Below are 144,179 nucleotides of genomic sequence, written 5' to 3'. Positions count from 1 at the left end.
CCTGCATGATGACACTACTGCCACTTGACATTCCGACTTTCAATGTGAACCACCTTAAGTGCAACTTGTTTATGAGAGCTTTTGAACATTGTGTCAAGTGCCACACTGAAAACTGTACAGATTGTCTTTACTTTTTGGGGTAATTTACAAATGAGCAACAGAAAAAAATGATAAAGAGTTGCCTTCAGATGAAGCCAAATGCAGGCTATCACGAGGCAAGACACCTTCTTAAGGAACATTTTGGAAATGATTATAAAATTGCGACAGCCTATAAAGCTTTGTATTGGACAACAATAAAAACGGAGGATGCAGAGTGTTTTATTGTCTTCTCACTGTTTCTGACAGCATGCTGCAAATACCATGGCTGATGTGAGCTATATGAAAGAGTTCGATAATGTTTCAAATTTGGAGGTTGTCGTAGCAAAACTTCTAGATAGAAAACCAATGCATGTGACATTCAGTAAAACAATGACAGGACAATCAAATTTAAAAGGGAACTGCACTTTTTTGGGGGAAATTTTGCCTATCGTTCACGATCAATTCTATTTCCGAGAGAAGACGCAAACTGGAAGAGCTCCGCTGCCGACACCACAGTTTTGACTAAAAACTGTAACTTCCTGACTACTGATTGTGATCACAGCTACAGAATAGCTTGCAAATATATTCAACTTGAACTCTTCCTGGAGTGAGGCACAGATTCGCTGAAGCAAGCAAACCGATGGTGCCGAAAGCCAGGGACTAACTAGCTACAATGCTATCTCAAAACCGTTGCCTAGCAACATAAAGCTAAACAAAAAAAACCGAAAGAGTTGGACATATTTTAAGCATTTCGGACTACACAAGGGATCTACAAGAATGGCTAACACAGCTCTGGCCGGTGTCATAGGGTGTCATAGTCATAGGGGACTCCATCACCTGAAACATACAGTTTAGCAAACCAGCCATAATTATGTATATTCCCGGGGTGTGGTGGAAGGCGTGGTTAAGAGGGGAGGAGTGTATTTACAGATAGAATAATAATAATAATAATAAATTCACCGAAAGTCAAGTATTTCATATATATATATATATATATATATATATATATATATATATATATATATATATATATATATATATATATTGATATATCCATCCATCCATCCATTTTCTACCGCTTATTCCCTTTGGGGTCGCGGGGGGCGCTGGAGCCTATCTCAGCTACAATCGGGCGGAAGGCGGGGTACACCCTGGACAAGTCGCCACCTCATTGCAGGGCCAACACAGATAGACAGACAACATTCACACTCACATCCACACACTAGGGCCAATTTAGTGTTGCCAATCAACTTATCCCCAGGTGCATGTCTTTGGAAGTGGGAGGAAGCCGGAGTACCCGGAGGGAACCCACGCAGTCACGGGGAGGACATGCAAACTCCACACAGAAAGATCCCGAGCCCGGGATTGAACCCAGGACTACTCAGGACCTTCGTATTGTGAGGCAGATGCACTAACCCCTCTGCCACCGTGAAGCCCATATATATATATTGATATATATATATATATATATATATATATATATATATATATATATATATATATATATATATATATATATATATATATATATATGAAATACTTGACTTTCAGTGAATTCTAGCTATATATATATATATATATATATATATATATATATATATATATATATATATATATATATATATATATATTTTATTATATATATATAAATAAAATAATACTTGAATTTCAGTGTTCATTTATTTACACATATACACACACATAACACTCATCTACTCATTGTTGTACTTGAAAGTGCAATGCTTTGCAGCCAGAAGCACAGCCGTATATACTACATACATACTAAATACACAGTAATGAAAACACAGTTGTTCTACTAACTGTACTGTGTTTGCTGCTTACTTACTAAAAAAACAACAACAATACTTACCTTTCACTATTTGAGTAGCCTTTGTTCTGCCATTTGCGTACTGGCGAACGATCTCTGAATCCGGGAACATATCCTTGACGGATTTGTTGAAGACATCCGCAAATGAGAACGGGATGTTGCTTCCAGCTATCAGCATAGCCATCTTTTTCTCGGCATATGTTACACCATCGGATCTCCATTTAGCGAGGTGGCCCATAATACTGGGCTGGGAAACAGGTGCTGCGCTGCCGACGCTTTGTGCTTCGCTGTCCGTTCATGACTGAGTATATCCGTTCGGCCACCGTGTTCAATGGAGAAGTATGTTCTACAAAATTTACAGGCAGCATACCCCTTCCCCTTCGAACTGCCCTGGATAAACTGAAATTCTTGTTTCCATTCGTATTCTTGTTTCCAAGCGTATTTCTTCATCTTACTAGTCGTCGGCGCCGCCATTGCTGTATCTTCCTCGTCCGCATGGAGCTGGAGGGGGCGTGGCCTCCAGCTCCGGCTGGAAATCGGGAGAAAATCGGGAGAAAATTTGTCCTGGGAGGTTTTCGGGAGAGGCGCTGAATTTCGGGAGTCTCCCGGGAAAATCGGGAGGGTTGGCAAGTATGGCGTAAACATAGTTGTACACGTTGGCTCCATTGACAGGATGAGACAGGATGAGACAGTCAGAGATTACAAAGAGGAACATAGCTAGGACTTGTAATCTCGCTAGAAAGATGTCCAGGCATCAAGTGCTTGTCTCTAGCCCCCTGCCTGTGAGAGGCAATGATGAGAGGTATAGCAGATTAGCCTCTCTTAACAAGTGGCTGTCTAGTTTTTGTAGAGAACAGGGACTAACGTTTATTGATAATTGGCCCTCTTTCTGGTGCAAACTTGCTGATGAGGGACGGCCTTCACCCTAACCGGGAAGGCGCCATCACTCTATGTAGAAACATAGATTACTAGTTAAGTCAAACTTGACTAACTACGCTAGAGCAAGCTTGGATACAGGCAATTACAGTCTTTGTTTGTCCGGGTGAGGAGTCAATTAAGCTAGAACTAACCAGCGCCAGGCTGGAAAATTCCTGCACACATAGCATTTCTCGTAGAATAACACAACTCACATAATGTTTTTTCTGTAGTGACTGTGCCAAAGGCATACATGTATTCTACTGAGGTGGCAAATTATGACGCGTTCAATCTATCGCAGCATCAAGCAAACAATCTGAAGATCCCCATCACATTAATTCCGAGATGTGATCAAAATTATTTAAGGCGCACTACACAAAATAAATGTGACTTTATTAATGTCACTAATATGGATAACATTGACAAAAATTCATCAAAAAAGCCCACTACCTACAATATGGGCTTTTTAAACATCAGATCTCAAACACGTCTCTCAAAACATTATTAGTTAATGAGGTCATTAGAGACAACAATCTTAACGTCATTGGTCTCAGCAAAACCTGGCTCAAACCAGATGAATTTTTCGTGCTTAACGAGGCATCTCCTCCTAACTATGCACATATTGCCCGTCCCCTTAAAAGGGCTGGAGGGTGTCGCACTAATATACAATGAAAACCTTAACCTTACCCCTAACCTAAGTAATAAATATAAGTAATTTTAGGTGCTTACTATGAGGTCTGTCACACCGCTACCTCTCTACCTGGCTGTTATCTACCACCCCCATGTGCCCTATTCGGACTTTATAAGTGAATTTTCACAGTTTGTCGCTGATCTAGTCACGCACGCAGATAATATAATTATAACGAGGGATTTTAATATCCATATGAATAGACCTTCATCAGACCCTCTGTGCGTGGCACTCCAGACTATAATTGATAGCTGTGGTCTTACACAAATAATAAATGAACCCACGCATCGATATGGTAATACGATAGATCTAGTCTTGTCCCCACCTCTAAAGTTACGTACACTAAAGTAATGTCCGATCATTATCTTATAAAATTCGAAGTTCGAAGTTCATTGTCAACAAGCTACTAATAGCCAATGCTTTAACAGCCACAACATTAATGCTGCCACAACTACGTCTCTTGCTGGCCTACTGCCCTCGGTAATGGCAAAATACCCAAATTATGTAGGCTCTATCGATAACCTCAATAAGAACTTTAACGATGCTAAAAAAGCTAAAAAAGGTCCGTACCCCCTGGTTTACAGAAGAAACTAGAACTCTTAAACTATCACGTAGAAAGCTGGAACGCAAATGGTGTGTGGCTAAACTTCAGCATGGGGGGTTAGTTTTATAAACTCTTGCTTACCTTAGCTAAAGCTAATTACTACTCCAATCTCATCCGCCTCAATAAAAACAATCCTAAATATTTGTTCCGTATAGTAGCATAGCTAGGTTGGGTTCAACAAGGGACTCCTCACAGTAGCTCCACCCACTCGGCAGATGACTATGAATTTTTTTAGTAAGAACATTTAACTAATTAGAAAGGAGATTAAAGACAACATGTCCCAGCTACAACTGGGTTCTATTAACACGGATACGAATGTATGTACGACGGATATTGCCCTCCAAAATAGTCTCTTTTTGATGAAATAACATTAGAGGAACTCCTGCGATGTGTAAATGGGACAAAACAAACAACATGTTTACTTGACTCACTTCCTGGGGAAACTTATCAAGGAGCTGTTTGTAATATTAGGACCATCAGATTTGTATGTCAGACTTAGCCTTTTCTTGGTATAACTCCCATCCACCCCAGGATCTTTCAACGTCTGTACAAAGATGTTGAAGATGTTCTACAAGTCGGTGGTGGCGGGCGCCTTCTTGTATGCAATGGCCTGCTGGGGCAGCGGGCTGAGAGCGAGGGACGCAAACAGACTGGACAAGTTGGTAGAGAAGGCCAGTAATGTGGTGGGAGTGGAGCTAGACTCTCTGGCGGTGGTGTCAGAGAGGAGAAGTCTAGCAAAACTCCTAGTCATTATGGACTCCCACCCACTACACTCGAACATTGAGAATGAGCACGTTCAGTGGAAGACTCAGACTCCCAAAATGCAACACGGAACGACACAGGAGGTCCTTCATACCGGCAGCCATCAGACTGTATAATACACATGTTCCTTGACTGCACTTAAATGTAGAATATATATATATTATTCATATATTATATATAATATATTATATATATTATAATATATATTATTTATTATTATTATTGTTGTCTATTGTGAGCAAACTGTGGTGCTGAATTTCCCCCAGGGATCAATAAAGTACTTTCTATTCTATTCTATTCTATTCTATTCTATTCTATTCTATCTTACTGACAGGATGCAGTACGTTTCCCATAACAATGTGACCTCGAAGTATGTTAATGTAACGTGCGGAGTTCCACAGGGTTCAGTTCCTGGCCCTGCACTCTTCAGCATCTACATGCTGCCGCTAAGTGATATCATAAGCAAATACGGTGTTAGCTTTCCTGTTATGCTGATGACATCCTACATGCCCCTAAAGCTGACCAACACGCCAAATTGTAGTCAACTGGAGGCGTGTCTAAATGAAATTAAACATTGGATGTCCACTAACTTTTTGCAACTCAACACTAAGAAAACGTAAATGCTGATTATAGGTCCTGCGCACCTATTTAATAAAACCACATTAACATTTGACAACCAAACAATTAGACAAAGCAACTCGGTAAAGAATCTCGGTATCATCTTCGACCCAACTCTCTCATTTGAGTCACACATTAAAGGGGAACATTATCACCAGACCTATGTAAGCGTCAATATATACCTTGATGTTGCAGAAAAAAGACCATATACTTTTTTAACCGATTTCCGAACTCTAAATGGGTGAATTTTGGCGAATTAAACGCCTTTCTATTATTCGCTGTGACGTCACATGGGGAAGCAATCCGCCATTTTCTCAAACATATTACAAACACCTAGTCAAATCAGCTCTGTTATTTTCCGTTTTTTCGACTGTTTTCCGTACCTTGGAGACATCATGCCTCGTCGGTGTGTTGTCGAAGGGTGTAACAACACGAACAGGGATGGATTCAAGTTGCACCAGTGGCCCAAAGATGCGAAAGTGGCAAGAAATTGGACGTTTGTTCCGCACACTTTACCGACGAAAGCTATGCTACGACAGAGATGGCAAGAATGTGTCGATATCCTGCGACACTCAAAGCAGATGCATTTCCAACGATAAAGTCAAAGAAATCTGCCGCCAGACCCATATTGAATCTGCCGGAGTGTGTGAGCAATTCAGGGACAAAGGACCTCGGTAGCACGGCAAGCAATGGCGGCAGTTTGTTCCCGCAGACGAGCGAGCTAAACCCCCTGGATGTCTTGGCTCACACTGTCCCTTATGCCACCGAAGATGATCAAGAGAAGAATATCGACCTTAGCTTCCCTGGCCTGCTGACATGAGGGTATGTCTACAGAATATATTAATTGATAGACATTGGGCTGTCTGCACTGTCAAAGTGCATGTTGTTGCCAAATGTATTTCATATGCTGTAAACCTAGTTCATAGTTGTTAGTTTCCTTTAATGCCAAACAAACACATACCAATCGTTGGTTAGAAGGCGATCACCGAATTCGTCCTCGCTTGCTCCCGTGTCGCTGGCTGTCGTGTCGTTTTCGTCGGTTTCGCTTGCATACGGTTCAAACCGATATGGCTCAATAGCTTCAGTTTCTTCTTCAATTTCGTTTTCGCTACCTGCCTCCACACTACAACCATCCGTTTCAATGCATGCGTAATCTGTTGAATTGCTTAAGCCGCTGAAATCCGAGTCTGAATCTGAGCTAATGTCGCTATAGCTTGCTGTTCTATGCGCCATGTTTGTTTGTGTTGGCATCACTATGTGACGTCACAGGAAAATGGACGGGTGTATATAATGATGGTTAAAATCAGGCACTTTGAAGCTTTTTTTAGGGATATTGCGTGATGGGTAAAATTTTGAAAAAAACTTCGAAAAATAAAATAAGCCACTGGGAACTGATTTTTAATGGTTTTAACTCTTCTGAAATTGTGATAATGTTCCCCTTTAAGAGTGTTACTAAAACAGCCTTCTTTCATCTCCATAATATCGCAAAAATGTGTTCCATTTTGTCAACCACCGACGCTGAGATCATTATTCATGCGTACGTTACGTCTCGTCTCGATTACTGTAACGTATTATTTTCGGGTCTCCCTATGTCTAACATTAAAAGATTACAGTTGGTACAAAATGCGACTTTTGACAAGAACAAGAAAGTTTGATCATATTACGCCTATACTGGCTCACCTGCACTGGCTTCCTGTGCACTTAAGATGTGACTTTAAGGTTTTACTACTTACGTATAAAATACTAAATGGTCTATTTCCATCCCATCTTGCTGATTGTATTGTACCATATGTTTCTGCCAGCTATCTGCGTTCTAAGAACTCCAGAGCCCATAGAAAGTCTGCGGGCTATAGAGCGTTTTCTATGCCCTGCCTATGCCCTTCCGGTAACAGTTAGAGATGCATTAGATGCAGTAGAAGCATTTAAGTCCCATCTTAAAACTAATTTGACGGCGTGGCGCAGTGGAGAATGGCCGTGCGCGACCCGAGGGTCCCTGGTTCAATCCCCACCTAGTACCAACCTCGTCATGTCCGTTGTGTCCTGAGCAAGACACTTCACCCTTGTTCCTGATGGCTGCTGGTTAGCGCCTTGCATGGCAGCTCCCTCCATCAGTGTGTGAATGTGTGTGTGAATGGGTAAATGTGGAAGTAGTGTCAAAGCGCTTTGAGTACCTTGAAGGTAAAAAAGCGCTATACAAGTACAACCCATTTATCATTTATTTATCATTTAATTTGTATACTCTAGCCTTTAAATAGACCTCCGTCGTTATGTCATTGAATACAAATAAAAGCTGGCTTTAGGTTGCCACGGCGATATTTAGTGGCCGTCTCTCTTTTCTGCTCTGCCCCCCTCTCATGCGTGGAGAAGTTATCAGGTGACCACAGATGATGTGCATCAGTTGGGGACGTCTCTGCGCTGCTAACTTGTCTGCTTTCAAGATGATACCCTGCTGGCCCCACTATGGACTGGACTCTTACATTATTACCTCGACCACTCGACATCCATTGCACTGGTTGCCCAGGGTCCCCCTCATTGCGGTTTCTCATTGTGCCCATTGGGTTGAGTTTTTTCTTGTCCTGATGTGGGATCTGAGCCGAGGATGCCGTTGTGACATGTGCAGCCCTTTGAGACATTTGTGATTAAGGGCTATATGAATAAACTTTGATTGATTGAGTGGTTTTCTTTTAAATTGACTTTTATTTTATTTATTTTTTCTCTTCTGTTCTGTTTGTCTGTTTGTTATGTGTATGTGTTGCTGCCCGGCCGTGCATTGCTGATCGCATTGCTGGGGTGCTATGGCGTGTTGGCTGTGAGCGCAGGGCTGGACTCTGATGGCCATTTACCGTATGCGATCCCTAGTGGGTGGTGGGCAGGAGGGCCTGGACGTGCGGTATGGATTGTCGGGTTTCGGTTGGCATACTTGCCAACCTTGAGACCTCCAATTTCAGGAGGTGGGGGGTGGGGGCGTGGTTGGGGGCGTGGTTAAGAGGGGAGGAGTATATTGACAGCTAGAATTCACCAAGTCAAGTTGGAATTGGGGGTTGCCCACTGCTCCCCTCACCTCCCAGGGGGTGATCAAGGGGATGGGTCAAATGCAGAGGACACATTTCATTACACCTAGTGTGTGTGTGACAATCATTGGTACTTTAACTTAACTTTAACTTTACACATACAAACTGTAGCACACAAAAAAGCACATTTAATAATAAAAAAACGTTATCATGGTCTTACCTTTACTTAGAAATTAAGTCCATGCACAGCAACTAAAGCCCTCACTTAAACTTTCCACGTGCAAGATTGAATCTATTTAAAAAAGTGTAACCGAGGGTTTATAAATGTCGCCTATACTGTATGAAACTACAAAATAACAAACACGGAGGCTCCAGTTTACACGAGGACCACTTTATTTACATTCTTTCAAAAACCTCCGCAACGTGACATCACTTCCGCTCTTAGCGCCTTCAAAATAAGAGCTCAAGGCATATACTGTATAACAGCGCATAACAGGAACTTAACATCACAAAGAGGAAAGCCCATGAAAATAGGTTACAAAAGTTATTTAATAAGAAGCCAAAAAGTGCAAAAACAATAATGTTCGTCTTGAAGGAGTTGTGAATTAGGTACACCTGCAGTCTGCAGGTGTATCTGCACAGCAGGCCAGCAGTTAGCCGAGTCATTGCGCAATCCATGTTGCGGCACTGAGTGACGTGCCTCAACTGGCTGCTGTTCACCGCACCGTCTCTTCTCAGTATTTGAACGGCAAATGTGAAAATTCAGCAATTTTGAATAAAAATAATCTAAAACTGGTGAAGTTAAATGGAAAATAACTTTATAGTATAATCACTGGATACATATAACAATTTAATTTTTTTTTTTTCTTTTTACATTTTTTTTCTTTCCATGATGGCAGGTGAGGCCCCGCCTCACCTGCCTCTAGTGACTGCACGTCACTGGTACGCTCGTAGAGCTCTGCGTCGGTCATGTGGTGCTTCCATGTGATGCCCAGGATCCTTCTGAGGCAGCGGATGTGAAAGGCCTCCAGCGATTTGATGTGGTCGGGGGTGGGGCGGGGGCGTGGTTAAGAGGGGAGGAGTATATTTACAGCTAGAATTCCCCAAGTCAAGTATTTCATATATATATATATATATATATATATATATATATATATATATATATATATATATATATATATATATATATATATATATATATATATATATATATATATCTACATCCTGAAAATATGCAAGCAAAACTGTGTTTGGATAATTGATACTTCAAACTTGCATAAATAAATATTAAGGAATATAACATAATTTGGCTTCTGAGAGTTTCAAAATGTAATGAATAAACGCTAAAGTTGTTGATAAACAAGCAATTAGTTTAATAATTAAATATGGTAATTTTAAATGAATTATTATGATAATTTAAAATCAATTATTTCAAATATGTTTATTTTAATGTATAATTCTATGGCTGGATGTAATAAGGAGTCAGGAAAAAATACAAATAAAAATACAATTAATTTTGATGTTTTTAGCAAAATATAGTAAACATGTATTTAGTTTTTTTTTTTTTAAATTAATAAATATATTTATTTTTAGGTAAGATAAACATAATAATACAACTTATCTCTAGTCTGGATGATTTAGTTCTTGTCACCCTGTTGTCCTCCCGTCAAGAAAAAAGGCTGTCCTCACTCAGGTCCGCATGGAGCTGGAGGGGGCGTGGCTTCCAGCTCCGACTGAAAATCGGGAGATTTTCGGGAGAATATTTGTCCCGGGAGGTTTTCGGGAGAGGCGCTGAATTTCGGGAGTGTCCCGGAAAATTCGGGAGGGTTGGCAAGTATGGCTGGCCACTGGTGGCGATCAGGCCTGTTTTTTTTTTGTTTTTTTTTGGAAGAGGTGTTGGTGGAGTGGACGTAGGCAGGATGTACGGGCATGCTTGGGGGCTGTCGGACGGGTGGTGGATTGGCTTGGGTGCCTGCTGCTTGCTGGGTTACAGGTCTCTTCCTCCCTAACCCGGGGCGCCCTTCGGTGGCTGTCCCTGGCGCAGTCCCCGGCGCGGTCCCCGGCGCGGTCCCTGGCGCGGTCCCCGGCGCGGTCCCCGGCGCGGTTCCCGGCGCGGTCCCCGGCGCGGTCCCCGGCGCGGTCTGCAGCTGTATGGAGCTGTGGCGCTTGGCGTGGTCGGCGGTTCGTTTGGGTGCTTGGTTGGCCGTGGCGGATGTCAAATGACTGTCAAATAGGCTGGGCTGTGGATAGTGTTGGGGTAGGTGGGTTGGCGGCCTCTGTGGTAGCCGGGTGTGTGCGTTGTTGCGGTTGCTCGGTTGTTTCGGTTTTGGCGGTCGGGGTGTTTGTACTGCGGTTGGATGGTGGTCTTGGTGGTCGTTGTGGTGCTACTGGTGGTCGGGGAGCCGTGACTGGTGGTGGTGCGCTAATAGAACTGAGGTGACTGGCTGCCATTGGCTTGTTGGCTGGGGGAAGACCTGTGGGGCCGGAGGGTGAAGTGATCGGCTGATTCTCGGTGGACAGTGGGTTCCGGGGCTGGATCGCCTCCCCGCTGGTCTGTGTATGGATTTGTTTGTTCAAATATGTGTGTGTGTGTGCGTGTGTGTATATGTAATTATTATTGTTATATATATGTGTGTGTATGTACATGTGTATGTATGGATGTGTGTGTGTATGTGCATGTGTGTATATGTGTATAAGTACATACATATATATATATATATATATATATATATATATATATATATATATATATATATATATATATATATATATATACACATATATATATATATATATATATATATATATATATATATATATATATATATATATATATATATACATATACATATACAGGTGTGTGTGTGTATGTATAAATATATATTTCAGGGTGCCCTTGGGGCTTGCTTGTCCGGCAGGGTTCGGAGCCTCAGGCTACTGTAGCTGGGCTGCGTGTCTGGGGCCCCTAGATCCCACCGTCCACCGCTTCCCTATGCCTGTCTTGGTTGGGGCCCTGCTGGGTCTAGTCCTTGCGTCTATTGTGACAGTCTGTTGCGCTGCAGGGTATTCTGCAGTGCTGCAAGGCGGCCAGCTGCTGTGGTCGTGACCTTGTGTGCAGAGCCGGCCCAAGGCATAAGCGTACTAAGCGCTTGCTTAGGGCCCCGCAGCCACCAGGGGGCCCCCAAAAGCAATTAACGAAAAATTCTTATTTTTTATTTTTTGCATGTACTAGTCTGACTGGTGATTTCTAAATGATCAAAGATATATTATTGTACAAAAACACAATTTTAGGTCAACAGAGTGCTGCTGCTGATCTAGGCCTAGTGATTCTTCCTGCCGCTCTTTAAATGTAAAGCTGCCTCTGCTGCACCTGTGACGTTTTCCGCCTGCCGTGCAATGCCAGTGCGCACTGGGCATCAAAAGCGCAGATAGAGGCAAAACAAGGTCACAAAAAAGGACATATCCTTCATGTGCAGAAAAAAGGAAGAAGAAGAAAGTGGAAAAGGAGAGAAAATGCCATGATAAAGGTATATTTGCATGACTTGTTAATAAAAAGTTTATCAAAGAGATTTGTAGCTGTAATTAGCTTTAGCTAGGTGACGTTAGCTAGCTAGCGCGGTGCTAGCAATATGTTTTTAGCATCAGGTTACTAGTGAGATATGTTGTTTGCACAAATTGTTTGCAGCAGAGCACGGTAATTTATGTGAGTAAAATAAACATTATTTTTTACATCAACTCATAAGTTATGTGAAACTTCCCCAGGAGCATTGTTAAAATACTTTGGAGGCACAGAATCAGCCCAGAGCCAGTCCACATCCTCAGGCTCAACTGTGAGTGATGAATCAGGTGAGGAAAAGACTGTCACCATACAGTATACATTTAATTTCTTAGTATAAACATTACACCTGAAGGGAAATTAATATAGTCAAAGTATCTCATTAATATGTGTGCCTATATGTATGTATGTATGTATTTCATCTTAGGTCCATCTCCATCCTCTACAGTGCTCTCTCACACACCTCCATCCTCTGTGCTCACTGTCCCCTCCATGTCTGAAACCACAGCAGATTTATCTAGTAAGTTAACTGCAAAACACCCTTTATAATTGCTCATTGTACTACAGAACATTCTGAGATTAATAATTATGTCCAACAGTGCAATTTAATGACCTTATAGGTCCTTCTTTTTTAGTCATTGTCTTTCTGAGCAGGTGATCAGAGGACCACTGTCTATTAAGGAGAACTTTTCATTCCCCAAACGGCATGATGGCCAACGTTTTCATTATCATTATACCTACAGACAGCTAGTCAATGGGGAAAAAGTCAAACGTAGCTGGCTGACTTATTCAAGAAGTAAAGATGCAGTCTATTGCTTTTGCTGCAAATTATTTTCCAAAAAGTCCTTAAAACTGGCAGCCAAGGACAGCGGGATTGGGTCAACATAGGTGCACTGCTGAAACAGCATGAAAACAGTGAAGATCATTGTAGCAACATGGTGAAATGGAAGGAATTTGCCTTGCGTCTTTCAAAGGGGAAAACTATTGATGAATTTAACTTCAGTAGACTGCGCTCTCTTTGTACAAAGTAAACATTAAATATGAACAATTAACTAAAAATATAAACTAGTAATTAAAGACTAATATGTACAAGACTAATGAGACAAGATGACATTTTTACTGTAAATACAAAGCTTTATCACTTGGACTGTTCAACCCCAGGCCACTCTTGTAGCTGAATGTTTTCTACATTTTAAGATTAGGAACCATATGTGGCACTCTGGACATCATTCGTTCATTCATTGGTATTATTTATGTTCTTAACTGGGCCACCCCCATATCTTTATAAATGACATGTCATTTGTAAAGACATGCCAGGCTGACAATAGGATAATGTAAACAACACTGCCAGAGTCGCAATGAGTTTATAGTAGGTGTGTGAATGATCAACAATCAATATTATTGGCAGAAATAGAGGGCCCCAAAATCAAATTTTGCCTAGGGCCCCATGGAGGCTTGGGCCGGCACTGCTTGTGTGTCATAAAGTATGTGATTTTTTTTTTTTTTACTCTTTCTCTTCCCACAGGGGGAGGATCCGCCAAGGCAGCTGCTGGGTCCCTGCAGGTGGGGTGGGTGGCTCCTGAGGACCCGTGCTGGGCAATCCTGCAGCGTCTGACTTGGGTGGCACGGCCTGGGGCGGCCCCCGCCGTGCTCTCCTGGGGGGGGGGGGGTTCGGGCTCATGGGGGCCTGGTTGCTGGTGGAGCGGGGCGGTCTTCCCGTCCGGCTGCGGAGAGTCTCTGGGACCCTCGGTCGGGGTGTCCCGTCTCTCTGCCCGTGTGGGGTGTGGTCTCTCGCTGGCTGGGGGGCTGGCTGTCCCCTGCTTCTCCCGTGTCTTATAGTCTGTTGGGAGAGTCTGTCTAAGGCCTGTCGCTTTCTTTTGTAATTCAAGTTATCATTACATACAGTATATGTATTGTTGCATTTGAAACAATTGTATTGTTGACAATAGAGGTAATTATTGTTATTATTCATTAGCAATATTGCTATTGCTATTGCTATTTTTTATGCTCCATTTGTAGTGCAATAATGTTCATTGTCATTTATGTGTTATTAATATTTACTTCATTAAATGCTTGTTTGCTATCACTTTTCGTATCATATTTGTACTTATCGTATTTGCTGATGCTGTTCTGTTGTTGTATAGTTGTGGTTGTTATTGTTGTTGTTGTTGTCTCTCTGTCCTATCCCCCTCTTGTTCCCGCAATTTCCCCCTCTGTCTTCCTTTTTTTTCTCTTTTTATCCTCTCTTGCTCCAATCCGGCTGCGCCAAACAATAATATAAATTAATTTAATAAAGTCAGATACAAATAAGGCAACAAGAGAAGTATCCCACACTTCTCTTTTAGGTTCAAGTTTCAAGGGTTTTGTTCGTCACATGCAGAGTACACCACAGTGAAATGCTTTTTTCCATGCTCTTCAGATATTGCGTACAGTGGGATCCAAACACTAGTTGATGAATCTAATACACTAAATACAAAAAATACAACAATTTGAATAGCTCTGATGTACATTAATTACAAGACAATAAGTTGCACAATAAGTCCCAGTAGTTATGGTAGAAGTATCAGTACAAGTAAAAGTACAGTAGTCACATACAGTACCAGTGCAATATCAAATAGTATAACAGTATATACAGTATACACAGTATATACAGTATAGGAAGTAATAAATATTAAGGTGTCTACAGTTCTTTTGGCAGTTGAGCAGTGACAGTAGTACGAACAGAGGTAATGGAACAGTATGACTTCTTTATACTCTTGTTTTTACATTATTTACAGTCATTGAATGAAGAGTACAGTGGTAAGTAAAGTGATTCTTGTGCGTGCGGTTTTGTGCAATTGTGATAAGTGTTAATCAGCGGTGCAGTTGAGCAGTCTGATGGCTTGGGGATAGAAGCTCCTCCTGAGTCTCTCCGTGTTGGCCATGAGACTCCGGTAGCGCTTGCCTGACTGCAGCAGTGAGAAGAGGCAGTTGCTTGGGTGGCTATATTCCCTCACTATCCTCTTGGCCTTGGATCTACACCGCCTGGTGTAGATGTTGTAGATGGTTGGGAGCACACCTCCGATGGTGCGCTCGGCTGATCTGGCCACTCTCTGCAGTCTGTTGCGGTCGTGTGCGGTGATATTCCCAAACCAGGAGGTGATGTTTCCAGTCATGACACTCTCTGTTGTGCATGAGTAGAAGTTTCTGAGGATCTTGTGGTTTAGCTTGAACTTCCTGAGTCTCCTGAGGAAGTAGAGACGCTGTCGTGCCTTTTTCACCACGTTGTCTATGTGTGTGGTCCAGGACAGGTCTTGTGATATTGTCACTCCGAGGTATTTGAAGTTGGTCACTCTCTCGACCGGTGTCCCGTATATGCTGAGTGGACTGTAGTTCCTTGGCCCCCGTCTCCTGACATCCACTATGATCTCCTTGGTCTTGCTGACGTTCAGGGCAAGGTGGTTCTCCTGACACCATAGTGCCAGGTTCTTCACTTCACTCAGGTAGGCCGTCTCATCGTTACCGGAGATCAGGCCCACCACAGCTGTGTCGTCAGCAAATATCACAATGGAGTTGGTGGTGTTTTTAGCCACACAGTCATGTGTGTAGAGTGAATAGAGGAGGGGGCTAAGACCGCAGCCCTCGGGGGCACCGGTGTTGAGGATGATAGGTGATGAGGTGCAGTTCCCTGCTCTCACCACTTGAATGCCGTCTGGCCCTGTGGCTTTCCTGGTATTCACCCTCTTAAAGGTTCTCCTCACGTCATGTTCTGTTATTCTGAATGCTGAGTCTCCATTGCCAGTCGCCATACCCTCTTTTGCGGCACCATGAAGGCTGCTGTTTGAATTTGCAGCCTCAAACCGCGCATAAAAGGTATTTAGCTCATGTGCCAGAGAAACATCAGCATTCACTATGGGGGGGCTGCCTTTGTAGTCTGTCATGGTTCTGAGTCCTTGCCATACAGCTCTGGAGTCAGCCTGCTGAAATTGAAACTCCATTTTGTCTCTGTATCTTCCCTTTGCCTGCTTCACTACATGCCTGACGTCATAGCACGCTGCCTTGTACGCGTTCATGTCGCTGGTCGCGCGCCCTCTGCTGTAGGCTGAGGTGCGCGCTTTCAAAGCCTCTCAGACCGATCTATCAACCCAGGACTTCTGATTTGGAAAAACCCGTACTGTGGTTGTGAGGACTATTTCCTCGACCAGTTTACCAACAAAGTCCAGCACAGTGTCTGTATATTCGCCAATGTTGTCTGTGCCCTCGCAGAACACGCTCCAGTCTGTACAATCTAGCGCGTCCTGAAGCGCGCTCTCTGAGTTCACAGACCAACGCTTGACTTTCCGCGTCACCACAGGCGCACGCTTCAAACTTTGTTTATACACGGGTACGAGCAAGATGGCGGAGTGATCTGATTTACCGAAGGCTGATAAAGACTGTGACTTAAAGTCGCATTTGAACTGCGAGTAGCAGTGGTTTAGTATATTATCGCCTCGGGTAGGACAGGTCACGTGTTGGTAAAACGTTGGTAATACCGTTTTAATTTTCGCCTTATTAAAGTCCCCAGCAACCACAATAGCAACATCAACATGAGCTGTCTGGAGTTTATTTACCTGGTAGTAGAGCTCCGAAAGCGTGGTTTCAATGTTGGCTAGGGGTGGAATGCATACTCCGATGAGTATAACTGATGTTAGCTACTTGGTAGGTAGAACGGGCGGTATTTGATGATGAGAAACTCCAGGTCCGGTGAGCAGTGCTCACCACACTGCTCGGTCCACACCAGTGTTTATTCACCATAAAACACACGCCTCTGCCTCTCGATTTCCCCGACGACTCGTTCCTGTCACTCCGGTACACAGAGAAGGGCTCCAGGCTGATGGCGTGGTCTGGAACCTCCGGTGTGAGCCAGGTCTCCATGAAACACAGGACGTTACAGTCTCTGATGTCCCGCTGGAACTTAATCCTCGCCCTGATGTCGTACAGCTTGTTTTCAATAGACTGAACGTTGGAAATCAGGATAGAAGGGAGAGGCGTCCGGCTCGCACGTTTTCTCACGCGGTTCCTTATTCCCCCTTGGCTGCCACGGTATCGATGGTGTGTCCACCATTGTCCTTTGTTGTTGTTACCGGCATTAGGATGGACTCTCAATTATGCCGGCAGTTCCTTAAAGAGGTCCGAGCTTCGTTGAAGTTGGTGAGTTGTTTTTGAATTTATGTCCAAAAGAGTCTGTCGGTCGTAAACAATTGTTGTGCCGTTGGTCGACGTAAAACAACTAAAAAAACCTACACAAATGAACCAAAATACGCAAATCTTGTGACGAGAGCGTGGAGAGGCAGCCAAACAGAGCAGCGCCTTCTTAGTAAAGTAATTCTGTAAAGCAAATATGGGCATCTACGTCAACAATAAGATTTGCCTGAGTAGCTGGACAGGACAAAAAAAAAAAACTGGACATGGAAAATATAGAAGCTTGCCACCCACTCCAAAGAAAAACAGACGGATCAACACTAGCAATAATCTAGAGGTTTGTAAACCAAAAACACAAAATTACACTACTAAAACAGGGAAGAAAGTTAAAAGGATCAAATGTGTATATAAATGAACTCACTGAATACAAACGCTGACATTGCTAGAAAGGTTAGCATCTTAAAAAAAAACAAGGAAACATTCAGCAAACATGGACTACAAATTGCAAACTATTTATAAATGGAACGCCTGAAGAATCAAGGGTAATGGTCATCAGGAATATGGAAGAACTCTATATATATCAGTAACTACAAACAACATTACCACATCCACGATGAATACAAGCAACACTGAATCAAACATGGAATAAAAACATATCACTGCATAGACCAAAAAAAAATCCAGATTTGCAGAATAATTGTGAACCACATACAATTTTTTTCTCCAATATCCATAATAATTGTTTACATTACACGGACGGACAATACAATACCAGCATTAATAATAATAATAACTGGGATTTATATAGCGCTTTTCTAAGTACCCAAAGTCGCTTTACATGTAGAACCCATCAAACATTCACACCTGGTGGTGGTAAGCTACTTTCATAGCCACAGCTGCCCTGGGGTAGACTGACGGAAGCGTGGCTGCAATTTGCGCCAACGGCCCCTCCGACCACCACCTATCATTCATCATTCAATTCACCGGTGTGAGTGGCACCGGGGGCAAAGGGTGAAGTGTCCCGCCCAAGGACACAACGGCAGCATTAAATCCAACAATAAACTGCAAGAGTTTGGATGCAAAATACAACAATATGAAGTATTTTTAGGACGAGTCAACGAACCATTCAAAGTGACTGCTGTATCAGAAACATGGATCAATACTGAAAGGGGAATACATTTACTACAGAACCAACAAGAGTGGAGGCGGAGTTGCAATTTATGTGATGAACAGTGTTGGGTTAGTTACTGAAAACCAGTAACTAGTTACAGTTACTAGTTACTTTATTTCAAAAGTAACTCAGTTACTAACTCAGTTACTTACACCAAAAAGTAATGCGTTACTGTGAAAAGTAACTATTTAGTTACTTCTTCTACTTTTTGTTTTTAAAGCTCCCATTAATGCCCTTTTAGCCTTCATTTCAGTACTGTTATTGTACTGGAGAATAATACAATCTGTTGATCAACTTGACATACATTTGCATCACTGAACTCTGCTAAGCAATGTGGTCTACATACAACACACAAAGACAAAGATATGTTTCAAAGGGCCAATTTATTTCAGGCCAGAACAAACTGACAAAACTATTTTAAATAGCTGCAACATAACATACATAAGTAACAAACAGCATAATAACACTAACACTAACACTAACCACGTTAAACCCAGATTCCAAACTAACAAAGGTCTTAACTCATTCTCTTTCTATGCCACTTCAATATGGAATCCACTCCCAACAGGTGTAAAATAAAGGGCATCTCTATCCTCCTTCAAAACCACACTAAAAGAACACCTCCAGGCAACTACAACCCTAAACTAGCACCCTCCTTTCCACATAATACCTCTTCGGATTGTAAATAATCAAATGTAAACATTTTTTCTTATACTTTCTGATCTCTCTCTCTGTGTCCACTACTTGCTATACATATCCTACCAAGTCAGTCCTACACTGTTTCAATGTCCATTTCTCTGATGATGCAATTGTTGATGCTGATTGTTGATGACAGAAGAGTTGATACCAACCAAACCTAACCCCCCCCAACCCCCCACCGCCCCCCCCACCCCCCATATCCCACATCCCGGATTGTAAATAATTCAATATATACTAATAGTATATAATATAATAGAGTATATAATAATATACTCTGATGATTATCTTGTGTGATGACTGTATTATGATGTTAGTATATATTTGATAGTATATATCTGTATCATGAATCAGTGGACCCCGACTTAAACACGTTGAAAAACTTATTGGGGTGTTACCATTTAGTGGTCAATTGTACGGAATATGTACTGTACTGTGCAATCTACTAATAAAAGTTTCAATCAATCAATCAACAACATAGCTATAAAGCTGGCTTCACCTAAGGAAGGCACACGTGACATACACAGAGCCTAACCAGGCAGATTTGAATTGTTGTTTTGGGCAGGAGACGGGATCTTTGATCCAAGACACAACTTACATTTAACTAAAATGTTATTTTCTTTGTGCTCGACAAAAGAAAAGAAGTGAGAATATCTCATACTTGCCAACCCTCCCGAATTTCAGTGCCTCTCCCTGAGACAACCATTCTCCCAAATTTCTCCCGGTTTCCAGCCGGACTTAAGTCACGCCCCCTCCAGGTCCGTGCGGATCTGAGTGAGGACAGCCTGTCGTCACGTCCGCTTGGCCAACCAAAAAGTTACCACAGAACACTATACCGTATAGTCGTATAGTGTTCTGTGGTTACTTTTTTGTTGGCCCCTCCCCTCCCCTCCCCTCCCCTCCCCACACCCACACACACACACACACAGAGAGCGCAGAGGAAGAATCAGAAGCACGTCTCTGCTTCGCTGCCATAAAACACGATCAGATGATCAGTTTATAGCCGATACTACATAAAAAAATAACGTAAAATAACGCAGTAACGCATCATGTAGTAACGGTAACTGAGTTACTGAATATAAAAAATAACGCGTTCGATTACTAGTTACCGCCGAAACTAACGGCGTTACAGTAACGCGTTACTTTGTAACGCGTTAGTCCCAACACTGGTGATGAATGACTACAAAGTGGTAAAAAACATGTAATTTGCTGTTGAAAATACTATAGAGTGTGTAACGACTGAAATATATCATGAAAAAAGCAAAAATGTACTGTATATATAGAACACTTAAGTCAAGTATTGAAAGGTTTGAGGATTGTATAGCTGGGTTGCATATGACGTCATATCTGTTTTTTTTCTTCGTCGCTTAATTGACTCGATGTTCAAGCAGTTTGAGCGTAGCATTAAAACAAGTGAGAGTGAGTGTAGAGTTTGATCAAAAATGCCATATTGCCGTTCTGTTCTTGGATGTTCCAGTCGTTCAAATAGAGAGATAGGAAAACGCTTTTATAAAGTCCTGAAAGAAGTGGCTCATAAAGGTAATAAAGTCAGGGAAAAAACGAAAGTGCGTAAAGCAAATGGCTCTTAAAAATATCACTTTCATCATCTTGTGGAATACAATCGGACTGCTTGGGTTTGCAGTGATCACTTCGTAAAATGTTTGTTTAAACATTTGATTTGTTTCAGAAACTTTCTGTGATGCAATCAAGTTTATTGTCTACTACTGTATTAGTGGTGTTTGATAGCCAAACTAAACGTAAGAAAAGGACAAAAGATCACATTAGTTTGTGTTCTTTTGTGGTTGCTATGCCTAAATATAACTATGAAGACCTGGTTGTGCAAATAAACTAATGTCATGTTAAGTCCTATTAATAAACATTGTAATTGTTGGTCCAATCTACCATATCTCCATTGTCCATTTTCATAACATAAACTAAAAGCTTTGTTGTTGTTGTTTTGCAGGATGACCACATTATTGCATCTTTAGTGATATTTGTTAGCATCAAGAAAATATCCTTAATAGTATTACTAAACTAGATGAATAAATCTTGATATCGCTCGCAAACATTGCTGAACAACAGGGACATCTACAGCTAAATAATGAGACAAAATATGAACCTCACACCATAAAAAACAACTGCTGACTTGAATTGTAGATGAGACTAATATTAGGAAAACAACTGCAAACAAATGTATCCTTTTTTCTCATTAGTGTCATGATCACAGCAGCCCGGTACTTATGTCAATCAAATAAATTACTTACGATGCACAAACTAATCCCAATTTTGTCTTTCACAGATTAATGTTTAATTTGTGAACCCCTCACATGTAATTCTAATATTTTCTTCTCTAAATAAAGTGAGTGTCAAATGAAATGAAGTTGTAGTGAGCAGTAACGTCTTGGTGATGATAAATGGTTTAAATCGCTAAAAACATTTTTTTCTCAAGAGTATTTAATAACTTCCCATTTAAATTTTTTTTTTCATGATCGCTTATATATTTGCCTCTAAACCTTTCAAAATACACCCAAATTTGCACAGTATGACTACTCTTAAGAATAATCTAAGGGATCGAAGTTGGGACAATGTGTGTTGTGAAACTGATGTCGATGATGCATATGGTAATTAAAAAAAATACTTTCATGGTGCTTTATGACAAACATTGTCCATGGAAACAATTTAGTAAGAAGCAAATTAAGTACTATCAACTGTGGATGACACAAAGACTGAAAAACGCTTGTAAAAAGAAGAATACATTATACAGAAAATTTATAACACAAAGATGCACGGATGCAAAAACAAGTACAAAAAGTACAAGAACAATATAACTAGTATACAAAGAACATGTAGGAAATAACAATACAGTCAATTATTAGATAAGAACAAAAACAACATGAGTTCAACATCGGGCATCTTAAATGGTATTATAAGAAATGAATTATCCTCTATAGCAGACCTGGGCAAATTAAGGCCCGGGGGCTTTTTAAGCTTTTCAATCTGGCCCACTGGACGTTCCCAAATATATATTTTTTGATCTTTAAGATTGAAACTGTAGCTGCCATTATGATGCGCAGTGATGTTTTCTAATTAGCGTAAAGATTGAACTATACAAAGTATTTCAATGGTTGGAATCTGCGCATTTTGCAGATTCCAGATTACTATGGTAATCTAAGTCACAGCAGCTCAGACGAGGCACCAAGCGGTTTGGGCGGGGTGCGTTTCCACAGAGTGTTTCCAGAGCAGCCAGTCTGAAATGCGGGTGTCAGGGACAGATGCAGAAGGAGATTTTTTACAACAAAGTTCTAAAGCTTAGTGATGTATCAAATTGTAGGTGGTTTTTTTTTTACCCTTAGCGTTCATATTTCGCTGTGTTTGTTACATTTGTGTTGCGTTTTGTGTGATTGTAAAATATGTCGATCGAGAGGGTGTGTGACGTTCATATGTTGTCAATATTCAGTGTTTTATCATTCATAGTTAATATTTCAAATCCCAAATTCTTTATTTTCATGTACATTCTGGGTGTCTCATTCAGTAAGAAAAAAATACAATTTCCATTCTGTTTTTTAAGACGTTTTTAGCTTTTAATCAAAAATGGATGAATGGATGGATTATTGTGAGGTTTTGTATTATCCATCCATCCATTTTTTTACCGCTTGTCCCGTTCCGGTTCGCGGGGGGTGCTGGAGCCTAGTGTTCCTAAAAATAGGACCCAAGCACACAAACTGGACAGCAGATTTTCCCATCTTACTGTCACGGTGCGGGCTCGAACCCACGTTTCCCCGGCAGCTGGGTCTGCCAGCACCTCCGCTGGCAGCGCGCCCAGACACGCCCCTGCTCGAGCTGAGCAGCATGGCTGCAGACAATCCCGGATCAACGTACCTGGACCTAATGAGAGGTAGCGACATAAAGACCAGCGGACCCAAGGAACCTTTGCCAGAACGTCGCTCATCTTCCCAGTAAGCATCACGTCTGGCATTCCCTCCCTTGTGCTTTGCTCACCTTCTCTGTGCTCTTTCCAAGTCTCCCTCGTTCACATCCCTTGTGTTTTCCGCAGTGTCTTCCCCGTCGTCCGTGATCGTGTTTTGCCTCTCGACATCCATCCAGATCTCTGACTGCCTTCCTCGATCCTCGACCCCTGCTTGGACACGGACTACGCTGCCTCGCTCCTGCCCTCAACCCCTTGCCTGCCTTTTTGCCTTGCCCCCTTGATTCAACGAAGGACACGTCCAACACTCACAGACAACAACCCCCTGGAAACACCATTCATCAAAGGTTTCAATAAACCGTGTAAACCGCAGTTCTACCTTGGTTGTCGCCTCCTTCCCTTCTCAGTACATAACAGTACGTTCTGGCCAAAACATGTTGGAACCAGGCGACAACGGCAAGCCCCAGTCCCGGCCCCCCAGAACGACTGACCTGGCTATCCTTAGCTCTGTCGTGAGCGAACACCAGGTTTGTTTTTCTGCTCTTGAGGACAACCTGGAGAGAGCATTCACCCGGCTGCATTCTAGGCTGGACAGCCTGTGCCCTGGATCCAGTTCCGGACCCGTGGCGCCCCCACATGTTTCCCCAGCCTGGGGACCTGAGCACAGCAGTCTGGAACGGGAACCCAGGATTGCCAGCCCTAGTCTCTTTGAGAGAGATTTTGAACTGTGTAGGGGTTTTTCGATGCAGTGTGACCTCATTTTTCGACACCAGCCCTGCCGCTATTCCTCCGATGGAGCCAAGATTGCCTTCATTTTTGCCTTGCTTTCCGGACTGGCACTCAAGTGGGCTACTGCCGCTGTGGACAGCACCGTGGGTCTGAGCTCCGACTACTCTGCGTTCCGTGCTAAATTTTGGGACGTTTTTGACCACCCCAAGGATGGGGGGGAAGCGGCCAGACGTCTGCACTCCATCTTGAAGGGCTCACGCTCCGTGGCAGCCTACACCCTGGAGTTCCGGACCTTGGCGGCGGACAGCGGTTGGGATGACCGGGCGCTCAAGAGCGCGTTCCGTCGTGGCCTCTCTGAGGAGATTGAGGACGGTCTGCTGAGAGACAGACCCATTTCCTGCAGGGGCCTCATCGAGTTGGCCCTCCTATTCGACCAGAGACTTTCTGAGCGTGCAGCAGAGCGAGTCCAGGAAACCGCCAACATCGCCTCCAGGGGTCAACCTCTGCCCACTTTCAAGACAGAGACTGAACCATGCCGGTCCCCAACTACCACGATGGCAACCTCTGAGCCCATGCAGTTGGGGAGGACACGGTTGCCCTTAGAGGAAAGGGAGAGGAGGTACAGGCAGCGCCTCTGCCTCTACTGTGGTCTTGCCGGACATGTCCGGCATAATTGTCCGGCAAGACCAAAAGACCAGGCTCACCAGCAGAGCGGATTCTGGTGAGCCTTACCTTATTTCCCCGTAAGGATGAAAACCCCGACATTCTGCTACCCGCTACTCTGGCCTGGGACACGAGGAGCATTCAAGTGGAGGCATTTTTGGACTCAGGAGCAGATGAAAGTCTATTGGACTACGAGTTCGCCCAGCAGATGGGCATTCCCCTGGTGCCCCTGGACAAGACGCTTCCTGCCCAAGCCCTGGATGGGCGTCCTTTTGAGCCCCATCAAGTACCGCACGGAGCCCCTTTCTATGACCATTTCTGGGAACCACAGAACCATCAGTCTGTGGGTGCTGGAAGCTCCCGTAGCCCCACTTGTCCTTGGGAGATCCTGGCTTCATCACCACGACCCCCACATCTCTTGGACTTCCGACAAGATCCTGGCTTGGAGCACACCCTGCCTGGCCCACTGTCTCAGGTCAGCATCTCCTCCGGTCCACCGTTCCGCTACTACGATTCCCCAGACCGATCTATCCCTGATCCCTGCTTGCTACCATGACTTAGCCGAAGTCTTCAGTAAGGAACGTGCACAGGGACTACCCCTTCATAGACCTTACGACTGTGCCATAGAGCTACTCCGTGATGCTACCCTGCCTTCCAGTCGCCTTTACAATTTGTCACTTCCGGAGAAAGTGACAAATTGAGAGGGCCTTTCCCCTGGCATCATTACTCCGTCCAAGTCTCCACTGGCGGCGGGATTCCTTTTTGTGGCCAAGAAGGACGGGTCACTTCGGCCCTGCATTGATTACCGTCACCTAAACACCTAAACAACATCACCATCAAAAACAAGTACCCTCTTCTGCTATAGAGAGTGGCTGTGCCAGCAACCTGAGGGTTCCTGGTTCAATCCCCACCTTCTACCAACCAAGTCATGTCTGTTGTGTCCTTAAGCAAGACACTTCACACTTGCTCCTGATGAGGGTCGTGGTTAGGGCCTTGCATGGCAGGTCCCGCCATCAGTGTGTGAATGTGTGTGTGAATGGGTGAATGTGGAAATAGTGTCAAAGCGTTTTGAGTACCTTGAAGTTAGAAAAGCGCTTTACAAGTATAACCCATTTACCATTTACCATTTTCTCAATTTTCTTTTGAGCCCTTGGCACCCGCTACCATCTTCACCAAACTGGATCTCCGTAACGCCTATCACCTGGTACGGATCAGAGAGGGAGACGAGTGGAAGACGGCTTTTAACACCCATATGGAGCATTACGAGTACCGAGTAATGCCCTTTTGACTTACGAACGCACCTGCAGTATTTCAGACACTCGTCAACGAAATTCTTCAGGACATGCTGGACCTATTCGTGGTTGTATACCTAAACGATATTCTGATTTTCTCCTGTAACCTCTCAAATCACCAACAACATGTTCGGCTTGTCCTGCAACGTCAAGTTGAGGTCAGCAGCACACCATCCTCACCATACACGGTGTTGACAGTGCACTGCTTCCCCTTCCTGAGGCGGCGGATGGTGGTTCAGAATCGCTTCGAAACTGCTCGGAAGTCGTTTTCCATGGCTTCCCCGAACTCCTCTCATATGCGAGTTTTTGCCTCCGTGACTGCTGAAGCCGCACACCGCTTGGCCTGTCAGTACCTGTCAGCTGCCTCTGGAGATAGCTGACAGGTACCTGTCAGCTGCCTCTGGAGATAGCTGACAGGTACCTGTCAGCTGCCTCTGGAGATAGCTGACAGGTACTGACCCGATAGGACTCTTTCTTCAGCTTGGTGTCCACCAGCGGGTTCTAGGATTACCGCCACGACAGGCACCAACCACCTTGCGACCACAGCTCCAATCAGCCGCCCTGACAATTGAGGCACGGAATATGGTCCACTCGGACTCAATATCCAGTGTCTCCCTCGTGACATGTTCAAAGTTCTTCTGGAGGTGGGAATTGAAACTCTCAGAGAGAGTTTCAATTCCCACAAGAGACTCTGAGAGACGTTCCAAGCAGACCTTCACAATGCGCTTGTGCCTGCCAGGTCTGTCTGGCATCCTCCCCCACCATCGGAGCCAGCTCACCACCAGATGGTGATTGGTAGAAAGCTCCGCCCCTCTCTCAACCCGAGTGTCCAAAACATGAGACCGCAAATCTGATGACACAACTACAAAGTCGATCATGGAACTGCGGCCTAGGGTGTCCTAGTGCCAAGTGCACATATGGACACCCTTATGTTTGAACATGAAGTTTGTTATGGACAATCTGTGACGAGCACAAAAGTCCAATAACAAAACACCACTCAAGTTCAGATCCGGGCGGCCATTCTTCCCAATCACGCCTCTCCAGGATTCGCTGTCGCTGCCAACATGAGCGTTGAAGTCACCCAGTAGAACAAGGGAATCACCCGAGGGAGCACTCTCCAGTACTCCTTCAAGGGAATCCAAAAAGGGTGGGTACTTTGAGCTGCTGTTTGGTGCGTAAGCACAAACAACAATCAGGACCCGTTCCCCACCCGAAGGCGGAGGGAAGCTACGCTCTCGTCCACTGGGTTTAATCCCAACGTGCAGGCTTTGAGCCGGGGGAAACAAGAATTACCACCCCAGCCCATCGCCTCTCACTGCGTGCAATGCCAGAGTGGAAGAGAGTCCAGCCCCTCTCAGGAGAACTGTTTCCAGAACCCTTGTTGTGCGTCGAAGTGAGTCTGACTATATCTAGCCTGATATTCTCCACCTCACGCACCAGCTCTGACTCCTTCCCCCCCAGCAAGGTGACGTTTCACGTCCCAAAAGCTAGCTTATGTAGCTGAGGATTGAACCGCCAAGTGCCCTGACTTCGGCTGCCGCCCTGCTCACATCGCAAACGACCTCTATGGCTCCTATGAGTGGTGAGCCCATTAAAGGGGGGACACACGTTGTCTCTTCGGGCCCATGGGCCATCGTGCCCCACCTTCGGGCCTGGCTCCAGAGTGGAGCCCCAGTGACCCGGATCCGGGCGAGGAAAATCTTGGTCCTCGATTTTTATTTTCCATAAAGGTCTTTGAGCTGCTCTTTGTCTGATCCCTCACTTAGGACCTGTTTGTTTTGGGAGACAATACCAGGGGGCATACAAGCCCCCGGACAACATAGCTCCTAGGATCATTGGGATAAGCAAACTCCTCTACCACGATAAGGTGGCAGCTCAGAAAGGAGTATGTATACATATATATATATATATATATATGTATTCATATGTAAAATGGATGTGGATGGATATATAATGTATATACACAGTTCAGACCGGCCCCCACACACATTTTTTTCTCTAAATTTGGCCCCCCGAGTCAAAATAATTGCCCAGTCCTGCTCTATACTTTCTAGACAAAAATATTAAAAATTACATATACCGAAGTCGTTGAACGCTTTAATAACTACTTTGTAAACTTTGGAACAAATCTGGAACAAAGGATTCCAAATGTAGAAGATGCATCATCGCTTCACTTTTGACATATTTTGTAATGTTACATCATGTTACAGCCAATTTCAAAATGGAATAAAATAATTTTCATCCTCAAAGCTCAAATTCATTGTCATTAGAATTTTGAGGACAAAAATGGTTGTATTCCATTATGGAATAAGCCTGTAATATAGCAAAATGTGGGAAAAATGTAAGCGCTGTGAATACTTTCTGGATAGACTGTAGCTTAGCAATATTTAAACGAAAGTAACTAGTAGCTTAGCGTACTATATTTTCCAAGTAGCTTGCCCATCACTGCCACACTCTTTTTTTGTAAAAGCATATTGTGGCAACTGCAGGGCTTACAAGCTTCAGGACCACGGAGAGCAACAAAGTCATTTTGACACACAATTTAACTACGGTATTCGAAAGGGACAAGCGGTAGAAAATGGATGGATGGATTTCAACTAATGAGAGCGCAGTAGTAGTAGCCTATATCAATATCTATAACGTTTAGTAAAACTGGCCCAGCAGCCCATATGATCACATACAAACACAATTTCAATATGAAGTACGACATGCCTACTCACTCCTATTTGAAGGGCAAAGCGTTGCGCTCCATGAAGTCGTCTACGGTGCTCTTTATGTCCATTTTCTTTGCGCTCTCGTTTTCTATGGAAAGTCCACTGTGCTCCTCAGACTTTACAACTAATTCACACATTGTGTATTGTGTAGTGATGGTTAGAATTGCTACCTATAAATTTGGCTCCCTGACTGTGCATGCAATATTGGCGGGCCTGAATCGCTGCCAACAACGTCAGGTTCATCTCCAAGAGGACGAACAAATTATGTATCTTAATTTTTGTTATTTGGCTTTTCCTTCATCTCTTTTTTTTCCTTTTCTTAGCGCTTTGCCGTTCCACGTCTATATTTATATAAATTGCCACTCATTTTTGTCAATGGTATCAGTCGTACTAATATTAATATTGTTACATCTTATTTTTTGTAGTGTGCCTTAAATAGTTTTGATCACATCTAGGAATTTATATAATGGGAATCTTGAGATTATTTGCTTGGTGCTGCGATAGATTTAACGTGGCATAATTTGTCACCTCAGTAGAATGCATATGTTAATAAAGTGTCTGGCAGGAGGAAGCAAGACAAAGAACTGGTAGTGTCCGCTCCTGCCCTTTGCTTTTTTCAAATTAATTTGTACTTAACAATGCAGCTGAGATAGGCTCCAGCACCCCCCGCGACCCCATAAGGGACAAGCGGTAGAAAATGGATGGATGGAATAACAATTTTAAACTGATCAAAAATGCGGATGTAATAGAATAAAATTGATGTTTATTGCCATTTGGGTAGGTACAGTTACATTGGGATTATTGTGCGTTTCACCCTGAGTCAACTTCTACAAAAACAAGAGTTAGAAAATAGAAAGGATTATAAGAAGAAAAAAAAAGAAAAAGAAAGAAAGAAAAAGGGGGACGGGTACAAAAAAAAGAGTATCGAGTTAAAAAAATATAGATATGCTTTATTAACAGGTAAATAAATTAAACTAAACTGGACAAGCGGTAGGAAATGGATAGATGGATGGATGTACAGAAGTTATACACTGTGTCAGTAATACAAGTAAGTAAAAGAAACCTTCAGGTTCCTGGGCACCCACATCTCCTCCGACTGCTCCTGGACCTTTGGCGTCAGGGCCCTGGTGAAAAAAAAAACGCACACCAGCGGCTGTTCTTCCTGCGGGTCCTCAGGAAGCACAACTTGCCACAAAGCTGCTGGTGGCCTTCTACCACTTCTACCAGTTATATATAAAACTGCTTCTTCCCCTAGGCCTTTATGACTGCAAACACACACACACACACACACACACACACACACACACACACACACACACACACACACACACACACACACACACACACACTGAGATAACTCCACCTCTTACATCTAGACCCCTATTCCCCCCAGCAGAGGATGTACTTCCTGCGGCAGCTGAAGTAACTGAATGTGCCGACCGAGATGCTGGTGCAGTTCTACTCAGCCATCATCGAGTCCATCCTCACCTCCTCCTCCTTGTCCCGGCGCCACAGTCCGGGACAAGCATCGACTGCAGCGCATCGTACGTGCTGCTGAGAAGGTGATTGGCTGCAAACTCTTACCTCTCCAGGACCTGTTCTCCTCCAGGACCAGGAGGTGTGTGGGTCGGATCACAGCTGACTCTTCTCACCCTGGACACAAACTATTCCCCCTCTCCCCTCAGGCAGGAGACTGCGGTCCATCCAGAGCCACACCTCCCGCCACCTGAACAGTTTTTTCCCCTCGGCCATCAGACACATGAACAATAACAAGATCTGATAGCTCAGTTACAGCTCATGTTATTCTATTCTGTGTTATATGTGTTTTATGTTGCACGATTGTGCCAAGTAAAATACCTAGTGGGGGTTGAGTTTTTTCTTGCCCTGATGTGGGATCTGAGCCGAGGATGTCGTTGTGGCTTGTGCAGCCCTTTGAGACACTCATGATTTAGTGCTATATAAATAATCTTTGATTGATTGATTGATTGATAATTCAATGATGAATGATGAATTCACAGCTGTGTCATGTCATGTCATCCTCTGAAAAAGTTAACACAGATATACCTTAGAAAAGGAACAATATACTATATTGTAAGTACAGTATTATGGAAAGCGCATACTCTAATGTAGGAGATAGAAAACAAAGCAAGTTTGTTGATAATTTACATTGTTGACTGATGCCCGCGTATACTTTTGCAGAACGCTTATACCTTACCATGAGCATAGAAATCCCACAGTCACATGTCTGGCGTGGAAAAGCCCTAAAATGAACCAAAATAAAAGTGGACATTACAGGCAATAGTCAACAATTTTTTCCACATAAGTCATGTAAATATCATATTAGATACAATATCTGATGTGCATATGAGACTATTGTAGTAATTGTAAACATATTATTAATCTAACATTCATTACACTGTAAAATGCAGTTTCGACAAAATGTTTTTATCTCGGTTTCATTAATTTACAAACAAAATGTGCCGGCGATCCAAGCTTCCAAAAAAGGCGGAGCTAGCTTAGCCTAAATATTATATTAGATACTATATTTGACGTGTATATGAGACTATCATAGTAATTGTAAACATATTATTAGTCGAACATTCGTTACGCTGTAAAATACAGTTTCGACAAAAACTTTTGTTATTTTCAACTAACAAATGTGATTCACGTTTGATACTCACGTGCCTACTACCATCCATCTATAGTATCCATAAACAAAATTGGTGGCGCTGTAGCAAAAAATCAAAGGGTCTGAATGTGTGGGTCCACAAGTGGGGGTTTGAACGTGCAGCCTCTGGGTCTGCAGACACATGCTTCACAATTAATCCCGCAATTTATTTGACACATGCACATGCTGCTTTAACTTAAACATGGACTGGTACCTTAAAGTTGTTACACGGTCTGTGATCAGGTCAATGCATACGTACCGGTGCGCTCGCACGAAAATTTCAATTCAAAATGCATTCTGTCTGGACTTAATATATTAAAGAATTACCGGTAAATGATGTATATTCAAGGAAAAGATTTAAAAAAATGTTTGTTTGTGATATTTTGACAATAAAGTTGCATTTCTTTTAAAATATCTGGGATCTTTTTGGGGGGTTAATTTTGATTATGTAATCAAGTTACATACGGTGAATAAAAAAGATGGAATGGAAAAAAATTATTAATCTGAGAAAAAAAATCATTTGACAATACTAATGTGTGTATGTTTATAATTTTGTATATAAGTTAACAACTAAAATGGCCAATGTATTCATAATTATTTTGAATAAATTGCAATTACTTGTTCCATTTGGTGTGTTTTACATCCACCATCATTTGCCTTTAAACACTCATGGTTCTGAGTTGTGGGCTTAACATATATTCATTTCTTAGTTGTATAAAGTGAAGCTATAATTGTTTGAGTTCAAAGAACAAAATGGATATCACAAAACACACAATGCAATGACAAAGAGTGCCATGTTGAAGTACATTTATTTGTAATTCAAAGATGAGTTCAAAGATGCAACTCTGATGCCTCTTGGAAGACAAGCAGAAAAGACTTTAGGACTTTCAGTCGTCACTTTGAAACATGCTGTCCTCTGAAACAATTAACACAGATATACCTCAGAAAAGGAACAATATACTATATTGTAAGTACAGTATTACAGTATATTGTTGATACGTAAATGTGAACACTCACAACACTTGTAGAGGGTGTTGAGCCTGGCGATGTCAGTGCGGCTCATTTCCTTGGCAGTGCCAAAGGCCACGTTGCTGTTAGGATAGGGAAGCATGGTGGGCTGGTTGTTCTTGGAGAAGGCATACCTACAACATCACATCACACACGACACAATGTAAAAACACATAACAAAGCACAAGCAAATAATATCAGAATATTGCACTTTTTCATACTTGTGGTATTGCATGACAGAGTTGTAGTCATAGGAAGTGCCCTGGTTGAGGGTAGAAATCTTCCTGAAGTTGTGCTCCATTCCTAAAAAACACAAGTTGAAAAGTTGTAAATTTAACATTTCAACAACTCTCAGATTTGAACATTTATTGGAACAGATATGGATCTTCAGCGCCATTACCAGATTGAACATTCTGCAGCAGAACTCTGATGTGGTTGTCCCTGTCAGAGCGAGTCTGCTCATGATTGAATCCCAGGGCATGGAGCAACTCGTGCTGGACAGTGCCATGATAGAGGCATCCACTGCGGGCCAGAGACACCACCTGCTTACCTCCACGGCGGCCAACAAATGAGTAGCATCTGGACAAAGGCAAATTGATGAGAAGTAGCAGCCATGGAAAGGTTTGTTGCAGTTATTATTTTACTGTTTTACCCATTTTGGGATTCGATGCTCAGCCAGTCACGGTCGCTGCTTTTGGTGGGCCTGAAGCGGATACAGGAAAAGGAGGAGAAGGACTCCAGTCCACGGGTGATGATGGACTTTTCACGGGAGGCTAAAAATATTAACATCATTTTGTTGGCAAGTAGTATTTTATATTACATATTATATGCAATTGCCAGACTCTAGTATAGAGGGTGGCGTGGTTACAAATATGTTGCTGTGGTTACTGCTATGCGACAATATACACATGCAATACATGCACGAAACTGGAAGAATTTTAGCTAAAAATTCAACAAAACCAATTTTATAAAAACATAGGACAATTCAAACCGCAAGCACTTAAATGGGCTGTTTGCTATATGCTCACAGTTACATTTTCAAAACCAAAACATAAAGTAAGAACACCATCGGCTAATGTATGTTACAATTAGTGGAATATAAAGACAATATAACATACATCCATAAAGGTGGATGCATAAGAAAAAGTGCAATATTTTATCTGTACAGTAATCGATTTATTTATATCTGCACCTTATTGCTCTTTTGTCCTGCACTACAACGAGCTAATGCAGCGAAATTACATGCTGAAGGCCATAAGAGGGTGGGATATTAACAGGCGTGTGCGCAGAGATTTTGGGGAACTGGTGTTCAAGCCAGAAAAAGCGCACCCATTTTGAAATGTCTTCATCAAATCCCTATATACGAATAATGTAAAAAAAAACTAATAATATACAACAAATAGTTTGCCATGACGAACTCACACGCTGAAGCTGAATACAACATGAAGCATTAGATTAGTGAACATGAATAATGCGATATTGAGTAAAGTGAAGTGAATTATATTTATATAGCGCTTTTTCTCCCTTTACATTGAGAAACCCATCATCTACACTGAAGTTACTTTTACACCAGTGAGCGGGGCACTGGGAGCAAGGTGAGAAAAGTGTCTTACCCAACGAAAGCTGGAATCAAACTAGGAACCCTCAAGTTTCTGGTCGGCTGCTCTACCATCTGAGCCACCTCACCCCAGCAATGGTGATAATGTGTTCAAATGGTGGGATTAGACAACAAGCTGATTTGTTGAAGGATTGAGAAAAAATAAGGGAGAATGCTCGTTGATGTGGGATAATATTCAAATGTAAGTGTACTTGTCACGGCCAGGGCGCATTCCAATGCGCCCTCATCTTTGCGTCCTGATGAGCGCACTGCGGGCCACGCCCACAGGCGCTCTCTCTCCGCTGCGGGCGTGCCTCCTCACGCCTGCAGACAATCTGCAATCTGCGCACCTGCCCGTGATGAGCGAGCTGCCTTCATAAGCCGGCACAACCTGCCATGCCGTGCCGGAATATAACCTTCTGTTGGCGTACAGTAAGCGATGATCGGATCTTTATGCTCTCTCTCCTGCGTTTTCCCCTCTGTGCTTCATTGTTCTTCCTTGTCCTTCCAGCATCTGCCTTTGTTCCTGAGTTGGCAAGCTGTGCATCTCGTTCACGTTCTTGTTCCCTTGCTTCCCGGACTGCCCTTTTGGATTCTCGACCTCCCGCTTGGACACGACCTCTCGACGCCTCTCTCTCGCCCTGGATCATCTGTCTGCCCCACGGACTTCCGTGTTCCTTCGCTCTCGACAGCACTTGGTAACATACACCTCAGCTCAGTACACACATAGCCTCACACACACACACACTCTTGGGTTTTGACACTCCATTCCCTTAGTTTAGTTTATTAGTTAGTATTCTTTATTATTATTATATATATTGACTATATATATAATAAATTATTGAACATTACTGCTCCCTGGTGTCTGAGCCGTCATCTCCCCTTAGTCAAACCATAACAGTACTACTCAAGGCCCCGCAAGATAGCGTGATCGTTAATTGCAGTTATATATTAAACTATTAAAGTAAAACATTATGAAAGAAAGCAATTCAAAAAAAGAAAATAATATTGTTCCAAAATTATCTAAAAAATCTAAAAATAATAAACAATTAAATAACAACAACTGCGACTCTATTTCCAACATCATGCATTATTGTAGCACATTTTGATATTAGCCGTTATACGGATACAATATAATACACATACAAAATAAGTGGCCACTACAGGTGGCCACCACGGACAAGGATACCCTTCTCTGCGGGGAACATTTCTGTGGCTGCTGTAGACAGGTAGCCATGAACACACATTTGACTAACTTGCTATGACGCAAAATGTTGAGCATGTGGAGCTTCAACATTACCTTAAGTTTTTAAAATGTATTGAACTTGAAAACATGAAGGTTTTGACCTTCAAAAGTTGCTTTCATTTCATGCAGCGGTACACGTACGTGCAAATGTCTTAGAACACGCACGGACGATTGAATACATTGATGTTGTTTCCCTTGCTTCGTTTGAACTGGAGCGTCAAGCTAGCTGATTGGAAATGGACATGTGGCTGTCTTCATCGAGATAAAGTGCTAAAGCTATAACACCATCTACTGGCAGGATTTGTGAAGACAAGACAATGAGACAGATTATAACACGATCGCAAGAGAGGGCGAAACTGCGCAGATAGCGCAAACAAATTCATAATAATAAGACAAAGCAAACAGTAATCACATCTGGATGTTGGAAACTACTTGAGTAAACCATCAAATAGTAAATAAGCATAGATGAGACTTACTAAAGTGATTGGTGATGTAATAAGGAATGTAGACCTTCCCATCGGTCCACTTGCCCCATGTGCAACCACGGCTGGTACAGGGGTCAGCATTCCTCTCGGCCTCACCGTCGATGGCGATGTCTCCCTCAATCAGGAGTGGCTCATCAGCAGAGCGGACTGAAAAACATCACACAGTCTGTTTAATATCTGATTTATTACTCTGTTTATGAATTATATAGTCTTTAAAACAAGAATCATTTTTGCATCCACAAATTATACATATATATATATATATATATATATATATATATATATATATATATATATATATATATATATATATATATATATATATATATATATATATATGTAAATATATATATATATGGGTATATTTGTGTACGTATGGATATATTAATGCATATGTGTACAGTATGTATATTTGTATGTGTGTATGTATATATATATATCAGAATCAGAAGTACTTTATTATTCCCCTATATATATATATATATATATATACATATGATATGGGATAAAGATGGGATTTATGTCCTCTAAAAGGAGCTGGATCGTTCCTTTCAAAGAGCTGTTCAAAATACTGGTGCGTTACATGTGTTTGTATATATAAATATACATACACACATTATACATATATTTATTTATATATATATACACATTATATATATATATATACACATATATAACTTATTCAGAAGTCACTTGTTTTATGAAGGTAATAATTACTGGCAGAAGTTGGAAGACAAGATCTGAGCTCAATCGGATTTTCACCAATGTATACTATGTGTAGGCAATATTGTATTATTATTGTATTATATTAAATATAAATTCTTGTGTATTATGTTTTCATTGCAAACGTGGGACTATACCTTTTCCTAATGCTTTGACAGTGACATCATTATTTAAAATGTTCTCTCGCCTAAGAAACTTCGTGGCACAATAAAACACAAGATACAGAAAACTTTCATGCAAATCAACTTTACAGGAACATTTTCCAAATAAGCATTTTAACAAAACAGGAAATGACTTGCCTACAAATAATACATCTAGAATATTTTGGATATGAAAATAAACTAAATGAACTAAAATACAAATTTGCACAATATATAATAACTAAGTGAATACAGGATTGTATTTCCTACCAGTTTATGTACAGCTGAACTAGGCTACTTAACAAAACAATCAACTGGAAAAGTTGCTACGTGTTCTTTGACTCATAGCTCATTTTTTGGAGGTTTTCAGACAGTGTGTCTCCAGTCTAGTCAGGTTGCGCATATATGAAGGCAATATGCAGATAAAAACTCCTCTCCCTATGTGTGTTCAAGCTCGATCAGCATTTTAGAACCGTCTGTCTTACTTTATTTAGTATACTTAGATGATTGATGTGTGGACGTTTGTCCATTGATTCAGAAACCTCTAGGTCCCAATTCTGATGCATCGGAGAATCGACAATTTCCCCGACAATTGTACAGACTATGTGAACTGTGCTAGGGAGTACTCACTGCGATTACTGTTGGCTCGCTCGAGAAGTTCGGACACAGAAAGGTCGCTCAAATCTTCTTCAATGCTATCTTTTGTGACATAAACATAAACATAAAAATAACAATACGTGTACAGTAAAGTAAATAAAATCATATTAGATACATACCTGCCTGTTTTCAAACATTGAGAGAGAGAGAGAGAGAGAAAAAAAAAAACATACGTTAGAGAGCCAGAGGGACATAAGCCATGAAACAAAAAAAGCAAAAAAATCCTAGATTTAATTTAACACTTTCAGTATTGACATTTGCACTTCAGCACTATTTAAATGAGTAGATCTATGACAAGCACGTAATACAAGCACTGGAGGAAATATTGCTTCACAAATCTGTATATTACGGGCGTAACGGTTAATTATTAATCAGATTTCTTCCGACACAGACGTACGTGCGCAATACACATTGAGTGAAAGAAGACGTGTGTCCACTCGGTAAACAAATGTCGTGCAACAAGTATTACTGGACTGCGATGATGTGGCGACTTGTCCAGGGTGTACTGTACTGCGATGATGTGGCGACTTGTCCAGGGTGTACCCCGCCTACCCCCCGCTACCCCGAAAGGGACAAGCAGTAGTGAAATCATGGCTAGCATTAGTGCCAACTGTAAGCCAGAGCTTAAAAAACCCTCTTCTGTCGTTAAAGTCTCATGTTTGGGAACACTTGGCCTTCCCAGTGAAATACAGAGACTACTGAAAAAGATGACTTCATGAGATGGTGTAGGATAATTGTGTTGTTTTGGGAAATTACCGGGAAAGAATTTGCAGTTTTTATGTTCTATTTTAACAATCATTGAAGCTGTTCACACAACAGTTACACATTTTAATGTTTAGCATTTGGTTTCCTTACAGTCCCCATAATTAACCCAGAGGTACATACAAAACTTTCACACAGTATGCATACTAGGGCATAGGCACAAAGGTGAATCTTTGGGGGTGTCCCACGATTCGATTCAATGTCGATCCTTGGGGTCACGATTCGATTCAAAATCGTTTTTCTTTCAATTCAACACGATTCTCGATTCAAAAACAATTTTTTTCCCGATTCAAAACGATTCTCTATTCATTCAATACATAGGATTTCAGCAGGATCTACCCCAGTCTGCTGACATGCAAGCAGAGTAGTAGATTTTTGTAAAAAGCTTTTATAATTGTAAAGGACAATGTTTTATCAACTGATTGCAATAATGTAGATTTGTTTTAACTATTAAATGAACCAAAAATATGACTTATTTTATCTTTGTGAAAATATTGGACACAGTGTGTTGTGAAGCTTATGAGATGCGATGCAAGTGTTAGCCACTGTGACACTATTGTTCTTTTTTTTTTTTTTTGTATAAATGTCTAATGATAATGTCAATGAGGGATTTTTAATCACTGCTATGTTGAAATTGTAACTAATATTGATACTGTTGTTGATAATATTAATTTTTGTTTCACTACTTTTGGTTTGTTCTGTGTTGTGTTTGTGTCTCCACTCAATTGCTCTGTTTATTGCAGTTCTGAGTGTTGCTGGGTCGGGTTTGGTTTTGGAATTGGATTGCATTGTTATGGTATTGCTGTGTATTGTTTTGTTGGATTGATTAATTAAAAAAAAAAAAAAAAAAAAAATCGATTTAAAAAAAATGAGAATCGATTCTGAATCGCACAACGTGAGAATCGCGATTCGAATTCGAATCGATTTTTTCCCACACCCCTAATGCATACTGTACATCTTTTAAATCTAACGTATATTCAACTTATTGGACTTGGACGGTGCTGCCTTGGTTTTAGAAGAGTTTCTTTTAGCGAATCAACTGGAGAGGAAATTTTTGATAAAAAGCTATCCTTGAATTTATAGAAAGACAGGATTTGCTGTAAAACACCTATGAATACAATTCAGATATCTCCAGCAAATACAGTGTTATTGTAATTGTATTGTAATTGTACATCCTGTATAAAATATAACAATTTGTACCGTAGGCTATTCAGTTACCTGATTGTCAGCCCAACAGTAGGCGGACAGCAGCAGAACAGCCACAACTGAAAACTTGAAAACAGCCATTCCAGCAGACCTGCAGGGCACATATCTTGATGACCGTTCACCATAAAACAAGCAAGAAGGCTGCAGTCATTGAAAAACATGCAGTATATAATGTAGAATGTATTTCTCTGCTACTTAGCAGCTGAAGCTTACCTTAGATTGCTTCCTTGGACTTGACAGCACAGGTTTGTGCGCAGGCTTTTATACACTTTAACCAGAGTCAGTATGCCCAAATATGGATTATCAATAAACGGGATAATGCAAACAGTCAGCCAAAGTCGCACTAATCAGTAGCATATGGTTAGAGCACAGGCATAGCAAAAGTTCATGGGAATCGCACATTTGTTCAAAACTGCTGTGTTGGAAGTGAGTTTTTGTTTTATTTCAGATGACAGCTCACAGAACCAAGTTTAACTGACTTATAAAATAATATCACTGCGTGACTTATGTGACAAAATATTCCATATTTGTGTAAACACAAGGATAAACAGTGACTAAACCTCGCCTGTAGGTCAAGCAGTGACAACAAATGCTCACAATTGTTTTACATCAATAGATATGTCTCAGTTAGTGTTGTCAGAAGTTTTATTTTTTAATTACATCTAGAACGCTTTTGAATTTTGATTAGTTATGATTAATCATAGTTTATAACTTGGTCGCATGATTAAAAGAAAACCCCAATATTTTAAAAGAAATGCAATTTTTTTGTCAGAATGTGATTCCATTGCGAGTCTACTGAAATATTTAAATTCAAACTATACTTTAATTTGTATTAGCAATGGCAACAGCGGAGGATGCATGTCTGACCCAAAACAAGAGGATAGTGAAAATGACAGAGCTTACTGACTACAGCATGGACTACAATGACGTACTTGCGCAAAGCACTTTAGGTAAATTTATACCATATATGGATAATCCACTGGTGTGAAAAACGTCACAGGACAGAGCAAATTCCAAATGACTTATTAAGAGGAAGTACGACGGAAGGCAAGATTGTTTTATAAATATCTCCGCAGTGACTCTACGGTTTAATTTTACATTTTCGAGATTAATGCAGATCCCAAAAACACAACAGCAGGTGCCAATAGGTAAGAACAATTGGTTTTGTATAACAGGGACCCTTTAGTTTTCTTTTCTTTTCTTTATTTTTAAGATATTTGTGGAGGAACCACAGCTAATAAATGGTAATGGTGGATAATTGGAATAAATGGTATTTCGGGGCGTTGAAAATAACAAAAATGTACACCAGACTTAACCGATCCAGCAAACGTGACCAAAAAGTGAGATAAGACCTGATTTTGGAAACCATTCCACCTCGAAAACGCTTGGTGAGCAGCTTGCTAAGCAAAGTGCCTACGTGGCAAGGCGGAATCCTGATTGAGTTGTTTTTGTGCACGGTCAGTACATTTACAAGTACATGCACCAAAGAAAACCAAAATTATTACATGAAAGGGCTTGAAACTAGCTTTCTAAAACATAAATAAATAACAAGATACCAGTTTAACAAGTGTCAACATGTTAAAAAAAAGACACATTTAATATGTGATATGGAGTGAGCACAGCTCTATGCACAATGGAATTAATAAAGTTAGTGTTTGGTTAGTCAGTGATAAGTACAATACGATACAATAAAAATAGCGTCAGATCACATAAAATATTAAAAACTATCGAGTATGTCTAGCTGAAGACCACAGACACTGCAAAAGGTTCACGTGCCCACTGCATGACACGCACAAGTTGGTGGTGACAAAAGTGAAGCGGCTGCTTGATAGACACTGGTGGCCTGGAGAAACAATAGGCTGAAATAAATAAAAAATATGCTTTGTATTTTAAAAATGTTGCTGAAAATAACAAGGACAGAACTAAGTAAAATCTCAAATTACTTTCCACGCAAAAATGTAATCAATGACAAACGAGAGGTGCCGTAGAGAAAAATTATAATTTGAGGACAGCATTAAAGGGGAACTGCACTTTTGTTGGGAATTTTGCCTATAATTTACAATCGACAAGAACACATATGAATTTTATTTTGCTTTCTGATTTGTAATTATTGACTCATCCTCGGTGGCTAGCAATTGTGCTTATGAGTGTAATCCATTTTGCCTCTAAATCACCCTAAACATGTGCCAGCAATACTCCATTTACCGTATTTTCCGCACTATAAGCCGCGCCTAAAAACCACAAATTTTCTCAAAAGCTGACAGTGCGGCTTATAACCCGGTGCGGGTACATTACGTGAAGTATTAGCAATATTGTAATTATAAACGTTGACGCAGACAAACTATTTTAAGACATTGTACAGTAAGTGATCAGGTTATTATGGATGATGTCTCTCATGAAATGTGTCATGATTAGTAGTGTTGCTGTTGTTGAAGGAAAAAGTGAATGTTGTGATGCCTCCGTTTGCTTAAAATTTGTAAAATATGTAAATATTAGATTCTATTATGAATTTGTCTGTTAGTGCATTACATACTTCCAGCGTGTATATAAAACGTTGATGTAGCTGTTTGGATCATTTTTACAGTGCTTTATAGGTACGATTGACTCCCAGAGGCTCCATTGTTAGCTGACTTTTATTTACACGTTGGAATGCATAAAAAAGAAAGCCATATGTGTGCTTCTCTCACAAAATAATTGTGAATTAGAGGCCAAATTTAAAAAAATGCAGTTCCCCTTTAAGACGTAGCATAGTAGCCTGGGAATAGAGATTACTTGTACTGTATGTATGATATATATATATACTGTATATATATATATATATATATATATATATATATATATACTGTATATATATATATATATATATATATATATATATATATATATATATATATATATATATATATATATATATATATACTGTATATGTATGTTTGTATGTAAACTTTTTTAAAATACTCATATTTGCAAGATTTTGTTGAAACAGTGTTGCAAAAACTTGTATTGCTGCAACTTCTCTATTTGTGGGCATGGTTCGTTTGACTAAGAGTTTTGCACATATGCTTGCACAATCAAGACAACTGCAGTCAAAAAGGCCCCCTTGAACATTGTGCCTTATATCATTTGTATACAAATAAATTCTCAAGATAATACTTTTTTAACCACTTATCCACGAGTCTAATGTCTCTAGTCTATCATGTTTGTGGAATGTGGGAGGAAGGGAACACACAGGCAAACAAAACATGCAAACTTCACATAGAGGGGTTCGAGCTAGATATGAACGTAGAACCTTCTGGTTGCAAATTGGAAGGCTGTTTTGTCTTCTAAAAGCTTTACATAACCATTTTGATGAAAACAAAAGACAATTCAAACCACAAAATGTACAAATGAGTAAAAGAGTCAAGCAGTCAGAAAACAGCATATACGGGCCCAGTAGCCATAGTCTAGGGAAAAGCAGGGCCCTGTGATCTGTTGGGGGCTATGTTTTGCGTAAAAAATGCATGTATATGTCAATTAATTAAGGCTTAATATGAAATGTTTTCCAAAAACATATTTCTAGCCTATCCCTGCTCTGTCACTGATAAGAATAATGGAACATTTCCCTAGATATTCACAAAGTCTCTTGTGGTTTGCTGCATTATTTATGTATTTTTTATGTATTATGTTTTATATATATATTTTTTTGTGATAAAAAAATACAATCATGTGTGCTTACGGACTGTATCCCTGCAGACTGTATTGATCTATATTGATATATAATGTAGGAACCAGAAATATTAATAACAGAAAGAAACAACCCTTTTGTGCGAATGAGTGTGAATGAGTGTAAATGGGGGAGGGAGGTTTTTTGGGTTGGTGCACTAATTGTAAGTGTATCTTGTGTTTTTTATGTTGATTTAATAGAAATAAAAATTAAAAATAATTTTTATTTATTTATTTATTTTTATTCTTGTGCGGCCCGGCATCAATCGATCCACGGACCGGTACCGGTGGTTGGGGACCACTGTTTGATAGGATTGGGCTCTGATGGGCCACTCCAGAACTTTGATTTTGGTGTCTGTTAAAAAGTTCTTGATTAACCTTGATGTTTGTTGTTCATTGTCTTGTTGGAAGACTAAATGACAGAATTCATGGTGTTATTCTTGACAAAATTAACAGTTTTTTGTGGTTGCATATGCAAGAAACAAGGTTTCCTGTGCTTGAACCAGCAAAACACCTCAGCATAATCCTCCCACCACCATTCTTCACTACGTACAGTATAATTAGGGTTGAAGGTCAAACAAAAACAGTAACATCCCAAGTGTATTTAATACGACCAAAGAACCAACTTCAAAGATTCATCCTCGGTTCAATCTGACAAAGGTCAGTCAAACTTTGATGTGACGCTGTGAGAGCAGGTTTTTGTTGGGCGGTGGCCTGAAGTCCACTACGATGAAGATCCTTCACAACAATATGATGTGAAACATCAATTCTAGATGATGAGAAATCACCTTTGCTGGAATAAATTCTTGTTCACATTTAGAACTGAAAGTTACAGAAATGTTGTGTTTTTGAACCACACCCAAGTTTGTCTTTGACAGAATTTTTTGTTTTTTTTGTTTGTGCTTTCCAATGATGACACACACCACTGTTTTGGAGACTCTGAGAGACTCGGAAATGACAGTATATCTTTCCACCTTAAAATGAGCAATTAAAATGATGTCCAGACTGATTTTCTTACTTTTTGGTATGATGAGTTTACTTCTTATAAAGATACATGAGCAACTCAAGAGCAAGTCATTTTTGATCAAGTGGCCAAGTGGTACTAACCGTGCTTTTTGGGGTCACTTTAATAAAATTCAATGTTAATTGACAGCTCAGATGTGTATGCCAAGTCGGCACATCAAAGTTATGGCTGCCCTCAGAGTGCCGCATGTAACAGTAAATATTGATCTGAATATTGATGTAAAATCGCCTAACGATCAGGGCTGGTTCTAGGCAGGCATATATAATTGGGCAGTCCAAAATGTGAAGGGGGCATCATGTGTCGACGCTGTTCCATTATGCTCCAGCACTTTTTTCTGTGCTTATACAATAGTAACATCCTTCTTCATAAAATGTGTTTCTTAGCTATGTGACCAAATCCAACTTGGAGAAGTGGATTGCACTCTGTCAGGCCTCTACTTTCCGACTTGTACAACTTGGGTGTCCCACCTGAAGACTAAGAAGCTCCTGCTGGTATCACTCTTAAAGTACCAGTAGAGTGGTAAAACAAGTTCACCTTATATGCTTATTTGTGTTTCATTGTATCCATGAATAATCCATATGCAATTGTATTTACATTCCGCAAAGTGTTTGAAAACACAGTCGAAACATCACAAAATGCCACAAAATTCAGTATATATTCAAAATTCATTTTGAATCTTGCGCTCAGAATATTTCCGTAGATTCTACGTCACTGGTGTAACGCTTCTGCACTATCAGATCAGTCATACTAGAAATATGCAAAAATTGGAAAGACATTCTGTCTATCATTCCCAATCGTTACGTGAGACAAGAACACATATGTTTGACTTTTTTTATGCATTCAAAATAAATACCTAAGAATTGAGTCAACAGATTGAGGGTCCTATTGCGTCTATTTACCCTCTCCAAAAACATCCAGAAACCGCCAAACAAAACTTCATATACATGTCTTGACCTGAAAATTAACCAAATATGAGCAATTTTGTTATTGTAAGCGCCAACGCAGATGGTCTATTTTAGTTGCGCATTGATAGCAGTGTGGCAACAATAGCTTACACTGCTATTGTTGCCACACTAAGCTGGCGTTTGCTCCTGCTAGGTCTCAAACTTGCTAAAAGTTCATTCTAGATTATATTTCATGCATCTCTCACCTGATAATAGACAAATATGGCCATGGACCGAGAGGCTGGTCGACTTTGACATCCCCCGAGATGGCGAAAAAGATACAAAAAGATGCTAGTTGCAGCAACTTTTTGTTAACCCTTCGTAAGGATTGCAATTGAATCTTCATCCAAACAGAATTATGTGAGAATACCATCGGTCGGCATCTCAGCAAGAGTGGAAATATTACAGTAAGTGTTTGTTTTATAATGGTTTATTATGGTTAGTTTAAATGCTTAGCGCCTAACAATGCTGCAAATGCTATATTGTTCCAATAAAGCTGCCTCCATTAAGTACTCGGCTTCTAAAATTCATTGCTCATCCTCTTTGTGTTTGGGCACCAAAATGTAAGGTTCTGGATCACAATTTTTCCCAAAGTAATCATTGTTGACTCTCACAAAGTCTGCTTGATTAGCATTGTTGTTGATGGGGAAGGGATCTGGGGGTCCTGACTCTACGTCAAGAATCACGTGACTGGCATCCTCATTATCTCTCAAAATGGCTCAGGAATCTGTGTGAGATTGATACTACTTTGATTATATCTATTTATTCTCAAACTTTGTAAGTCTTTTGGTGTCATACGTAAATTAGATATAAATGATAATAACTCCAATATGGAGGCAACTTGTTTTTCCACTCTACTGGTCACTGAGGTATGCCATATTATGATCATAATAAGGTGGAAATCCCTCCTGGTTAAATAAAATAAAGTATCCTTCATCTACATTTTATCAACCATCACAACACTGATGGCCTAATTCTTAAATTTAATTTAATCTTGAGTACACACAATAGTCAATATTAAAACATTTACAGTATTGAAAAGTACGGTAGTCTTATGAATAATACACAACATTCTTCTCAGACTAGTTTCTCATTAGGTAAGCTGCATCATGCCGCAAAGTTTCTGTATTCTCCACTTATTTACATGGAGAAACTCAAAAACTGTTTTTTTTATGCTACGCTTCTGGCGAAGCAGGCATGTATGTATTATAAAAAGGAGTTACGATGCATGACCTCATCATAATTTGTTTATGAGTGTGGTAGAAGCAGTAAATACACATTGCTTACTTACAGTTGTATAGATGTCACGATGACTTGCCTGCTGATGGCATCATACAGCATCAAAAACAAAATGTCTGCGCTTCACTTTCTCTCTCTTATTACAATGTGGAACATGTTAAATCTACACATTTTTGTTTTGGCGCCCCCGGTGAGAAATTAAACGTTCTCATCTGACAAGGAAAAACATCTGATTGGCTGTACTTCGTAGCTTACTCCATCCTCTCACATATTCGACTCTAATAAAGAACTGTGATATTCTGAACTTGTCCCACCCATCTATAAGATTAAATTAAATATGATTGTATTTGCTTTCTGTCAATATTTTCGTGTCGTTTTTATTTGTCGACACTGGTTTGCTGAGGGCTGGGGTGAATGGTGTGTTTGTTTGTGTGTGCACAGATTCGTGGAGCCAAGGGACAGAGATGAGGGAAAATGATACGAGTGTATCGTGTCCCTTTTTCAGCGGATTTCTAGGCTACTGGTGATAATTTTGAAAACTGGTAATATATTATTTTTGTGAGTATATTTAAATGTGCTTTTCCAACTTCAAAGGTTTTGATTTGAGGGGGAAATGCATTTATTTGAGGGGGCTCTGCCCCCTCTTGCCCCTACATAAAGCCAGCCTTGCTCATGACGTTTTTACAAAATTGCATATGCGTTTGATTAATAATATTTTTTAACGCACACATGGATAACTTGCTTTGAAATAATACGTGTGGTTGTTAAGCAGGTATTTAAGTATTTGTTATTATTTAAAAAAATATATATATGTTTGCTGCATGAAACGATAATACTAAAGTTAAAATGCAATAGGTTATCAAAACCAACCATGAATTGTTTGCGTCCAGAAACCATAATGGACGCAAATGGTGAATAAAACACCTTCCAAAATAAAGTTTATTTGTTACAGGACTACTGTCCAGGGGAAATGATTCTAATATTATGACTTAACAGCTGCAGCAATATGTTAATTGTTTATACATTGCACTGTGGAGAACTTCACTTCAAACATATGCATGCAACCAACAGTCAAGAAGTAAATACTTCCTCTGTATCCCAAGACAAACAATCTTTCACAAGGCCAGTTCTCTTTAAGTAATAACGGTCGAAACTGTGGAAATGTTGCATTTTCCTCACAATTGTGTGCTGTATAGAGCCAGTTTGGATCACCAGAAAATGTAAGCACCAAATAATTATATATTTTTTTAAAACACATATGCAGTTATGCAATATTTTACTCTACTTAATGTTCCATTCAACTGAATATTTATTCAATTCAGTAATCTGATCAAACATATTTTTGCTTGGTTAAAGAGCAATTATAAATAAATAAATGATAAATGGGTTGTACTTGTATAGCGCTTTTCTACCTTCAAGGTACTCAAAGCGCTTTGACACTACTTCCACATTTACCCATTCACACACACATTCACACACTGATGGAGGGAGCTGCCATGCAAGGCGCTAACCAGCACCCATCAGGAGCAAGGGTGAAGTGTCTTGCTCAGGACACAACGGACATGACGAGGTTGGTACTAGGTGGGGATTGAACCAGGGACCCTCGGGTCGCGCACGGCCATTCTACCACTGCGCCACGCCGTCCCTACACAAAATAAAATAAGACATTTCACTTTACAATGAACTGGTTTAATTTTGAAATAACTAAGACTAAATGACATATTACAGTGTGTTCATGACTTCTCTTTGAGCTGCTATCTTATTGTGGTAGAGGAGTTTGAGTGACCCAATGATCCTAGGAGCTATGTTGTCTGGGGGCTTCTATGTCCCCTGGTAGGGTCTCCAAAGACAAACACGTCCTAGGTGAAGGACCGCACAAAGAGCAGCTCAGAAACCTCGATGAAAAGACACAAACAAGGATTCAGATTTTCCTTACCCGGATGCGGGTCACCGGGACCCCTTCTGGAGCCTGGCCTTGAGATGGGGCTCAATGGCATGCATGCCACAGGCCCAGCCAGGCACAGCCCGAAAAGCCAACGTGGCTTTCTCTCCAATGGGCTCACCAGTCATAGGAGGGGGAAAAGAGGACGGACGGGATGTGATCTGGGCAGCAGCCGAAGGTAGGCCTCTTGGCGGTCCCATCCTTGGCTACAAAAGCTAGCTCTTGGGAATTGGAACGTCACCTAGCCTGAGGGGAAGTAGCCTGAGCTGATGCGCAAGGTGAAGAAGTTACGGCTGGATGTAATCGGACTCACTTCGACGCACAGCAAGGGCTCTGGAACCAGTCCTCTCGAGAGGGGCTGGACTCTCTTCCAATCTGGCGTTGCAAGCAGTCAGAGGCAACGAGCGGGGTTGGCAGTACAGCGGCTCAGAGCCTGCACTTTGGAGTTCAACCCAGTAGACGAGAGGGTAGTTTCCCTCCGCCTTCGGGCGGAAGGACGGGTCCTTATTGTTGTTTGCGCTTACTCAACAAACAGCAGTTCAGAATACCTGCCTTTTGAATTTGCTAGAGGAAGTACTGGACCGTGCTCCCCTAAGTAATTCCCTTGTTCTGCTGGGGGACTTTAAGGCTCACATTGGCAATGACAGTGAAACCTGGAGAGGCCTGATTGGGAGAAACGGCAGCCCAGATCTTAACCTAACCTAACCTAACCTAACCTGATGTTGTGTTTTTGGATTTTTGTGCTAGTCACAGATTATCCATAACGTTCAAACATAATGTCCCTATGTGCACTTGGCACTAGGACAATCTAGGCCGCAGTTCAATGATCGACTTTGTAACAGTGTCTTCAGATTTGCGGTCTTATGTTTTGAAAACTCGGGTGAAGAGAGGGGCGGAGCTTTCTACCAATCACCACCTGGTGGAGAGTTGGCTCCGATGGTGGAGGAGGATGCCGGTCAGACCTGGCAGACACAAACGCATTATGTGGGTCCGCTGGGAGCGTCAAGCAGAGTCTCCCGTCAGAGAGAGTTTCAATTCCCACCTTCGGAAGAACTTTGAACATGTCACGAGAGAGGTGCAGGACATTGAGTCCAGTGGACCATGTTCCGTGCCTCCATTGTTGAGGCAGCCGATTGTAGATGTGGCCGCAAGGTGGTTGGTGCTTGTCGTGGTGGTAATCCCAGAACCCACCGGTGGACACAAGCGGTGATTGATTGATTGATTGAAACTTTTATTAGTAGATTGCACAGTACAGTACATATTCCGTACAATTGACCACTAAATGGTAACACCCGAATAAGTTTTTCAACTTGTTTAAGTCGGAGTCCTATTATGTCCTTTGGCTCATGGGACTCCGTAGGCAGCGGACAGGTACAAACAGGCCAAGCGGTGTGTGGCTTTGGCGGTCGCAAAGGCAAACACTTGGACATGGGAGGAGTTCGGGGAAGCCATTGAAAACGAATTCCAGAAGCAATTCTGGTCCACAATCCCCCGCCCAAGGAAGGGGGAGCAGTGCACTGTCAACAACGTGCATGTTGGGGACGGTATGCTGCTGACTTCGACTAGAGATGTTGTGAATCGGTGGAGAGAAAACTTTGAAGACCTCCTCAATCCCGCCAACATGTCTTCCTATAAGGAAGCAGTGCCTGGGGAATCTGTGGTGGGCTCTCCAATTTCTGGGGCTGAGGTAGTTAAAAATCTCCTTTGGTGGCAGGGCTGATCTGCCCGGAGTTCCGTAAGGCTTTAGATGCCGTGGGGCTGTCTTGGTTGACAAGATTCTGCAGCATTGCGTGTATATCGGGGGCGGTGCCTCTGGATAGGCAGACCCGGGTGGTGGTTCCTCTCTTTAAGATGGGGAACTGAAGGGTGTGCTCCAAACAATTGTGTGATAACACTCCTTAGCCTTTCTGGTAAGGTCTATTCAGGCGTACCAGAGAGGAGGTGATGCCGGATAGTTGAACCACGGATTCTGGAGGAGCAGTGTGGTTTTCGTCTCGGTCGTGGAACTGTGGACCAGCTCTTTACTCTCGACAGGGTTCTTGAGGGTGCATGGGAGTTTGCCCAACCAGTCTACATGTGCTTTGTGGACTTGGAGAAGGCATTTGTCTGTGTCCCTCTGGGGGGGATGTGCTCAGAGAGTAAGAGGGAGGGGATTTTGCCCCAAGTAGAGGAATTCAAGTACCTCAAAGTCTTGTTGACGTGTTGAGAGTGGATTGTGAAATCGACAGGCGGATTGGTGCGCCGTCTGCAGAATGCGGTCACTGTATCGGTCTTTTGTGGTGAAGAATGAGCTAAGCTGGAAGGCAAAGCTCTCAATTTACCGGTCGATATATGTTCCTATCCTCATCTATGGTCATGAGCTTTGGGTTGTGACCAAAATATCAAGATCACGAGTACAAGCGTCGAAAATTTGTTTCGCCAATTGGTTTCTCACCCATCCCTTAGAGATAGGGTGAGAAGCTTGGTCATTTGGGAGGAGCTCAGAGTAAAACAGCTGCTGCTCCACATCGAGAGGAGCCAGATGAGCTGGTTTGGGCATTGGGTCAGGAAGCATCCCAGATGCCTCCCTGGGGAGGTGTCATGGGAACATCCAACCGGTAGGAGGACATAGTGAGGACCCCGGACACATTGGGGGGACGAGATCTCCCAGCTGGCCTGGGATTGCCTCGGGTTCCTCCGGGAAGAGCTGGACAAATTGGCTAGGGAGAGGGAAATCTGGGCTTCTCTGTTTAGGCTGCTGCCCTCGCAACCGGACCTGGGTTAAGCAGGAGAAGAGAGATGGCATGATTATTATTTAGGAATTTGCAGATTTCTTGAAGGAGAAAAAATAACACAATATTTTTTTGTAATCAAATTACTTGCATGACTCGAGGAATTGATTCACAGGATTTTAAAAATTCACAAAGAAAAATGCTGCAAATGCCAAAATCACACAAACACCCAAAACACGAGCAAGGTCACAACATAATGGAAGTCAGCCCAACTACCAGTTAATTAGCCAGGAAGGAAGTAGTCACTGCTCGATTTACAAAGCTGCCCAATCCCTTTGCAACTCACATGCACAGAACTTCTGCAACGCTACTCCAATGTTATGACTTTGAGTCGTAAGAAAATATTATCTTATTAACTATTATATTATCTTAGCATTCAAAGTGAAAGAGAAAATTGTTTTCCAAAAATGGGTCACATCAATTTTTAGCATGGAATGCAAGCGTATTTAGTTATGGCAATGTAACCACAAACATGTCACCTGGTGTAAAAAGCTAAGATGAAAAGGACAGCTTCAAATTTTATTATAAATGACGTGAATGGATATAAGTTATTCTAAATTTTAAAGTGTAGTTGTTTGTTATTTGAGGTTATCGACAGATATTTTTATGAACTGTTGTTTTAAAAAAACATTACAATGCTTATACATTTTTTTTAAACATCAAGCACGAAACAGAATTTGCTGACTTTTGACGCATGCTGAAACCAGAAGCTGCTCATGTGTTTGAAATGGGTTATTTTTGGTTAAGTACTAAACAATGGTACTTAAGAATATAATATCACACGTTTTGAAATTGTTTGCCATTAAAGCAATGTGTAAATGAATAAACAAGGTTATACCTATCTTACCTAAGCCTATTACGTAAGCCTATCGTACCGATTGTATTGTACCATATGTCCCGGCAAGAAATCTGCGTTCAAAGAACTCCGGCTTATTAGTGATTCCCAGAGCCCAAAAAAAGTCTGCGGGCTGTAGAGCGTTTTCTATTCGGGCTCCAGCACTATGGAATGCCCTCCCGGTAACAATTAGAGATGCTACCTCAGTAGAAACATTTAAGTCCCATCTCAAAACTCATTTGTATACTCTAGCCTTTGAATAGCCCCCCTTTTTTTTAGACCAGTTGATCTGCCGTTTCTTTTCTTTTCTCCTCTGCTCCCCCCTATCCCTTGTGGAGGGGAAGACACACAGATCCGGTGGCCATGGATGGGGTGCTGGCTGTCCGGGGTCGGGACCCGGGGTGGACCGCTCGCCTGTATATTGGTTGGGAACATCTCTGCGCTGCTGACCCGTCTCCGCTCGGGATGGTTTCCTGCTGACCCCACTGTGGACTGGACTCTTACTGTTATGCTGGATCCACTATGGACTGGACTCTCACAATATTATGTTAGACCCACTCGACATCCATTGCATTCGGTCTCCCTAGAGGGGGGGGGGGGGTTACCCACATATGCGGTCCTCTCCAAGGTTTCTCATAGTCATTCACATCGACGTCCCACTGGGGTGAGTTTTTCCTTGCCCTTATGTGGGCTATACCGAGGATGTCGTTGTGGCTTGTGCAGCCCTTTGAGACACTTGTGATTTAGGGCTATATAAATAAACATTGATTGATTGATTGATACACTTTGAGTAGAATTGTGCTATAGACGTAAAGCCCATTTACAAACCACAAAAACTTTTTTTTTTTAAATAAATGTTGGAGGTGATTACATTTATTTTAATTACATAATACAACATCTAATTTCAAGACAGCTTAGTCATTTGAAATGAGATGCTATTCAAATGATGGTGGTGCAATTCGAGGAGGATCTTGTGTTCTTCCGCTGCTGTTTTTGCAAGTAACATGCCGTATATGGATAACAACAAGTAGACTTCCCATATAAAAGATGAACTTCTTGTGTGGATATTTTGTTGCCGCATGTCTTAACCAGTCATGATCTTTCAAACTGCAGCGCTCAGCTTCCTCCTCTGCTCTGTCCAGAGTTCCACCATACAGGTAAGCACAGAAACCTTTATGTATATATTTTTGAAAAAAATCTCAATAAATCTTTGAGATCATGAACATAAACCAATCATTTCATATGATTATATTTAAGAACTGTATTGTAAATCATAGTCTTATGCTGATTTAGTACAATCATGTTAATTTTGACTGATTGTTGATAATCAGAAAAAAGAGGGTATGTGAGTTACATAACAAACATTTGATAAGGAGTGTTATATATATATATATATATATATATATATATATATAATATATATATATATATATATATATATATATATATATATATATATATATATATATATATATGTATATATTTATATATGTAACAAACTAACTTCCTAATGTTTTAAGATTGAACCTGCTCCAGATTGAGTATCAAATTAAATAAAAAAAAAACAATTTCTACTGTTTGTCCCACATCTAAACACAGAGACAAAAAAACCCAACATACATATACAAATATCAATGAAAAAAGAATATCACCCCTCCCAAAAAAAAAAAAAAAAAAAAAAATATATATATATATATATATATAACATACATGTGTATATAAGTATACTTTTATTTGTATACAATTGAAGTGACACATTGAATGCCTTCTTTCCATTCTTTATTTCGACAGTGTCCCTTGTCTCTCTACTCAGTGTCAAAAAAGCATATATTATACACACACACATACCGTACTTTATAGAGTTTTGAAACACTACGATATTCGATTTGTTATGAGTTTTGAATCCTGCTGCACATGTAGATATTTCTAATAAACTGTATTTTGCTGATTTGCTGACTCTGTACAATGTTGTTAGTCTCATCTTGAACAGGTTTGTGCTGAAAACAAAATGTTGTTGGACAAGATCATTTCATTCCATTCTATATTAATACAGAATCTGGTTCTGCTGTTGCTTTCTGATTAAAACGTTTTTTCAGTTGACCAAACCTCATTGAAGGATTTCATCAGCTGCTTGTGGAGTGTGGCCAATTATGTCTAGAATGGCGGCAATATGAAAAGCACAAAGTACAACACAAAAGTAGTCATTCTAAAACAACTAATAAAAGGTGACGTAGCATGAAAGCAAATCAAATAGAAAACAGCAAAAAACATAGCAAGTACAAAAAAACGTGTGAGCAAATACTGGAGGCGAAATTGAAAAAGATACAGCTTTCACAATCATTAGAGTCAGTCAAGACTCAAGACGTACAATCCAGTTCTTGCCTCAGCCGCTTTAGCTGCGGGTGAGCACTGTTGCTTCGCCCTGCACTAGCAATAATTGGCATCTGGAGACAGAATGAAAACACAAAAGGTAACAAATGATAAACAAAAGTATTGCTAGTATGGTTGATTGGTTCGCACATGTGTGAAAAATTGCAACCTACACACAGAAGACAACTTAAGAATATCCATGTCATCAAGCCAGTGTTGATCCAATACTGACACTACCTGAGTATAGATACTATCAATGTTTGTACCGATCCAGCCACCCACGTGATTAACTCAAGTTACTCTGAAAATACACGGCGAATAAAGGCAAGTATTTCCTTTTAATTGACCTATTCCTTGTGTTCTATTTCAGGGTTTTTCTGAAAAGATCCAGGGAAACTCAGGTTAAAGTGGTTTCAGCAACATACACATATCTGTCACAATAAATATTGATGAACAATATTGTATGTCTCTTTATCACCCAGACAACACCATTGCAGATGAGGAATTTAGTGTCTCCACATTGCTGGAAAGAGCAAACGTTAATGTTGGTATGTTTCTTTCTCAACAAGTTCCAAGTATGAATCATTTACAATTAACAATATATTGTTTTTACAATAGTATAACTTGTAATATTTTGTCTAATGGGAAGTAGCAGGGGGGACAGTTTGCAGACCAACAGAAGTGACTTACACTTTGTTGATCATTTTCTAGGAAAGAACCCGGATGACCCTCTTGTTATGTTTGGAGACATAGCAGTACCAAGTGGTCTGGAGAATGCTGATCCTTGTACACAACGAGGTTGCCTTTGGCCAAAATCATCTGATGGCAACGTGTATGTGCCGTATCGCATCTCCAACCAGTACTGTAGGTCCAACAATCCTGTGAATATTCTCATTTGTTCTTGTTATCGTATTCTCAGGGTAGTAAATCTATCACACAATCGATGTACTAGAGCTGTCTTGTGAACCATGAAGTCTGCCCAGATAAGATGGTTAAAGAATAGATAAGACAGCTCTAGTAGTGCTTTGTAGCTGGACTGTAGCTCTTGTAGAGCTCTGTAGCTGGAGCATAGCTGTCCTATCTTGAGGCATGAACCGTGAAGCCTACCCGGATGAAAGGCTCTAAGACTAGATAGGAAAGCTCTATCAGAGCTCTCTATTTTGAGTCTTTTAGCCTTAAAATTGCTATGGAAAGCCTGATAGTAAAAAGCAGTAGCAAACATGTCAATCATTTTACATCAATATTTGTTCTTTGTTCACTTCAATGTACATTAGTTTTAGTGTACTATAGGTATTGCACACTAGAATGTGTCAAATAAGGAATTTATTATAAACAATTTAACATAAATGTAACATGACACATCTTTCACATTGCTAATATCTATTTACTGTACTTTAAGCACAAATGTCTCTGGGTTCTTCATTTTTATTCTTGTTTTTGTTATCTTTGATCAAGCATCTGGAGAAAGAGAGACTATCATCCAAGGTCTGCGGTCATTTGCGGCTTCCACTTGTGTTCGATTTACACCCCTGAATGGGCAGAGCGACTTTGTGGACATCCAGTCCCGTTCCGGGTATGGTTAACACCATGCATGCACAAGCCAGTCCTTACAATAACTTTTTGAATGTATTATGTACTGTAGAGCACTATTCAAGCAATATTGGTTAGGGTTAGGGTTAATTAAAATCTTGTTATTGTATTTTTTATTTTATTTTATTACAAGAGTCAAACAAAGAGAGTTATGAAAATGTCAAGAAAAAAATTAAATGTCTAAGCGTAAGGCTAAAAATAAAAAGATTGTGTAAGTTAAAAAAAAAATTGAGGCGTTGAATCACAACTGTCACAACCTTGATACTGATACCAAGTGTGAAACCAAAAGCAACATAACATCTATCTAGTTACACACAGACTTCCTGTTCAGTGCAAAGTAGGTCTGTATGGCAGTATTAATTTGGATTGTTCGCCAGAAGAAAGATTTAAAATCTTTGCCACTTTTGTTGCAACATACAGCCAAATTATCACATCAGCTGTGGATACAAATATAAAATAATACAAAAAAAGAAGACTAGAAATCAAAATATAGAGGAAAACGATTTCAAGAAACAACATTTCTTTATAATCACACATTCTCCGGACAAAGTCATTTGTAAATATGCAAGAAATGCATAGTTTTAGTTATGGTAATGTCACTGGTCACTAGGTAACAGTAATGTTAATGACACCTAGTGACCAGTCAGTATACACTACTACTGTTATATAGTTAATTAATGTCCGGAAGTTAACTAAATATATTTGTAAAATGAATAGTGTTTCATTTAAGTGAACAAACAAAATGCCAATTTCCAACTTTTTCCATCTAAAAAAAAAAAAGGTTAAACCACAGTTTAGTGAGGTTCTCGGCTCCAAAGCAGCAACAATAGGACATCAAATGTGAAAGGAAGTAGACGTCATAACAAATTTTGTGTATATGAACCAGCAAAAGGGTAATTCGTTACCATTGCAAAAAAAGCGCTAAACCTCCGGCCCACGTTTTCAATTTCCAGTGGGTCAACCGCAGGATCCTGCCGGCAAGAGCCGTGCGATCCTCCCAACACTATTAGCAACTTATTATTGTGTGCAGAAAAATATATTTTATAGCGCAAGAGATATGGTACTCCAAAATACAGCCAGTCGTTTAATTTAGACACGTGACATCACACCAGGAAGCAGTGATCGGATGCAGGGACCGGAAGCAGCGATCAATCTCTTGTGACAGCCGAAATTTAAGAATGACCTTTCACTCTCTAAGAACTATTTGTCTGCACGCAAGAGTATTTTACTAATATTTAAAGAAGACATGATGAACACAATTGATTTATCATCTGCTGTAAGCGGGGTCTCAGCAGGTATTAACTCACCTCCCCCCACGGTAGGGACAGGGAATGTTAATATCAGAAGATTCGACTGCAAGGTTGATAGTCGAACCAGACTTCATCGAATCAAATCGTAGAATCTTTGACTATTTGAAGACAGCCCTAAACTGTTAGTATAGCATGTCATTACTCAAATGTGGAGAGTTTTAATAAAAATGGCATTAATAAATGCCACATTCTGTAAAAAGTGTGTTGTAGAGAACGGAAACACAATTTACTCCAAGCATCAAACCTTAACAAATGTATTACTACCAGATGATTTTGTTCTTTTGCAGGTGTTTCTCATTTGTTGGACGTCGTGGTCGCGCTCAAGTGGTGTCTTTGAGTCGCCGGGGTTGTGTTTTCCAACAGGTCATCCAACACGAGCTGCTCCATGCGTTGGGATTTAATCATGAACAGACTCGATCCGACAGGGACCAGCATGTTCGAATACTCCTCCAGAATGTCATTAGTGGTGGGCAATGTCAACAATATATTAATTATTTTCTTTTGCCCAAGCTGAGAGCATTGATTGTTTAGGAATATCTAAACAAAGATTTGACAACATAATTTCTTGCAGGAATGGAAGGCAATTTCCGGAGGATTAATACAAGAAACCTTGGTACTCCCTATGACTACAACTCTGTCATGCACTATGGAAGGTAATTTGCGTCATACATATCTCCCAATAACAATTACATCTCCTATCCATTCATCCGTCCGTCCCTCCACAGATATCAGATGTATATCAGGAAACTAAAGCATTTTGGCCTGTTACACAGGTTTGCCTTCTCCAGGAACAGAAGGCCAACAATTGTTCCTATCCCTGATAATAACGTCAGCATCGGCAGAGCAACCCAAATGAGTCCTGTTGACATCCGTCGTGTGAATATTCTTTACAGTTGCAGTTCATATCTTTTGCCAAAGTCCAGTCGCCTTGCCTGATTTAGTTTTGATTCTTATGTCATTCTTGCAAGTACCCACAGATGGGTCATAAATCACACACAAAAATAAATGAAGATACATTTCAAGCTGGTGTTTACTCTATGTCACCAAATGTTAAGTGATTTCCTCTATCCTATTTCATCATTTTTGCTTGCCCAATTTAAAATCTCTGCATCCAGTGTAGAATTGTCAGTTTTTGCTTACTTTTACTTACACTCATGATAATACTTTATTTCACATTGACTGAGTTTGTTTGCTTGGACTGGTTTCCTTTTTGGCTGCACAGAGGGCCAAACAGACAAGAAATCAGGGTTCAAATCTCTGTGTGTAGTTTGCATGTTCTCCCTGGGCGTGCGTGGGTTTTCTCTGTGTAATCTGGTTTACTCAAACATTGCTAAAACCCGCATAATTGGGTAATTATCCATCGTTGTAAATGTGAGTGTGAATGGTTGTTTTGTCTATATGTGTGACGGTCCACAACTTTATGTGGAAAATTGCAGCTCCACACTGCTATCGCTTCAACATTCACGGACAATCAGGTGGATTATGCTTTTGTTTATTGTAGTTGCCTGTAACACAGTGCAAATTGTGAGATGGCGAATCTTCTTTGGGTCACACGATTTCCCATTAGAAGGCTTATTATTTCTCATATTTATTACACAATAAAACAACTGTTTAATTTTACAAAACAAAAAGTGTTACGTTTGGGTGTGATTGTATAGCGTGCTTTAAAATACAGCTTCACAGTTACTATTTTCATATTCACATGTTGTAGTTGGTCTCACATATGTATTGTCTGCAGTAATCTCTTTTTAAATGCAAAATAAACAGAAAACACAGTCAAAATATTTCTTATGGGATGTCCCTGAAGGCACCTGGCATATCCAATGTGGCTGTTTCCAACCATTTGGTTGATAAACCAAACTGTGGCATCATTGCAACAAGTGAGGACATTTATACTGACCATAAAACAAAATATAGTGTAACAGTGCAAATTGTGAGCGGTTGAGTCCACTTGGATCACGGGATATTCTAAATTACACATCAACAATCACAAGTTAGTTTAACACTAACGTCAGCCAGTACCCACAACTCCATCGGCACACGGCCACCAATAACAACACCCCAACCACTCCAACCCAACACAGCAACGCCAACCGCCGGTAGAACAACAGCAACCACCACCGCCCATCCGCAGTACAAACATCCGCTGCTGCTGAAATCGAAACAAAAGAGCGAGACCGACCCCACAAACTGCAACAACGCACACACCTACCCCAACTCCATCCACAGCCCAGCCTAATCGAGCCATCGGACAACCAAACATCCTAACGCGCCCCTGACCATGCCGAGTGCCACATCCCATAGAGCCGCAGACCGCACCGGAGACCGCCACCGAGAGGCGAACAGCACGCAGCCGCCCCGGCAATGACCTGTAACTCGCCGCGCAGCAGGCACCCATGCCAATTCACCACCAGTCCGACCGCCCCAAGTAGTAGATCCCACCTACATCCACTCCACTAACCCATCTAAAAAAAAAACAAGCCTGGTTGTCACAAGTGCCCAGCACCACCAAACGTCCAGGCCCCCCAGCCCACCACCCACCAGGCATCCCATCCGGTAGAAGGCCATAAGGGTCCAGCCCCACGCCCACAGCCGGCATGCCATAGCACCTCAGCAGACCCGCCACTGCGATCAGCAATGCACACCTGGGGCAGCGACACATACACACAAGAAATAGACAGAGCATGAGAGGAAAAAAATAATAAAATGTAAATTGAAAAAATAATAAATAATACACTTCCAACCTGCTTTTTAAACACCATATAACTATATTCAGCATCTGTGGCCATTTTATCTAACCTGCATCAGGTAAATATACAAACAGGTATCTCTTTCTGCTAATAATTGACATGTTCCACACGCTGTATTTGTATGGATTTGTTAAAGTACCGCATTTTTCGGAGTATAAGTCGCACCTGCCGAAAATGCATAATAAAGAAGGAAAAAAACATATATAAATCGCACTGGAGAAAAAACTATGAAAAAAAACTACGACTTGTAGTCCGAAAAATACGGTACCTGTTTCCAGTTTGCAAGGAATAGTTTCATTTACAGCAGTATGTTAAATGTCCCACACTGATAAGCAGTATGTTAAATGTCCCACACTGATAAAAGCGGTTGTTTTATATGTAACAGATGTTTTCAGCTCAGACTCTGTCAACACTTCAACATGTCACTAAAGTCTCACATTTCAAACCGCTCGTTTGGAGTATGTTTTGAAAAAGGCAAGATTGTTTTGAAAATAATTATGCAATGCATTCATGGTTTGTGTTCCCATTTCTGGGAGTTGTGGGGATCCCACATACACAAAAACCGGTACCAACGGGTAAGAAGAGTTAGTTTCGCATAATAGGACCACTTTAAGGAGCGGCTGCACACGATGCATGGCAGATAATTCCTCCGGTTGGCAGCTGAAGCATCAAAAATATGGTTGATGGTTCAAGTTTATTTTGAACAAGTACACTGTAAAAACTGTTGCCTAGATCTAACTCAATAAAAATAAGGCAACATTTTCCAAGCAATTTTTGTTAGTTTAGTCAACTAATTCGTATTTTGAGTAAGTAGAACTTAATAATATGCATTTCGATTTATGCAAAAAGATTAAGTTGCGTTTACAGAAAAAGCCAAGAAATTGAGTAAAATCAATGTAAAAAAAAACATCAGCATATTAAACACACAAGACTTAATTAAAATAAGTAACATTTAAATGAAAAAATTATTTTTGTACTCAATTTTATTAATTTTGACCAACTTACCCTTTCTTTGTTTTGAAAATGGAAACTGCTTAAAATAATTACTTAGAATAATAATAAAAAAATCAAGACATATCAAATTCCAACCTTTATTAAATCATTACCATATAAAAACAGTGGCAATGAGCTGGACAGTATGAACAGTCAACATCCATATTATACAAGAATGCATGACCTCAACTTTTTAAAGTGCTGTATAGAACACCTTCACAGTAGTTTTCTTTTTTTTAACCGTATACATATTAAAACATTTTCACAAGCCATATCCAAACCTGTCAATAAGCTGGACAGTATTAACAGTCAAGAACATCAGTATTTAGTGCATAAAAGAATGCATGACCTCAGCATCTCAAGTTTTACTTAGAACATTCACAGTACAGTTTCTTGCTAAAACAATTTAACATTAAGATTATCTGTACTTCTGTAACAATTCACAAGCAGAACACCTTCACTGTAGTGTCTTTCAGTGTGTATATTTTGAAACATTTTAACTTAAACAACTCACAGATTCCTCCTTCTGACCAGCTGGAGCTTCACAGTGGGGCAATTTAGTGTGTATAAAACATAAAAAAAACTTAATTTACACACCAGAAACGATGACCTGGAGCTTTGTATAAAACCTGAACAGGACAAACCGTTACAACATTCTGAATAATTCCACTCAATGAACAATGTAAAATGATTTTGAACAGACACAAGAAAATAGCTGTTCAAAAGTGCAAGCTGACAGTCATGGCTCACTGCCTAAGCTAGAAGCTTGTTTTTGAGAGTCATGAATTTGGGGGTTGGTTTTGGGCGCAGTGTGTCAAGTCCCACAAAAAGTCTTTGAAACACCTCAAATGTTTTGGAAAGTTTGGATGGATACTCAAGATTAAGTGCATACGTCAATCCCAGAAGTAGGCAGCATGCTTTGACCAGGTTTCCAAGATGAGGAAGGACTGGTACTCCCTCAATGATGATTCCTACTGCATTTGGGTCATGACAGATGTAGATGCTCATATTCTTCATTTCCAGGTCCTCATGAACAGTGGTCTCTGCAGTTCCCTTTGAGATACAAAAACAGTAATTAAAAAAACAAACATCTAATTTTATATTTACAGTAATATAAGTTGTGTGATTTAATTCAGATAATGATTACTTTTGTGAAGACCATTTTGAAAACTTTTGAATTCTAATTTGAGATCTTGTACATTAAACTTGGTACAATAGATGCATTTCCAGCCACATGTTTTTTATTGACATTTCTAATTTGCATATAAAAAACCTGAATAGAACCACCAGAAATTAAAACAAACAAACAGTAACATGTTATATATATATATATATATATATATATATATATATATATATATATATGTCTTAATAAGGTTATCCAAAAAATAGTGCTCGATACCGTAGTAGAGCGCAATATATGTATGTGTGGGAAAAAAAAAATCACAAGACTATTTCATCTCTACAGGCCTGTTTCATGAGGGGGGGTACCCTCAATCATCAGGAGATTTTAATGGGAGCATTCGCATACCATGGTTTGTATAGGGCACAGATTGGGTGGGTACAGGCTGGCGTAGGGGCGTGGTGATTGGCTCATGTGTTACCTAGGAGGTGTTTCCGTCTATGGCGGCATGCTGTTACAATTTCGCTGCGCTTGTTGAGGGATGACAGGTCTGGACGGTAAATAATAAACAGTTTCTCTTTCAAGCATAGGTTGCATCTTTTATTACCACTATTGTAAGGTGTGCTGGATGCAAGAATTTGCCATGTTATTGAATATTCAACATTATTGTCTTTGAGGTCCCAAATGTGTTTGCTGAGTTCTGTGGTATTTCGCAGGTTTTTGTTCCTGAAAGAAGCCTTGTGATTGTTCCATCTGGTTTTGAATTCTCCCTCGGTTAATCCTACATATGTGTCGGATGTGTTAATGTCCTTGCGTATTACCTTAGATTGGTAGACAACTGATGTTTGTAAGCACCCCCCGTTGAGAGGGCAATCAGGTTTCTTTCGACAGTTACAGCCTTTGTTGGTTTTGGAGTCGCTCTGTCTGGGGGCCGACGGCTCATTTGCAATTGTTTTGTTGTGGTTTGAGATGATTTGTCGTATATTGTTCATGCAGCTGTAGCTCAATTTAATGTTCTTGTTGAATACTTTTCTTAGAGTGTTGTATTTGGGAAAGTGTTTGTCAATCAGATTGAGGAATTTGTGTCCAATGTTAGTTGAGACGTTTTTGCTGTATGGGGGGTTGTACCAGATGATGTCGTTTCGTTTTCTGTTCTTTTTTGGCTGGTTTCCTGGCGTGGGTTCATAGGTGAGGGTGAAATTGTATCCGCTTTCATCAAGGGCTTTTTGGTACGGGGGGGTTGCTTGGTCAAATTCAGCTTTGCTAGATGACAGCATCGATAGCCTTTTATTGATTCCGGTAGGTATTCTTTTCGTGGTGGTGGGTGGGTGGTTGCTGTCATGGTGCACGTATTGGAGTGTTGTGTTGGGTTTCGTGAATGGTTGGTAGCTGTTATTTCTCAGGTTGAAAGTGACGTCAAGGAAGTTGACGGTTTGCTTGTTGGCTTCAATCGTGATCCGTAGGCCGTTCTCTTTGAAAATTTGGCATATGCGCTTCTTGGTATTCTCGCTGCTCCTTGGCGAGGCGCGACACACTGCCAGTCCGTCATCACGGTAAATACCAAGGTTCAGATTGAGGCTAGCGAGCTGGGAGAGGAGGAAACTCCCAACGAGTTCACACGTTTCTGCTCCGTCAAAACTTCCCATAGTGACGTCAAATGTTGCATTGTTCTTTTTTTGCCATGGTGTACTGTTGTGGATGAGAATGGAGTTTTTTGCGTGGATGATGATGTTTCTTTCGTTGCCTGTGATTGAGTCGTAGTCTGAGGCGAAGTCTGCCGATAAAACCACAAACTTCTACAGAATGGACATACCAGAACACCACACCTTACTGGACAGAAGCATCACCAAATCATACAAAAAAGCGCAACCCAACACCTTACAGAACATCCACCTGGAAAATAAAAGGATCGCGGCTGAACTGGACATTGAGGACAGGGTGGACGCCACAGCCAACAAGGAAGCCTTCATCACATTGAAGGACCACAAACCCAACTTCGCAAATAACCCAACATGCCGACTAATAAACCCAACTAAATCTGAAATAGGAAAAATCAGCAAAATAATCCTGGACAGAGTCAACACAAAAATCAAGGACAAAACACCACTCAACCAATGGAGAAATACAGCAGCAGTAATCAAATGGTTCAACAACATCCAAGACAAACAGCACAACTTTATCTCCTTTGATATTGAGGAATTTTACCCTTCCATCACGCAAGACCTACTGACTCAAGCACTAGACTTCGCCTCAGACTACGACTCAATCACAGGCAACGAAAGAAACATCATCATCCACGCAAAAAACTCCATTCTTATCCACAACAGTACACCATGGCAAAAAAAGAACAATGCAACATTTGACGTCACTATGGGAAGTTTTGACGGAGCAGAAACGTGTGAACTCGTTGGGAGTTTCCTCCTCTCCCAGCTCGCTAGCCTCAATCTGAACCTTGGTATTTACCGTGATGACGGACTGGCAGTGTGTCGCGCCTCGCCAAGGAGCAGCGAGAATACCAAGAAGCGCATATGCCAAATTTTCAAAGAGAACGGCCTACGGATCACGATTGAAGCCAACAAGCAAACCGTCAACTTCCTTGACGTCACTTTCAACCTGAGAAATAACAGCTACCAACCATTCACGAAACCCAACACAACACTCCAATACGTGCACCATGACAGCAACCACCCACCCACCACCACGAAAAGAATACCTACCGGAATCAATAAAAGGCTATCGATGCTGTCATCTAGCAAAGCTGAATTTGACCAAGCAACCCCCCCGTACCAAAAAGCCCTTGATGAAAGCGGATACAATTTCACCCTCACCTATGAACCCACGCCAGGAAACCAGCCAAAAAAGAACAGAAAACGAAACGACATCATCTGGTACAACCCCCCATACAGCAAAAACGTCTCAACTAACATTGGACACAAATTCCACAATCTGATTGACAAACACTTTCCCAAAGACAACACCCTGAGAAAAGTATTCAACAAGAACAACATTAAATTGAGCTACAGCTGCATGAACAATATACGACAAATCATCTCAAACCACAACAAAACAATTGCAAATGAGCCGTCGGCCCCCAGACAGAGCGACTCCAAAACCAACAAAGGCTGTAACTGTCGAAAGAAACCTGATTGCCCTCTCAACGGGGGGTGCTTACAAACATCAGTTGTCTACCAATCTAAGGTAATACGCAAGGACATTAACACATCCGACACATATGTAGGATTAACCGAGGAAGAATTCAAAACCAGATGGAACAATCACAGGGCTTCTTTCAGGAACAAAAACCTGCGAAATACCACAGAACTCAGCAAACACATTTGGGACCTCAAAGACAATAATGTTGAATATTCAATAACATGGCAAATTCTTGCATCCAGCACACCTTACAATAGTGGTAATAAAAGATGCAACCTATGCTTGAAAGACAAACTGTTTATTATTTACCGTCCAGACCTGTCATCCCTCAACAAGCGCAGCGAAATTGTAACAGCATGCCGCCATAGACGGAAACACCTCCTAGGTAACACATGAGCCAATCACCACGCCCCTACGCCAGCCTGTACCCACCCACTCTGTGCCCTATATAAACCATGGTATGCGAATGCTCCCATTAAAATCTCCTGATGATTGAGGGTACCCCCCCTCATGAAACAGGCCTGTAGAGATGAAATAGTCTTGTGATTTTTTCCCCCACACACACACATATATATATATATATATATATATATATATATATATATATATATATATATATATATATATATATATATATATATATATATATATATATATATATATATATATATATGAGTAAATGTTTTAATGCTTGTTTAAGGGGAGTATTTTTTGTTTGCATTGTTTTTTTAGGGCAAACAGAAACAAGACAGAAAGGCATCACTCTGTGGTGCTATGCTAATTGGCTATCCTGGGGCTCTTGCCAACTAGCTGCATGCTCGACCTCCACCTGACAACTGCTGGTTCAGTCAGTTCACATAAAAGTAAACCCAATTTAAGCTTGTACATCAGACTGATCCAAACCTGCTTTTAAACAATACTTACAGTAGTCAGAGATTAGCTCCTGTCCACTCTCTCCCATGTACTCTATGAGGCATCTCAGTCACATCTCTCTTCTTCACTGCAGAGGCACTTGGGTCCTAGAGTTAAGAGAATAATAATAAATAAATGAATTGTGTTGGCAATTTTACTCCAAATCTGTGATACCGTTATTAGAGCATGATTACAGATTCAGTTTAAACTTTTAAACCACTTTTAACCCACCTGTATCAGTTCCATCAACAAGTTCTTGATGCGCTGCAGTCACTCCTCCTTTTGCACTGAAGAGCTCCAGGAGCTTTGGAGTGTACCTGTCCAGTTGGGACATAAATGTTGATTCCAGTGGAACAGCAGTGCACCTTCGGAACGCTTCATTAATCTGTAAGACAGCAAATGTTGACCGTTACTGATATTAAGGGTATTAGTATACATTTTCAGGCAAAAAGTGAGTCTAGTATGTCATGTCCAAGTCACAATGGAAACTTGGTCAGGAAAAATAGAATGATAATAGAATAGAATAGAATAGAATAAAAGATATTCTACGAGTCGGTGGTGGCAGGCGCCTTCTTGTACGCCGTGGCCTGCTGGGGCAGCGGGCTGAGAGCGAGGGACGCAAACAGACTGGACAAGTTGATAGAGAAGGCCAGTAACGTGGTGGGAGTGGAGCTAGACTCTCTGGCGGTGGTGTCAGAGAGGAGAAGTCTAGCATCTTGACAGATGAGAGCGAAGGGATGTATAAGAGCATGGGCAACCTACATGAATGCAAGGCAAGGAATGGCTGTGTCCAAAGGTCCCATGTTGCAGTCTGTAATGCTTTAAAATGTCACTCTTGGTTGGTACAACAGTGCTGCACAACTTACAGGGCCACCCCATCTGTCATTGGAGAGAGAGAACAAAAAAGACAAGTTATGGTTCATGTCTAACCTCTTGGATATATAAGCCTGGTGAAAGCCCTTTATAATCGCGTTTTTTTTTACACCCTAATATACTCATTTGCAGTATTTCCTCTAGATTTTTTTGTAGCCACGATGGTCTAAGTTGGTAACCTAGCAACAGTAGGGGGGTCTGGGGGTATGCCCCCACGGAAGAAAAATTTGAAAATTTACCCTTTAAATGGTGACTACTGGTGAGATTTTTTTGGGGGGGGTGTTGAGATTGAGACTTACACAATGAGTGTTATTCTTACAAGAGTAGCGTTTTGCCTAGGAGTGTGCATGGACAGCAGGTCTGAGGGGGCTTCAGATAGCTCTGTCAAGTGTACCTAGCTAGCTGCTAGCAACTATGAATGCAAGCTAGTTAAGCAGCTCTAATGTGGCTGCTTATAAATTGAAGAATAAAATATTAAACTACCACGCAAAGAAAACGCTAATTATAAACTTCACAGCTATAAACAATGTTTGGTTGAAGTTAATGAGCTGTTGGAGGCAAGAGCACATTCGAAATGGTGGTCGGCGGGAAAAGTAGTAAACTAAATATAACATTGAACCATGCTTTTGAAAATGTATACATTTAAATCCTGGCAAATACTGACTTTTAACAATATAAATTGTTACTTACATGAGTTCGGTAAAGTGTTTTCCTTGGGCTCCGTGAAGAAACGTGTCTGGGCTTGTTCTTCCACAGCTGCATGCAGGTGGGCGGGTCCTGACGTTTTAGGTCTGATATAAACCTTTGAACTGAGTTTTGCTAAATCAATTTATGTTGGAAGTCCAATAAAATTAATTTTATCACATAAAAAATTAAGTTACGAAAATATTCACACTTTTTACTTAGAGATAACTCAAAAACTCTAAAAATAAAAATAAATTGATTTATTGGAATAAATATACTTTTAAAAATAAAGCAGAATGGACAATACCACTGAAAGAGTTTTTACAGTGTATACTGTTACAAAATTATACAGTATATATTTCCAGTTTCTCGTAACATGTCCAAAAAGGAGTAAAAAGAAGCAGGGCTTATTTTATTTTACTTCTTTTTAATTTCATAGCAATTCCAACCATATTTTCTCACTTCCTGATCTCAAATTGTACACACTGTTATGTATCAGAGAAGGGAAGGAGGCGACAACCAGGGCAGGACTGTGGTTTACAAGGTTTATTTTAAACCTTTGATGAATACGTGGCGTGTGTATGCTACTCAAAGTGAATGAATGTTGACTATGTGTAATATTAATATGTAAATGTTACCAAGGGTTGTTGTCAGCAAATGTTGGTTGTATCTTTCGTCGTGATCAAAGGTGCAAGGCGAAGAGGCAGGTCGTGGACAGGCAAGAGGTCGTGGGCAAGAGCAGGGCAGCGTGGTCTGGGTCCGAGCAGGGAGGTCGTGGATCGGGGAGAGCAAATCAGGAATCCGGATGGGTGTCGAGTGACAAGGCACGATCACGGAGGACAGGGGAGTCACTGTGGAAAATACAAAAAGTGTATGAACCAGGGGGAAACACGGAGAGAGAGAGAGAGAGAGAGAGAGAGAGAGAGAGAGAGAGAGAGAGAGAGAGAGAGAGAGAGAGAGAGAGAGAGAGAGAGAGAGAGAGAGAGAGAGAGCAAAACAAGGGCGAGGAAATCACTGAGAAAAAGGGATGCCAGACGTGATGCTTACTGGAAGGTTAGCGACGTTCTGGCAAAGGTTCCTCGGGTCCGCTGGTCTTTATGCCGCTCCCCTTCATCAAGTCCAGCTGTGTGTTGATTACTGAATGTCCGCAGGTTTGTTGCTGCAGGGGCGTGTCTGAGCGCGCTGTCAGCGGAGGTGCCGGCAGCTCCAGTTGCCAAGGAGACGCGAGTAGAACTCCGCGTCGTGACACACACAATTTAAATCCATCGATAAAAATGAATAAAGTTCTCAATAAATCGTTAAATGAGTTTTAATTCACATAAGGAGATGTTTAGGATTATAATGGTTGGTGGTTTTGCGAGTAATATATGGAGTTGGCAAACTATTGTGTTTATGTGTTGTTTATTGTCAGGGACGTGCACATGATTATAGAGGGGCAGGGGCTCAAAGTCAGAAAAGGGCAGGAAATTTTTTTGGTCCTTTACACAATATGGAAATTAATGTAAAATTACATTTGCTAATAGGAAGCTAACTCTAATTAGCTGTGTGTCCTTTGTAGGTAAAAGTGATTGCCATTTCTTTTGTGTCAACAAATTATTGTCATAATGAGTTAATTTACATTATCATAGGATTGGAAGACATGAAAAGCAACAAAACACTGGTTTATTATTAGGCTATTTATTGTTAAAGATAAGCACTTTAATATTGAACATTGAACAGTGCAACATGAACTTTGAAAAAAAAATACAAAAATAAATACTCAAATGGAAAAAAACTTCAATGAGAAAATCTGTCCTTCTTCCCTTAACTTGATGAAAACACCATCAAGTTGTAACTTATGGTCTTTCTCACTTAATGCTCAGACTAAACAACTGAAACGCAATACAGGGCCAAAAATATGGACCAGGGGCCAGTAGAGGGCTGTAGGATGGAGGCCACACATACCCAAATATGCTCCTCAATGTAAATTCAGGGCTTCCATGATGCTAGTACTTGGTTTTAGCCATGCATTAAGAGGTCTGCTACCCTTAGCTGCTTCCTGGCGCTCCTTCTCCTTCCTTTTCTGTATCCTTTCTTTTTTTGGCATTGTGCTGCAGGCATAATCAACATGAATCAAGTTTAAATACAGATGGTAATATTCCTAACAGATAACCTACATCTTATATCCCTAGAATGCTGAAATTATAATTATTATTAATAATAATAATACTACCTATTATTATTATTATAATCATTATCATTATTCTTCTTCTTATTATTATTATTATCATTATTATTATTATTTTGTTAACCCACACAGTAATAGCAAAGTCACAATAAACTTTATATCTAAACCTCTACTGTGAGAGAAATGTGATCCGCCGTAAACACAGTGCATTTTATTTTGAAAATGAACCTGGTATTTTATTTTGTATTTTGTACACAACTTCCTGTCCTGCACGATCTGCTCTGCTCTGTGCGGACTTGATGTGCCGTGCTCAATTGATGCGCCGTGCTCCGACGTACGGCAAAAACAGAAGCTGACACATTGAATAATAGAATAATACAGCGTTTTTCTGAAATATTACCCATATTAGATGCTGAATAAGTGGACGGCGACTAGACCATAACTCACAGGTTCAAGTTGCTCCACTGTCACGTGACGTCTCCTCAGGGGCGCAGTTGGCTCTCTCTCTTCTCACTTACTCACTCACTCGCCCTCTCTCTCCCTCTCTGGCGGAAGCGGCAGGCTCAAACAACCCGGTATTACAAGAAAACGTGGAGTTTTTGTACCGCTGTTCTTTTACATCCCTGACAGGAATTTATTAATGTTATTTAAAGAAAAAAAAAGAAAAAAAAACACACACACAGGCAGAGGGCACTTTTTAAGACGAGGCAAAAAAGGGCAGGGGCTCAAGCACCCATAGGGCCCTATGTGTGCACGTGCCTGATTGGCAACATCACAAGTTAAAATGCTCATGTCATGTGATGTACACCACATACGTAGTGCGAATGAATAGTTTTAATGCAATTATTACTATACTGTATGGAAATTGGACAACAGTTACATTTGTTTACTAACAAATGTAGTTATATTTTATAAGAAATAATTGGTCAACTAAACCTGAAGCAATCCCATTAACTTCCAAATCTCATACAAGGGTATCCTAGTTTAATATTTGATATAGTTTTGCCAACAGCCACCCGGACCACTGAGAGGCTTACCACAGTGGTGTGTCTTCCAGAACTGTAGAGAAATGCCAACAGACATAGTTGCCACAAGCATACATATCTCACTCACGCTACAGTACACACACCAATAGGGACTGGAGGTCGGCTGTAATGGCTGACCTCCTAATTTTAACTACACAGTAGACACTCTGGGGACCTTGTACACATGCATGGAGGGGTTGGAGTTCGGGAGTACGGCGCACCCCTCATTGCCTCCTCGGTCGGCGCGGGTTGCGGGGACTGCGGTCTGGTGGCCTGCCACTCCCGGGCAGAGACCTCGCTGAGGGTGTCAGGCTTTTATTCATTTATTGTTATTATTTTTAATTTTAATTTTTATTATTATTATTACTATTATTATTATTATATATATATATACAGGTAAAAGCCAGTAAATTAGAATATTTTGAAAAACTTGATTTATTTCAGTAATTGCATTCAAAAGGTGTAACTTGTACATTATATTTATTCATTGCACACAGACTGATGCATTCAAATGTTTATTTCATTTAATTTTGATGATTTGAAGTGGCAACAAATGAAAATCCAAAATTCCGTGTGTCACAAAATTAGAATATTACTTAAGGCTAATACAAAAAAGGGATTTTTAGAAATGTTGGCCAACTGAAAAGTATGAAAATGAAAAATATGAGCATGTACAATACTCAATACTTGGTTGGAGCTCCTTTTGCCTCAATTACTGCGTTAATGCGGCGTGGCATGGCGTCGATGAGTTTCTGGCACTGCTCAGGTGTTATGAGAGCCAGGTTGCTCTGATAGTGGCCTTCAACTCTTCTGCGTTTTTGGGTCTGGCATTCTGCATCTTCCTTTTCACAATACCCCATGGGGCTAAGGTCAGGGGAGTTGGCGGGCCAATTTAGAACAGAAATACCATGGTCCGTAAACCAGGCACGGGTAGATTTTGCGCTGTGTGCAGGCGCCAAGTCCTGTTGGAACTTGAAATCTCCATCTCCATAGAGCAGGTCAGCAGCAGGAAGCATGAAGTGCTCTAAAACTTGCTGGTAGACGGCTGCGTTGACCCTGGATCTCAGGAAACAGAGTGGACCGACACCAGCAGATGACATGGCACCCCAAACCATCACCCAACCATGCAAATTTTGCATTTCCTTTGGAAATCGAGGTCCCAGAGTCTGGAGGAAGACAGGAGAGGCACAGGATCCACGTTGCCTGAAGTCTAGTGTAAAGTTTCCACCATCAGTGATGGTTTGGGGTGCCATGTCATCTGCTGGTGTCGGTCCACTCTGTTTCCTGAGATCCAGGGTCAACGCAGCCGTCTACCAGCAAGTTTTAGAGCACTTCATGCTTCCTGCTGCTGACCTGCTCTATGGAGATGGAGATGTCAAGTTCCAACAGGACTTGGCGCCTGCACACAGCGCAAAATCTACCCGTGCCTGGTTTACGGACCATGGTATTTCTGTTCTAAATTGGCCCGCCAACTCCCCTGACCTTGGCCCCATAGAAAATCTGTGGGGTATTGTGAAAAGGAAGATGCAGAATGCCAGACCCAAAAACGCAGAAGAGTTGAAGGCCACTATCAGAGCAACCTGGGCTCTCATAACACCTGAGCAGTGCCAGAAACTCATCGACTCCATGCCACGCCGCATTAACGCAGTAATTGAGGCAAAAGGAGCTCCAACCAAGTATTGAGTATTGTACATGCTCATATTTTTCATTTTCATACTTTTCAGTTGGCCAACATTTCTAAAAATCCCTTTTTTGTATTAGCCTTAAGTAATATTCTAATTTTGTGACACACGGAATTTTGGATTTTCATTTGTTGCCACTTCAAATCATCAAAATTAAATGAAAAAAACATTTGAATGCATCAGTCTGTGTGCAATGAATAAATATAATGTACAAGTTACACCTTTTGAATGCAATTACTGAAATAAATCAAGTTTTTCAAAATATTCAAATTTACTGGCTTTTACCTGTATATATATACTTTTTGGTTAATTATTTTTAAAATTGTATTATTTATTTGTGTGTGGCGTCGCGCGGGTCTCGCCTCCTGTTGGGTGGGGTCCGTGCCCGTGTGGCCCGACCTTGCGTTGTGGGGTCTCTGTTGGTGACTTGACGCGGTGGCGGCGCGGCCCCCACGTCTGGTCTAGATGCTGTGTCTCGATTGTTTGGGCGGTGGTGTGTTTGTGGGGGTTTGGGTTGGGGTGGTGGGGTCTTTTGGTGGGGAAGGTGTTAATGTCTCTTGTTTGCGTGTTGGCGTTTGGGCTGACTGCCGGGCTGGCACTGGCGGGTCTCTGTGATCCTGTTGGCGTGTGGTTGCCGGTCGCAGTTTTTTCAATCGCTTTAATTTGATCGAGTGGCGCTGGCTGTCTGGGGGTATTGCAGCTGCCGTTTCTACTGCCGTTTGTCTGTGGTGTGGGCGCCCGTGGCTGCTGGGTCTGGTGCAGGGGGGTGGCTGATGTTGTGGCTGGTGGCAGCACGGGCACATGGCGGTTGTCGGGGCTGACGAACTTGCAGACTTCATACTCGTTTATTGTCGTGTTGGTTGGCTTGTCGGGTGTGGGCCTGGGGTGCCCTTGGGCCCTGCCGCACCGCCCTTCGCGCCCGGTGTCAAGCCGCCGTTTGGGGCGGGCGTGTCGGGAGTTGTCCCTGGGTGGCGGGGGTGCGCGGCCGGACCTGTGGGGCTTGGCGGAGGAGATCGGCTGGTTCTCAGTGTGCAGTGGGCAGTGGGTGCCGAGACTTGATCGCTGTCCCGCTGGCCTGTGAATGGATTTGTTGTTGTATATATATGAGCGTGTGTGTGTGTGTGTGTGTGTGTGTGTGTGTGTGTGTGTGTGTGTGTGTGTGCATGTGGATGGATGGATGTAGGTATGTAAATGTGTGTATGTATGTGTGCATATGTGTGTACAAACCCCGTTTCCATATGAGTTGGGAAATTGGGTTGGATGTAAATATAAACGGAATACAATGATTTGCAAATCCTTTTCAACCCATATTCAATTGAATGCACTACAAAGACAAGATATTTGATGTTCAAACTCATAAACTTTATTTTTTTTGTGCAAATAATAATTAACTTAGAATTTCATGGCTGCAACACGTGCCAAAGTAGTTGGGAAAGGGCATGTTCACCACTGTGTTACATGGCCTTTCCTTTTAACAACACTCAGTAAACGTTTGGGAACTGAGGAGACACATTTTTTAAGCTTCTCAGGTGGGATTCTTTCCCATTCTTGCTTGCTGTACAGCTTAAGTTGTTCAACAGTCCGGGGTCTCCGTTGTGGTATTTTAGGCTTCATAATGCGCCACACATTTTCAATGGGAGACAGGTCTGGACTACAGGCAGGCCAGTCTAGTACCAGCACTCTTTTACTATGAAGCCACGTTGATGTAACATGTGGCTTGGCATTGTCTTGCTGAAATAAGCCATCCAAGCACATTGCTTGTATGGCAACATATGTTGCTCCAAAACCTGTATGTACCTTTCAGCCTTCACAGATGTATAAGTTACCCATGTCTTGGGCACTAATACACCCCCATTCCATCACAGATGCTGGCTTTTCAACTTTGGGCCTATAACAATCCGAATGGTTCTTTTCCTCTTTGGTCTGGAGGACACAACGTCCACAGTTTCCAAAAACAATTTGAAATGTGGACTCGTCAGACCACAGAACACTTTTCCACTTTGTATCAGTCCATCTTAGATGAGCTCAGGCCCAGTGAAGCCGACTGCGTTTCTGGGTGTTGTTGTAAACAGTTTTCGCCTTGCATAGGAGAGTTTTAACTTGCACTTACAGATGTAGCGACCAACTGTAGTTACTGACAGTGGGTTTCTCAAGTGTTCCTGAGCCCATGTGGTGATATCCTTTACACACTGATGTCGCTTGTTGATGCAGTACAGCCTGAAGGATCGAAGGTCACGGGCTTAGCTGCTTATGTGCAGTGATTTCTCCAGATTCTCTGAACCCTTTGATGATATTACGGACCGTAGATGGTGAAATCCCTAAATTCCTTGCAATAGCTGGTTGAGAAAGGTTTTTCTTAAACTGTTCAACAATTTGCTCACGCATTTGTTGACAAAGTGGTGACCCTCGCCCCATCCTTGTTTGTGAATGACTGAGTATTTCATGGAATCTACTTTTATACCCAATCATGGCACCCACGTGTTCCCAATTTGCCTGTTCAACTGTGGGATATTCCAAATAACTGTTTGATGAGCATTCCTCAACGTTATCAGTATTTATTGCCACCTTTCCCAACTTCTTTTTCACGTGTTGCTGGCATCAAATTCTAAAGTTAATGATTTGCAAAAAAAAAAAAAAAAAAAGTTTATCTGTTTGAACATCAAATATGTTGTCTTTGTAGCATATTCAACTGAATATGGGTTGAAAATGATTTGCAAATCATTGTATTTCGTTTATATTTACATCTAACACAATTTCCCAACTCATATGGAAACGGGGTTTGTATATGTATGTATATATACGTGTGTGTGTGTGTGTGTGTGTGTGTGTGTGTGTGTGTGTGTGTGTGTGTGTGTGTGTGTGTGTATGTATGTGTGTATATATATATATATATATATATATATATATATATATATATATATATATATCAGTGACGTGCGGTGAGGTTCATGGCTGGTGAGGCACTGACTTCATCACAGTCAGATTTACAAACATATGAACCCTAAAGAGTATCTTATTCACCATTTGATTGGCAGCAGTTAACGGGTTATGTTTAAAAGCTCATACCAGCATTCTTCCCTGCTTGGCACTCAGCATCAAGAGTTGGAATTGGGGGTTATTAAATCACCAAAAATTATTCCCTCACCTCCCAGGGGGTGATCAAGGGGATGTGTCGAATGCAGAGGACAAATTTCATTACACCTAGTGTGTGTGTGACAATCATTGGTACTTTAACTTAACTTTAACTTTACACATACAAACTGTAGCACACAAAAAAGCACATTTAATTAAAAAAAACGTTATTATGGTCTTATCTTTACTTATTGTGTCCTTGGACAAGACACTTCACCCCTTGCTCCTGATGGCTGCTGGTTAGCGCCTTGTATGGCAGCTCCCGCCATCAGTGTGTGAATGTGTGTGTGAATGGGTAAATGTGGAAATACTGTCAAAGCGCTTTGAGTACCTTGAAGTTCGGGTTTACTCTCACACACCTCCATAGCCCAGCTAGCTGCTCTTCCAGCCAGTAAACTTAGCTACCGACACCCGTCTCTCCACCTCCCACTGTACTGCGCCCAAAATCCGGGACCGAGGAAGGATAGTCTCTGGGGGAGTGTCTTCTGTAGGAGGAGAGAACATCCTCGACAAGGCGTCAGGTTTACCATTGAGTGAGCCCGGGCGAAAAGTGATACAAAAATCAAACCTTGTAAGGAACAGGGACCACCGAGCCTGGCGGGGATTGAGGCGTTGGGCAGAGCGGAGGTAGGCTAGGTTACGATGATCAGTATAAATGATAAAGGGGTGTTTGGCACCCTCAAGCCAGTGCCTCCATTCTTGAAGGGCGAGGACCACTGCAAGAAGTTCTCGGTTCCCGATGTCATAGTTCTTCTCTGCAGGTGAAAGGCGTTTGGAGAAGAAGGCGCAGGGGTGCAGCTTCTGATCAGAACTGGAGTGCTGGGACAAAACAGCCCCTACCCCAGTGTCAGATGCGTCCACCTCAACAAAAAATGGGAGATCAGGATTAGCGTGAACTAACACAGGAGCTGAGGTAAATAGGCATTTAAGGCGTCGAAAAGCCTGGTCAGCCTCCGAAGACCACACGAAAAGAACCTTGGAGGACGTTAATTTATTTAAAGGTTGGGCTACTTTGCTGAAATCTTTAATAAAACGTCGGTAAAAATTAGCAAACCCCAGAAACCTTTGCAGCAGCTTCCTGGAGGACGGCGTAGGCTAGTCTACAACCGCTTGGATTTTAGCTGGGTCTGGCTTAACCTGCCCCCTCTCCACAATCAACCCCAAAAACGACACTGTGGGAGAATGAAAGGTGCACTTTTGGGGTTTGACAAATAATCGGTTCTCCAAAAGTCTCTGCAAAACCAAACGGACATGCTGATGATGTAAATCAATGGAGCGTGAAAAAATAAGTATATCATCCAAGTAGACTACCATGAAACGGCCTATCATGTCACGGAGGACATCATTAATTAAACACTGGAACACCCCGGGAGCATTAGTGAGGCCGAACGCCATGACGCAATACTCAACGTGGCCAAGAGGGGTGTTAAAAGCAGTCTTCCATTCATCACCTTCCCGAATACGCACAAGGTGATACACATTGCGTAGATCCAATTTAGTAAATACTACTGCCACATGCAAAAGAGCAAACGAAGACTCCAGTAGTGGAAGAGGGTATTTATTTTTAATTGTAATTTTGTTCAGAGCTCGGTAGTCAATACAGGGTCGTAACCCACCATCCTTCTTTTTGACAAAGAAAAACCCCGCCGCCACAGGAGCGGAAGAGGGACGAATGTGTCCGGCGGTGAGAGAAGAGGAGATGTATTCCTCCATAGCCTGCTGTTCGGGACGCGAAATATTATACAGCCGCGAAGAAGGTAGTGGCGACCCTGGAAGAAGGTCAATGGCACAGTCATACGGGCGGTGGGGGGGTAGCGTCGTAGCCCGGTCTTTACAAAAAACCTCACTAAAGGAATGATATTTCTCAGGAATCAGCGCGAGATCAGGGGGCTGAAGAGTAGGAAGAGTGACAAGGTTAGCCGGCGACGAAGCGGAGCGCAAACAGTGGCTATGACAAAAAATACTCCAATTGGTAATTTTACAAGTGGTCCAATCTATGCTTGGACTGTGACGTCGCAACCATGGAAGTCCAAGAACTAAGGGCGCCGAACGAGAAGGCATTATAAACAATTTAACCTCCTCACGGTGATTACCAGAAATAAGGAGGGATGTGGCATGTGTCTGATGAGTAATATTAGCCAGGTGACGCCCGTCAAGTGAGCTAACATTCTTAATACGATCAATACCCACAGTAGGAATCTTTAGAGATTCCACAAGACCACTGTCAATAATGTTTTCATCAGCCCCTGAGTCAATAAGTGCCTTAATAGGACAAGAACCCCCCACCCATGACAGAGTACCTTCGACTTGAAGTCTTCCCACGAGTGAGGAAGCAGACGTCACCACAGGAGCAGGCGGCGAGGTTGGTAATCTTCCCTGCGGAAGGTCTCGGGTGGACGCGGAACGGCCCCCAGTAGGCCGCGCAGGACAGCGAACAACGACGTGGTCCGCAGCTCCGCAGTACAGGCACAGCCGCAATCTCAGCCGACGACTCCTCTCTGCAGACGACAGGCGACTGCCACCCAGCTGCATAGGAATGGACCCCTCTAGCCCCTCCTCCGGGGCACTGCAGTCAGAAGGCGGAAGCGACGAAACCTGAGGCTTGGATGTTGATCGTGTGGACCAGGTAGATGACTGCCATCTGGTGGACGGAGGATCCACCCCCTTCTGGGCGTGTCGCTCTCGTAGGCGGTTGTCCAATCAGATGGCGAGTGAGATGAGCTCCTCGAGGGTCTGGGTCTCGTCGCGGGCAGCCAGCTCGTCTTGGATCTGGGAGCTAAGGCTAGCCAGGAATACTCCCCGCAAAGCTCTCTCCCCCCAGCCACTCTCCGCCCCCAGGATTCGGAAGGAGATTGAGTGGTCCGCGACAGAGGAGGACCCCTGGCGTGTAGCGAGGAGGCGGCTGCCTGCCTCTCGTTCCCTCACGGGGTGATCAAAGACGCTGCGCAACTCAGCGGAAAATAGGGGTAAGCTGGAACGAAGTTCGGGTTTACTCTCACACACCTCCATAGCCCAGCTAGCTGCTCTTCCAGCCAGTAAACTTAGTATATATGCCACACAGGCGGAGTCTGTTGTGTATGTGTGAGGCTGCTGTGCAAAAACTAAAGAGCATTGATATAAAAAAAGTCTGCATTGTCCAAAGTCCCCCTCATACCTGGGCGGGTGTGGTATGCTGGGCTCCCGGGTAGGAAAACCCGATGTCGAGGGCATGGGGTAAGAAGAAGCTGCAGGTTGAGCAGCCTCAGAGTCTGGGAGCGGGTGAGGGACAAACAGGCGTGTATGCATCTCCTGCACAAGTGTGGTCAGGTTTAACAAAGCTTGTTCGTGATCACGGCCTCGCCATGAGCCCTGAGGGGCCAGCTGAATCTGATTCTCATCTGCGGGTTCCATAATTGACTCGGCTATTCTGTCACAATTCAATTAGATGTAGAACAGAGGAACCCAAGGATGCAGATGGATTTGTGAGTAAATAGTTCTTTACTTAACAAAAGAAGCGATCACAACAATGATCCAAAAATAGAATATAACAAAAGGCGACGGTGCGAAAAAAGAGAACACAAAAAGAGCACCGTGACAAAAAGAACAAAAGCTAATCTACAAACTAACTAAACTTTGGGTCGAAGTTGCAAGACGTGCAAACTATCAACGTACATACCAAGCTGGATGGCACTGGAAATAGCCAAAGTGGAACGTAGCAAAAATACAAGGAGCATAGGAGTCGTCATACGATCAGAGTCAAGAAGTGGAATAGCCGAGTGCCATCCAGCTGGCCAGGTGCTGCTTAAGTAGTGCTGGTGAGATTAGACACAGCTGTGCACGTCTTGCAGCTCCGCCCACAGGAAGACACAGGAACTCTGAGGAAGACAAAAAGTAAGAACCAGGTCTGCTGCACCAAGGGAAAACTGAGCATACAAACCACAAGGTGGCAGCAGGCGGTGACACTTATGAAATAACTTTTTTAAATTGATTCAATCTTGCACGTGGAAAGTTTAAGTGTGGGCTTTAGTTGATATAGCACTCCCGTCAGGGGTTGCCGTGCATTCTACGGCGGGGGTGCAGGAGGCGAGCCTCAGCCAGTGCGTCTTTTTGCAGCCCTTTTATGATCGCTCAGCACAAGAAATACTTTACACACATACAGTTGTTGACAAAATACACTGTACATTATTTACCTCAGCTAACTAAACTATGGAAATGTATAATATAATTCATATAGCAATACGGTCTCACTGCACAGCAGGCCAGCAGTTAGCCGAGTCCGCAATCCATGTTGAGGCACTGAGTGACGTGCCTCGACTGGCTGCTGTTCAATCTCGTTACCTTGCGTAATGACAATAAAGCTGATTCTGATTCTGTTCACCGCACCGTCTCTTCTCAGTATTTGAACGGCAAATGTGAAAATTCAGCGATTTTAAATAAAAATAATCTAAAACGGGTGAAATTAAATGGAAAATAACTTTATAGTATAATCACTGGATACATATAACAATTAAATAAAAAAAAAATATTTTTACATTTTTTTTCTTTCCATGATGGAAGGTGAGGCTCCGCCTCACCTGCCTCTAGTGACTGCACGTCACTATATATATATATATATATATATATATATATATATATATATATATATATATATATATATATATATATATATATGTATGTGTGTATAAATATATGTATATATGTATATATATATATATATATATATATATATATATATATATATATATATATATATATATATATATATATATATATATGTATACATATACATATATATATATATATATATATATATATATATATATATATATATATATATATATATATATATACATATACATGTGTGTATGTGTATATGTATATATATGTGTATGTATATATATATACAGTATGTATGTATGTAGATTTCTGGGGGTATGCTCTGGGCCTGCTTGTCGGGCGGGGGTTGGCGCCTCAGGCTACTGCATCCGGACTGCGTGTCTGGAGCTCCTGGGTCCCACAATCAATCCCTTCCGGGTGCCCGTCTTGGTTGGGGCCTGCTGGGTCTAGTCCCTGCATCTATTGTGGTAACTTGGTGCTGCAAGGTATTCCGAGGTGCTGCGAGTCGGCCAGCGGCTGGGGTAGTGACCTTGTGTGTCAGCATGTCTGTGATCTTCTTTTAATTGTTATTATATATATATATATATATATATTTTTTTTTATATATCATAATTATTATTATTATTATTTATTAAGTTATTGATTTGTTTATCTTTTAATATATTTTATTAATATTATTTTTTATTTTTCCCCTCCCTCAGGGGGGGAACTCGACAGGGTGGTTGCTGGTTGTTCCATCTCCATCGTTGGGGTCCCTGCGGATGGGGTGGGTGGTTCCCGTGGCCCCGTGCTGGGCAGTCCTGCTGCAGTCGGCTTGGGTGGGGTGGCCCGGGGAGGGCCGCGCCGTGCTCTCCGGGGGTGGGGGTGGGCTCGTGGGGCCCGGTTGCTGGTGGTGAGGCGGGGGCGGTCTTCCCGTCCGGTTGCGGGGAGTCTCTGGGCCCCCTGGGCGGGGCGTCCCGCCTTTCTGCCTGTGTGGGGTGTGGTCTCTCGCTGGCTTGAGGTCTGGCTGTCCCCTGCTTCTCTCGTGCCTTGTCCTCTGCCGGGTGCGTCTGTCTGCGGCCTGCTGCTGGCTCTTACGGGCGGAACGGTGGGCCTAGCTCTGGGGTTCATGTCGCTGGCCGGCCTGGCTGCATGGGGCCAGTGTCCCTGGTTCCCTGGGCACCACACCTGCTGTTTGTTGATGTTGTGTCGTTCGCGAACGATTCGTTCGAACGAACGAATCTTTTGAGTGAACGTACTGAACCGAATCACTTCATGAACGGATTCGTTCCTTTCTCAGTTCAGTTGAGCTCCGCCGCGACCATGCCGGTATGAGTGGAACTGGCGCATTCTGTGACGTCGGCGAACAACGCAGCCAGCTACTCATCATGGGGGCGGGGGGAGGGACTGAGCGAACGATTCGTTCACCGCGGATTAACGACATGAATCACTCAGTGAACGACAACGCTCTCGCTCTCTGCTCTGCTTGCCCCAATGCCGCGAGTCATTCTCCTCCCGTCGCGGGGATATGTTTCATGCCATTGGCATCCGTTCTCCATTCATTCTCCAAGCTAACGGCTAATGTTGACTCAAGCCACATGAAAACAAACACACACATTATCTCAACACATAAAGTTATGAGAGTAGAGGAGACAGAAAGAAAGTCAGTGCAGGGCAAGGCTGAGCAGCAGCGACGCGAGGGGGAGGGGCGGGGGGTAAAGTGTAGGGCAGGCTGTTTGAGAAGATTTAAAATAAAAATAATAACTAATGTATGTACATATACATAGGCTATTATTTATCTTGATTTTTATATTATTTAAGCTATTTATTTTCTTTTTTATTGCATATTTAAGTTGATATTTCCATTTTTATATTTTTAAATGTAAGCTACAGAAATTTTAGTTTTAATGTTGGCTTTTCTGGCACTTGGTTTAATATTTGTTTAGTTTTATTTAAGGTAGCCTATTTATTTTCTTTTTGTTTGCACATTTAAGTTAATATTTTCTTTGTTATATTTTTAAACGTAGGCTACAGAACATTTAGTTTTTATGTTGGCATTTCTGGCTCTTAATTTATTTGTTTTATTTTGAAGGTATTTATTTTATTTTTGTTTGCATATTTACAGAACTGCTGCTGCAGAAGTGATTCGGTGATTCGCCGACCTGCGCACAGAACTGCTGCTGCAGAAGTGATTCGGTGATTCGCCGACCTGCGCACAGAACTGCTGCTGCAGAAGTGATTCGGTGATTCGCCGACCTGCACACAGAACTGCTGCTGCAGAAGTGATTCGGTGATTCGCCGACCTGCACACAGAACTGCTGCTGGAGAAGTGATTCGGTGATTCGCCGACCTGCACACAGAACTGCTACTGCACAAGTGATTCGGTGATTCGCCGACCTGCACACAGAACTGCTGCTGCAGAAGTGATTCGGTGATTCGCCGACCTGCACACAGAACTGCTGCTGCAGAAGTGATTCGGTGATTCGCCGACCTGCACACAGAACTGCTGCTGCAGAAGTGATTCAGGTTCACGTACTGAACTGTGCTGACTGTGGCGCTGTGTCAGTCACTCACTGCCTGGTGTACTGCATGCACAGAGCTGTGTAGGGACTCGCGTTCACCCTATTTGCTGCTTCTCCCACGAATGTCTGCACTGTACTGTACTACGCACGCCCCCCCCCCCTCCTTTTTTGGGGGGTTGGGGGGGGGGGGGGGGGGTTGGGGGGGGGGGGGGGGTGATTCGGTGAACGAATTTTTTGAACAAATCAATTTAAGGAACTGATTCTAGTGATTCAGTACAGTCAAAAGAACTGCCGATCCCATCACTAGCACTGTACTGTACTACGCACGCCCCCCCCCCTCCTTTTGGGGGGGGGGGGGGGGGGGGGTGATTCAGTGAACGAATCTTTTGAACGAATCAATTTAAGGAACTGATTCTAGTGATTCAGTACAGTCAAAAGAACTGCCGATCCCATCACTACTGTTTGTGGGTTGGGCTCTCTGGGTGACTGGGGCAGTACTCTGGCTCCCACAAACACTGGGAGTCAAATATATTGTACATACAAACATTGGCGTTGTAAGCCCCCCTAAAATATGCTTAAGCCCCCCTAAATAATATGGTGTTATATTTATTTATTTATTTATTTATTTATTTTTTTTACAAATACATGCCAACATATTCCTTATAAAGTGGCCCGAATATGAGTTTAAATAAATAATCATATAACCTGCCATTATTCACTCAGTTTCCCCTCACTTCATAGCGTAAGGTAGAGAGCCCCATTAGTGTGTCGGAATCCAATCCATTCCACTTGTTCATATAGAAAATGCCCACATCACTCAAAAGAGTCCGCATTTTTTCTGCAACCTTGCTTGCGGTCCTTGGACTTGTTCATATAGAAAATGTCCACATCACTCAAAATCCAGTCCGCATTTTTCCTGCGACCTTGCTTGAGGTCCTGCAGGTGTAGGAAGCACAATAGCACACAGCACTGCAGAACAAGAACATGAACGGATACAAAATGGACATAAGAAACTTTTTCAAGACAGTAAGTATTCATCACTGCTTGTAGTAAAATGTATTAGCTCCACTTTACACCAGGTCTGTGTTTGACAAAAAGTTACATTCCCGCTCTAAAACAATGCTGCTACTTAGTTAGCTAGTTAGCCTGACATGCATCATGAAGGTCCTGGTTATTTATAAAGTTAAATGTGCACTCTTTTTTACCATTTGCTATCTTTGGGGTTACTTCCTTCTGGAGCATCAGCTGTGTTTCTCACTTTACACATGGAGGAGAACAGGAGTTGAGCTCATTTACGTATGACTATCATCAGTAGATAATAATAATAATCACTCCACAACCCCTATTGACCTGTAGGAGTCATGGCAGAGGAGCACAGAAAGTGAGAGGGGAGAGGCCTCTACTGGAAAGGTGAGTAGGAGAATAATGATACATATAAATAAATATTAAAAACCAATTTTTTTTTAAATGGCTTATTGATAAGCCATTTGTTTTATTTATTTCTGGGTGGATCATGTTGACTATTGGTCCTCCTAATTGTCAATCATTCTGGTGATGTTACGTAAGGACATATATATATATATATATATATATATATATATATATATATATATACATATATATATATATATATATATATAATTTATTTATATAATAGATTGTGTTTGTAATCTACTTTACATTTGATTCCAAATCTCAAAGTGCTACAGAATTACAACTTTTGGCGTTGTTAGGCCTATTTTGGCGTTGTAATAAATAAATAAATAAAACATGGCTTATCGATAAGCCATTTGTTTTATTTGATATATATATGTCCTTACGTGACATCACCAGAATGATTGACAATTAGGAGGACCAATAGTCAACATGATTCACAACATCCTCTAGCATACCTTTAAGTCTTTCATACATATATATATATATATATATATATATATATATATATATATATATATATATATATATATCCCATCCATCCATCCATTTTCTACCGCTTATTCCCTTTTGGGGTCGCGGGGGGCGCTGGAGCCTATCTCAGCTACAATCGGGCGGAAGGCGGGGTACACCCTGGACAAGTCGCCACCTCATCGCAGGGCCAACACAGATAGACAGACAACATTCACCCTCACATCCACACACTAGGGCCAATTTAGTGTTGCCAATCAACTTATCCCCAGGTGCATGTCTTTGGAGGTGGGAGGAAGCCGGAGTACCCGGAGGGAACCCACGCAGTCACGGGGAGGACATGCAAACTCCACACAGAAAGATCCCGAGCCCGGGATTGAACCCAAGACTACTCAGGACCTTCGTATTGTGAGGCAGATGCACTAACCCCTCTGCCACCGTATATATATATATATATATGTATGAAAGACTTAATATGTATATATATACAGTATATATAAGAAAAACCCAGACACCATCTTTGTAGTCATTTTTCTCCTGCGTGGACTTCCGTGTTCCTTTACAATGAGTGAAGCTGCACGAAACCTTGTGTCTGCAAATGTAAGCAATTTAGTTTTAGTTGTGTTTAGTTGTGTTTCTTGTAGAATTTATATAAAGTAATATACATTAGCCTATTGTTAAAATAATGAAAAAAGCATCATTAAATATATTTGTTTTATTGTAGTGTTACATTAATAGCTGTTGTATTATTATAGGATGGCTTGTTAAACATTTCATAGGATTTTCAGAGGCAGGAAAAACCAAGACATTTAATATAAAATGTAAAATGAATAAATACATAAAAAGAAAAAGAAAAAAAATGGTTAAAAGCCATCGTCCTGCATTTCATTTCGTCCCGTGCATTTAAAAAAAAAAAATAATAATAACAATGAATAATTTCTAAGTCTTTGTTAGCCGTTTGTGAAGTTTTGTGCTCGTGCGCTACGTTCGCTCGCATACTGTGCATCTCCTGAGGGCTAAGCCCCCCTGTCCTTAAAAGCTAGTGACGCCCCTGCATACAAATACACATATACTCACATACACAACGTTATTCATACATACATAGGTACCTACGCTCCCACATACATACACAAATACAGTACATACCTACATACTCAAAGTTTGTACATCTACACGCACATTCACTATACAAACATACTGTACAAATACATTCACTGTACAAACTTACATATACACATACTGTACATATACAAATACATTTCCATACATACATTCATGCACATAATCAGAGGTGTGGACTGGAGTCACATGACTTGGACTCGAGTCAGACTCGAGTCATGAATTTGATGACTTTAGACTCGACTTGACAAAATGTAAAAAGATTTGCAACTCGACTTAGACTTTAACATCAATGACTTGTGACTTCACTTGGACTTGAGCCTTTTGAATTGACATGACTTGACATGACTTGCTACTTTCTCCAAAACCCAAAGATGAAAAAGTTATTCGGGAGCGCTCCGTATTTTTCATTGTGTACTTGTCTATCAGCGTTGCGTGTGTCAGCTGGTGTGGTCTCAGTACAACAGCCAATCAAATTAGATCTACTTTGTTTTCATCACACAGCATTCATCCAATCAAATTGCAGGACAACCAACGAAGAAGACATGTCCAAACCACATGCCAGTGAACAAAAAATGATACCTAAAATAATTTTGTTTGGGTATAAAAATTACGAGGTGGTCAACACAAAACGGTTTGCAGTATGCAACACATGCGGTTCGAAAATTACTGATGGAGAGGCAACAACTTCCAACTTCGTCCGGCATTTGAAGTTGCACAAAGAACGGTAAGTTTTGAATGTAAGATAACGTTTATTGGCTAAGTAACGTGACTTTTATTTGCTGTGTAGTTATTAAATCAGTGAGGCTGTAAACTCACTGCTAACGTTATAACGTTATTGCAAACATGGGAATCTGTTGCAGTTCACTACCTTATTCATACTTTTTGTTCAGTGATTTTTTTTAAGCAGGGTTACGTTAGTCAATATTTCACATGTAACGTTAGACGGCGGTCAGCAGCACCGCATATTTTAGCCACCTAAAAAAAGACAAAAATAGTAAAATAAAGGTCAGTTAAAATGTATACTATATTATGAATATGTGTACCGTTTTAGCTAGCTTTCTGACATACTGTTGGTTGGTTACCTCAGTGGTCCCCAACCACCGGGCCGCGGCCCGGTACTGGTCCGTGGATCGATTGGTATCGGGCCGCACAAGAAATAAAATTTTTTTTTCTCTTTTTTTAATTAAATCAACATAAAAAACACAAGATACACTTACAAGTAGTGCACCAACCCAAAACAACTCTCTCCCCCCTTTTGTTCTGGGCATTGAACATGAAGACTCTTCCTTCACTGTTCCGAGTGGCCATGAGAGTCTTGGCAGTGCCTGCCTCCAGTGCTCCAGTGGAGCGAGTTTTCAGCCATGGTGGCATCATACTACGCCCCCATCGTGCACAAATGACTGACAGACTCTTGGCTAATATATATTTTTTTTCAAATTCAAGAAAAAGTTATATGTTTTTTTACTGGTGCACAAAATGAACCGTGCATGAACATCACCTTGTTCAAAGAACAAAACCAACACAGTGCATGAACTCACAACAAATTACACACCTTACACACATTACCATGAATTGATTAACGTGGACCACAACTTCCATCCATCCATCCATTTTCTACCGCTTATTCCCCTTTGGGGTCGCGGGGGGCGCTGGAGCCTATCTCAGCTACAATCGGGCGGAAGGCGGGGGGACCACAACTTAAACAAGTTAAAAAACTTATTGGGGTGTTACCATTTAGTGGTCAATTGTACGGAATATGTACTGTACTGTGTAAGCTGTACTGTGTATACTCTTCCTTTGCAATCTGCTAGTAAAAGTTTAAATCGATCAATCAAACAACCTGCAAATCAGATGGAAAATTAGAGGGAACATTGTTTGGGGGTATCCATAACACGCTGATAGGGAGAAGTTTTTGCTTACACGATAAGTCGGATGTGTCTTTACCTCCGTGGCGAAGGCTCCGCCGAACCCCTGACGCACTAGGGTTCGATCGAACCCAGGTTAAGAACCACTGAGTTAGATAAAGGTGCAGCAGTGAGTTGGATGCGAGCATTAAAGTACCCGTGTCATAGAAGAACTAGTTGCCTCTATATCAGTGGTTCTTAATCTTGTTGTAGGTACTGAACCCCACCAGTTTCATATGCGCATTCACCGAACCCTTCTTTAGAGAAAAATATTATTATTATTATTTTTTTTCAAATTCAAGACAAAGTTATATGTTTTTGGTAACACTTTAGTATGGGGAACATATTCTAAGTAACAAAGACTTAATTGAGAGTTTTTTGGACACTAGGGGAACATATTCTAAGTAACAAAGACTTAATTTAGAGTTATTTGGACACTAGGGGAACATATTCTAAGTAACAAAGACTTAATTTAGAGTTATTTGGTTAGGGTTAGGGTTAGGGCCAGGGTTAGAGGGTTAGGGTTATAATAAGGCCGTGCCGAATAAGGCATTAATAAGTACTTAATAATGACTAGTTAAGAGCCAATATGTTACTAATTTGCATGTTAATAAGCAACTAATTAATGGTGAATATGTTCCCCATACTAAAGTGTTACCATGTTTTTTTACTGGTGCACAAAATGAACCGTGCATGAATATCACCTTGTTCAAACAACAAAACCAACACAGCGCATAAACTCACAACAAATTACACACCTGCAAATCAGTCTGACTTCTGCTGTTGCCGTTTCCGTAATACGCCGATAGGGAAAAGTTTTTATTTACATGATGAGTCGGGTGAGTTTTGACCTCCGCCGAACCCCTGAGGCCGATTCACCGAACCCCTAGGGTTCGATCGAACCCAGGTTAAGAACCACTGCTCTAGGGGAAACTGGGTAACACATGGCACACTGACAAAGCTTAACCTATTGTTACTATAACAATCTACAAGGTTAATATAGGTTGCTTCTCTTTCTTCCTCTCCATTTTTCTGCATTATTTTGTATCCCTAGTTATCATTACGTATATGTATTGTTGCATTTGAACAACTGTATTGTTGATAATAGAGGTAAATTATCGGTATTGTTCATTATCAATAGTGCTATTTCTATTAGTATTTGTATTGCTCCATTTGTAGTGTAATAATACTCATTGTCATTTCTGTATTATTATTTATTTCGCTAACTGCTTCTTTGCTATCACTTTTACCATCATATTTGTACATATCGTATTTGCTGATGTTGCTCTATTGTTGTTGTTGTTGTTGTTGTTATTGAGCAGCTGCTCAACCTGGATATAGCGGATGTCCGGAAAACCCTGAGGAGAGTGAAACCCCGGAAAGCACCGGGACCTGATGACATTCCGGGCAAGGTGCTTAAGGGATGTGCAGACCAGCTGGCTGGGGTTCTCACAGACATCTTCAACATCTCGCTGACCCAGGCTGTGGTACCATCATGTTTTAAGACAGCCACAATCATCCCAGTGCCTAAAAACCCATAATCTCCTCCCTCAATGATTACCGCCCTGTTGCACTCACCCCCATCATAATGAAGTGCTTCGAGAGGCTGGTAAAGGAATATATTGTCTCCAGACTTCCTCCCACATTCGACCCATACCAGTTTGCTTATCGCCCTAACCGCTCCACAGAGGACGCCATCTCCTCTGCACTCTACCTGAGCTTAGAATATCTGGAAGGAAAGGACACACACGTGCAGATGTTGTTCCTGGACTTCAGCTGAGCATTCAACCCCATCATCCCGCAGCACTTGGTGAGCAAACTGGCCCCCCTTGGATTGAGTACCCCCCTATGCAACTGGCTGCTTGACTTCCTCACAAACAGACCCCAATCTGTGAGAGTGGGCAACAACACCTCCAGTACCATCTCCCTGAGCACCGGCACCCCCCCAGGGCTGCGTCCTCAGTCTACTGCTTTTCACGTTGATGACTCATGACTGCTGCGCCAGGTCCACTACTAACCACATTGTGAAGTATGCGGACGACACGACAGTGGTGGGCCTCATCCGTGACAACAATGACATGGACTACAGGGAGGAGGTGAAACATCTGGTTGACTGGTGCAGAACCAACAACCTGGTCCTGAATGTCAACAAGACCAAGGAGATCATCGTTGACTTCAGGAAGCACCAGTCCAGCCACGCTCCACTCTACATCAACGGCACAGCGGTGGAGATAGTAAGCAGCACCAAGTTCCTGGGGTTGCAGATAACTGACAATATAACCTGGTCTCTACACACCGGAGCTCTTGTAAAAAGAGCTCAGCAGTGCATGCACTTTTTGCGTCGGATGAAAAGAGCACAGCTCCCTCCCCCCATTCTCACCACATTCTACAGAGGCACTATAGAGAGCCTGCTGACCAACAACATCTCTGTCTGGACTGGAGCCTGCAATGCCTCAGACTGGAAGTCTCTTCAGAGTGGTGAGGACGGCGGAAAAGATCATCAGGACTCCTCTTCCTCCTATTCAGGAGATCGCAAAAAGCCGCTGCCTGACCAGGGCTCAGAAAATCTGCAAAAACTCCTCCCACCCCCACCAAGGACTGTTTTCACTGCTGGACTCTAGAAAGAGGTTCCGCAGCCTCCGAAGCAGAACCTCCAGGTTCTGTAACTGCTTCATCCCTCAGGTCGTAAGACTCTTGAACGCATCATAATTAAATTATCCCCTCATAAAAAGGGAGTCTAGTCTAGTCTATTGTTGTGTTTGCTGTTGTTGTTTTTGTCTCTCTGTCTAATCCCCCTCTCGTCCCCACAATTTCCCCCTCTGTCTTCCTTTTTTTCTCTTTCTATCCCCTCTTGCTCCGGCCCGGCTGCACCAAATGATAATATAAATACATTTAATAAAGTCAAATACAAATAAGGCAACAAGAGAAGTATCCTACACTTCTCTTTTGTAAAGTAAATCCGAACAGTCGATATGGGCATCTACATCAACTATAGGATTTGCCTGAGAAGCTGGACAGGACAATAAATAAATAAATAAATTAATTAATTAATTAAATTAAATAAAAAAGTCATCTTACCTCACTGAATACCACTTAATTTCACATGTTTTTTTTTCATATGTGTAGCTATGACTTAGGACACATGTTTTGGCGTGTTTTATTATTCATAGTTTGCTTAACAGTAATAGAATATTCTATTAGGCCGGTGGTCCCCAACCTTTTTGTAGCTGCGGACCGGTCAACGCTATAAAATTTGTCATAAAGAAATCATGTGTGCTTACGGACTGTATCCCTGCACACTGTATTGATCTATATTGATATATAATGTATATCTTGTGTTTTTTATGTTGATTTAATAAAAAAAAAAAAAAAAATATTTTTTTAATTTTATTTATTTATTTATTTATTTTCTTGTGCGGTCCGCGGACCAGTGGTTGGGGACCACTGTTATAGGCTATAAGTGACCAGACGTCCGAGATCAAAACGGGGAATATAATCCCAGAGAAGGGGGAAAAAAACGGTCAGCTATTTTTAAGTTCAAGAAACAATATGATTAGGTTACATATACATGTGTTTATATTTACATATACACAGTACATATATATATATATATATATATATATATATATATATATATATATATATATATATATATATATATATATATATATATATATATACTGAAAGTCAAGTATTTATTATCTATCTAAAATGTAAAAAGATTTTTTTTTTTATTAAATTGTTATATGTATCCAGTGATTATACTATAAAGTTATTTTCCATTTAACTTCACCCGTTTTAGATTATTTTTATTTAAAATCGCTGAATTTTCACATTTGCCATTCAAAAACTGAGAAGAGACGGTGCGGTGAACAGCAGCCAGTTGAGGCACGTCACTGCGTTGTGCCTCACCATGGATTGCGGACTCGGCTAACTGCTGGCCTGCTGTGCAGTGAGACCGTTTTGCTATATGAATTATATTATACATTTCCATAGTTCTCCTCTCTGAGCTGCCACCTTAACGTGGTAGAGGAGTTTGCGTGTCCCAATGATCCTAGGAGCTATGTTGTCCGGGGGCTTCCATGCCCCCTGGTAGGGTCTCCCAAGACAAACAGGTCCTAGGTGAGGGATCAGACAAAGAGCAGCTCGAAGACTTCTATGGAAATGCAAGAACCGAGACTCAGATTTCCCTCGCCCGGACGCGGGTCACCGGGGCCCCCCTCCGGAGCCAGGCCCGGAGTTGGGGCACGATGGCGAGCGCCTGGTGGCCGGGCCTGTCCCCATGGGGCCCGGCCGGGCACAGCCCGAAGAGGCAACGTGGGTCCCCCCTCCAATGGGCTCACCACCCATAGCAGGGGCCATAGAGGTCGGGTGCAATGTGAGCTGGGCGGTAGCCGAAGGCAGGGCACTTGGCGGTCCGATCCTCGGCTACAGAAGCTAGCTCTTGGGACGTGGAACGTCACCTCGCTGGGGGGGAAGGAGCCTGAGCTAGTGCGCGAGGTAGAGAAGTTCCGGTTGGATATAGTCGGACTCACCTCGACGCACAGCAAGGGCTCTGGAACCAGTTCTCTCGAGAGGGGATGGACTCTCTTCCACTCTGGCGTTGCCAGCAGTGAGAGGCGACGGGCTGGGGTGGCAATTCTTGTTGCCCCCCGGCTCAGAGCCTGCATGTTGGAGTTCAACCCGGTGGACGAGAGGGTAGCTTCCCTCCGCCTTCGGGTGGGGGGACGGGTCCTGACTGTTGTTTGCGCTTACGCGCCAAACAGCAGCTCAGAGTACCCACCCTTTTTGGATTCACTCGAGGGAGTACTTGAGAGTGCTCCCCCGGGTGATTCCCTCGTTCTACTGGGGGACTTCAACGCTCATATTGGCAACGACAGTGAAACCTGGAGAGGCGTGATTGGGAAGAATGGCCGCCCGGATCTGAACCCAAGTGGTGTTTTGTTATTGGACTTTTGTGCCCGTCACGGATTGTCCATAACGAACACCATGTTCAAGCATAAGGGTGTCCATATGTGCACTTGGCACCAGGACACCCTAGGCCGCAGTTCTATGATCGACTTTGTAGTTGTGTCATCGGATTTGCGGCCTCATGTTTTGGACACTCGGGTGAAGAGAGGGGCGGAGCTTTCTACCGATCACCACCTGGTGGTGAGTTGGCTGCGATGGTGGGGGAGGATGCCGGACAGACCTGGCAGGCCCAAACGCATTGTGAGGGTTTGCTGGGAACGTCTGGCAGAGTCTCCTGTCAGAGAGAGTTTCAATTCCCACCTCCGGAAGAACTTTGAACATGTCACGAGGGAGGTGCTGGACATTGAGTCCGAGTGGACCATGTTCCGCACCTCTATTGTCGAGGCGGCTGATTGGAGCTGTGGCCGCAAGGTAGTTGGTGCCTGTCGTGGCGGTAATCCTAGAACCCGTTGGTGGACACCGGCGGTGAGGGATGCCGTCAAGCTGAAGAAGGAGTCCTATCGGGTTCTTTTGGCTCATGGGACTCCTGAGGCAGCGGACAGGTACCGACAGGCCAGGCGGTGTGCGGCTTCAGCGGTCGCGGAGGCAAAAACTCGGTCATGGGAGGAGTTCGGGGAAGCCATGGAAAACGACTTCCGGACGGCTTCGAAGCGATTCTGGACCACCATCCACCGCCTCAGGAAGGGGAAGCAGTGCACTACCAACACCGTGTATGGTGCGGATGGTGTTCTGCTGACCTCGACTGCGGAAGTTGTGGATCGGTGGAGGGAATACTTTGAAGACCTCCTCAATCCCACCAACACGTCTTCCTATGAGGAAGCAGTGCCTGAGGAATCTGTGGTGGGCTCTCCTATTTCTGGGGCTGAGGTTGCTGAGGTAGTTAAAAAGCTCCTCGGTGGCAAGGCCCCGGGGGTGGATGAGATCCGCCCGGAGTTCCTTAAGGCTCTGGATGCTGTAGGGCTGTCTTGGTTGACAAGACTCTGCAGCATCGCGTGGACATCGGGGGCAGTACCTCTGGATTGGCAGACCGGGGTGGTGGTTCCTCTCTTTAAAAAGGGGAACCGGAGGGTGTGTTCTAACTATCGTGGGATCACACTCCTCAGCCTTCCCGGTAAGGTCTATTCAGGTGTACTGGAGAGGAGGCTACGCCGGATAGTCGAACCTCGGATTCAGGAGGAACAGTGTGGTTTTCGTCCTGGTCGTGGAACTGTGGACCAGCTCTATACTCTCGGCAGGGTCCTTGAGGGTGCATGGGAGTTTGCCCAACCAGTCTACATGTGCTTTGTGGACTTGGAGAAGGCATTCGACCGTGTCCCTCGGGAAGTCCTGTGGGGAGTGCTCAGAGAGTATGGGGTTTCGGACTGTCTGATTGTGGCGGTCCGCTCCCTGTATGATCAGTGTCAGAGCTTGGTTCGCATTGCCGGCAGGAAGTCGGACACGTTTCCGGTGAGGGTTGGACTCCGCCAAGGCTGCCTTTTGTCACCGATTCTGTTCATAACTTTTATGGACAGAATTTCTAGGCGCAGTCAAGGCGTTGAGGGGATCCGGTTTGGTGGCTGCAGGATTAGGTCTCTGCTTTTTGCAGATGATTTGGTCCTGATGGCTTCATCCGGCCAGGATCTTCAGCTCTCACTGGATCGGTTCGCAGCTGAGTGTGAAGCGACTGGGATGAGAATCAGCACCTCCAAGTCCGAGTCCATGGTTCTCGCCCGGAAAAGGGTGGAGTGCCATCTCCGGGTTGGGGAGGAGATCTTGCCCCAAGTGGAGGAGTTCAAGTACCTCGGAGTCTTGTTCACGAGTGAGGGAAGAGTGGATCGTGAGATCGACAGGCGGATCGGTGCGGCGTCTTCAGTAATGCGGACGCTGTATCGATCCGTTGTGGTGAAGAAGGAGCTGAGCCGGAAGGCAAAGCTCTCAATTTACCGGTCGATCTACGTTCCCATCCTCACCTATGGTCATGAGCTTTGGGTTATGACCGAAAGGACAAGATCACGGGTACAAGCGGCCGAAATGAGTTTCCTCCGCCGGGTGGCGGGGCTCTCCCTTAGAGATAGGGTGAGAAGCTCTGTCATCCGGGGGGAGCTCAAAGTAAAGCCGCTGCTCCTCCGCATCGAGAGGAGCCAGATGAGGTGGTTCGGGCATCTGGTCAGGATGCCACCCGAGCGCCTCCCTAAGGAGGTGTTTAGGGCATGTCCGACCGGTAGGAGGCCACGAGGAAGACCCAGGACACGTTGGGAAGACTATGTCTCCCGGCTGGCCTGGGAACGCCTCGGGATCCCCCGGGAGGAGCTGGACGAAGTGGCTGGGGAGAGGGAAGTCTGGGCTTCCCTGCTTAGGCTGCTGCCCCCGCGACCCGACCTCGGATAAGCGGAAGAAGATGGATGGATGGATGGATGGATTTCCATAGTTTAGTTAGCTGAGGTATATAATGTACAGTGTATTTTGTCAACAACTGTATGTGTGTAAAGTATTTCTTGTGCTGAGCGATCATAAAACGGCTGCAAAAGAGGCACTGGCTGAGGCTCGCCTCCTGCACCCCCGCCGTAGAATGCACGGCAACCCCTGACGGGAGTGTTAAATCAACTAAAGCCCACACTTAAACTTTCCACGTGCAAGATTGAATCTATTTAAAAAAGTTATTTCATAAGAAGCCAAAAAGTGCAAAAACAATAATGTTCGTGTTGGAGGAGTTGTGAATGACTGCAGGGCCACAACATTAGGTACACCTGCAGACTGCAGGTGTACCTAATTCACAACTCCTCCAACACGAACATTATTGTTTTTGCACTTTTTGGCTTCTTATTAAATAACTTTTGTAGCCTATTTTTATGGGCTTTCCTCTTTGTGATGTTACGTTCCTGTTATGCGCTGTTATACAGTATATGCCTTGAGCTCTTATTTTGAAGGCGCTAAGAGCGGAAGTGACGACACGTTGGAGTGGAGCGGAAGTTTTTGAAAGAATGTAAATAAAGTGGTCCTCGTGTAAACTGGAGCCTCCGTGTTTGTTATTTTGTAGTTTCATACAGTATAGGCGACATTTATAAACCCTCGGTTACACTTTTTAAAATAGATTCAATCTTGCACGTGGAAAGTTTAAGTGAGGGCTTTAGTTGATATAACACTCTCGTCAGGGGGTGCATTAATCCAGCACAACAGCGGCTCATGGACTTATTTTATGAGTAAAGGTAAGACCATAATAACGTTTTTTTTAATTAAATGTGTTTTTTTGTGTGCTACAGTTTGTATGTGTAAAGTTAAAGTTAAGTTAAAGTACCAATGATTGTCACACACACACCAGGTGTAATGAAATGTGTCCTCTGCATCCCCTTGATCACCCCCTGGGAGGTGAGGGGAGCAGTGGGCAGCAGCGGCGCTGCGCCCGGGAATCATTTTTGGTGATTTAATAACCCCTAATTCCAACCCTTGATGCTGAGTGCCAAGCAGCGAAGAATGCTGGTATGAGCTTTTAAACATAACCCGTTAACTGCTGCCAATCAAATGGTGAATAAGATACTCTTTAGGGTTCATATGTTTGTAAATTTGACTGTGATGAAGTCAGTGCCTCACCAGCCATGAACCTCACCGCACGTCACTGATATATATATATATATATATATATATATATATAAATAATAAATACTTGACTTTCAGTGAATTCTAGCTATATATATATATATATATATATATATATATATATATATATATATATATATATATATATATATAATTTTTATTTTTAATTATTATATATATATATATATATATATATATATATATATATATATATATATATATATATATATATAAATAAAAGAAATACTTGAATTTCAGTGTTCATTTATTTACACATATACACACACATTACACTAGGGGTGGGCAATTAATTTTTACCGGGGGCCGCATGAGCAACCCGAGCACTGTTGGAGGGCCACATCGACAATATTTCAATTAAATTTTGCGCAATATTATTTTTGATATACCGTAAGATAAATAATGATAATAATAATAATAATAATAATAATAATAATAATAATTAATAATAATAATAATACTTTCATTTAACCTAACTTAACTTTATACCGAAAGCAGATTGCTTTTGATGGTTTTATTTTTAACACTGTCTTACACTACACTTCCTGATGTATAACACAATGCAAAAATGTCAATTTCTGCACAGGGTTAATTTAAAGTTCATCCTGCATCCTCTTTAAAAGTCCAACATTTTCCCCTGTCAGATTTGGACAACCATCTGTTGTCACACCTGCCAGCTTGTCCCATTTCAGTCCTAACGTGCTGCAGTCTGCAGGTGTACCTAATGTTGAGGCCCAGCAGCGACTGCAGCACAGATTTCATATTTCATTCATTCACAACTCCTCCAACACGAACATTATTCTTTTTGCACTTTTGGCTTCTTATTAAATAACTTTTTTAAATAGATTCAATATTGCACGTGGAAACTTTAAGTGTGGGCTTTAGTTGATATAACACTCCCGTCAGGGGGTGCATTCTACGCCGGGGGTGCATTATCTGGTGTTGTGCTGGATAACGCACCCCCGCCGTAGAATGCACCCCCTGACGCGGGAGCGCGTTTACGTCACTTGCTTACGTCACTTGTTTCGAAAAGTATATCTAAACTCGGCTGTAATGACCGAAGTGGCTGAAATCGCCTCTTTTAAATCGCCTCTTTCGGCATAAAAAAGTGCATAAGGTGAAATGATCCAAGTTTTCCTTACTTGTGGATGGATTCCAAATTGTGAGCCTTTAATGATTTCGTCGTCATTCAAGTGGCTGAAATCGCCTCTTTTAAATCGCCTCTTTCGGCATATTCTTTAAACACAGCAACATGTGTACCACAAATTAAGCACACAGCTTTACCTTTAATTTCTGTAAAGAAATACTTGGCAGTCCATGTCTTGTTGGAAACACGGCATTCGTCATCAACTTTTCTCTTTTTAGCGTCTCGAGTGTAAACCGTGCATCACTTGTCGCTGTGCACCTTCACTCACAGGTTACACCCGGACATACGTCCATAAATAACACTTTTCAAAATAAAAGCAGCACAGTTGTATTGCGCGCACGACATAGATGTTTTTTAAACTTTATTTTGTCATTTGTGATTGCCGCTGTTCACATTCACTCACGAGCATACGTCCACACGGAAGTAATACAAATAACGCTTTTCAAAACAAAAGCAGCATCGTTGTATTGCACATACTTTTTTAAATGTATTTTGTAATTTATGATTGGCCTCACGTGGGCCGGACAGGGACGTACAAAGGGCCGGCCGGATGTGGCCCGCGGGACGCAGAATGCCCAGGTCTGCATTACACTCATCTACTCATTGTTGAGTCAAAGGGGAACATTATCACAATTTCAGAAGGGTTAAAACCATAAAAATCAGTTCCCAGTGGCTTATTTTATTTTTCGAAGTTTTTTTCAAAATTTTACCCATCGCGCAATATCCCTAAAAAAAGCTTCAAAGTGCCTGATTTTAACCATCGCTATATACACCCGTCCATTTTCCTGTGACGTCACACAGTGATGCCAATACAAACAAACATGGCGGATAGAACAGCAAGTTATAGCGACATTAGCTCAGATTCAGACTCGGATTTCAGCGGCTTAAGCGATTCAACAGACTACGCATGTATTGAAACGGATGGTTGTAGTGTGGAGGCAGGTAGCGAAAACGAAATTGAAGAAGAAACTGAGGCTATTGAGCCATATCGGTTTGAACCGTATGCAAGCGAAACCGACGAAAACAACACGACAGCCAGCGACACGGGAGAAAGCGAAGACGAATTCGGCGATTGCCTTCTAACCAACGATTGGTATGTGTTTGTTTGGCATTAAAGGAAACTAACAACTATGAACTAGGTTTACAGCATATGAAATACATTTGGCAACAACATGCACTTTGAGAGTGCAGACAGCCCATTTCAGGCGCGCTAAGAACATATATTTTTCCACCATTTCAGCACTCAGGTTAACCATACCTAAATAGACATAAAATACTGCAGTACACATGATTACCCGAATGTACTCGAACGATTGAAAAAAATTAATGTTTTTAAGCTAAATTATTGGTAAACACGGTTTGTGTATAATAATTTACGTAAAACCGCGAGTAATGAATAAAGTTTTCATCAATTAATATATTCTGTAGACATACCCTCATCCGCTCTCTTTTCCTGAAAGCTGATCTGTCCAGTTTTGGAGTTGATGTCATCATCTGCTTTGAGTGTCGCAGGACATCCACACATTCTTGCCATCTCTGCCGTAGTATAGCTTTCGTCGGTAAAGTGTGCGGAACAAACGACTGACCATTTCGTTGGCTTTCCCCACAGCCTCGTATTTTGAACAAATTTCGTCCAATTTCTTGCCACTTTCGCATCTTTGGGCCACTGGTGCAACTTGAATCTGTCCCTGTTCGTGTTGTTACACCCTCCGATTGCTTCCCGATGTGACGTCACGTTGTGACGTCATCGCTCCGAGAGCGAATAATAGAAAGGCGTTTAATTCGCCAAAATTCACCCATTTAGAGTTCGGAAATCGGTTAAAAAAAATATGGTCTTTTTTCTGCAACATCAAGGTATATATTGACGCTTACATAGGTCTGGTGATAATGTTCCCCTTTAAGGGTTGAATTGTCCATCCTTTTTCTATTCTCTGTCACTATTTTTCTAACCATGCTGAACACCCTCTCTGATGTTGTATTGCTGTGTGGCACGCACAAAAGTGCTTTCATCAAATGCACTAGAGTCTGGAATCTTCCATCTCTCCCTAGCATGGCCCAAAACCGGTCAATCCTTGCTTCCTGAGGAAGATCTTCACTGCCAAGCACTTGGTACTCCACTACTTCTTCCCGGAACCTATCCAGGTCCAATCGCAGCTGCGGCTTGGAACTTACAAGCGTATTTCTTCATCTTACTCGTCGTCGGCATCGCCATGGCTGTTTCTTCCTCGTTCTTTTGCTTCGTCTCCTTGTTGTGTGCGCAGTTGTGCACTCTCTAAAAGCCGTAGATGTTGTAACGTGATTGGGCAGGACTCAGGTCCGCATGGAGCTGGAGGGGGCGTGGCCTCCAGCGCCGGTTGAAAATCGGGAGATTTTCGGGAGAATTCGTCCCGGGAGGTTTTCGGGAGAGGCGCTGAATTTTGGGAGTCTCCCGGAAAATATGGGAGGGTTGGCAAGTATGATTATCATGTTTACAGTGATTGTTTTATATGTATTTTTTATGTATATCGCTTTGTATAAAAGCGTCTGCCAAATACTCAAACATAAACATATATACTATATTACCCCACCACCCCCCACCCTACACAATCTGGACTGTGTTACCCCTGTTGGCTTTTACAAACTTTATCTTCATCATTTATTTCAACTTTATGTTCTTCAAGTATGACATTTTAAATTTAATTAATTTCATTGACAAGCAATTCTATTATGGTCATATGGTCTTGTTTGCTAGCGGCTACGACTTCAGTACTATTGAAGAACTTTGCTCCTTCTCAACTCTGTGGTAAGATTATTTTCACAAAATACAACCAATAGTACGTTAATGTTAAATCTTACTTGTGAAAAGTAATCCCCCGATTCCTATTTTCAAAAGTCCGCTCATTTAAGCAGGAAAACGCTGAACAAATCTTTGTTTTCTACCTGTCAACTGTCAGTTTAGGCGGCTCGCCGGCTCCTCATCACCACTTCAAGATGGCGGCCGAATTTCTCACGTCACAGCAGCCAGAACTACTTGATTGATACAAGTAGTGTGGCGCATATTTGTAACAGTGTTAAAGTTGTTTATACGGCCACCCTCTGTATGGCTGTTGACCAAGTATGCTTTGTATTAGCTTGTGTGTATCAATCACTTCTTCATCAATGTTCATCAATCACTTGGACTTGAGCCTTTTGACTTGACAAGACTTGCTACTTTCCCCAAAACCCAAAGATTAAAAAGGGTTATTCAGTGAGGTAAGATGAATTAAACGCGCTGACAGTTCATTGCTCCTGCCAAATGAATTGCACTGAGTGGAGCAGATCACCACTCCAAGATGGCGGCCCCGTGTCTCGTCAGCGCCAGTAGGCAGAAGCGCTTGATGCTGCGTCTACTTATAAGATGTCTATGGTTTTAACGTTAGCTGTGAGTTTACAGCCTCACTGATTTAAGTACACAGCAGCAAATCAAAGTTACGTTTCTTAGCCAATAAACGTTAGCTTACATTCAAAACTTACCGTTCTTTGTGCAACTTCAAATGTCAAACGAAGTTGGAAGTTGTTGTGTCTCTATCTGTAATCTTCGAACCGCATGTTTTGCATACTGCAATTCGTTTTTGTTGACCAACTCGTAGTTTTAATACCCGAACGAAACTATCTTTGGCATGATCATTTTTCCTCACTGGCGCGTTGTTTGACATCTCTTCTTCGTTGGTTGTCCTGCAATTTGATTGAATGAATGCTGTGGGATGAAAACAACGTGGATGTAATTTGATTGGATGTTGTACTGACAGGCAGCACACGCTGACAGACACACACGTACACAATGAAAGATGCGGAGCGCTCATGAATAACTTTTTAATCTTTGGGTTTTGGGGAAAGTAGCAAGTCTTGTCAAGTGATAAGGCTCAAGTCCAAGTGAAGTCACAAGTCATTGATGTTAAAGTCTAAGTCGAGTTGCAAGTCTCTTTACATTTTGTCAAGTCGAGTCTAAAGTCATCAAATTCATGACTCGAGTCCACACCTCTGGTACTTTGTGATGTTGCTGTATTTAATTCAACAAGAAAGACAAAGAAGACTTCTGCCTTTCTGAAACATCTACATTTTCTCCAGCGTGTTTCTGAGAGGACATACTGTATGTCCAACTATAGTACATCATCATCAAGCGAGCAAAGCTGATGGTTGACTGCCATATTACACTTCATTTAAAAAATTAACTCATAAAGAAATCGTAAAATAAATCATTGATGAACTGACAAATATAATTTAAAGTTGTATAGGCTATTTTGTATTAGAAATGGCAACAGCGCAGGATGCATGTGCAACAAGAGGATGGACAAAAAGAAGGAACTTACTTGACTACAACGGCAGACATGCGCAAAGCTCTTCGGGTAAAACTTTACTATATGGATATATTAATTGACACCACCAATTGAAAAAAATGTGCAAATTCCATCTGGCTCATTCAGAGGAAGATTGAAAGAAGGCAAGATTGTTTTATAAACACTGTATCCCCGCCATGCCTCCATGGTTTGAGTTCAACTCTTCGGGACTATGCAGATGCCAAATACACAAAAATAGGTACCAATATGTCAGGCAAGTGTTGCATAATAGGGCTCCTTTAAATGGGATCGTGACCCATTGTATGACGACCATGTTGCTCAGCAAGGCTGTTAAATCTGTTATTGACTCTTATAAAAAACATTTGACGATTTCGCTTTTTAGAAAAGCTTTCAGTTAATGGACCATTTAACTTTAAAAAAAATCCTTTTTAGGATGTTACCCCTGCTTGTTTTAATGTATATTTTTTTAATTCATCTATGTTTTGTACAGCACTTTGTGATTTGTATCTGTGATCCTTTTTTTTTTTTTGTAAAAAAAAAAGTATCCACTTACAAAGTGTCCATCACTGCACAATTAACACAGCATTTTGACCATGGATACTTTGTCCTTCTTCTACAGCATTTCCTACAGCACATCTTCCAGTCCACTTGGTAACCATCGCCTTAATGCACATTCTGCTGCCTGCAAAAAGTCAGGCTTCAAAGTAAAAGCACACCACTGCGCAGCCAAGGGTGACAATGGTGACGCATTGGTGAGGCTTGTGACAGGCAGCCAAGAGTATGTCACCTGATTCAATGTGAGGTTTATTATTCTTATTTAAATAAAAGCAGTATCAAGCACTCTTATCATTTATGTAAGATTTGTTATTAATGTAATATGTCAAAGGGATACATACATAATGTGGGCCAACATGAATAATCTCAAGAATAAAAGTAAAATTGTTTTCACTAATGCTGTATAATGTAGGAATGTTGACAGCATTGGTCGGGTTGACAGATGAAAATCCGTAATTTTCCTGGGAAATGTACCATATTTAGATATACAAATAAATGTTGACAGGTATTTGCATGCTCACAAATGCACAGTTCTACCATATATATTTTACAATGTTGATTTATTTACAATTTCAAACATTTCAATTAGTTGATTTGGTTTAAATTATCATGACGTCTTCATTAACATCACAGGCACTTAATTCTTTCCTCCAGTATATCAGCAGTGAGGTTTTGCTGACATTCTCTCAGGGCCTTTATCAACTCTGCTGTATTAGCTGCAGCGCCTCGACTCTTCATCCATTCCTTTAGTAGCTGTCTCGCCATCTCTTCCAGATCACAAGGATACCTCTGAGCGATGGACTCCAATTTATTTTCATTCAAACCCAGTTTCCGTCCTAGTTTACGCCAGTTCCGTCCCAGATTCTCTGCAATCACATCGACGCCAATGTCCAGTTTGGCTGAGGAAGGAAAAGACAGTATAAAGTGGGGGTCTTCAATTAAAATGTAAATGGGTCGAAATGCAAATCCCCCAAAACAAATGTGCGGCTAAAAATTGCCCCCAGGCGGCACTTTGGACACCCATCGTTCAGTGTTGGGAAGCACTGATTGCGAGTCGGCTAGCTAACTAGCCAGCTTCTTTCGGTGCTCCTGATCGTCTCCCAGGCTGGAACTCAGTGCAGCGTTTAGGCAAGAGGAACAGCGAGTGCCTACGGCTGAAGCGAGCGTTAAACAAATTTTGTTTGGATCGTATTTTTATCGACATTTTCAAAAAAAAACGAGGAAGTGATATTTTGACGCGAAAATGAAGTGTGGATTTGTGCATTTCATTAACATTCACTTCCCACTGTATTAGCATCACTTGTTTTCTTCTTATTTCCTTGTATATCACTTGTTTTTCCCATGTAGGGGACGGCGTGGCGAAGTTGGTAGAGTGGCCGTGCCAGCAATCGGAGAGTTGCTGGTTACTGGGGTTCAATCCCCACCTTCTACCATCCTAGTCACGTCCGTTGTGTCCTTGGGCAAGACACTTCACCCCTTGCTCCTGATGGCTGCTGGTTAGCGCCTTGCATGGCAGCTCCCGCCATCAGTGTGTGAATGTGTGTGTGAATGGGTGAATGTGAAAATACTATAACCCATTTATCATTTATTTATTATGTCAAAATTGTTTCTCTCCGCTGTTTTGTCTGTCTTTGCTTTAAAGTCACCATGTTTACTGCCTGGAGTGGAATTCACAGATTTGATTGGCTGAGCAGCCGCATGTGGAATAGTTTAAAGGAGAACTGCAAATAATGGGGACATTTTGCCTTTCATTCACAATCCTTATGTGAGACAAGAGCACGTTATTCTTTTTTTAATGCATTCTAAATCGTAAAAAAACGCTAGCAAAAGTCAGCTAACAATGGCAGTAATGTAATTCGCTCTAGCATGCCTATAAAGCGCTCTAACAACATACAAAAATCTCCATCAATCTTTTGTATACATGCTGTAAGTATATATGTAATGTAGTGAGACACATTCATAATAACATGTAACATGTATTTTGGTCATTTTAAGAATACAGCTGTGTATTCATTTTATGGATGCATCACAACTTTTGCTATTTCCTTCAACAACAACTACTAGTAATCATGGCAGATGTCATGACAGACAACAACAACTATTTTGGGACAAATGGTGATACAGATACGGTTATTTTTTAGCCTGAATCTACAGAGGATGAACTACATGTTTTCGAAGCTGAGTGATACGCAGACGGAGCAAGTAGCACTACTGCTAAGTACGAAACAAGAAATAGAAACTACGAATATAATAAAACAATCTATTACTGTGCAATGTCGCCCTCTGTAAGATGTTCATATCTTTTTTGTTTAGATGAAGAATTAATCATAATCCTCAGGCAGATAATAAAAACAAGCGTCTTTCTGTGTCTTTCTTTCCATTCCCAGGTCTAAGTTAAATGTCAAAGTTGACCACTTCTTGGTTTATAGCAACCTTTTACTATACACGTGAGAGCCATGATTTATAATCTAGAATAAACTTTTACCAATGCAGATGCGACACAGCAGCTCACTGGCTAACCATGATAATAGTTGCATAAGCTCTGAATTAGCGTTTATTGTAACAATATTGCTAATACTTGGTTAATATGCAGGTCACAAGATGTTAATGGAGTATTGTTAGCAGTTATTGAATATGTTTTGGAGGGCTTTATGGGTGCAATATAGTAATCCCATTAGCTACAATGCTACACACCTCGTACTTGCCGTATAATACAAATTTGAATGTTCTTGTCTTACATAGGGATTGTGAATGATAGGCAAAATGAAAAGAAAAACCTTTAACCCACATTCAGTCAGTGTATTTTGTGATTCGATGAATCAGTACCGTAAAGTCTATAAAAGCTGCGCCGGTCAAAATAAAAGTGATCTGTTAAAACTTAATATCTTCAATACTTATTTGAATATATTTCCAGGTCCGTAGAGGTCCGTCTGGGTCCGGACTCGGACAGCGGTATGAAGTAAAAATACAATAATTTTTATGTGGAATGTGGAACACAAAGAATACTAATGCCTCCAAACATGGTTGCCCATGTAATATTATCAAATACTATGTTTCAGGGGTATGACGATACATGATATTAGGTCCAAGAAACAAAGATATTATAGAATTATTTTTCAGAAAGGTACAATGACAAAATAGATAAGTAGACAAACAGAGTATATAACAAAGTATTTCTTCTTAAGAGTGTATGGATGGGTATGTACAAAACCCAAAACCAGTGAAGTTGTCACGTTGTGTAAACCGTAAATAAAAAGAGATTACAATGATTTGCAAATCCTTTTCAATTTATATTCAATTGAATAGACTGCAAAGACAAGATATTTAATGTTCGAACTGAGAAACTTAATTCTATTTTTGCAAATAATCATTACCTTATAATTTAATGGCAGCAACACATTGCAAAATAGTTGGCACAGGGGCATTTTTACCACTGTGTTACATGGCCTTCCAGTTTTTTTGAAACATGTTGCAGGCATCAAATTCCAAATGAGCTAATATTTGCAAAAAATAACAAAAGTTTCTCAGTTCGAACGTTAAGTATCTTGTCTTTGCAGTGTATTTAATTGAATATAAATTGACAAGGATTTGCAAATCATGGTATTCTGTTTTTATTTAAGATATACCCAACGTGCCAACTTCACTGGTTTTGGGTTTTGTATATATATCGAATATACCCAATATATCGCGGGTTTGTCTCTGTGCGATATAGAAAATGACTATATCGTGATATTCGAGTATACGTTCTCACGCAGTTGCTTTTAGCTGCGGGCATTAGACTACAGCGTGTCTCACTCTTTCTTGTCTCTCCTTCTCACAGAGACATAAAACAAGCGCACCTTCTTACTTAACATACGTCACACACTGTCACGTCATACGCCCTCGCTGAGCAGAGAGGTAGCAGCATGGGTAACATTAGCTGTGATGCTAGCGGAGTGATGCGAGTGGTAATACGAGAGAAAGAAGGTGCGAATCTGGTAACAAATGAAGGAAGAATGAAATCCCAAGAAAAACAGCGCCGGGTTCATCGTCTGGCGGTGGTTTGGCTTCAAGCGGGAAGATGTCGAACAAGCATGCGGCAAAACGTTGTTACAAAAAGTAGCACCTACTGCTAATTTGTAGCATCATTTGAAAAGTCACCTGCTAGAGAATGAAGAGTGCTTGGAACTCTGCATGTCAACATCTCCGTTCGGTGTCACACCCACAAAATCTCGAAGCAACCATTTCCAGATCAACACCGTATAAAAACAATAGTCAACAACAGAAGGAGATAACATCCGCAGTAACCTACCTCATAGCGAAGGACATACACTATTTGGTTTCTATTATGCAGCTCATTTTTATTTATAATAATAATAATGATAATAATAATAATGGATTACATTTTGAAATATCTTGTGTGACATCATGCCCAAAACTGCACTTTATTTGTTTTAAACTATTGTAGTTGTGTTCTGTACAAAAAGTGCACTTTAATTTAGTGTTGTTTTGATGTGTCATCTTAGTGACATCATGCACAAAAGTGCACAATAGCTTGTTTTAAAATGTCTCTGACAATCTTGCACTTTCTGTTTTGAAATTACATGAATGTTTGTGCCACTGCTTAATAACTGTTTAAGAAATGCAGTTTTGGTAAATAGACTTAGTTGTGGTTTCCCTCTCTGCATGAAAGTTTAAAATTAGCATATATTAATGCAGTATGAACAAGAATGTTTTAATGTAGACACATATAATCATCATACTGCTGTGATTATATGCATCAAGTGTTAATTCAAGGCTAAGGCAAAATATCGAGATATATATCGTGTATCGTGACATGGCTTAAAAATATCGAGATATTAATAAAAGGCCATATCACCCAGCCCTATATACAGTATATATTAGAGATGCGCGGTTTGCGGACACAACCGCGGAGTCCGCGGATTATCCGCGGATCGGGCGGATGAAATTAAAAAAAAAAAGATTTTATCCGCGCGCGGGTCGGGTCGGGCGGATTAATTAGATTTTTTTTTTTGTTGCGGGTGGCAGTTAAACCAATTCGGAAATATATATACATAGTTAAATGTTGTTACCCACATACGAAAAACGAGCAGGCACCTGCTGCATATGCCACAACAGACGAAAAAGAAAAGAAAAGCGATGGACACTTTTACGGAGCGGAGAAGGGACGCCTCGCCGGGGTCCGGGACCGAGGCCCCTTCCCCCGAGAGGGCCCCACCGGGAGCCGTAGCTGAGGCGATCCGCGAGAAGGGCCCGACGCACGTCCAGGGTCACTACCGCGCCCACCGCACCGACACCCCGCCTCGTCCGCCTTCGCCGCGGCCGGCGTCACGCGCAGCAGGTAAGCAGCTTACCTGCCCGCCACCCCCGTGGCCGGGGGCTCGTAACAGGGGTCACTCCGCGCGCTCCGCCCGCGCAGCTTACCTGCCCGCCACCCCTGTTGCCGGGGGCGTGTAACAGGGGTCACTCCGCGCGCAGTGCGCTCACGAAAGGGATGGGGCTCACCCTGGTTGATATAGAGAGCAGGACGGTGGCCATGGAAGTCGGAACCCGCTAAGGAGTGTGTAACAACCCACCTGCCGAATCAACTAGCCCTGAAAATGGATGGCGCTGGAGCGTCGGGCCCATACCCGGCCGTCGCCGGCAGCGAGATGCGCTTGGAGGTGCGCTCAGCGCGGCTCCCATATGATTGCGCACTGGTGTGCGTCTGGGTCGTGACAGCGTGGCACGCGAAAGTCTGTGCTGCATTGGATCAGTCTCCTTTCTTTAACAGGCAAAAGCTTTATAACCTCACCATACCTGCCAACTTTTGAAATCAGAAAAACCTAGTAGCCAGGGTCCAAGGGCCACAGGCCCCGGTAAGTCCAGGACAAAGTCCTGGTGGAGGGTTCAGGGCTTCGCTCCCCGACGCAAAATGATTATTAGCATTCAGACAGGTTAAAATGTTGGTAAAACCATCACTTTTCTATCAGTCACAGTGACTTTTCAAAACAAAAATATTACAGCAAAAATCATATGGGTTGATTGGCATGTTTATTCTGTAAGCTAACTTCAATAGTTTGAAATTATTTTGACAGTTAATGCCAGTTATCCTGTCAACCTTTCACAAGACTTCAATTTGTTAATTGAAAGTATAAACAGTATAAACACTTTTTACAGTAAACAAATGGTAAAACAGTACTAAACAATTCCATTAAAAAAAAATTTGGTGTCATTATTAACTTTCTGTCCAAGCTTGTATAATCTACTGCCTTGTTCAATTGTAAAAAATATTCTGTGCCTAAAATTCACATTTCTATCACAATTATCATACTGTAAACATGGTAAGCTAACTTCATTAAAATTAATAGTCCTGTCAATAGCATGGAATTACAATTCAAATGTAGTTTTTTTGTAAGCCTTTCAAAAGAATTCAAAATATGAAAAATTAATGAAAATTAATTTAAGCCATCAGACACTTGAAAAGTGGCACATCACATCTCTCATGTAATCATTTGAACTTTTCAACAGAAATAGCACTGCAAAAATATTAAGGACATACTTCTGTATTTTGGTAGTTATGCTGTCAACATTTAACAAGATTTCTTCAACTTGGACTTGAAAGCATAAATAGTATAAACACTTTTAACAGTATGTCGTGCTGTGAAATACAGCCGACAGGATTGCGCACCAAACACGAAGCAAGGCCATGGTGCAGGAGAACAAAGGACTTCTTTCATTTAAGGTTTGTGATAAACCATCAAACTCATTCGTTAAAAGGACTCTATAGTAATATAAAGCGAATTTTTCTGGACATTATCATGCAAGAAAAGTTTATTTTTGGGATCGCGATCACCGCGTAATGATTTTTAAAGGTTGCATTACAAACATTTAACTGTCCCATGTGATCAGCCAGTGCGATTGGAAGTCCATGCTCAATTATTGCCTCCGTAAATAAAACTTCGGCATTTATCACATCCAAAGAATCTGTTTGGGCGACGAAAAACGTTGAAAGTTTTCCACTTGTATCGCTAGCAACGGCATTAGACTTGTGTTTTTTTGTCCCAACGTGGTCTTTTACATCGCTAATTCCTCCGTGTCCGATAGAAAAATCTTGTCTGCACAAGGTGCAATTCGCGTAGTTTTCACCCTTTTTTTTTTTTTTAAATTAATATTAGATATATAACAACGGGCGGGTGCGGGCGGATGGCGGGCGGGTGCAGTTCTGATCAAACGTTACATCGGGTGGATGGCGGATGGTTGACGACTTTCTGACGCGGTTGCGGATGAAATAAATTGCCTATCCGCGTATCTCTAGTATATATATATATACACACAGTATATATATATATATATATATATATATATATATATATATATATATATATATATATATATATATATATATATATATATATATATATATCCATCCATCCATTTACTACCGCTTATTCCCTTCGGGGTCGCGGGGGGCGCTGGAGCCTATCTCAGCTACAATCGGGCGGAAGGCGGGGTACACCCTGGACAAGTCGCCACCTCATCGCAGGGCCAACACAGATAGACAGACAATATTCACACTCACATTCACACACTAGGGCAAATTTAGGCTTGCCAATCAACCTATCCCCAGGTGCATGTCTTTGGAGGTGGGAGGAAGCCGGAGTACCCGGAGGGAACCCACACAGTCACGGAGAGAACATGCAAACTCCACACAGAAAGATCCCGAGGCTGGGATTGAACTCACGACTACTCAGGACCTTCGTATTGTGAGGCAGACGCACTAACCCCTCTTCCACCGTGCTGCCCTATATATATATATATATATATATATATATATATATATATATATATATATATATATATATATATATATATTGTAGCGGCTGGCTACGGGGTGTTAGCCAATGGCTTTGGCTGGGGGGCGGGACTTCCGGGGAAGTTAGGGAAGTGACATTGTTGACAGGAAGTGTTGGTTCGAGTTTTGCCAGGAAAGAGGAGAGACGCACATTGGAGCTGTTGTGTGGTTACATTGCATCTTGTATAATAAAGACAAGACAAACGAAGAAGTCTATGAGCCTACATTCCTGGGATTATTATTATTATTTTCGAAAGAGACTTTGTAGCGGTAAGGACGCGCTGCGTACCGCGCATTAGCCAGTTAGCTTCAGTTTGTGAGTTAGCTAGGACCGCAAGCCGTTTAGCATGTTTAGCTCCGGTGAGCATAAGTTTGAAGCTGGGCGGGATGACGCTGTTTTGGAGCGGGTGACCGTCGAACAGCCGCGCTCCTGCTCGCACACAAGCGGCTCGTCGGCCCGGGAGGACGTAAAGATGTCACTGCTGCCGCCGCCGCCCACGGCTTCCCCGCACGGCGCGTCCCCCCCACCGTCTGCTGCCTCAGTGAAGACGCCAAAATTTGAACTGTTGGCGGACGCGAGAAGGTGGGAAGCAAGGGACAAAGCATTGCAATTGACTTTGTGTCTGGAGGGAGAGGCTCTTTCGTGCCTCCTGCTGCTGGATCCTGAACAGCAGCGGTGCTACGCAGCCCTGGTGGGGGCGCTCAAGAGGAGGTTTGGGAGATGGTCTCAGCCTGCGCTTTTACAAACTGAACTGAGAGGGAAGTGCAGGAAGCCTGGCGAGCCACTCCGGGGGTTCGCTAATGACATTGAGGGCCAGGTGCGCCATGCATATGGTCACCTGCCTGCTGATGCATGGAATGAGCTCGCAACTGACCTGTTTGTTGGAGCCATTACTCCTCCTGACCTGCGCGTGCAGGTGCAGCTTCAGCACCCGAGGTCCCTGCAGGAAGCACTGGAAGCTGCTGTTGAGAGGGAGATGCTGGGGAGTGCAGCTGCAGCCGGTGAACTGGAAATGAAACCCCATCCAGTGAGGGCGGCATCGTCACACCCGTCTAGTGAAGGGGCTACGGCTTGGGCGGAAGAAATTACCGAACTACTGAGGGCGGTGACTCTGCAAAGTCAACGTGGCCCGCGCCCCATGCAGGTCTGCTGGGGATGTGGCCAACCTGGACACTTTCGCAGGGAGTGCCCTGCCGCTCGTCGTGAGCCGGGAAACGGCGCCGGGCCCGCATAGTCAGCGGTATGCGGGCCCCTACGTTCATCGCGGACCCTGACTCGCCAGCCCAGGCCCGTCAAGCAGGGGAGGGAGCCCGTCAACACAGCCAGGGGAGAGGGGCTCCATCCGCCCCAGAAGCAGACGACAACTCACCTTCTTCTCGCTTTCGGGCACCCGGAGGAGCCCAGCGGCACAGCCAGGGGGAGGGGCTCTATCCCCCCCAGAAGTAGATGACAGCAGTGTGGCGGTGAGCTGGACACGGGGGAGGGGGCCCAAAGGTGGGGGCTCCTGCCATGTCGCTGTCTCTGACCAGGGGGTGCCTACCGTGGGCCTGGTGGACACAGGGTCATCGGTAACGCTGGTAAGACCGGACGTTCTGCCCAGCAGTACACCACTTGAGCCCACAGCAGTACAGCTACGCACAGTCACGGGCCAGCTAGCTCCTATGGTGGGGAAGGGGTTCCTGTGGTTGTGCGTGGGGGGAAAGCGAGTTCGCCATCTAGTTTGGGTGGCAGACGTGCAAGACTGCTGCATCTTAGGGCTGGACTTCCTCCAAGTCACTGGGTGCCTGCTAGACATGGGGAGGGGTACACTTAACTTCCCGGTGGGCCCTACAGTTGCCATGGGTACCCTAGTTTCTGGGCCCCTGCTCGTTTCACCGCATGCCCCTACATTTTTGTTGCCTCACACCACACCTAGTTACTACCCCTGCCCTCGCCCTGTCTCCCTTCAGCCAATGAGGGGGGAGACAGAGCTGTGTATTACCCGGGGATGCCAGCCCTGGACATCCCTACCCACGTCCCCCCACCCGCAGCCAGCACCCCCGGTCATAGGGAGAGGGGTGTGGAGGGAGGAGTATGAGGACTTGGAGAAACAGCAACAGGAGCAGCTGCTGATGGAATTCCAGGGCAGCTTTGCAATGAATGAGAGTGAAGTGGGAAGAACCCACTTGGCAGAGCATGTCATAGACACTGGCTTGGCGTGGCCCATCAAGTGCCACGCGGGCCGCATCCCCCTCGCTCGACAGCAGGTATGCAACAAGGCCGTAGATGACCTGCTGCGGGCCGACTTTATTGAGCAGTCTGAGAGCCCCAGGGCGGCACCTGTGGTCATGGTCGCGAAGAAGGCTGATGATTGGCGATTCTGTGTGGATTACAGACGGCTGAACGAAGTGACCACAAAAGACTCTTTTCCCCCTCCCCCGTATTGATGAGTACCTGGACCTAGTTTCCGGCTCCTCGTGGTTCACCACTCTGGACCTTAAAAGCGGATATTATCAAGTACCCCTTTCTCCTGAATCTCGCCCTAAATCCGCCTTCTGTACCGGCCGGGGCTTGTGGCAATTCAAAGTCCTTAGTTTTGGGCTCTGTAATGCCCCCGCCACTTTTGCCCGGCTTATGGACAAAGTGCTGGCTGGTATTCCCCGCCAAGAGTGCCTGGTATTACCTGGACGACATCCTGGTACATGGGCGTTCTTTTGAAGCAGCCCTCGGGTCCCTGAGTCGAGTCCTGGAGAGGATTCGAACAGCGGGCCTTAAACTGCACCCTGACAAATGCTGTTTCATGCGGCGAGAGGTAACCTTCTTGGGACATGAGCTGGGTGCCGATGGCATCGGCGCCATGGGCGAGAAGGTGCGGGCTGTGAGAGACTGGCCTGTGCCTCGGGACCAAGGACAGCTGAAGAGCTTCATCGGGCTTGCCTCTTACTATCGGAGGCACGTGCGGGGTTTTGCTACAATCGCCGCGCCCCTATATCGATTGCTGGAAAAAAGCAAAGACTTTGTGTGGTCCGAGGGGTCCAGGAGGCACTCTGGGGGCTGAAACGGGCCCTGTGTGAGGCCCCGGTACTCGCCCCACCTGACCTCACCCTGCCCTTCTTACTGGACACTGATGCCAGCGGAGTGGGGGTGGGGGGTGTACTTGCACAGCCGTGGCAGGAAGGGGAGAGGGTGGTGGCATACTTCAGCCAGAAACTCACAAAGTCGGAACGGAATTACTGTGTCACCCGCCGAGAACTCCTGGCAGTGGTGCTCTCTATCAGACACTTTAAATATTACCTGTGTGGCCTCCCCTTTGTGATTAGGACTGACCACTCTGCCCTCCAGTGGTTAATGACTTTCCGGGAGCCGGAGGGGCAGGTCGCCAGGTGGTTGGAAGAGCTACAAGGATACCACTTTGAAATAGAACATCGGCCAGGTGCTCGCCACTCCAACGCGGACGCGCTCTCTCGCCGGCCGTGTGCAGCAGACGGATGTCGTTACTGCGAGCGCAGGGAAGCTCGGGAACAAGAGCGGCGGGCAGAGGGCGCCGAGTGTGCGGCCGTCAGTCAGGCTGATAACGTTGTCTGCAGGGAACTACAGACTGTGACGAATGCTGGTTGGAGGCACGTGCAGGAGGAGGACACAGACATTCAGCCTGTCTTGCAGTGGGTGGAGGCTCGGCAGCGCCCGCCTTGGGAGGCGGTGGCACCGTTCTCCAAGGCTACCAAGGGCCTGTGGGCCATGTTTGACTCACTGCGGGTGTCCCAAGGCGTGCTGCAGCGGGCATTTAAGGCCGCGGCCACAGGGGAAGAACAATGGCAGGTGGTGGTGCCAAAGGGACTGCAAGGGGCGGTGCTTAAGGCAGTGCATGGGGAAGGTGGGTCTGGACATTTCGGGGTCACCAAAACACTTAAGCGGCTGCGACAGGGGTTCTATTGGGGTCGGCAGAAGAGAGATGTGGAAGACTTCTGCCGCCGCTGTGACCCTTGCGTTGCCCGCAAAGGCCCCACTGGGCGCTCACAGGCACCGCTCCAACAGTTTCCAGTGGGGTGCCCCATGGACAGGGTGGGGATTGACATTACAGGGCCGTACCTACGGTCTGACAAGGGGAACCGCTACGTCCTTTCCGCCATAGACTATTTCACCAAGTGGCGAGTTGGTCTGGGTCTACAACCCGATTCGGAAGAAGGGCCGCAGTCCCAAGCTGGACAGCAAATGGACAGGACCCTGTAAGATACTCCAGAAGCTGGGAGAGGTTGTGTATCGTGTCCAGCTTCCCCCCCGGGGAAGGAAGGTGGCCCTCCACAGAGACAGACTCGCCCCCTACCGGGGGTCCCCCTTCCCCTGCCTCGGACACACAGGTGACCTCTCCCTTGCCCGCCCAGCCCTTTACCAATACCCCGCTTACGCCCCAGGGGGAACCAATTTCCCCACTCCCCTCATCCCCCGCCCCCTCCAGCTCCCTCCCGAGGACTGGCACACCCGACCCAGCTGTCCCACTGCTGGGGAATGGAAGAGAGCGGCCGAGGCGGGAGAAGAGGCCTCCGGACCGCTTGCAAGACTTTGTGGTGCCCTTAGACTGAAGGACAATAAGGGAAGGGGGGGATTTGTGAACCTGCTTTTGTGTGATGTAAGGGTTATGGTTGTTTACACTGTTTTGTTTGCACTAATGGGTTGCTGTGATTTACATGCTGCTATGGTGTTGCCAAATGTTGCCTTAAGGGTCAGTCCTCGAGGCCGAGGACTTTTTGTAAGGGGGGGGTGATATAGCGGCTGGCTACGGGGTGTTAGCAAATGGCTTTGGCTGGGGGGGCGGGACTTTTGGGGAAGTTAGGGAAGTGACATTGTTGACAGGAAGTGTTGGTTCGAGTTTTGCCGGGAAAGAGGAGAGACGCACATTGGAGCTGCTGTGTGGTTACATTGCATCTTGTATTATAAAGACAAGACAAACGAAGAAGTCTATGAGCCTACAATCCTGGGATTATTACTATATATATATATATATATATATATATATATATATATATATATATATATATATGTGCAGCACGGTGGTAGAGGGGTTACTGCATCTGCCTCACAATACGAAGGTCCTGAGTAGTCTTGGGTTCAATCCCGGGCTCGGGATCTTTCTGTGTGGAGTTTGCATGTCCTTCCCGTGACTGCGTGGGTTCCCTCCGGGTACTCCGGCTTCCTCCCACTTCCAAAGACATGCACCTGGGGATAGGTTGATTGGCAACACTAAATTGGCCCTAGTGTGTGGATGTGAGTGTGAATGTGGTCTGTCTATCTGTGTTGGCCCTGCGATGAGGTGGCGACTTGTCCAGGGTGTACCCCGCCTTCCGCCCAATTGTAGCTGAGATAGGCTCCAGCGCCCCCCGCGACCCCAAAGGGAATAAGCGGTAGAAAATGGATGGATGGATATATATATATATATATATATATGTATACACACAGTGTGTATATATATATATATATATATATATATATATATATATATATATATATATATATATATATATATATATATATATATATATAGTATACATATGTATATATATATATATATATATACATATATATATATATATATATATATACATACATATATATATATATATATATATATATATATATATACATATATATATATATATATATATATATATATATATATATACATATATATATATATATATATATGTTTTTTTTGTTGTTTTGTTTTTTTTGTTCAGAAAATTACTTTAAAAAAGTAATTAATTGTAGTTACTTGTTACTTTACCAAAACAGTAATATAATACATGTAATTAATTACTAGGGAAAGAAATGTATTTAAAAAAAAGTTTAAATATCTGGCATATGCATTTGAGATAGGTTTAATATAATGTATGTGCACGGTGTGCGCAGTCTGTGCTTTTAAAAGATGGGACCTGTTGCCTAGTGACGTCATCGAGGGTTTCAACGAAGCCCTGTGTTTTAGCTTTAACAGTTAGCAGCGCACTTTGTTTGACGCCAGCTCTTTTGAATCTTTTGACTGGATTGTGTTACCTATGGTTAATAAAGAGATTGAATGTGCTTCGATGGCTGTCATATCTTCTTGTCTACAAACGGGGTATATTTTGGATGACAAGTTTATCACTTCAATCATTGCCTTGTTGTTCAATATTCCCATTGTGTATCTGTGCGCATGTTGTTGTCTGTTGTGTCACAGTGTGATGTTGCCTCTTCCTATTTGTTATCAAGTTCATTTTAGTGCTTGTTGCTTTCACTAGTAAAGAGCTCATTCCAGCATTGAACTTGCTGCACTTATGACACGGTCTTGTTGTTGACATAAAACCACATCAAATGTAGCGTGCCACATTACATCAAGCTATCGCTAACGGCGTTGTATCGGACCTATAAGTAATTCATTAGATTACTTGTTACTAGTAAAAGTAACGGTGTTACTAATGCCGTTATTACAAACACTGTGTGTATCATATATATATATATATATATATATATATATATATATATATATATATATATATATATATATATATATATATATAGGGCAGCATGGTGGCAGGGGTTAGTGCGTCTGCCTCACAATACGAAGGTCCTGAGTAGTCGTGAGTTCAATCCCGGCCTCGGGATCTTTCTGTGTGGAGTTTGCATGTTCTGCCGTTATTACAAACACTGTGTGTATCATATATATATATATATATATATATATATATATATATATATATATATAGGGCAGCATGGTGGCAGGGGTTAGTGCGTCTGCCTCACAATACGAAGGTCCTGAGTAGTCGTGAGTTCAATCCCGGCCTCGGGATCTTTCTGTGTGGAGTTTGCATGTTCTCCCCGTGACTGCGTGGGTTCCCTCCGGGTACTCCGGCTTCCTCCCACCTTCAAAGACATGCACCTGGGAATAGGTTGATTGGCAACACTAAATTGGCCCTAGTGTGTGAATGTGAGTGTGAATGTTGTCTGTCTATCTTGTGTTGGCCCTGCGATGAGGTGGCGACTTGTCCAGGGTGTACCCCGCCTTCCGCCCGATTGTAGCTGAGATAGGCTCCAGTGCCCCCCGCGACCCCGAAGGGAATAAGCGGTAGAAAATGGATGGATGGATGGATGGATGGATATATATATATATATTCGGAGGTTAATCTGAGGCTGAGTTGACTTGAAACTGTTTAATGTTGCACTTTTTATATGTAGAAGAAAAGTGTTGTCATTATATTTAACCTGATCAACAACTTGAGGCAGTTTAATGTTGATTAGCGTGGACCCCGACTTAAAAAAGTTGAAAAACTTATTGGGGTGTTACCATTTAGTGGTCAATTGTACGAAATATGTACTGTACTGTGCAATCTACTAATAAAAGTCTCAATCAATCAATCAAAAAAAGCACTTCATATGTACCAAGGTTTTGTTAAGAAACCATTCTGAGCCTTATCTTATTTAGTTTTTATTTTCTATATTTTGACCACATTAACCCTGGCAATGGACCCTGTGTGTATATGTATGTTATGCCATTGTTTACAAATTTGGTAAATAAATAACCCAAGCATTTATATTTTGTTGTTTTCTTACTGTACCGAAAATGAACTAAACCGTGACCTCTAAACCCAGGAACGTACCTAACCGAAATTTTTGTGTACTGTTACACCACTAATATATACATAGATATACGTACATACATATATATATATATATATATATATATATATATATATATATATATATATATATATATATATATATATATATATATATATATATATACCGTATATTACCAAATAATCGCCCTTGGGCAAATAACCGCCCATGTCCTAATAGCCGCCCGGGGTCTGACCCCATTTTGTGAATTAACCGCCTCTTCCTAATAACCGACTATGTCCAAATAGCCGCCCATGGGCTGTTATTTGCATAATTTAGATTAAAATGCTACTGGGGTTGCGTTTGCTGCAGTATTATTGTTTTGATGGTTTTATAGAGTACTTGGTACCATAATTTTATTTTTCCTGTATGCTGCTTTATTTAAAACTTGGAGTACTGTAGCCTTTATTTTATTTAAGTGACAGTATTATTGTTCTGTTTTGATGGTGGCTTTTATACTTGAGTACTTGGTACCATAATTTTATTTTTCCCGGTAGGCTGCTTTATTTAAAAAGTTTATTTATTTTTAGTATTGGTATTCTATTTGACAATTGTTGCACTACTGCCATGTTGAGGCCTTGTTGATCTCTTGTCTTTTGATAGCCTACATCATGTTGATCTCTTGTTTTTTGTTTGTATGTTTACAATAGCTTTTACATTTAAAGTTTTTTGTACGAAAAAAAATACTGGACAGTAACCATTGTAACCAAATAATGGCCTGGTGCAGGCTGGTGCAAAAATAAATAAAAGCCTTGTGCAAATAACCGCCTGCTTCTTTTAAACGCCTGTCTCCAAAATCGATTTTGTGAAATAAACGCCCGGGCTACTATTTGGTAATATACGGTATATATATATATATATATATATATATATATATATATATATATATATATATATATATATATATATATACGGTATATATATATATATATATATATATATATATATATATATATATATATATATATATATATATATATATAAATATAAACCCCGTTTCCATATAAGTTGGGAAATTGTGTTAGATGTAAATATAAACGGAATACAATGATTTGCAAATCCTTTTCAACCCATATTCGATTGAATGCACTACAAAGACAAGATATTTGATGTTCAAACTCATAAACTTTATTTTTTTATGCAAATAATAATTAACTTAGAATTTCATGGCTGCAACACGTGCCAAAGTAGTTGGGAAAGGGCATGTTAACCACTGTGTTACATGGCCTTTCCTTTTAACAACACTCAGTAAACGTTTGGGAACTGAGGAGCAGTGTTGGGACTAACGCGTTACAAAGTAACGCGTTACTGTAACGCCGTTAGTTTCGGCGGTAACTAGTAATCTAACGCGTTATTTTTTATATTCAGTAACTCACTTACCGTTACTACATGATGCGTTACTGCGTTATTTTACGTTACTTTTTATGTAGTATAAAGTGTGTTTTATCGGAGCACTGCTGTGTCATCGTTCTGATTCTTCTTGTGTCACAAGCCGGAGAAGAGAGACATGCGCTCTGTGTGGGTGTGTCTGAGTGTGGGTGTGAGTGTGGGGAGGGGGGGGGGGGGCGTGTCTGATCATGGCGGAGCCAGAAGTCGAGTTTGCTAACATGGAGATATTTTCACTACTTTTCTTTTGTCGAGCACAAAGAAAATAACATTTTAGTAAAATGTAAATTGTGCTTTGGATCAAAGATGCCATCTACTGCCCAAAACAGCAATTCAAATCTGCTGAAACAAGCTACATAAGCAACATGCTTCGACGAAGCTAGTAAAGAGAGATAGAGACTCCAATGACACTTCACCTCCACCACCACCACTTAAGGATTAACTCTGCCTCTGCTCATCATTCAGCACTGAAGGTACACACTCTGTCAATCAATGTTCCCTCTAATTGTTCATGTGTGTGAGCAAACACCAAAACTCCCTGAGCATTGAGTGGAGCCCATGTGAGCAACATCAGACGTGCACACTGTGGCTACACCAGCAGCACACCTGTCCCAAACCTGACTAAATAACAAGTTCAATCTCCATCAATCCATCCAATTTCTACCGCTTGTCCCTTTTGGGGTCGCTGGAGCCTATCTCAGCTGCATTCAGGCGGAAGGCGGGGTACACCCTGGACAAGTCCCCACCCATTGCAGGGCCAACACAGATAGACAGACAACATTCTCTTATTATTATAATCAAATGACAGCAGTCATTCCCATTTCTAATATAAGTGTTTAGGCCCACTTACAATGACAATAACAAAAAATATTGTTTTTCATGAACTGTGAACTGTGTATTGTTTGTCTGGGTGGAGGTCCTGCTTTGGAAATAGTTTGTACCCCTTTCAGACATTGCATTTAGTTCTGTCATGTCTGTATTATCATGTTTTGTTTTAAGTCATGTTTTGTTTAGTTTCTGTCTTTTCACTCCCTTGTCTGGTCACCATAGCAACCATTAGTTTTCACCTGTCATGTCACGCACCTGTTTCACGTCTTGAGTCACGCACCTGTTTTCGTTAATCATGTCCATAGTATTTAAGTTAATTCATTTTCTGTTGTTCGGCCTGACGACCTCGCACCACATTTATGCTCCTGCACACTCTCCACACCCTGATGACCCTTCCTACTCTTTTTTTCATGCCGGTTCCATGCCAAGTAAGTTTTTGTTTGTTAAGCCACAGTTAGTGTTTTGTTTAATTGTTCATAGTTTCTGCCAATGTGCAAGTTTTGTGTTTAAAGTCTAGTTTTATTCTCCGCCACTGTGCGCGCCTTTTGTTTATTCCTTTTTTGATAGTTTAAAATAAATCATGTACCCACCTTCAAGCCTTGACCAGTCCAGTTCATTTGCACCACGGGAGAACAAACCAAGCCAAAGTCCAAGTCATGACAAGTTCCCATTAAAACATTCACATGTTGCACAATGAGATGTAAGCAGGGGATCATGTGTACATTCCCGCAACTTCCTGTTTGTAAAAAATATTTTTTTATTAGTATGTATTTAATATACTAACAGCATTTAATGATTAATATTTATAAATTAAGATTCCTAGTAAATGACACTAGAATAAGCACACATTTGATTGGTAAATCATAGTGTAACGACCTGGAATGACACTTTATGTGTGGTGTTGGAGTTGTCCGACTTTTTGTGTGGCTGTAAACGCATCACTGGCTAAGTGCCATATGTGCATGTGTTGGAGCAAGTGAGAAAGAGCGAGCGGCTGCTGTTGATATAACAAAGTTGCTTTTGGTCTGGTTTGAAATGACCAGTTTTGCTAGATATAATTTTTTTTACTAATGTTTTGGTGATGTGTTTATGGCCGACAATAAAGAGTTTTGCTCAGTAAAGTGATGGATGGAATTCATGTCCTCAAAGCGTCTCGACAGACGTATTATTATATTTGAACAATGATGACGAAAACGGTTTTCTCTGTCGTGTCAAAAATTGTTATGCGCTTACTTTTTTATTTGATTTTGTGCGTGGCATAGATTTGCCGTGCGCAGAGGACGCTTGAGCAGTGCGCAATTGCACAGGCGCGCACCTTAGAGGGAACGTTGCTGTCAATTCTCTTATATACTCTTTCATTCTAGACTTCTAGAGTGTTTGATTATCACATCACTCTAAATGTATAGACTATAAAGTTCACAAACATAAAGAGGGATCCTAGTGAGCCAGGCCAATCTTTCCTTATCTCTAAACTAAAACTGGGGAAATGTGTAGAGTGTTCTGGGCTTCAGACATGATTTTGTGTCAGAATTTCTTGAAGAAAAAATGCCTGGTTAGGCTTTGTGTATGTAGTGTGTGCCTTTCTTGCTTTACAGCTATGCTGTTATTATGCTGTTTGTTACTTCTGTATGTTATGTTGCAGCTATTTAAAATAGTTTTGTCAATTTGTTCTGGCCAGAAACAAATTGGCCTTTGTAACATATCTTTGTCTTTGTGTGTTCTATGTAGAGCACATTGCTTAGCAGAGTTGAGTGATGCAAATGTATGTCAAGTTGATCAACACATTGTATTATTCTCCAGTGCAATAACAGTACTGAAATGAAGGCTAAAAGGGCATTAATGGAAGCTTTTAAAAAAGGAAGAAAAAAAGAAGTAACTAAATAGTTACTTTTCACAGTAACGCATTACTTTTTGGTGTAAGTAACTGAGTTAGTAACTGAGTTACTTTTGAAATGAAGTAACTAGTAACTGTAACTAGTTACTGGTTTTCAGTAACTAACCCAACACTGCTGAGGAGACACATTTTTTTAAGCTTCTCAGGTGGAATTCTTTCCCATTCTTGCTTGATGTACAGCTTAAGTTGTTCAACAGTCCAGGGGTCTCCGTTGTGGTATTTTAGGCTTCATAATGCGCCACACATTTTCAATGAGAGACAGGTCTGGACTACAGGCAGGCCAGTCTAGTACCCGCACTCTTTTACTATGAAGCCACTTTGATGTAACACGTGGCTTGGCATTGTCTTGCTGAAATAAGCAGGGGCGTCCATGGTAACGTTGCTTGGATGGCAACATATGTTGCTCCAAAACCTGTATGTACCTTTCAGCATTAATGGCGCCTTCACAGATGTGTAAGTTACCCATGTCTTGGGCACTAATACACCCCCATACCATCACAGATGCTGGCTTTTCAACTTTGCGCCTATAACAATCCGGTTGGTTCTTTTCCTCTTTGGTCCGTAGGACACGACGTCCACAGTTTCCAAAAACAATTTGAAATGTGGACTCGTCAGACCACAGAACACTTTTCCACTTTGTATCAGTCCATCTTAGATGAGCTCAGGCCCAGTGAAGCCGACTGGGTTTCTGGGTGTTGTTGTAAACGGTTTTCGCCTTGCATAGGAGAGTTTTAACTTGCACTTACAGATTTAGCGACCAACTGTAGTTACTGACAGTGGGTTTCTGAAGTGTTCCTGAGCCCATGTGGTGATATCCTTTACACACTGATGTCGCTTGTTGATGCAGTACAGCCTGAGGGATCAAAGGTCACGGCTTAGCTGCTTACGTGCAGTGATTTCTCCAAATTCTCTGAACCCTTTGAAGATATTACGGACCGTACATGGTGAAATCCCTAAATTCCTTGCAATAGCTGATTGAGAAAGGTTTTTCTTAAACTGTTCAACAATTTGCTCACGCATTTGTTGACAAACTGGTGACCCTCGCCCCATCCTTGTTTGTGAATGACTGAGCATTTCATGGAATCTACTTGTATACTCAATCATGGCACTCACCTGTTCCCAATTTGCCTGTTCACCTGTGGGATATTCCAAACAAGTGTTTGATGAGCATTCCTCAACTTTATCAGTATTAATTGCCACCTTTCCCAACTTCTTTGTCGCATGTTTCTGGCATCAAATTCTAAAGTTAATGATTACTTGCAAAAAAAAAAAAAAGTTTATCAGTTTGAACATCAAATATGTTGTCTTTGTAGCATATTCAACTGAATATGGGTTGAAAATGATTTGCAAATCATTGTATTCCGTTTATATTTACATCTAACACAATTTCCCAACTCATATGGAAACGGGTTTGTATATTTATATATATATAAAACACACAAAAATATACAGTTGTGGTCAAAAAATACACAACAACAACACTTGTAAAGAACATAATGTCATGGTTGTCTTGAGTTTCCAATAATTTCTACAACACCTATTATTTTGTGATAGAGTGATTGGAGGACCTACTTGTTTGTCACAAAAAACATTCATGAAGTTTGGTTCTTTTATGAATTTATTATGGGTCTACTGAAAATGTGACCAAATCGGCTGGGTCAAAAGTATACAGACAACAATGTTAATATTTGGTTACATGTCACTTGGCAAGTTTCACTGCAATAGAGCGCTTTTGGTAGCCATCCACAAGCTTCTGGCGAGTTTCTGGTTAATTTTCAAAGAAAACTAATTTCAGGTGTTTTATTGATTTACTATTAATTATTCAGATGTTCTATAAGTACATACCAGAATACAATTATTTAAATAAGGCATAAGTTTTGTAGCCACTTTGTTATGCAACTACTACTTTTTTTTTAAGTCCTTTTCTGCTCATCCCGTTAGTTTTTTAGTTTGTTGTTGTCTTGTACAATAACTGCAAACAAATAAAACCCATGACCCTATAATCTCAATTTTCCTGAGTTTTTGAGTCATCAAATATAACAAGAACACCATTGGCTATTTAATGTTAGCATTAGTGGTTCATCAGAACATACATATGTTAAAACTGTCTATGCATCCATCCATTTTCTACCGCTTGTCCCTTTCGGGATTGTGGGGGTGCTGGAGCCTATCTCAGCTGCATTCAGGCAGTAGGTGGGGTACATTCACACACATTCATCAGTGTGTGAATGTGTGTGTGAATGGGTGAATGTGGAAATAGTGTCAAAGCGCTTTGAGTTCCTTAAAAAAGATAGAAAAGCGCTAAACAAGTACAACCCATTTACCATTTACCCTATATTTTTCACAATTACTAAGTTTGTGTAGCATTTTTTTTTACCGGCCCGAATTAAATTATTGGTGTTTACGGCGATTACTCATCCGGTCTAGTCAACACGTATGAGCAGAGAGCGCATGCACACATACAAAAACAGTCCAAGAGAAGCAACAATTTGCAGTCATGATTGAGTATACATTTGGTGCTAGCTAATGCTAACTACCCAAATCGCTATTATTAGCTAAAAACACCCAAAGCTAACGTGCGTGCATGTGTTCGGTACGTACGTAGTAACGCCACTACGTCATAGAAGCCGGAAGAGGGTGGGATATAACACTTTAAATACATTGGAAAGTTAGTGCCCTGTAGGCCAGTGTTTGTCAACCTTTTCTGAGCCAAGGCACATTTTTTTCATTGAAAAAAATCCTGAGGCACACCATGAGCAGAATTTCATTAAAAAACGAAACTCAGTCGCCGATATTGACAATAAAAAGTTGTTCTCCCAATTGTTGGATATGACTTTAACCTCACTATAGCCCTTGTCTCAAAGTAGGTGTACTGTCACGACCTGTCACATCACTCCGTGACTTATTTGGGGTTTTTTAGTGTTTGCCTGTGTGTAGTGTTTTAGTTCTTGTCTTGCGCTCCTATTTTGGTGGCTTTTCCTCTTTTGTTGGTATTTCCCTGTTGCAGTTTCATGTCTTTCTTGAGCACTATTCTCTGCACCTGCCTTGTTATCACAATCGAGACTATCTAACAGTGACGTGCGGTGAGGTTGATGGCTGGTGAGGCACTGACTTCATCACAGTCAGATTTACAAACATATGAACCCTAAAGAGTATCTTATTCACCATTTGATTGGCAGCAGTTAACGGGTTATGTTTAAAAGCTCATACCAGCATTCTTCCCTGCTTGGCACTCAGCATCAAGGGTTGGTTAAATCACCAAAAATGATTCCCGGGCGCGGCGCCGCTGCTGCCCACTGCTCCCCTCACCTCCCAGGGGGTGAACAAGGGGATGGGTCAAATGCAGCGGACAAATTTCACCACACCTAGTGTGTGTGTGACAATCATTGGTACTTTAACTTAACTTTAACTTTACACATACAAACTGTAGCACACAAAAAAGCACATAAAATAAAAAAAGTTATTATGGTCTTACCTTTACTTATAAATGCGCCGCTGTTGTGCTGGATTAATGAACCCCCTGATGGGAGTGTTATATCAACTAAAGCCCTCACTTCAACTTTCCACGTGCAAGATTGAATCTATTTAAAAAAGTGTAACCGAGAGTTTATAAATGTCGCCTATACTGTATGAAACTACAAAATAACAAACACGGAGGCTCCAGTTTACACGAGGACCACTTTATTTACATTCTTTCAAAAACCTCCGCAACGTGACATCACTTCCGCTCTTAGCGCCTTCAAAATAAGAGCTCAAGGCATATACTGTATAACAGCGCATAACAGGAACTTAACATCACAAAGAGGAAAGCCCATAAAAATAGGTTACAAAAGTTATTTAATAAGAAGCCAAAAAGTGCAAAAACAATAATGTTCGTGTTGGAGGAGTTGTGAATTAGGTACACTTGCAGTCTGCAGGTGTACCTAATGTTGTGGCCCTGCAGTCATTCACAACTCCTCCAACACGAACATTATTGTTTTTGCACTTTTTGGCTTCTATGAAATAACTTTTTTAAATAGATTCAATCTTGCACGTGGAAAGTTTAAGTGTGGGCTTTAGTTGATATAACACTCCCGTCAGGGGTTGCCGTGCATTAGTGATGGGATCGTCAGTTATTTTGACTGCACTGAATCACTAGAATCAGTTCCTTAAATTGATTCGTTCAAAAAATTCGTTCACCGAATCACTGAATCACTTCTGCAGCAGCAGTTCTGTGGGCAGGTCGGCGAATCACGAGTCAGTCAGTAACAGCTTCCCCAGCGGCAGATCTCGGTGTGTGTCAGTTCGCGAACGACACAAGCCCTCAGCACCCAATGAACGACACGCACAGTGACTGAACGAGAGCCTCAATGTGACGTCCTCCTCCACAGTCAGTTCTCTGTGTCAGTAGGTTCGCGAGTCCTGTTGTTAAATATGTTTTATTGCACTGAAATGAAAATAAGCAATAAATAAAAGTGGGAAATAAAAAAAATAGTTATAGCCTACTAAAATGCTTGCAATCAACAGTTAAATAAATAGGCCTCCTTTGTTTAGTGCAAAAACAAATATTAAATTAAGAAACCCTTAACAACTGCCAACATAAAAACTAAATGTTCTGTAGCAAAGAAAATGTAAACTTAAATATGCAAACAAAAAGAAAATAAATACATTCAAAATAAAACAAATAAATTAAGAGCCAGAAATGCCAACATAAAAACTAAATGTTCCGTAGCCTACGTTTAAAAATATAACAAAGAAAATATTAACTTAAATGTGCAAACAAAAAGAAAATAAATAGGCTCCCTTAAATAAAACAAAACAAATATTAAACCAAGTGCCAGAAAAGCCAACATTAAAACTAAAATTTCTGTAGCTTACATTTAAAAATATAAAAATGGAAATATCAACTTAAATATGCAATAAAAAAGAAAATAAATAGCTTAAATAATATAAAAATCAAGATAAATAATAGCCTATGTATATGTACATACATTAGTTATTATTTTTTATTTTAAATCTTCTAAAACAGCCTGCCCTGCACTTTACCCCCCGCCCCTCCCCCTCGCGTCGCTGCTGCTCAGCCTTGCCCTGCACTGACTTTCTTTCTGTCTCCTCTACTCTCATAACTTTATGTGTTGAGATAATGGGGACGGGGCGCGTGTGTGTGTTTGTTTTCATGTGGCTTGAGTCAACATTAGCCGTTAGCTTGGAGAATGAATGGAGAACGGATGCCAATGGCATGAAACATATCCCCGCGACGGGAGGAGAATCACTCGCGGCATTGGGCAAGCAGAGCAGAGAGCGAGAGCGTTGTCGTTCACTGAGTGATTCATGTCGTTAATCTGCGGTGAACGAATCGTTCGTTCAGTCCCTCCCCCTGCCCCATGACGAGTAGCTGGCTGCGTCGTTCGCCGACGTCACAGAATGCGCCAGTCCCACTCATACCGGCATGGTCGCGGCGGAGCTCACCTGAACTGAGAAAGGAACGAATCAGTTCATGAAGTGATTCGGTTCAGTACGTTCACTCAAAAGATTCGTTCGTTCGAACGAATCGTTCGCGAACGACACAACATTACCTTGCATTCTACGGCGGGGGTGCAGGAGGCGAGCCTCAGCCAGTGCGTCTTTTGCAGCCGTTTTATGATCGCTCAGCACAAGAAATACGTTACACACATACAGTTGTTGACTAAATACACTGTACATTATATACCTCAGCTAACTAAACTATGGAAATGTATAATATAGTTCATATAGCAATACGGTCTCACTGCACAGCAGGCCAGCAGTTAGCCGAGTCCGTCCATGTTGGGGCACTGAGTGACGTGCCTCGACTGGCTGCTGTTCACCGCACCGTCTCTTCTCAGTATTTGAATGGCAAATGTGAAAATTCAGCGATTTTGAATAAAAATAATCTAAAACCGGTGAAGTTAAATGGAAAATAACTTTATAGTATAATCACTGGATACATTTAACAATTTAATATATATTTTTTTCTTTTTACATTTTTTTTCTTTCCATGATGGCAGGTGAGGCCCCGCCTCACCTGCCTCTAGTGACTGCACGTCACTGCTATCTAAGTACTGCGGACACTATCCTTCTTTGTGTGGACATTGTTGATTGTCATGTCATGTACGGATGTACTTTGTGGACGCCGTCTCTGCTCCACACGCTGTAAGTCTTTGCTGCTGTCCAGCATTTTGTATTTTGTTCACTTTGCAGCCAGTTCAGTTTTAGTTTCGTTTTGCATAGCTATCTCTAAGCTTCAATGCCTTTTCTTAGCGGCACTCGCCTTTTGTTTATTTTTAGTTTAAGCATTAGATACCTTTTTACCCGCACATTGCCTCCCGCTGTCGTCTGCATATTGTAATCATGACACGATGTGTTCCCGACATCGACAAAGCAATCAGCTACCTGCTGCCACCTACTTATATGGAAGAGTATTACATGGTTACTCTGCCGAGCTCTAGACAGTACAGACAATCAAAAACGGCACATTATTTACGGATTATAATTACTTGTGTGCAAAAAATATTTTTAACCCAATTAGGTGAAGTTACATAATCTCCCACGGCACACTAGACTGTATTTCACAGCACACGAGTGTGCCGCGGCACAGTGGTTGAAAAACACTGCATATAGGCATCTGCGCAAATATTGCAAACAGCCCTTTTAAGTGGTTCTCTCACTTCATTGTTTTGGGTGTTGTCCTATTTTCCTTCGCATATTTTATTATTCCCCTTGAATTTCGCCTTCCCTTTTGTTGAATTATTGTTATTACAACATACTTAGATATTATTTCTTATGGAAAACGTGTTTACAATAATAGCTCTCTTCACTCATATGACCAAAACACACGACAGACTGCAGTCTGATGAAATTACTACAAAATCGATCATAGACCTGCAAAAAGGGTTACAAGTGCATGTGCAACCTATTCACATAATATAATATACAAATCACAAACTGTGTTTTTATGAACCTTCAGGGTCTGAGGTATAATCTAGTCCAGGTCAGATTAAAACAAGAATAAGAAAATGCTACTTGAGAGTCAAATATTAGGTTAAAAGCAAAGAATACCTATTTCCTCTGGACAAGGCTGACTGCTTGTACTGTCAGACGTGTGAAAGTTGTCCAACTTGTCCGACAAATCTTGACGTTGAATTTGTTTCAGACGTTGCGACAACGAGTCAGTTTTATGTTGGCTCAGCTCGCCTCTCTCCACCAAAAACTGGAACAGTTGGGTTCCGTGGGAGATCTTCTCCGCATCCCTTTTGCCCAAAACGTCCATATACAAATACTTGACTTTGTACAGCTGGTCGGCAGTCAGCTGGTCGGAAATTTGCAGTAAAAGCGCGTTAAATGAGCTCATATCTGGAACAAGAAGCCCAAGTAACTCCACTGACACGAACGAGCGAGGTGGGGGACAGCAACTACCAAACTTTACTTTCACTTCCGTGTTGTCTGAAGCAGAAACCGGCCTGGACAATTCATAAAAAATAATACATACTATTTATCAAATACTGTAAATGATTGCTTGAATTAAAATCCTTAGCTATCTAAAGTGTAACGTTAATAATCTAATGTAATGATAATTACAAAATGTTTCGAGCAACGTCTACTTTCATTCACTTGAAGCGGTGGGCGGATCGATACCATGTCGACTTGTCGTTGATACAAATACCAGTATCGAATTGATATTAGCGTGATTATAAGTATTTGTTTTGTTCTATTCTACTTATTTCTACAAATAATGTGTTTTGTGTTGGGGGCCGGGGCGGGGGGTGTTCTACTGCAGAGAAACTAGACAATCATTGGATAAGTGCTCAATTTTGTTCCGCCCACTGATGCAGAGCGTCTCGGTGTGACAGCTGTCACGCCAAATTTCTTCCTCCTACAAAAACTTTTCCCCCCATTTACTTCTGGGGTCATTTTCTCTTACGTCATTTCCTTTTACTGACGTCATTTCCTCTTACGTCATTGACAGCGATCGATAACACTTCGGCTTTGACCCAGGACAGCAGCACACACAAAATTGTAGTGAAATGGTTTCAACAATAATGTTGATTTAAAGTACAGACATTTAACAGTATTATTAATTAATTAATATTAGTGAAATGGTTTCAACAATAATGTTGTTTAAAGTACAGACATTTAACAGTATTATATATTAATTAATATTAGTGACATGGTTTCAACAATAATGTTCAGTTAAAGTACAGACATTTAACAGTATTATATATTAATTAATATTTTTTGCACGTTACCACAAAGACAGAAGTTCCCAGCAGCGGCCCTAACACTCCGCCTGGAATTTTTCGAAGCCTGCTGGTGTTTGACATAAGTCCCCTGGGAAAGATAACGACAAATGTCATTCAGTGACACCACCATTTTCAGGAGATTTGGATTCTATCGATCGCTGTCAATGACGTAAGTAAGAGGAAATGACGTAAGTAAGAAGAAATGACGTAAGAGAAAATTACCCCGGAAGTAAATGGGGGGGGTTGTAGGGGGAAGAAATTTGGCGTGACAGCTCCCTCGACTGGCAGGCTTCTGCATAGTGATTGGATAATGTAACATACTTTTACTTGAGTATTTTCTCCATTACATTGAGTTTCTTTCCGATCAATACATTTATTTGTATCATAATTATTTTTTAATGTAGTAATTAAGACTTGCAAAGACAAATTCATTTTGTCAGCAAGCTTTCTTTCACATGACTCTGTTTTGCCAATCTAAAATTATGTGATGTTTGACTCCATTTCATCAATCAAACGGAGCCTCACGGTGGGGGACAGCTTAGTATATTGTAGGGATGCAACGATAAACGGTAATAATGATGACGCGGTAAAGCTCCAGACGGTTAGTATTATCCGTTTAAATTAAAATTACCTTAGAAACTGAGATTGATAACTGCACGGCAGACTGACTTGTGCCAGCTCGTTAGCTTAAATGCTAACATGAAAACAACAAACATTCGTCTTTCCCCGTTAAATGCAACATACCCCAATTTAAACTTATATAAACACATTACTGTCGAAACAACAAAGTTATTCAATTGTGCACATTAAAACTATAAACTGTGCTCTTGTGAAATTATGATCAGAGGAAAAGACACAGAATTGATTAACGTGGACCTCGACTTAAACAATTTGAAAAACTTATTCGGGTGTTACCATTTAGTGGTCAACTGTACGGAATATATACTGTACTGTGCAACCTACTAATAAACGTTTCAATCAATCAAAGGTGCAGTGTTGCCAACTCCTCAGTAAGGAAAGTAGCTATTGGCTGTCCTAAAAGTCGCTAGATGACGTCATCACCTCATTTGCAAAATGTATTGCAATGGACGCTGTAGGAGAGATATAAAAGTGAGTTTAAAACAATTATAATTATGATTACAACTTCAAAAACCTTTTCTTCTTTTGATTCTTAGTTGTTTTGTAATCCATTTTGTTCTGCATTGATACATGTTAGAGTATCAAATTTGATCAAAAGAATGGAGGGTTCTGATTTCCACTAACCAACCAATATCTAATGACTGGCTCATTAACATAAAGGATGGAATTGGGTGTAGTGATTTTCAGTGTTGGGTTGGTTACTGAAAACCAGTAACTAGTTACAGTTACTAGTTACTTTATTTCAAAAGTAACTCAGTTACTAACTCAGTTACTTACACCAAAAAGTAATGCGTTACTGTGAAAAGTAACTATTTAGTTACTTCTTTTTTTTCTTCTTTTTTTTTTTTTAAAGCTCCCATTAATGCTCTTTTAGCCTTCATTTAAGTACTGTTATTGCACTGGAGAATAATGCAATCTGTTGATCAACTTGACATGCACTTTCATCACTGAACTCTGCTAAGCAATGTGGTTTACATACAACACACAAAGATAAAGATATGTTTCAAAGGGCTAATTTATTTCAGGCCAGAACAAATTGACAAAACTATTTTAAATATCTGCAACATAACATACATAAGTAACAAACAGCATAATAACAACATGTCACAACATAGCTGTAAACCTGGCTTCACCCAAGGAAGGCACACATGACATACACAAAGCCTAACCAGGCATTTGTTTCTCTCAAGGAATTCTAAAATAAAATCATGTCTTCAGGAGATCAACACTGTACTGAAGCCCAGAACACTCTACGCATTTCCCCAGTTTTAGTTTAGAGATAAGGAAAGATTGGCCTGGCCCACTAGGATCCCTCTTTATGTTTGTGAACTTTATAGTCTATACGTTTACAGTGATGTGATAATCAAACACTCTAGAAGTCTAGAATGAAAGAGCAACAGTATATAAGAGAATTGACAGATGCGTACCTTCAATGCTGAATGATGAGCAGAGGCAGAGTTTGGAGTGTCTTCTTTAGCTCGCTGTCCATGTTTATGTCCTCACTGTCCAGGTACGTGAAAATGTTTTCCTTGCTATTTGCTGTTTGACGCCGGCATCGTGCTAATTAGCTGCCTGAAAGTGGGTGACTCCACTGTATAAATAGCCTGCATGTCTTTTAGCACAGTGGTCCCCAACCTTTTTGTAGCTGCGGACCGGGAGGGGGGGGGGGGGGGGGGGGTTGATTTTTTTTTTTGATTTTTTTTTTTTTTAAAGAAATACAATCATGTGTGCTTACGGACTGTATCCCTGCAGACTGTATTGATATACATTGATATATAGTGTATGTATTGTGTTTTTATGTTGATTTAATAAAATAAAAAATAAAAAATAAATAAATAAAAAAAAAAAAAATATATATATATATATATATATATATATATATATATATATATTTTTTTTTCCCCTTGTGCGGCCCGGTACCAATCGGTCCGCGGCCCGGTGGTTGGGGACCACTGTTCTAGCACATACGCGGCAATGGCTCTATCAACGTTGTCCTGGCTAGCAGTGCCTCCGTTAAAATCCTTAGGTGGTGGTGGTGGTGGAGGTGAAGTGGCATCGGAGTTTGTTTTTCTCTTTACTAGCTTTGTCGAAGCATGTTGCTTTTGTAGCAGCAGATTTTAATTGCTGTTTTGGGCAGTAGATGGTGTCATGTTCGTGTTTGAAGGATGAGGCTGTTGATAGCAAGTAACTTAACTTTTAATAACTCATGTTCTCAAACATACATGTGTCTTTCATGCAGTCTTGCTCTACCACATTATGTGGCACGGTAAGCAGCATACTAACCAGTACTGCCCCCTAGCGGTCAGACATGTAATAACATCTGATCATAACATCCCCCTTTTTCTAAGACAAAATGTATTGACATGACTAATCACATTAGCTGGGTCAGTTATTTTAACAACTTCTCATTCAGTCTAACCCTGACACATATGTGCAGTATGAACAATTTCAAATTGCATAGGCTATCTCAAATCTGAGCCAATACTATTCATAACACTTTCACAACAATCAATATACATTTTGCTCAACATATTTAACATGCATATTGACTTTTCTTTGTTTACAAGTTCAGTCTATCAGGCCTTTTGATTTCTCTTGTGGACCTTCTTAACTCAGGTTCATTTGGAGTAGGTGTCAGCATTACAGTCCATAACAGGTGTGGGTATTACCTGAGATTCACCACAGGTTACATCGAGCTCACCAACAGTCCCCTGAGGAGTCTTTAACAGACTGCGACGATTGAGTCTGAGGATTTGTCCATCATCAGTTCTCACCGTGTAGGAACGTGGAGCAACTTCTTGCAGGACGGTTGCTTTTGTACTCCATCCATCAGTATCTTCAATCCTGACTGTGTTGTTGGTAGTCAGTGGAGGAAGATGCTTGGTTGTTTTGTCATAGAATTACTTTGGCATCATCTTCTGTTGTCGTATTTTATGTTCAATCGTTGAGGGATTATTTTGCTTTATTATGTTGTTTGAATGACTCGGCAAGGTTGTTCGTAGCTTCCTCTTCATCAGCAGTTCAGCTGGTGATAGACCGCACTGAAGAGGTGATGCTCTGTAGCTCAATAAAGCCAGATACGGATCCGAGTCACTGTCAGCTGCTTTCTTTAAGAGTTGCTTGAGAATGTGAACTCCTTTTTCCGCTTGCCTGTTTGATTGTGCATAATGTGGGCTTGACGTCACATGCTGGAAATTATATTGCACTGCAAACTTATGCCATTCTTTGCTGCTGAAGCATGGGCCGTTGTCGCTCACTACAGTGTGTGGAATGCCATGCCTGGCGAAGATAGATTTAGCATGTGTTATTACACAAGTTGACGTTAAGCTTGCTAGTAGCGCCATCTCAGGGAAGTTTGAGTAGTAATCCACTACCACTAAATAGTCTTTACCTCTGAGATGAAACAAGTCCATTCCTACTTTGTGCCATGGTGCGGTTGGCACTTCAGCAACCACCATAGGCTCTTTGCTCTGCTTGTTCCTGTGTTTCTGGCATGTTTCACATTTTTTTATGACAGTTTCAATGTCTTTGTTCAGTCCGGGCCAGAAAACCGACTCTCTCGCCCTCCTTTAGCATTTTTCGATGCCGAGATGGCCTTCATGTATCTTGTGCAAAATGTCCATTCTCAAAGCCTGTGGAATAACAATCCTGCCCTTTTTCAACAGCAGTCTATCCACAGTACTGAGCTCACCTCTGACGTGGTAAAATTGTGGACATGAGCCAGCCGGCTATCCCTCATTCATGTTCCTCATGACATGCTGTAGCTCAGCATCCGTTGCTGTAGCCTCCGCTATTTGTCTTGACTTTGTGTCTGACACAGGCAGTGTAGCAGACACCATTTTCACATGACACTGTATGTCCTCATCTGTTGCACTCACACTGTCCGACAGCCTGTAGTTGCTCTGGATAGGGCATCAGCAAGGAGTAGGTGTTTACCTGGAGTATATATCAGTTCAAAATCATACCTTTGCATCTTCATCATCAACCGTTGAATCCACGGTGACATTTCATTCAGATTATTTTTGATGATGGCAACCAGCGGTCGGTGATCAGTTTCAACTGTGAAGGACGGCAGGCCGTACACATAGCTATTAAACCGCTCCAAACCATATGCCAGTCCCAAACATTCTTTTTCGATCTGAGCGTATCGACATTCAGATTTTGTCATAGCTCGAGATGCATAGGCTACCGGTTTCCAGTGCTCACCCTAAGCCTGGAGTAGAACGGCACCAATACCATCTTTGGAAGCATCGGTTAACACTTTTATCCTCTTTGTGTGGTCATAAAATGACAACACAGGTGCTGTAGTCAGTGTGTTCTTGAGTTTTTGCCACTCATGCTGATGTTTCACTGTCCATTTGAACTCACAGTTCCTGTGCAGAAGCTCTCGTATGCAAGATGTCTTTGCTGTCAGATTGGGAATAAATTTACCTATAAAATTGACCATCCCCATGATGCGGAGAACACTGGTTTTGTCTGTGGGCCTTGGCATGTTCTGTATTGCACACATTTTTATTTGATCTGGTTGGACACCACGTGCAGACAGCTTGTCTCCAAGGAAAAGGATCTCCTGAACACCAAACTCACATTTACTCTTGTTGAGTTTTAGTCCATACTTTTGTATGCATTCCATAACTGTTCAGTCTCTCATTGTGCTCTTGGGCTGTGGATCCCCATATGATGATGTCATCAATGTAGACTCGAACCCCATCCAAGCCCTTGATGATCTGCTCCATCGTTCTGTGAAATATTTCAGGTGCTGACTTTATTCCGAAAGGCAGTCTGAGAAAGCAGTGCCTGCCGAAGGGCGTATTAAAAGTACAATATTTTGTGCTCCTTTCACTCAGTTTCAGCTGCCAGAAACCTTGTGAGGCATCAAGCTTTGTGAAGTAGCTGGCACCTGACATTTCACTGATGATCTCTTCACATGTAGGTATTTGATAATGTTCACGCTTAATGCTCTCATTTAGATCTTTGGGGTCCATGCATATTCTCAACTCACCATTCTTTTTCTTTGTGATAACCATTGAATTGACCCAGTCTGTAGGCTCATTAACCTTTTGGATCACCCCCAGCATGATCATTCTGTCGAGTTCTTTCTGTAGGCTGTCTTTCAGTGGGGCTGGAACTCTGCGTGCTGCATGCACAACTGGTTGGGCATCTTCTTTCAATTGTATTTTATATGTGAAGGGCAAAACACCAAAACCCTTGAAAACATCTGAAAAGTTCTGAACAATTGTTTCCATAGAGTCATTTGTTGGGATCATGCTATACACTCTTTTCACAAGTGCTAGTTCTTCACAGGCTCTGTCACCCAGAAGTGATTCACGTTCCTCATTCACAACAAAGAAGCATAGGTGGTGCACTTTTCCTTTAACTGTGACACTCAACCTGCATGTGCCCAAACATTTAATTGGTTGTCCATTGTAGTCTTTAAGTCCAGATTATTTTCTTTTTATTTGTGGCTTATTTTTCATTGCCTTTACATCACACATGCTTATGAGATTTGCTTTCGCACCTGTGTCCAATCTCATGGTGACTACAGTCCCATTTATCATTAGAGGAGCTATCCATTTATCTTCTCCAGTGACGTCATTTACATTGTCTGGTTTACTTATTTGTTCACTTTCCAAATTTACCATACCAACAAAGAATGTGTCACTGAGATCAGGCTCATCTACTATGTTTACAGGTTTGACTTTCTTCCCCTCTTTCCATTTGGAGAAGCACTGTTTAGCAAAATGATTCTTGCCTTGGCAAGTTGAGCATTGCTTACCAAACGCTGGACATTGTCAAGGCTTGTGCTTTGTGCCGCAGCGCTTGCAGCTTATCATCACGTCCTCCGACTCTGTGTGCGCGGTCTCCGCTGATACGACACTGCTCCTACCGCTGCCGCGCTGTCGCTCTGCGCCGAGGCGAATGCAGACATCTCGCTGAACGTCCTCACGTGCTTTTGGGACAGCTCACTCGCCTGGCAGATCTTAATGGCTCCTGCCAGCGTCAGCTCCATCTCTCGTAGTAGCCTCTCTCTGACCTTTTTATCCTCCACGCCGAAGACTATCTGGTCCCGGATCATGGAGTCCTTCAGCGTCGCAAAGTTGCAGGACTGCACCTTTAGCCGCAAGTCCGTAAGGAAGCTATCGAATGGCTCATGCTGCCGCTGCATACGAGACCGAAACACGTACCTCTCATACGTCTCGTTCTTCTTCGGAGAACAGTGAGCGTCAAATTTGCTAAGCACTACATCCAACTTTCCATTATCGTCAGGAGTGTCAAACACAAACGTGTTAAATACTTCTATGGCCTGTGGCCCTGCTATCGGTAGCAGCAGCGCTACCTTTCTCGCCTCCGGCTTTGTCTCGTGTCCCATAGCCGCGATGTACAGGTGAAACTGCTGTTTGAAGGTGCGCCAGTTCTCGTCGACATTCCCCGTTAGTTTCAAACTCTCCGGTGATTTTAAATCCATGTCGTCAAGTCGAGTTTACTCCTGGTACCATGTCATGTTCGTGTTTGAAGGATGAGGCTATTGATAGCAAGTAACTTAACTTTTAATAACTCACGTTCTCAACAACATACATGTGTCTTTCATGCAGTCTTGCTCTACCACATTATGTGGCACGGTAAGCAGCATACTAACCATTACTGCCCCCTAGCGGTCATATATGTAATAACATCTGATCATAACAGATGGGATCTTTGATCGAAGACACAACTTACATTTAACTAAAATGTTCTTTTCTTTGTGCTCGACAAAAGAAAAGTAGTGAGAATATCTCCGTGTTAGGAAACTCGACTGCGGGTCCGCCAAGATGTCTTGTTAGTAAACACAGACACGCCCCCCTCCCCACACCCACACCCAGACACACGCAGAGCGAGCCTCTTCTCTTCTCCCCGTTGTGACACAAGAAGATTCAGAAGGACGACACTGCAACTCTCCAATAAAACACACTCAGATCTTCTATTTCTAGCCAAAACTACATAAAAAATAACGTAAAATAACGCAGTAACGCATCATGTAGTAACGGTAATTAAGTTACTGAATATAAAAAATAATGCGTTAGTCACAACACTGGTGATTTTATAAAAGCTTGACATGACAGTGAAGAAATATTTACATCTCGCTCTTTAAACCTTTAAACCAAGGCGATAACAGTGGCAGATTTGCACATGCGCATTTCATCTGCAGGCTGGAGGCGTGTGGATCTCCTCTCTGCACTGACATGATGAGCGAGCTTGTGAGATGTTCAACTTTTTTCACAGAGACACACACGCACATGCACACACGCACACGCACAAACAATTTGAAGGTAAGTGACTGAGGCTGTGTCGGCAAATCAAATTAGACAATGTATTTAAGTGTAACAGTAAAGAAACATTTGCATTTAAGATTTCAGTCGAAACTTCTGGCTAGGAACTCGGAAATTCCGACTTCCCACTACAAATGGAACGCACCATAAAAGTCCAGACGACAAATGATTTGCGCACGAGAGAATCACTGCAATTCCCTCCCTGTGAGGTTCTCCGCTCTGCTCACAGTACCCGTCACTGCTTGTCGATGCCGTGTTTACCTCAGTCTGCAAACCTCAAAAAAAGTTTCAAATAACACTGTAAAAGGTAGCTAGATTTGTCGCTGGTAGCTGTTGACCAGAGAAAGTAGAGTAGGACAACCCACACCAAAAGTAATTCATAATTTTAATTTACTTTTTTTTTTATCACACTCTTTTCATTTAAATACATTTTAAAGTGCTACAGTACAAACCAATAGTTGCAGTCATCAATAAATGTTTAGCTATTAAAACAGATACAACAAAAGAATAAAACATACTTCAGTGAGGCATAAGAAACTCAAGACATGCACAATAATGGCTTTTCTAACAGTCTGTCTATTTATTTTAGTTATGTTTAAAAAACTTTTCGAGCACATTCCACAATACTGCGATAATAATTATAACCGTGATCATTTTGGTCACAATAACCTTGATATGAAATTATTGCATCGATACATCCCTATACTGTATTATTACACATATAATTTCAATATGTCTTCTACATCTGGAAGAAAGGGAAGACACATGGAGACATTTTACTTTTGCAACAGTAAAGAACAAGATATTGTATTGTAAACCTTGTGGCTTTATTTTCTCCGGTACAAAATAAAACCAACTTGAAACTTCTGCAGGCTAATTATCAGGACATCTACAGTCCTGGTCAAAAGTTTACATACACTTGTAAAGAACATAATGTCATGGCTGTCTTGAGTTTCCAATAATTTCTACAACTCTTATTTTTTTGTGATAGAGTGATTGGAGCACATACTTGTTGGTCACAAAAAACATTCATGAAGTTTGGTTTTTTTATGAATTTATTATGAGTCTACTGAAAATGTGACCAAATCTGCTGGGTCAAAAGTATACACGCAGCAATGTTAATATATGTCCCTAGGCAAGTTTCACTGCAATAAGGCGCTTTTAGTAGCCATCCACAAGCTTCTGGTATAATTTTTGACCACTCCACTTGACAAAATTGGTGCAGTTCAGCTAAATTTGTTGGTTTTCTGACATGGACTTGTTTCTTCAGCATTGTCCACATGTTCTCAATGGGGTTTAAGTCAGGACTTTGGGAAGGCCATTCTAAAACTTTAATTATAGCCTGATTTAGCCATTCCTTTACCACTTTTGACGTGTGTTTGGGGTCATTGTCCTGTTGGAACACCCAACTGCGCCCAAGACCCAACCTTCGGGCTGATGATTTTAGGTTGTCCTGAAGACTTTGGAGGTAATCCCCCTTTTTCATTGTCCCATTTACTCTCTGTAAAACACCAGTTCCATTGGCAGCAAAACAGGCCCAGGGCATATACTACTAACACCATGCTTGACGGTAGGAACGGTGTTCCTGGGATTAAAGGCCTCACCTTTTCTCCTCCAAACATATTGCTGGGTATTGTGGCCAAATAGCTAAATTTTTGTTTCATCTGACCACAGAACTTTTAAGGTGTCGCTTCTGGAGCAAGGGCTTCCTTCTTGCATGGTAGCCTCTCAGTCCATGGCGAGGCAAAACACGCTTGACTGTGGACACTGACATCTGTGTTCCAGCAGCTTCCAAATCACTGCAGACCTGCTTTTTGGTGGTTCTCGGTTGACTCTTGGTCATCCTGACCAATTTTTCTCTCAGCAGCAGGTGAGAGAAAATTGCGTTTTCTTCCTGATTGTGGCAGTGACAAAACTGTGTCATGCACTTTATACTTACAAACAATTGTCTGTACAGTTGCTCTTGGGACCTTAAGCTGCTTAGAAATGGCTCCAAGTGACTTTCCTGACTTGTTCAAGTCAATGATTCGTTTTTTCAGTTCTTTGCTGAGTTCCTTTGACTTTCCCATTGTCACGTTTGTAACCGAGTCTAATGACTGCATCACATCAGCCCTATTTAAATGGGCTCAGAGAAGTCAACAGGTGTCGTCAATCATAATCACTCACATGAAGTTAAGAGGCCATGCCATGAAGCTAATTTGATTTGATTGTAACTTTTCTACATCACCAAAATTGATGACATATGTTGCTGTATGTATACTTTTGACCCAGCAGATTTGGTCACATTTTCAGTAGACCCATAATAAATTCATAAAAGAACCAAACTTCATGAATGTTTTTTGTGATAAACAAGTATGTGCTTAATTACTCTATCACAAAAAAATAAGAGATGTAGAAATTATTGGAAACTCAAGACAGCCATGATATGTCCTTCACAAGTGTATGTAAACTTTTGACCACGACTGTACGCAACAGTAAGTAGGAATAAACTAACATTTCCAAATGACTCATACAGTAGAGACAGTGGGAAAGGAGAAATATTGCTTAATCAACCTGTATTACTTGCCTGCCAATCTGGAATAAAACTAGTTTGTTTCTTCATGTGACCATTTTAGTGATATATTATTCAACATTTGAAAAATATGCTTAATTTCTGCTAAAATAACATGCAATAAGGTTAGTGTGATTTGTACTTATTGACATATTCATGGGATGCAGGTCTAGTTGTGAATTTAGTTTTTGAGATGCTCTGCAATAATAAATAATTAATAAAAGTGCTGTCAAGACAAGTTCAAAGATGCGTTGTCATACTTTATATATTAGTCAGCAAAATTTACCCAAATTTTAGTCTTCTAAAACTAAATACATTTACATGACTAAAATATGACTAAAACTAAAATACATTTTCGTCAACAGACTAAAACTATATTTAAAAAACTGAAGAATTATAACCTTAGAGGAAAATTTAATTTAAAACATTTGTACGCACGTACAACACTTAAGACCTTCAGTATATCACTATGTGGAATTAAATTATGGAATGGATTAAGCAAATAAATCAAACAATGTACGAATATGATTCACTTCAAGAAACTCTTCAAACTTCAAGTGTACAAAGAAGAAGAACCATGATACACATTGTGAATTTATTTCATCCATCCATTCATTTTCTAGATAATCTTATTTATCTCCCCATATGAAATATAAATCACTTCACTAATTATTCATTTATTTTAAATGTTATTACTTATGGAGTATATTGTGAATAAATTGAGAACAGGAAGTGAACAAAAGTTTTAGCAACTGTTATGTAAAAGAAAAGGGGTAGGATTAAATAAGCTCTGCTTCTTCCTACTCCTTTTTGAACATGTTGAATAGAGGAACTGGACATTGTGATGTATCATGTTGTATGCATGCATGTTCGAAATGAACTTCAACTCAACTCAAAAGAATCGCTTAAAGAAATTTGTCAATAACGTGGACTGTGATGGTTTTGTTTTCCCGAGATGCAAGTAAAGTTGGACTGGACATGGCGTGAAGGTAAGGACATCATTTATTTTTAACTCTAAACTACAAAAGGGGTACAAAACTGAAGGCGCGCACAAAGGCGGAGAACAAATTTGACTAATGAAAACAAATCTAGAACAAAGGCAGAAACTATGAACATGAAACTAAAGTCACTAACTGTGGCATTAATAGCAAAAACTTACTTGGCAGAGCAGGAATCTATGGCATGGAACACATAATCAATGGAGTAACAGGGATAACAGAGTTAATGTCGCCAGGCTGACTTCCTGGCAACAAAGGGCTTAAATAATACAGACATGATTGACAACAGGTGTGCGAGTGCAAAACGTGAAACAGGTGAAACTAATGGTCGCTATGGTGACAAAACAAACAAGAGTGCACACAGAGTCCAAAAACCAAACCAAACATAACCAAAGCAAAACATGATCACACAGACATGAAAGAGCCCCTCCCTTAAGGACAGATCCCAGATGTCCAAAAACAGACAAAACAAGGCAGGATCGAGAGTCATGGGAGGGAGGGAGGGGGACATGGCGGTGGGTCACCAGACCAAGTGTCCCCGAATCCACCAGGGCAGAGTCAGGTGGCGGCGACTCGTAGAACACCGCTGCACCTGACGAGGTGGGCGACCCGAGAACGGCCACATTCGTGGCCGACGAGAAGGTCGGCGTACCTGGCGTGGCGGGCGCCCATGGAATGGCCACATCCGTGGCCGACGAGGAGGTGGATGCATCGTCGTCGTGGCAGGCGGCGAAACTTGGCGTGGTGGGTCTTGGCCTGGTGGCGGGTCTTGGCGTGGCAGGTCTTGGCATGGAGGGTCTTGGCTTGGAGGGTCTTGGCTTGGAGGGTCTTGGCATGGAGGGTCTTGGCATGGAGGGTCTGCTACGGGCTGCGCTTGGCGATGTGGAGCAGCTACTGGTGGCACTTGGCGGCGTGGAGCACCTACTGGCGGCACTTGGCAGCTACTGGTGGCACTTGGCGGCGTGGGGCAGCTATTGGCGGCACTTGGCGGCATAGAGCTAGCTGTGGCGTAGGTGCTACCCTTGGCGCTGGTGCTAGCCGTGGTGCTGGTGGAGGTGGCCTAGCAGGCCTGGCAGGCCGAAAGACTGGTGGCGGCGACCGGGCCGGAGGTTGCGGCTTAGCCGGCCGAAAGACTGGTGGCGGCGGCCGGGCTGGAGGCTGTGGCTTGGCAGGCCAAAGAACTGGTGGTGGCGGCCGTGCTGGAGGATGTGGCTTGGCATGACGATGCTGAGCCACCCCCAATAACGTGGACTGTGAGGGTTTTGTTTTCCCGAGATGCAAGTAAAGTTGGACTGGACATGGCGTGAAGGTAAGGATATCATTTATTTTTAACACTAAACTACAAAAGGGGTAAAAAGCTAAAGGCGCAGAACAAACTTGACTAATGAAAACAAATCTAGAACAAAGGCAGAAACTATGATGTGACAAAAATCAATTACATTTCTCCTGTTCTGTACATCATTTTCTAAGTTACATTTGAGTGTCATCTTCTTCTTTAAGCCAAAAAGCCATTTCCCCAAAGTGACAGAAAAACAAAACAAAAAGACAAAAAAAACCCCCCTGTTGTTTCATATAATACTAGCGGGTTGGCAGAATACAAAGCTCAATGCTTTTGGATGCATTGTAATTTAATGTCATCAATTGTGTTATAAGAATATTCACTCCATATTGGTGGTGGTAAGCTATTACAGTAGCTAAAGTTGCACCTGGGGTAGATTGATGGTTTTATGGGTGCCACCCCTGTAAAACTAGGTGCCCCCCTCATGACACCCCTGAAAAAAACGTCTGGACACGCCACTGACCAGGCATTCATTCACTGGACAACAAAAGACTGGTAGCTGTTGTTAACAGAAAGGTTGACTACGTAAAATAATGCCGCGATTTTAAAGCAAGGCCTAATTTTTTTTTACTTCTCATTTAATGGTTTGACGTTAAAACTTATAAAACTAAACAGAATAAGACTGTCACTTTGTTATTTTATTTTATTGTAAATTAAGATTTTGTATTGGAAAACAATTGTACACATTTTGAAAATATAATTTAGTGCATGGACTTAAAACATTAAGTTTATTGATTATGCAAAGCATTTGACTTTGCAAAAGATTTTAAATCAACATGGCATTTAGTTTATTGTACTCAAAAGTTCTAGTTAAATTGACTCAGGTTTTCATAATACATTACTTAAAAATTTTAGAGCAACGGTTTCCTAAATTTTTTCAAGTAAACTCAACTCATCCGGGTTTACAGTAAATATTGTTTATCTGTATTACAGAAAAACTATTACTGTATTGTGGGGTGTGATAGAGTAGGTTATTCTGGATGCAGAATGCTGATTTGATAGCTTCTTAGGAAAAGGACTCCAGTCAGAGAGTAGGGTACAGAGAGGCTTTTCAGGCACACTTTAATTCTTGAAGTTGGACAAGTCGGGTGTGTGTGTGTGGAGGGTCTAAAGGGAACAAATACAAAGAATAATTAGGATACATTTAGGCAATATAATATGCAATAATATAACAGCATATATATAATGTTATATATAATATAATATACTCTACAATATGTTATAAAACAAATATACAAACTATTAAAACAGTCCATTAGAAATGAATGGAGAATAAGCACTGTTGATTTAGTCAGTGTTTTAAACATGGTCTATGTCGCCCTCTAGTGGTAGGATATGGTAACTACCGTGTAACAGGAAGTATGTCGCCATTAAAAGGGTGAAAGTTGAGCTGGCGAATTATATCCTCATGCAGAAACATTGTTGCAAACAAACACTCAGTTAGGCAACATTTAAACATTATAGGCATTTTAGCATTAATAACTGCTATATTCACCGTATACTTACATTTTAGTCAGGAACGCACACGTTGCTGTTTACACAATCCCCCACGAGCCCATATTACGCAGAGAACGCAACAAACAGGAAATTATACGTTACAAACTATATCACCAAAATAAGAGCACAGAAAACATCTTAAAACTGCATCAGAATAAAATACAAATAAAACACTTTCTTATGGAAGTAGAATTGTCTCACATCAACTTATATGTATCAATATGATATTAATACATATGCATATATTTATAAATATACAAATACAAATGTGATATACAAATAAATAAATAATTTGTATAAATAAACGTGTATTT

General features: G+C 41.8%; 3 protein-coding genes and 1 long non-coding RNA gene across 4 annotated transcripts; 1 reads left to right on the top strand and 3 right to left on the bottom strand.

Moving 5' to 3' along the window:
* Positions 1-31,868: 31,868 nt before the first annotated feature.
* Positions 31,869-37,057, bottom strand: LOC133608533 (hatching enzyme 1.2-like). Its single transcript, XM_061963826.2, has 7 exons — positions 36,908-37,057; positions 35,406-35,561; positions 32,739-32,859; positions 32,487-32,665; positions 32,308-32,389; positions 32,096-32,220; positions 31,869-31,994 (listed from the first exon to the last, which is right to left on the bottom strand). Coding segments are annotated over exons 1-7 (798 nt in total). The 5' UTR covers positions 37,041-37,057; the 3' UTR covers positions 31,869-31,992.
* Positions 37,058-52,392: 15,335 nt separating this feature from the next.
* On the top strand, positions 52,393-57,651 carry LOC133608532 (low choriolytic enzyme-like). Its single transcript, XM_061963825.2, has 8 exons — positions 52,393-52,516; positions 54,100-54,130; positions 54,212-54,277; positions 54,441-54,593; positions 55,185-55,302; positions 56,917-57,095; positions 57,201-57,282; positions 57,403-57,651. Exons 1-8 carry the CDS (start codon positions 52,454-52,456, stop codon positions 57,563-57,565), a joined length of 855 nt encoding a protein of 284 aa, XP_061819809.1. The 5' UTR covers positions 52,393-52,453; the 3' UTR covers positions 57,566-57,651.
* A 2,805-nt stretch (positions 57,652-60,456) lies between these two features.
* Positions 60,457-67,335, bottom strand: LOC140678844 (uncharacterized). Its single transcript, XR_012050489.1, has 5 exons — positions 67,124-67,335; positions 66,323-66,439; positions 65,792-65,945; positions 65,573-65,667; positions 60,457-61,425 (listed from the first exon to the last, which is right to left on the bottom strand). It is a non-coding gene; the product is annotated as an uncharacterized lncRNA (long non-coding RNA).
* A 34,937-nt stretch (positions 67,336-102,272) lies between these two features.
* fadd (Fas (tnfrsf6)-associated via death domain) lies at positions 102,273-128,878 on the bottom strand. Its single transcript, XM_061963824.1, has 2 exons — positions 128,354-128,878; positions 102,273-102,630 (listed from the first exon to the last, which is right to left on the bottom strand). The coding sequence occupies exons 1-2, from the start codon at positions 128,643-128,645 to the stop codon at positions 102,359-102,361; spliced, it is 564 nt and encodes a 187-aa protein (XP_061819808.1). The 5' UTR covers positions 128,646-128,878; the 3' UTR covers positions 102,273-102,358.
* Positions 128,879-144,179: the final 15,301 nt, after the last annotated feature.

The sequence above is a fragment of the Nerophis lumbriciformis genome, linkage group LG06, assembly GCF_033978685.3.
Source record: "Nerophis lumbriciformis linkage group LG06, RoL_Nlum_v2.1, whole genome shotgun sequence".
Lineage (NCBI taxonomy): Eukaryota > Metazoa > Chordata > Actinopteri > Syngnathiformes > Syngnathidae > Nerophis > Nerophis lumbriciformis.
Note: the sequence above shows the minus strand (reverse complement) of the source record. Positions and strands in the feature narration are given on the sequence as shown.

What these genes read in the sequence shown, in the direction of transcription:
- LOC133608533 (XM_061963826.2), bottom strand. Translation starts at nt 37,040, where the DNA reads ATGATTTTATTTACTTTACTGTACACGTATTGTTATTTTTATGTTTAT. An exon ending in GCGAGCCAACAGTAATCGCA is followed by an intron (nt 35,562 to 36,907) that starts GTGAGTACTCCC and finishes GATGTTTTTCAG; the next exon opens with TCCGCTCTGCTGATGAGCCA. An exon ending in TCTGTCATGCAATACCACAA is followed by an intron (nt 32,221 to 32,307) that starts GTATGAAAAAGT and finishes GTGATGTTGTAG; the next exon opens with GTATGCCTTCTCCAAGAACA.
- fadd (XM_061963824.1), bottom strand. Translation starts at nt 128,645, where the DNA reads ATGAGCTCATTTAACGCGCTTTTACTGCAAATTTCCGACCAGCTGACT. An exon ending in GCCTTGTCCAGAGGAAATAG is followed by an intron (nt 102,631 to 128,353) that starts GTATTCTTTGCT and finishes TTCCTTCCTCAG; the next exon opens with CCAAACTGGACATTGGCGTC.
- LOC133608532 (XM_061963825.2), top strand. Translation starts at nt 52,454, where the DNA reads ATGATCTTTCAAACTGCAGCGCTCAGCTTCCTCCTCTGCTCTGTCCAG. An exon ending in TCGCATCTCCAACCAGTACT is followed by an intron (nt 54,594 to 55,184) that starts GTAGGTCCAACA and finishes TCTTTGATCAAG; the next exon opens with CATCTGGAGAAAGAGAGACT. An exon ending in GACATCCAGTCCCGTTCCGG is followed by an intron (nt 55,303 to 56,916) that starts GTATGGTTAACA and finishes GTTCTTTTGCAG; the next exon opens with GTGTTTCTCATTTGTTGGAC.